A 144179-nucleotide genomic window follows, 5' to 3' on the forward strand; every position below is an offset into this window, starting at 1 on the left:
CACCATCAGATTTCAAGACACACCACAAAGAATTGATACTTACAGAATTAGCCTTTCTGGAAGATACCTTGATCTAGCAAACCCTGTATGATCTTTGACATAGAATCAATTAATTCTGGAGGTAATGTATACTGATGCTGTGGTGGAGGATCTCGCCTTTGCACATTTACAACATCCTTCATTGTACCAACCTCATTCCTGAACAGAGTTCAAAGAGAGGGAAAGCGCTGTACAATTTCTGTCAGTACCTCATCACCACCAGTTTCAGGCCACAAAAGGTCTGATGACACAACATCATTTAAGAAAATACTTCAAATATGGCTATAATCACTAGGGTCAATGACTACAGGTTTACAACCATTAAAATCTTTCCAGATCACTTGATTTCCTAGGTCTTTCCTCTCCTGGATTGATCCAACTGTCAATGGATGGTCCACTGTGTCTTTACCGAAATCCTCAGATCTCCGAATGGATGGGACACACGCAGGTTTTTATAGTTGGAGACACGAATCCTCACTCGTCTGTAGATTATGTCTGATCCGTGTGACTTGAAATAGTGGAATTCCTATGCCTTGAACAGGTGTCTGTACAAAGCTCTCCTACCCCATGTGCAAGGGAAAAGCATCCACACAAAAAAGCACAAAAATCAGATTTGGCTGGCTCACCAAAATGTTAGAAAGAAAATAACACTTTCTTACTATTTTAAGTAAGCACGGTGAGGATAGAAAGGAAAGCAATATTGAATTGTGCGGATAAATCAAATCTTGTTTAATGTTCATTCAAGAAGTGATTACAAAAATGAAGAAAAGTAAGTTCATAGCACACAAAAATAAGTATTAGATTATAGAAGAGAAAACAAGTATTGGTTCTTACATATGGTCTTGAGGTTGATGTGTTCTGGGTTGGAGATTCTCAGGGTATGAGATCCATCTCACCAGGAGTTAGGTTGGCTTATAAACTATTTTGACTCATAGACTTACAGTACAGACCAAAAGTTTGGACACACCTAATTTCAAGATTTTTCTGTATTTTCATGACTATGAAAATTGTACATTCACACTGAAGGCATCAAAACTATGAATTAACACATGTGGAATTATATACTTAACAAAAAAGTGTGAAACAACTGCAATTATGTCTTATATTCTAGGTTCTTCAAAGTAGCCACCTTTTGCTTTGATGACTGCTTTGCACACTCTTGGCATTCTCTTGATGAGCTTCAAGAGGTAGTCACCGGTAATGGTCTTCCAACAATCTTGAAGGAGTTCCCAGAGATGCTTAGCACTTGTTGGCCCTTTTGCCTTCACTCTGCGGTTCAGCTTACCCCAAACCGTCTCGATTGGGTTCAGGTATGGTGACTGTGGAGGCCAGGTCATCTGGCGTAGCACCCCATCACTCTCCTTCTTGGTCAAATAGCCCTTACACAGCCTGGAGGTGTGTTTGGGGTCATTGTCCTGTTGAAAAATAAATGATAGACCAACTAAACACAAACCGGATGGAATAGCATGCCGCTACAAGATGCTTTGGTAGCCATGCTGGTTCAGTATGCCTTCAATTTTGAATAAATCCCCAACAGTGTCACCAGCAAAGCACCCCCACACCTCCTCCTCCATGCTTCAACGTGGGAACCAGGCATGTAGAGTCCATCCTTTCACCTTTTCTGCGTCACACAAAGACACGGTGGTTGGAACCAAAGATCTCAAATTTGGACTCATCAGACCAAACCACAGATTTCCACTGGTCAAATATCCATTCCTTGTGGTCTTTATCCCAAACAAGTCTCTTCTGCTTGTTGCCTGTCCTGTCTGCGGTTTCCTAGCAGCTATTTTACCATGAAGGTCTGCTGTACAAAGTCTCCTCTTAACAGTTGTTGTAGAGAGGTGTCTGCTGCTAGAACTCTGTGTGTTGCATTGACCTGGTTTCTAATCTAAGCTGCTGTTAACCTGCGATTTCTGAGGCTGGTGACTCGGATAAACTTATCCTCAGAAGCAGAGGTGACTCTTGGTCTTCCTTTCCTGCGGTGGTCCTCATGTGAGCCAGTTTCTTTGTAGTGCTTGATGGTTTTTGCCAGTGCACTTGGGGACACTTTCAATGTTTTCCCAATTTTTCATACTGACTGACCTTCATTTCTTAAAGTAATGATGGCCACTCGTTTTTCTTTACTTAGCTGCTTTTTTCTTGCCATAATACAAATTCTAACATTCTATTCAGTAGGACTATCAGCTGTGTATCCACCAGACTTCTGCACAACACAACTGATGGTCCCAACCCCATTTATAAGGCAAGAAATTCCACTTATTAAACCTGACAGGGCACACCTTTGAAGTGAAAACCATTCCCGGTGACTACCTCTTGAAGCTCATCAAGAGAATGCCAAGAGTGTGTAAAGCAGTCATCAAAGTAAAGGTAGCTACTTTGAAGAACCTAGAATATAAGACATATTTTCAGTTGTTTTACACTTTTTTGTTAAGTATATAATTCCACATGTGTTAATTCATAGTTTTGATGCCTTCAGTGTGAATGTACAATTTTCATAGTCATGAAAATACATTAAAATCTTTAAATGAGACAGTGTGTAAAAACTTTTGGTCTGTACTGTACATTGGTTTCTATTTTTACTGTCTCCTAACCACATATGGTGATTTGCTGCTACGTTCATAGCCTCTACCATATAAGAACACTAGTAACTTATGGAATATGCATATTAGTTATTTGTACCTCATTAAGCCTATAGCCTATGACCTCTGAGAACCATTTACTATTGCCAAATAGCCATATATTGACAGTTCTGACAAACAAAGAACAGATGTCCTCAGAGTATCTATTTGCTTGTTTAACTCTGCATATGTTAAGTAATCTATATTTTTATTATTAAAATACTAATATTTTACACCTCCTGTCTAAAAGATGCGCTGACTTACTTAGCTAAATGTTTTCTTGCTAAAAGTGAGTCTTATAATCCCAAAAATACAAAAAATTCTAAAGTAATTTCCTTTACTCATTTAATTATACAACTGTGATATGTTTTTGTACAATTTGTCAATAACATATATAGTTTCTCCCCATCTGAGTTATTTTTGATGGTTAACAAAAAATGATTTTCCAGTAATTCAATTTTCACACTAAGCATGATAATGGCTTCTCCCTGGGTGGGATTTTTGATTTTTAAAAGGGGTTGTCAACTACTTGGACAAACTCTTCTTATTCCTTATGTTTGGCGCAGGTAAAATAAAAACATTTACTCACATCTTCCATACTGGTGTTGTTCCAGTGGTGTCAGCACTAGCATTCAGTGAGTCACTATCCCCACATTTGGACACATGGAACAATAAGAAAAAGTCAGAACGCATACGTCCGGAGGCCAGGACAGTGAACAGGTGCTGACTGGGTGCTGCAAAGGCACTTGTCACGATACCCAATTTTAAATGCTGCAGGGGAAACTGCACCCAGCAGCAACGGAGCTGAACCAGAAACCGGGTGACTAACATGAACACCAACGGGACCATTCACATGAGGCAGAGTGACCAGGTAAAGCAAAAGGACCTACGATCATGTGACAGAGTGGGAGGCGGTCAGGGGGCGGAGCCAGATGCCAGGGAAACAGAGAAGGGACAAGCATAAAAAAAAAATTGTGAAACAAGCCGAGGTCGTAGCCAGGAGATTACAAGATACCAACAGGGAGAGTCAGAGAATAGTCAGAAGCCAAGCCAGGGGTCAGTAATCCAGGAAAGCGAATAAAGCAGGTGACAGCAAGACACAAAGCAAGCCAGCACACACTACAGAGGCCAAGCATATAGACTGCAGAAAACCTATAGCTGACAAGGATACCAGGTTAGGAGCGAGTATATATAGCCCTCCCATCTTGAAAGAGAGGCTAAGAACATTAACCCTGAGAGTACAAGACATAACCTTGTCCTAACCATTACAGCAATGGCTTGGAAGGTGAGTATAAGTGTTTTATTTTAACAAGGCCAAACATGAGGCATGACAAGGAGCTGTCAAACTAGTGGACAACCCCTTTAAAGATTATAACATTTTTGGTTAAATAACATTCTGATCATGAAAAAGGCTTCTCCCCTGTGTGACTTCTCTGATGTTTGTTTAGAGTTGATTTCCTTGTAAATCATTTCCCACAATAAGAATATGAAAACGGTTTCTACCCTGTGTGACTGCTCTGGTGACTAAGAAGAGATGCTTTCTTCACAAAACATTTTCCACATTCTGAACATGAAAAAGGCTTCTCACCTGTGTGAGTTCTCTGATGTTTAACAAGCAGTGATTTCAGGCTAAAACATTTCCCACATTCTGAACAGGAAAAAGGCTTCTCCCCTGTGTGGGTTGCCTGGTGAGTGACAAGATTTGATTTATGGGTAAACCATTTCCCACATTCTGAACAGAAAAATGGCTTCTCCCCTGTGTGGGTTTTCTGGTGACTGGCAAGATTTGATTTCTGGTTAAAACATTTCCCACATTCTGAACATGGAAATGGCTTCTCCCCTGTGTGAGTTCTCTGGTGCTTAACAAAATCTGATCTATGATTAAAACATTTCCCACATTCTGAACATGGAAATGGTTTCTCCCCTGTGTGGGTTTTCTGGTGGCTAACAAGAAGCACTTTCCAGTTAAAACATTTTCCACATTCTGAACAGGAAAAAGGCTTCTCCCGTGTGTGAATTCTCTGGTGCATAACCAAAGCTGATTTCGCGACGAAACATTTCCCACATTCTGGACATGAAAATCGCTTCTTCCGTGTATGATTTCTCTGGTGCCTACCAAGATCTGATTTCTGGTTAAAACATTTCCCACACTGTGAACAAGAAAACCTATTCTCTGCATTAATTATTTGATGTTTAAGAAAATTATTTTCAAGAAGAAAACTATTCCCATATTCTGAACATGAAAATGGCTTTTTTGCTTTAGGATCAGCTTGTTTAATTTTGTGACTTTGATTTCCCTTTGTAGTCGGTAATGAATCAGAAAACAGGACCTGTTTCAAAGGATCAGATGACAGATCTTTGCTGTGAAGGAATGATGGTATAGCCGAAGTAATGGCATTCACTTCAGTTGTATCCTGTGGGATCTCAAAATCATCTGATTTAAAAATTGAGGATGTCACCTGTCCCTCTGATCTGGTACAGTCATCTGCCAAAATATAAACCAATTATTATTTTTTAATAAAATATCCTTGAATCTGTTATTGTTCAACATTTCTGCTTAAACGGTCAGTAAAAATGGCAAGTTATGTAAAAAAAACTGAATTATTCTTCAAGACAATGAAAGTTCACAGTCTAATAAGAAACTGCATAGCATGAACCAATGGAGCATGGTGTTCAACTGCTTGTCCATTCTGTCTCCCAAATATGGAATAAAAAGCCACCAATGTTATGTAGGTGAAAATAATATCAATAAAAACTTCTACTCATCTAAAAAAAAATAACAACTAGTCCCCAATCAGGGCCATCATCTGTCAGTGAAAAAACAGAGTGTAACGCAATTCCTAGGGACTTTGGGGGCTAACTGGGTCCCTAGAGCGATGGGTGACCTGTCCCTAGGATTACTCTTGAAGGTGGAGATGCCAGATTCACGTATCTTACTAAGCACCTAAATTAACCCTTTTCTGTCCCTTCTTCCTTGCCCCCCCAGGAGGGTGGGAATTTAACTGTACAGTAATTCACTAAACAGACAAACAAGGGGAAGACGTAAAGGAATAAATGAAAATAATCATACAAAATACACTCACAAAACAACACAGTGGAACACGGGAGTTAAAGGATGGAGAAACCAAATAGACGGTGGGGATGTGCATACAAACAGAACGCAAAGGCTCTTGAAAAGCAACATGGCTTCCGTAAACCAATCCAGCAATATCAGCTCTCCCAAAGTCAAATCTTCCCCTCACTTCTCAGCCTTGCAGTGTGCCAAATTACATTTAGCATCCATGTATTTGGCATTATTATAGTGAGAAGAAGCCACTTAAATTACGGTGGAGCACAATCTAGTCACTACATTTTTACTCTCCAACATCCACTGTGTGCTAATTTCCGGAAAGGTCCTGTGGAGTCTAAATAGTCACTACTCCAATAGATTAATTCATTGAGGGTTACAATTTCCAAAATAGAGTCACTTTTTGGGGATTTCTACTGCTCTGGTTTTCTGCCATTCTGTCATATTAAGGCTTGTGAAAATTGTATATCCCATCTCCTCTGGGATCTGCGCCTGCGTAGTTTGCTTCTGTCACCATGCACGGCCTTATTCATTCTGCAGGCAGCGCTGGTGAGGAGATGTCGGAACCAGAAGCTCTGGGAGGTGTAGGCTCTGTCTGGTCACTAAGATTAGGGTGCTTGTGATGTGTCATACCATCAAGTCTGGCAGTGTGGGTGTGTGTGTGCTGTCCAGCTGCAGTAATCTGCTCCTTCCTTCAGCCAACTGGAAAGCTTCACCATATTGCCGGAAGCTGCCAGATACAGCCTTGTTCTCCTCTGGTTTAGTCCTCTGTGCTCAGCTCCCGGCTTGTGTAGAATTTCCTGTTGTGAAGACGACCCATTTACAGACTACTTTTGTGTATTCTGATTTTGTATTTTCTCTGTCCTGCTGGTTGTGACCCAGCTACCTATTCTTCCCATTTTACACCACAGAACAACAAGTATCACCATGGCCCAAGCCTAGGGGTCACTGTTTAAGTCCAGATCCATGTAGAGTGGTTAAAGTATGATGAGCAAAACTGATCATTTTAGTGAAAGCTCTGTAATGTGGGACGATACATATGATTGGAATACAAACTTGATAAACGAGGAGATGTCGCATTGTATGTTAGAAAAGCGTATATCTGCACAGAGATTGAAGCTTCAGAGACTGGGAGTTCTGTGGAAACTGTTTGGGTAGGAATACAAGGACAGAACAATGGAAAGGACACGATTGTAGGCATTTACTACAGGCTGCCTGTGCAAACTGCAGATATAGCTGAACTCTTTATGCATCAAATGGCCAATTTCTCCAAATAAAATGACATAGTTGTCATAGGAGATTCCAGATATTTGTTGGGAATCTCTCTCAGGCAAAACTAACAGGTCAAGCAAATTCTTATCCTCTCTTGCTGACAATTTTACTTTCCAAAAGGTAGGAGAGAAAACAAGGGGATCTGCTACCTTGGATCTAATTCTTATAAACAGAGAGGGAATGGTTGAGGAGGTAAGAGTGGCTGGGACCCTAGGAGGTAGCGACCATGCTATTTTAAAATTTTGGATAACTAGAGGAGGAAGACCTGTGAAGACTCAGACATCCAGGTAAGATTTCAGAAAGGCAGATTTTAAAGGGACTCCGAAAGAGAATTAGAGGGATCCAATGGCTGGATATCCTTAAGGACAAAAATGTCCAGGAAGGATGGGAAATCTTGAAAAATCAGATTCTTAAAGCACAATCGTTAACAATTCCGGAAAGAGGGAAGAATAGGAAGCATTTAAGGAAACCAGGATGGATGAACACAGAACTTAAACACATGCTAAAAAGGAAGAAAGAAATGTTTATCAAATGGAAAGAGGGAGGCATATCTAAAGAAGAATATAATGCTGTCTGCCGAACCTGCAGGGCACAAATCAGATTTGCTAAAGCTGAAAATGAATTAAGGCTTGCAAGGGACGTCAAAAGCAATAAAAAAGGATTTTGGTGATATGTCAAAAGTAAAAGAAAAGTGAAAGATGCTATAGGATTTGTACAGGATGGAAATGATGAAATGGTAAGAAAGGATGTTGAGAAGGCCGAACTTTTAAATTCTTATTTTGCATCTGTTTTCTCTCAGGAAGGAAATGTAACATCATGTCAGGACTCTGAACATTTTTTACCTTTTGTGCATTACTGCCCTTTTCCAACATGGCTTTGGTCTCATGTGCACTTGTCCTCCTGTTATAAAACTCCACCCCAGCCTTCAGTCTGTGCTAGATTATTCTGCTTTGCATCCAGCTCCTGATTACTCCCTGGCCTTGCACCTGTACCTGCTCCTGTGAACCTGTGTTGGAGATCCTGCCACTCTGCTCTGAGTTCCTGCTGCATACACCAGTGTTCAGTAATCCTCCTTCATCTGCTGCTCGTGTTACTTTCATCTGCATTTGCTGGACATGTGTTATGACCCCAGTGGACAGGGTCTCAGAGGTACGTGTAAGTCTGCGAGATACAAAAATCCAGCTCATAGGGCAGTGGTAACTGGGTTGACCAAATATCTACTCCTAACGCCAACACTAGAAGTAGCCGGGGATCATGCCTACGGTGATCGCTAGATGACTCGCGCCAGCCGGAGAATCTAACTACCCCTAGGAGAAGAAAACAAAGACCTCTCTTGCCTCCAGAGAAAGGGACCCCAAAGCAAGATACAAGCCCCCCACAAATAATAACGGTGAGGTAAGAGGAAATGACAAACACAGAAATGAACCAGGTTCAGCAAAGAGAGGCCAGCTTACTAATAGCAGAATAAAGCAAGATAACTTATTTGGTCAACAAAAACCCTATAAAAATCCACGCTGGAGATTCAAGAACCCCCGAACCGTCTAACGGTCCGGGGGGAGAACACCAGCCCCCTAGAGCTTCCAGCAAAGGTCAGGATACAGATTGGAACAAGCTGGACAAAAATACAAAACAAAACAAAAGCAAAAAGCAAGGAAGAGACTTAGCTTTAACAAGCAGGAACCAGGATCAGAACACAAGAGCACAACAGATTAGCTCTGATTTCAACGATGCCAGGCATTGAACTGAAGGTCCAGAGAGCTTATATAGCAACGCCCCTGAACTAACGGCCCAGGTGAGCATATAGGAGAAGACAGAAGCTCCAGAGTCAAATCACTAATGACCACTAGAGGGAGCAAAACGCAAATTCACAACAACATGTAAGCTGTTTCTGCTCTGCAAAACCTGAGACTATTAACCAGGCCTTCCTGGTTGAGCTAAGATATGATTTGAACTGCCTAATAGCATATCTATCTGTGTCTGGACTAAGTAAAGGATCTGTTCGTGTCAAGTTTTCTCAAGAATAACTGTGCTTCATAGACTTTCTGTTTGTTTGCATCTACCTCTGAAGTTTCCTATTGACTGCTAAGCTGCGTTTATTATTTCCACCAAGTGTTGTGGACTTGAGTTTCTCTCTGCACCTGCTTGAATCACCGCGTGATAATATAAACTTTACCACTTATAAAACTCTGTCCTGTTGTCTTGTTCCACGCAAAGAGTCTCCTGAATTATCCCCTATAATTATTACTCATCAACTAATTGTCAGTGTCCTATTAAAGGGAACCTGGCTTGCTTTGCGCAGGCGTGTACTACGGAGGACACAGCATGAATATCAATCAAATATTACGGCCAGCATGCAGCCAGCGGGTAAGGAAAGGGTGAATCAAACACCCGAAAACCCCGCCCATATGACCGCAAACCTGTCCTGCCAAATTCAGGTGACAGGTTCCCTTTAAGGGAATAGAAGAATCCAGGATATCTATAAACAGAAAGACAGCGAGGAAACACTTAGCTAACATAAATGAATTCAAGTCTCCAGGTGCAGATGAATTACAGCCCAGAGTACTGAAGGAGATAGCAGAAGAAATTTTTGAACCGCTCTCCATAATCTTTGAAAATTCTTGGAGAACAGGAGAAGTCTCAGAAGACTGGAGAAGAGCAAATGTTGTTCCTATCTTCAAAAAGGGGAAGAAGGTGTACCCAGGGAACTATAGGCCGGTGAGTCTGACGTCTATACCAGGAAAGATCTTTGAACAAATTATTAAACAACATGTATGTAAGTACCTGGATAAGAATGATTAAACAGAGTCAGCATGGGTTTGTAACTAATAAGTCGTGTCAGACTAACTTAATTTCCTTCCATGACAGAATCACTGACTGGGTCGATCAGGGAAATGCTGTAGATATAGTATATCTTGACTTCAGCAAAGTATTTGACAAAGTATCTCACACAATGCTTATTGAAAAAATGACTAAGTATGGAATGGACAAAGCAACTGTTAGGTGGATTCATAACTGGCTTATTGATCGGATCCAAAGAGTGATCGTAAATGGCTGCACATCCAGTTGGAGGAATGTCTCAAGTGGGGTACCACAGGGGTCTGTCCTGGGCCCTGTATTGTTCAACATCTTTATCAATGATTTAAATGAAGGAATGGAGGGTAAACTGATTAAATTTGCTGATGACACAAAGCTAGGAGGGATAGCTAATACTAGAGGAGAGAGAGGAGTCAAAAAGATATAAGTAAACTGGAGCAGTGGGCAGCAACTAACAGAATGGTTTTTAAACGGAAAAAAATGCAAAGTACTATATCTGGGCAATAAAAAAAAAAAAAAGCATATACAGAATGGGAGGAATAGGGCTAAGCAACAGCACACGTGAAAAAGACTTGGGTATACTAATAGATCACAGACTGAACAGGAGTCAACAGGGGGAGTGGCCTAGCAAGCGATGTGAGCAGATGTATGCCGGATCTCTTTCCCTGCACCGTCTGCCATTAAGCATTCCAGAGGTGCCGCTGAACGCCTATACCGTGCGCAGGAGTGCCCGGGGACCCGGCGAGCAGAGTGGAGTGGAGTGGAACAAGCAGGGCCGGGTGGAGATAAGTCGCACCCGGTAATGACGCGCCGTAAACAGAAGGAGCCGACACTGGCGGGAGGCACGAAGATCCAAGATGGCGCCGAGTCAGCGGAGGAGGCGGCAAAGACAAGCGCTGCGTACCGCAAGAAGCTGGAGGGGATAGCCAAGCTGGAGCGGTTCGCAAGGACGGAGGAGGCTGGTAAACTGCTATTGGAGGCTGAAGGTGAGGGGTCCGGAGGACCAGGAGACCCGGGGGAACAGTTAAAAGGAAGAGATAGAGCACAGAGTGGTTTGGTGGAGCAGGAGTCCCCTGAGAGAAGTGATGCAGCTCATGAGAGGGGAGCCATATCTCCTGCAGAAATGTCCTCACAGGCTGGTTCGGCTGTGTCTATGGAGATAACATATGTAGGAACAGACGCTGCAAGATACATTTTCAGTCGTGATATACTGTAAATCTGCTCTGGCCGCTCTAAACCTGCGAGTTGATGATATGAAAGAGGAGATGGTGTTCCTTAACTCAGCTATGCGCAAAGTGGAGAAGAGAGTTGAGGTGGTGGAGGAACGTGTTGGGAGTGTGGAAGATCAGACGAATGAACTGTTAAAAAAGGGAAAAAAAGTACATTCAGCGTAACGCAGAGTTGGAATTTAAAACCAACGATCTGGAAAATCGGTCCTGCAGGAACAATTTGAGAATAATTGGTGTGCCAGAAAATGTGAAAGGGAGTAATCCCACTGATTACATTGAGTCGTGACTGAAAAATACTGTGGGGGTGATAGCCTCATTATTTGCCGTGGAAAGGGCACTGTTATGATCCGGTGACCTTGGAGCTGCATGGAACTTTCTCAGGAGAGGTGGAATCTATACCGACCGCAAACCATGAACTAACACCGCAACTAGAAGTAGCCGTGGGGTGTGCCTAACCAACCTAGACACCTCGACACAGCCGGAGAACTACATACCCCTATAGATGGAAATGTGGAACACTAACTTGCCTCAGAGCAGAACCCCAAAGGATAGGCAGCCCCCCACAAATACTGACTGTGAGTAGGAGAGGAAAGACACACACAGGCAGAAAACAGATTTCAGCAAAAGAGGCCACTCTAACTAAACAGGGAAAGATGGGACAGAATACTAAGCGGTCAGTATTAAAATACTTCAAAAATACCCACAGCAGAAAATACAAAAAGATTCCACAAACTAACTAAAGTCATGGAATGTACATCTGCAACTCCTGAGAATCCAACAAGACTGTGAAAAACACTGACACAGTCAAAGCTGGACAAAAGACAATGAATAGTACTGAATAATTAAGCACAGCATGTGTGCACAAAAGAAACCAGACACTTATCTTGCAGATTTGGCAGTAAGGCAGAAGGAACCAGGCTAGGACTAAACCTCCAAAAACAATGGACAACTGACAAGGACTAATGAATCCTGCAAGCCTAAATACCCCAGTCAGAACTGCAATCAGTAGATTCACCTGACCAGGGCTGCAAACCAGGGACCACTGCATTACCATCTACAACCACCGGAGGGAGCCAAAAAGCAGAATTCACAACAGTACCCCCCCTTGAGGAGGGGGCACCGAACCCTCACCAGAGCCCCCAGGCCGATCAGGACGAGCCAGATGAAAAGCATGAACCAAATCAGCAGCATGGACATCGGAGGCAAAAACCCAAGAATTATCCTCCTGGCCATAACCCTTCCATTTGACAAGATACTGAAGCCTCCGCCTCGAAAAACGAGAATCCAAAATCTTCTCGACCACATACTCCAACTCCCCATCAATCAACACAGGGGCCGGAGGATCAACAGAGGGAACAACGGGTACCACATATTTCCGCAATAAAGATCTATAGAAGACATTATGGATAGAAAAAGAGGCAGGAAGCACCAAACGAAAAGACACCGGATTAATAATCTCAGAAATCCTATAAGGACCAATAAACCGAGGCTTAAACTTAGGAGAAGAAACCTTCATAGGAACATGACGGGAAGACAACCAGACCAAATCCCCAACCCGAAGCCGGGAACCAACACCCCGACGACGGTTAGCAAAACGTTGAGCCTTCTCCTGAGACAACACCAAATTGTCTACCACATGAGTCCAAATCTGCTGCAACCTGTCAACCACAGAATCTACACCAGGACAGTCAGAAGGCTCAACCTGCCCTGAAGAAAAACAAGGATGAAAACCAAAATTACAAAAAAAAAGGCGAAACCAAAGTAGCCGAACTAGCCCGATTATTAAGGGCAAACTCGGCCAATGGCAAAAAGGTCACCCAATCATCCTGATCAGCAGACACAAAGCATCTCAAATAAGTCTCCAAGGTCTGATTAGTTCGCTCGGTCTGGCCATTTGTCTGAGGATGAAATGCAGAAGAAAAAGATAAATCAATGCCCAGCCTAGCACAAAAGGCCCGCCAAAACCTAGAAACAAACTGGGAACCCCTGTCAGACACAATATTCTCCGGAATACCATGCAAACGAACCACATGCTGAAAAAACAACAAAACCAAATCTGAGGAGGAAGGCAATTTAGGCAAAGGCACCAAATGAACCATCTTAGAGAACCGGTCACAAACAACACAGATAACCGTCATCTTCTGGGAAACGGGAAGATCAGAAATAAAATCCATAGAAATATGCGTCCAAGGCCTCTCAGGGACCGTCAAAGGCAAAAGCAACCCACTAGCACGGGAACAAGGCTTGGCCCGCGCACAAGTCCCACAGGACTGCACAAAAGAACGCACATCACGTGACAAAGAAGGCCACCAAAAGGACCTACCAACCAAGTCTCTGGTACCAAAAATACCAGGATGACCAGCCAACACAGAACAATGAACCTCAGAAATCACTACTAGTCCATCTGTCAGGAACAAACAACTTCCCCACTGGACAGCGGTCAGGTCTGTCAGCCTGAAATTCCTGAAGAACCCGTCGTAAATCAGGGGAAATGGCAGAAAGGACAACCCCTTCTTTCAGAATGCAGACCGGTTCAAGGACCTCAGGAGAATCAGGCAAAAAACTCCTAGAAAGGGCATCAGCCTTAATATTCTTAGAACCCGGAAGATAAGAGACCACAAAATCAAAACGGGAAAAAAACAAAGACCATCGAGCCTGTCTAGGATTCAGCCGCTTGGCAGACTCGAGGTAAATCAGATTCTTATGATCAGTCAGAACCACAAAACGGTGCCTAGCTCCCTCAAGCCAATGTCGTCACTCCTCAAACGTCTACTTCATAGCCAACAACTCACAGTTGCCGACATCACAATTGCGTTCAGCAGGCGAAAATTTACGTGAAAAGAAGGCACCCGGTTTCATCAAGGAACCACTAGGATCCCTCTGAGACAAAACGGCCCCTGCGCCAATCTCAGAAGCGTCAACCTCAACCTGAAACGGAAGAGAAACATCTGGCTGACGCAACACAGGAGCAGAAGTAAATCGACGCTTAAGCTCTTGAAAGGCAGATACCGCCACGGAGGACCAATTCGCCACATCAGCGCCTTTCTTCGTCAAATCGGTCAAGGGTTTAACCACGCTGGAAAAGTTAGCAATGAAACGGCGATAAAAATTTGCAAAACCCAAAAATTTCTGACGGCTCTTTACGGACGTAGGTTGAATCCAATCATGAATGGCCTGAACCTTAACTGGATCCATCTCAATAGATGAAGGAGAAAAAATAAAACCCAAAAAAGAAACCTTCTGCACCCCAAAGAGACACTTAGACCTTTTCACAAACAAAGCATTGTCACGAAGGATCTGAAACACCATCCTGACCTGCTGCACATGAGACTCCCAATCATCAGAAAAAATCAAAATATCGTCCAGATATACAATCAAGAATTTATCAATATAATTCCGGAAGATATCATGCATGAAAGATTGAAAAACAGATGGAGCATTAGAGAGCCCGAACGGCATCACAAGATATTCAAAATGGCCTTCGGGCGTATTGAACGCAGTTTTCCATTCATCACCCTGCTTAATACGAATAAGATTATACGCCCCCCGAAGGTCAATCTTTGTAAACCAACTAGCCCCCTTAATCCTAGCAAACAAATCGGAAAGCAAAGGTAAAGGGTATTGAAACTTGACCGTGATCTTATTCAAGAGGCGATAATCAATACAGGGTCTCAAGGAACCATCCTTCTTAGCAACAAAAAAAAATCCCGCTCCCATCGGTGAAGATGGCCGAATATGCCCTTTCTCCAAAGATTCCTTAACATAACTCCGCATAGCGGTATGTTCAGGTACAGACAGGTTGAAGAGTCGACCCTTAGGAAACTTACAGCCTGGAATCAAATCAATAGCACAATCACAGTCCCTATGCGGTGGAAGAGAACTGGACTTGGGCTCATCGAATACATCCGGAAAATCGGACAAAAACTCTGGAATTTCGGAAGAGGACGAAGAAGAGATGGACATTAAAGGAACATCATTATGAACCCCCTGACAACCCCAACTAGTCACAGACATAGACTTCCAGTCCAACACAGGATTGTGTACCTGCAACCACGGAAAACCCAGTACGATAGCATCATGTAAATTATGCAACACCAGAAATCGACAATCTTCCTGATGGGCTGGCGCCATGCGCATGGTCACCTGTGTCCAAAACTGGGGCTTATTTTTAGCCAAAGGTGTAGCATCAATGCCCCTTAAAGGAATAAGGTTCTGCAAAGGCTGCAAGGGAAGACCACAACGCCTGGCAAACTCAAAGTCCATTAAATTCTAAGCGGCTCCTGAATCCACAAACGCCATGACAGAAAATGATGACAATGAGCAGATCAAGGACACAGATAACAGAAATTTAGGTTGTATGGTACTGATGGTAAATGAACTAGTGATCCTCTCTGTCCGCTTAGGGCAGACTGAAATGACATGAGAAGCATCGCCACAATAATAACACAACCTATTCTGACGTCTGAATCCCCGTCGCTCTGCTCTAGACAGAATCCTATCACACTGCACCGGCTCAGGACTCTGCTCAGAGGACAACGCCACAGCGCGCACAGCTCTGCGCTCCCGCAAGCGCTGATCAATCTGAATAGCCAGAGACATAGAATCGCTCAGATCGACAGGCGTGGGAAACCCCACCATAACATCTTTAACGGATTCAGAAAGACCCTTTCTGAAAATTGCCGCCAAAGCATCATCATTCCATTTAGTTAACACAGACCATTTTCTAAATTTCTGACAATACAATTCTGCTGCCTCTTGGCCCTGAGACAGGCCCAACAAGGTCTTCTCTGCTTCATCCACAGAATTAGGTTCATCATATAATAGGCCTAAAGCCTGAAAAAAGGAATCTATATGAAGCAAAGCAGGATTGCCAGATTCCAGGGAAAATGCCCAATCCTGTGGATCACCACGCAGCAGGGAAATAACGATTTTAATCTGCTGAATGAAATCACCAGAGGATCGAGGTCTCAAAGCAAAAAACAATTTACAGATGTTTTTAAAACTCAAAAATTTAGACCTGTCAACAAAAAACAAATCAGGAGTAGGAATCTTTGGCTCTAAATCAGGAGTCTGAACAATATAATCAGAAATTCCCTGCACCCTAGCAGCAAGCCGGTCCACACGAGAAGCTAATTCATGAACATCCATGCTAATGCAAAACTCCTCAGCCACCCAGGGAGAAAGAGGGAGGAACAGGCAAAACAAACCACAGAAAAAAAAATGACTCAACACCTTTCTTCCCTTCTTCTGAGATGCATTTAACTCATTGTTGGCCAGTTGTACTGTTATGATCCGGTGACCTTGGAGCTGCATGGAACTTTCTCAGGAGAGGTGGAATCTATACCGACCGCAAACCCTGAACTAACACCGCAACTAGAAGTAGCCGTGGGGTGTGCCTAACCAACCTAGACACCTCGACACAGCCGGAGAACTACATACCCCTATAGATGGAAATGTGGAACACTAACTTGCCTCAGAGCAGAACCCCAAAGGATAGGCAGCCCCCCACAAATACTGACTGAGTAGGAGAGGAAAGACACACACAGGCAGAAAACAGATTTCAGCAAAAGAGGCCACTCTAACTAAACAGGGAAAGATAGGACAGAATACTAAGCGGTCAGTATTAAAATACTTCCAAAATACCCACAGCAGAAAATACAAAAAGATTCCACAAACTAACTAAAGTCATGGAATGTACATCTGCAACTCTTGAGAATCCAACAAGACTGTGAAAAACACTGACACAGTCAAAGCTGGACAAAAGACAATGAATAGTACTGAATAATTAAGCACAGCATGTGTGCACAAAAGAAACCAGACACTTATCTTGCAGATTTGGCAGTAAGGCAGAAGGAACCAGGCTAGGGCTAAACCTCCAAAAACAATGGACAACTGACAAGGACTAATGAATCCTGCAAGCCTAAATACCCCAGTCAGAACTGCAATCAGTAGATTCACCTGACCAGGGCTGCAAACCAGGGACTACTGCATTAGCATCTACAACCACCGGAGGGAGCCAAAACGCAGAATTTACAACAGGGCACACCGGGTCCCTACCAGACCTCTGCCCCCGGGGTCTGCCCTGAGAGCTATCCTGGCCAAAATTCTGAATTACTGTGATCGGGATATCCTGCTGAGGAAGGCCAGGAACTGTGATGGCTTAACCATTGACGGGAACCGGATCTCCATCTACCCTGACTACTCTGCAATGGTCCAAAAACTTAGGATGAAGTTTGGAGAGGTCAAGAAGAGACTGCGAGACCTGGGCCTGAGTTACTCAATGATTTACCCGGCTAAACTCAGGGCGGTGGCTATGGATCGGGTGCACTTTTTTCAAAATCCAGAGGAGGCCACACAATGGCTGGACCTTAATGCTAAGCATACTGAAGCGGACCCGTTGAAGTTTGCTTTAAGTGTCCGTAGGACAGATGTTAACTGTTAAGTTGATTTCAATTTGATTGTATTTGTCACTTTTGATATGACATGTTTTGTTATTGTTTTAAAATGGTTGTGTTCGGCGCCGCAACGATCAGTTAATTTTGATTTAGGTGGGATTGAGAGAGATAGTAGGGAAAGGCTGGTATTTTTTGGCTGTAAAACAGCGTTTCCAGATCTCGTATAGAGAGAGTAAGTTTGATTTATACTCACAGTGTTTATAAAGTTCCTGAAGGGGCAAGGGTGAGAAGTTAGGGGGTTGTTTCAGTTAGGATTGAGGGATGGGTAAAGATAGGTTGGTAAAGGGGGGGAGGGTAGGGGAGGGGGAAGGTTTAGAGACCTTAGCGGGCCTGAATCAATTTATTGTCCCTATAAGATATAATGGGCGGTAACATTAAAATGTTAAGTTGGAATGTCAGGGTCTTGCAAATGCTACAAAGCATACAGCAATATTTCAATATGTGCTGAAACAGAGGCCCTCAGTGATATGCTTACAAGAAACTCGCCTGGTGGAGGAAAAAGTAGCTATGTTGCAAAAGAGATGGGTGAGAAAGGCGTTTCACTCGACGTTCTCAACTTACGCCAGAGGAGTGTCAATACTGCTATATACAAGTGTCCTGGTCGAGGAGATCAAGGTTATAATTGATAAAGATGGTCAATATGTGTTTATAGTATGTAAGATATTTAATAGATTAATGTGTATTGTGTCATTATATATTCCTCCGCCGTACTCCAAGAAAAAACTACAGGAGATTCTGGAAATATCTGGTAGATGGGATGGGGTTCCCCTCCTTATAGTTGGTGATGTGAACAATATAGCTAATGACCACTGGGACAAGGGTAGGCATGCTTTGTTGAGAGAGGATGGGACTATTACCCCCTTTGGGAAATATCTAAGGGAAATAGGATGGATAGATTTATGGCGGGTATGTAATGTCGATAAATATACTTATTCTTGTAATTCGGTGACGTTCGGTTCCCTGTCTCGTATAGATGTAGCTTTGGGAAATGAAGGGATGAATAACTTAATACAAGAGGTGGAGTACAGGCCTAGAGTATTATCGGATCATAGCCCAGTATTGGTATCATTACAATTGGCAGACCAGGATAAATTAGGGGGGATGGGATGGAAAATTCATCCTTCCTGGTTACAGCTACTGGATATGGAAAAGGTGGGGGAGGAGCTTGTGGAATTTTTTAGGATAAATGAAGGGAGTGCAGGGAGTCACGTAGTATGGGATACTATGAAGGCGTACCAAAGAAGAATCCTATTTCGGGACATTTCAAGGCATAAAACCAAGATAAGGCTGTGATGGAGGAATTGAAGGCAGCGGAGGAAGCATTAAGTACTCAATGTACAAGGGACACGCAAAACCGAATGAAGGCGGCGCAGGCAGAGGTCAATCAACTGCATATGCGCAAAGCAGAATGGTTGAGAGTATTTCAAAAGGAGACATTTTACTCGTAGGGGGAAAAGGTGGGACATTTGCTCTCAGTAGTGGCCTCTGGGCAGTGGGATTCTTCTCTTGTATATTCCATAAAATCAGAGGATGGAAAAGTGGTTACTCAGGGGGAACAAATTTTAGAAGTATTCTGGAAATTTTATAGTGAATTATATTCCTCTAGGGTGCAAAAAGAAAGAGGAGTTAAATAGATATTTGGAAGAGGTCTATTTGGCTAGACTAAGTAAAGAGGATTGTGAGTGGATGGATAAACGGCTTGGGGAGGAAGAATTGAAGGCGGCTCGGGTAGACGTGGCGGGGGGCAAGGCTTCGGGGACAGACGGCATTCCGGCAGAGGTTTACAAAATTCTTATCGCAGAATTAATGACTAAATTGGATCGGGTATTTAATGAGTCGTTGGAAAGGGGAGTGCTGCCTCCATCAATGAGAGCGGCCATTGTTGTGGTCATTCCTAAAGCTGACAAAGACCCACAGCTGCCAGAGTCTTATAGACCAATTTCACTCCTAACGGCAGACAAACATTTTGGCAAAAGCCTTGGCGAACAGACTGACCCAAGTGATTGATAAATTGATCCATCCAGACAAATCTGGCTTTATGCCCAATAAATCTACAGCAATCAACTTAAGGAGGCTATACTTAAATATGCAAATTCCTGCTGATAATGCTGGTAAGAGAGTAGTGGTGTCTTTAAATGCCCACAAAGCCTTTGACTGTGCAGAGGGGAATTACTTGAGGTCGGTGCTGGAACGACTGGGGTTTGGGCCCAAATATATCTCTTGGGTGAAGTTGCTGTACTCCACCCCAATGACAAAAATTAGAGAGTTAATAATAAATTGTCAGAGAGCTTTTCACTGTTTAGAGGTACTAGACAGGGGTGTCCGTTGTCCCCCTTGCTTTTCGCCTTTGCCGTAGAGCCGTTGGCTGCTAAAAGAAGAGGAGCACAAGAGGTGAGGGACTTTATTTACGGTATGAAGGAGGAAAAAATGGCCTTATATGCGGATGATATCTTGCTATTCTTGGAGGATTCTGAGGGGACCCTGAGCAACGCGGTGGCTATAAGGCTATGTGCACATAATGCGGATTTGCTGCGGATAAGCAGCGGATTTTTCCGTGCAGAAACGCTGCAGATCCGCACAGTACAATGTAAATCAATGGGATAAAAAAAAGCTGTACAGATGGTCAGATGGTGTGGAAAAATCAGTGCGGAATTGCTGCGGAATTCAAAGAAGTGCATGTCACTTCTTTTGTGCGGATCTGCAGCGTTTCTGCACCCCTCCATGTTAAAAATCCGCAGTGGCAAAAACCGCAGAAAATCCGCACAAAATCCGCATCAACTCCACATAAAAACCGCACAAAATCCGCATAAAAAACGCAGCAAATCCGCAGCTGCGGATTCAGCCAGGAGATGCGGATTTTGTGCAGAAAATTCTGCACCACTTTTCCTACTTGTGCACATAGCCTAATTGAGGAATTTGGAAAGTTTTCGGGACTCATGATAAATTGGGACAAATCATGTATTTTGTTGATAGATGGGGACAATATAGGTAGAGGAGAGAGGGAAATTTCTACAAAATTGAAGGTGGTTCATAAATTCAAATATTTGGGGATTCAGATTGCTCTTCTGTTAACTAGCTTTGAGGACTTGAATTTAAGCCCGCTATTGCAAAAAATACGTATTTAATTTTCGGCGTGGAATAAATTACACTTGTCGGTAGTTGGTAGGGTGAATCTTTTAAAGATGATTGTAATGCCACAACTACTCTACGCGCTACATAATTCCCCCATCTGGATTCCACAGTGTAGATTTCGCAGGATTAAATCTGTTTGGTGAATTAATATGGGAGGGAAAGAGACCCAGGTTCAAACAGGAAACACTTCAGAGGCCCAAAACGGAGGGTGGGTTGGCGCTCCCTAATCCCTGGCTATATTTCTTAGCGGCACAGTGGCAACATCTCAAAGGTTGGGGTGAGGAGTCAGGGAGGGTACAAGCACCTAATAGCCTGAGGTTTTTGCTAAAGACGGAGGCATTGAGTGAAAGTCTGGAAGGCGGACATTTTACGAAGGAAGGTTCACAATATTGCACTATTAATTTAATCCACAGGGTGTGGGAAGTGAAGCACATTAGGGGGGGTGAACGGCCTCACTAGATTCTCACCTATATGGGACAACATGTATTTACAAGAATTTAAGCAGATGAGGGTTTTCGTTCCTGGAAAGAGGCAGGTATTGGACGTATGGGTCAGCTGGTTAGTCAGGGCAGCCTTAAAATGTTTGAGGTGCTCCAGGAAGAATTTCAGTTATCACCGTTTGAACTGTATCAATATAACAGGATCTCCCATGCATACCAGGCACAAAGTAGAAGGAGGCCCATAGTGTTGCAAGTAGATCTTATGCTGGATTTTATTCTTAACAGTTGCACGAAGGGGGCGATATCGGAGGTATACGGGCAGAGGTGTGTCTTGCCTTTCCTGCACCCGGGGCAAAGGATCAGTTTGGCGTTCCCCCCCCCCTACCCCTACAAAACCTCCCCCATTTGAACCTTAACTCTATTGAAACTGTATGACCAAGCCAAGGTACATTCCTGAACCCCCATAATGTTAAAATAGATATCAATAAAAGTTAAATTAATTGAGACATCAGTAGGTTAAGTGTTTTTGAATACCCATATTGAATCAGGAGCCCCATATAATCCTGCATAAAGGTTAATAATGGCCCCATAAGATGCTCCATAGACACATTTGCCCAATATAGTGCTGCAGAAACGTTGACTATGCCCCATAGAGACATTTGCCCCATATAGTGCTGCAAAAACGTTATGGCTCCATACAGATACTTGCCCCATATAGTGCTGCACAAACGTTACGGCCTCATAACATGCTCCATACAGACATATGCCCCATTATAGTGGTGCACAAACATTATGGCCCCATAAGATGCTCTATACAGATACTTGCCCCATATAGTGCTGCACAAATGTTATGGCCCCATAGATGCTCCATACAGACACTTGTCCCGTTATAGTGCTGCACAAACATTATGGCCCCCATATAGTGCTGCACAAACGTTATGGCCCCATATAGTGCTGCACAAACGTTATGGCCCCCATATAGTGCTGCACAAACGTTATGGCCCCCATATAGTGCTGCACAAACATTATGGCCCCCATATAGTGCTGCACAAACATTATGGCCCCCATATAATGCTGCACAAACGTTGATTATGCCCATATAAGATGCTCCATACAGATATTTGCCCCATTTGCTGTTGCTGCGATTTAAAAAAAAAAAATAAAAAAATCACATACTCACCTCTCCGTCGCTCAGGTCCCCAGCACTTTCAATATTCACCGCTCCTCCTTCCATTCGCCGCTCCATCTTCCGCCTCCTCTGCACTGACGTTCAGGCAGAGGGCGCGCACTAACTACGTCATCGCGCCATCTGACCTCTGCAGAAGACAGAGCGGCGGCTGGAACGAGGAGCAGGTGAATATCGCGCTGCGCTCCCCCTCCTTGTTATACTCACCTGCTCCTGGTGCGGTGCAGTCCCTGCTTCCCCAGCCCTGCTGCTTCTTCCTTTACTGAGCGGTGACCGTTACCGCTCATTACAGTAATGAAGACTATGCGGCTCCACCCCATGGGAGGTGGAGCCACATATTCATTACTGTAATGAGCGGTACCATGTGACCGCTCAGTACAGGAAGAAGCCGGGGCGCCGGGCAGCCAGGGACCTGCAGGGACCACGCCAGGAGTAGGTGAGTATAATTAAACAGCCCCCGTTCCCTGGCCCTGCCAACCCCCTCCTTGGACCGCCGCATCATCAGGCGGCCCGCTGGTGCCCCCGTCAGCTGCGCCCGGGGCACATGCCCCAGCTGCCCCCCCCTGGATACGCCACTGTATACGGGGATCTATTTGCTTTTCTTGTTAAACATCCTATTAAGGCTAGAGGGAAATGGGAAGCTGAACTGTGGGCGATTGATAATGATAGATGGGAATCGATTTTATAATATGTGCCTAAGATTTCTATGAGTGAACCTGGGAGGTTATCACAGTTATTTGTAATTCATAGGGCCTATAGAATCCCTGATAGACCCCAATCCAGCTTTGAATAACTTAATTCCGAATGCACAATCTCAGGCGGGCATACTGCATTTGTTGTGGCATTGTCCCAGATTGTCTTCCTTTTTGATAGTGGTATTAAACCGTATTGAATTGGTGTGTAGATGCATTATAAAGTCCAAAAAAGAAAGGAATGTCCAGCTTCACCGAGTCTGTAAAAAAAGAGTTTTCTTTATTCACAAACTTTAAACAAGGAGGATACAGACTTCAGCACAACCATATGGGTAAGAATCTCAACGCGTTTCTGGAGACTAAGCTCCCTTAATCATGACATGACATGAGACTCTTTTTTACGGACTCGGTGAAGCTGGACATTCCTTTCTTTTTTGGACTTTATACGCCTGGACACAGCGGGTCCGTGCTCCCGAGGTTTGGTTCTTGCATCACGGCTGAGCTGGTTTATATTCCTTCTTTCTAAGTAGATGCATTATCCCTAGAAACCCTTTGATATGTATATTGGGATACGTGGAGGAAATTACAACGGATATGACCAATATAGTAATTGCAAGATTATTATTCATTGCAAGAAAGCCGATTGCTAAATTATGGATCAGAGAGGACCCTCCGACAAGAAGAGACTTTCTTATACAGACGGATCATATACTTCTACTGGAAATAAGTATTTATACTAAGAGAAATACCGTATATACTTGAGTATAAGCCGAGATTTTCAGCCCATTTTTGGGGGCTGAAAGTCCCCCTCTCAACTTATACTTGAGTCATACCCAGGGGTCAGCAGGGGAGGGGGAGCGGCAGCTGTCTAATTATACTCACCTGCTCCTGGCGCGGTCCCTGCAGGTCCCTGGCTCCCCAGCTTCTTCCTGTACTGAGCAGTCACATGGTACTGCTCATTACAGTAATGAATATGCTGCTCCACCTCCCATAGGGGTGGAGCCGCATATTCATTACTGTAATGAGCGGTAGCGGTGACCGCTCAGTACAGGAAGAAGCTGCGACGTCAGGGAAGCAGGGACTGCACCGCGCCAGGAGCAGGTGAGTATAGTGGGGAGGGGGAGCGCAGCGCTGCGCGATATTCACCTTCTCCTCGTTCCGGCGCCGCTCCGTCTTCAGCGTCTTCTGCAGGGACACTCAGGTCAGAGGGCGCGATGACGTGGTTAGTGCACGCCCTCTGCCTGAACGTCGACGCTGAAGACGGAACGGCGCCGGAATGAGGAGCAGGTGAATATGGAAAGTGCCGGGGGCCTGAGCGACGGAGAGGTGAGTATGTGATTTTTTTTTTTTATCGCAGCAACAGCAAATGGGGCAAGTGTCTGTATGGAGCATCTTATGGGGCCATAACGTTTGTGCAGCACTATATGGGGCAAGTGTCTGTATGGAGCATCTTATGGGGCCATAATCAAGGTTTATGCAGCACTATATGGGGCAAGTGTCTGTATGGAGCATCTTATGGGGCCATAATCAACATTTGTGCAGCACTATATGGGGCAAGTGTCTATATGGGGCCATAATCAACGTTTGTGCAGCACTATATGGGGCAAGTGTCTGCATGGGGCCATAATCAACGTTTGTGCATTACTATATGGGGCAAGTGTCTGTATGGAGCATCTTATGGGGCCATAATCAACATTTGTGCAGTACTATATGGGGCAAGTGTCTGTATGGAGCATCTTATGGTGCCATAACAAACGTTCGTGCAGCACTATATGGGGCAAATATCTTTATGGAGCATCTTATGGGGCCATAATCAGCATTTGTGCAGCATTATATTGGGCAAATGTGTCTATGGAGCATCTTATGGGGCCATTATTAACCTTTATGCAGGATTATATGGGGCATATTTTAATATGGAGCATCTTATGGGGCCATCATAAACTTTATGGAGTATTATATGGGGCTCCTGATTCAATATGGATATTCAAAAACACTTAACCTACTGAAGTCTCAATCAATTTTACTTTTATTGGTATCTTTCACTTTTAAAATGTTACTTGAGTTAAAATAATGTAATGAGAATTACTTGTAATATTCTGTCATTTCTAATAAAAATCTATCTGATTAAAAAAAGAACAGGAATCAACAGTGTGATGCAGCAGCAAAAAAGGCAAATGCAATTCTGGGATGTATTAACGGAAGCATACAGTCTAGATCACATGAAGTCATTATTGGCCTCTACTCCTCTTTGGTCGACCTCATCTGGAATACTGTGTCCAGTTTTGGGCTCCACATTTAAAAAAAAAGACATCAACAAACTGGAGCAAGTTCAGAAAAGAGCGACCAGAATAGTGACCGGACTGCAAACCATGTCCTATGAGGAACGATTACAGGATTTAGGAATGTTTAGCTTGCAAAAAAGAAGGCTGAGAGAAGACTTAATAGCTGTCTACAAATATCTCAAGGGCTGACACATTGTAGAAGGATCAGTTTTATTCTCATTTGCACAAGGAAAGACTAGAAGCTATGGGATAAAACTGAACGGGAGGAGACACAGATTAGATATTAGAAAAAACTTTTTGACAGTTAGGGTGATGAATGAGTGGATCAGGCTGCCACGAGAGGAGGCGAGTTCTCTTTCCATGGAAGTTTTCAAACAGAGGCTGGACAGACATCAGTCTGGGATGATTTAGTGAGTCACGAGGTCCCTTCCAACTCTACCATTCTATGAACGTAATTAGAGTATGTGGCTTTGTGACTCTTGGGAATTAAATTATCGTAGGAGGCCAATATTTTCTATCAGATGAGATTCAAGGAGATATATTAGGCTGGTTTCAAACTTTCATCTCATAGCAGCGTACTTCCTTCCTCCGTGAAGCTCCGCCAACTGCCGGCTGCATCCAGCGTTTCCCTGCGTACCTATCTTTAGTATTGGGTAAGCAGGGTCATGTGTTGGATGCGGATGTATCCACATGTGGCAATTTTGCGTTCCCGTTTGGTCGCCGCACACCTCAAATCGCCGCATGCGGATACATCCGCATCCAACGCATGACCCTGCGTACCCAATATTAAATATAGGTACATAGGGAAACGCTGGACGCAGCCGGAAGTAGGTGGGGCTTCACGGAGGAAGGAATAAGGAAGTACGCTGCCATCCACAGCACAACAAGACGCAAGTGTGAAACCAGCCTTAGACATTCAAAGAGAACTTTGATTGTAGAGCTGAGGTGTCCTAAATTTAGGTCTCAGGCATTTGGAATAAGTAATGGAGACCATTTTTTTTAACTACTAAAAGAGAGTTGCTGACTAACATAACTGAGGCAGGCCAATCACACCACAATCAAACTATCATACAGAATGAACCTGTAACAAAGGTATAGAATAAAAATTTTTTTTACATCCCAACAACAACGTATCTATGAGGTTAAAACTTCAACACTAAATCGCAGTTGCACTCATTTATGGTGGAATATTGGAGCTACTATGAATCCTGACCAGAAGAGTAGAGAAAGTATTAGTGCTCCTCATTTCAGGAGAGATTGTGCAGTAATCTGAATTCCTTATGATCGAAGACATAATGTAATTTATTATGTGTAATGAATCCATGAAACCAGGGCTTGAGACATGCCAACACATCTCTTGCACGAGTGAATTAACTTATATTACATCATTCAGTTACGCACAGCTTAGAGATGTATCTTGGTACAGGTGTCTTTTTTTGTAGTTTATCACAATCCTGTGTAAAGTAAATACGTTTGAAAAGAAATTGAAAAGTCAGGATAAAGGAAAACTTTGTTGTTATTGTACAGAAATTCACACTTAGCCTCACTGCATATTCAATGCTGTCGATCATAAAATTGAAGCATAGTCAGAAAGACTGGACCTGGTCTTGTAAGGACCATATGAGCTCATTCAGCAGCATCCAATAAGATATCAGGGTTCTAGGAAGCCAACAGCATCATTACCCTCCGCTTTCTCTAGGAGGACCATAATAATATCTTTCTTCAAGTGATTTTCTAACTTGTCAACACATTGTACGTACGCTGTCATTTGGCTTTGTAGTTTACAGATCTGGGCAGGTAACGATCTGGGGTAGATGGATCCTCCAGGTTGTAAGTTCTATAGAAAAGGTCTTTAAATACCCAAAGTGATTTGAACAGTTTTGGGTGGATGAAAATGTTGTGGTCCAGAGGCAAAATGGTGATCACTTGATTGTGATATGGAATACATCATCGATAAAGCAGCCATAGTCAGTGACTGAGATGAATCTGTGCTACTCTGCATAGAGTGGTTACTACTCACCTGGGTAGTCATATGTAGGAATCTCCTCTTTACACCGCTCATCACCCCTCACATACGTCTCTGTAGTATTAATATGGGTCAGATCTTCACCCTGAAACAAATATTGTAAAGGTCACAGACAGATGGAGAAGTCACATCTATGATCAGCTCTAATCCTGCCATCTCCACCGTTCTCATTACACAAGTATAAAACATACTAGATGGTGGCCTGATTCTAACACATCGGGTATTCTAGAATATGCAGTACAATGCGCAGCCTACGCAGTACATTGCGCAGCCAACGCAGTACATTGCGCAGCCAACGCAGTACATTGCGCAGCCAACGCAGTACATTGCGCAGTCAACGCAGTACATTGCGCAGTCAACGCAGTACATTGCGCAGCCCACGTTGTACATTGCGCAGCCCACGTTGTACATTGCGCAGCCCACGTAGTATATTGCGCAGCCCACGCAGTATATTGCGCAGCCCACACAGTATATTGCGCAGCCCACGTAGTATATTGCGCAGCCCATGCAGTATATTGCGCAGCCACGTAGTACATTGCGCAGCCCACGTTGTATATTGTGCAGCGCACATTGTATATTGCGCAGCCCACGTAGTATATTGCGCAGCCCACTTAGTATATTGTGCAGCCCACGTTGTCCATTGCGCAGCCCAAGTTGTATATTGCCCAGCGCATGTTGTATATTGCCCAGCCCACGTAGTATATTGCACAGCCCACGTAGTATATTGCCCAGTCCATGTACTATGTTGCGCAGCCCACGTTGTATATTGCGCAGCCCACGTATATAGCAATGTGGGCATGATTTCCCTGTTAAAAAAAAAAAAGAATTAAAATAAAAAATAGTTATATACTCACCTTCCGTTGGCGCCTGGATCCAGGAAGCGGTTACCGACGCTTGGGATCCACCGAAGCTCTGCCGAGCTGCTCGCGCCGGCCGCCATCTTCCATTCCCAGGATGAATTGCGAAATTACCCAGAGGTCTCGCGAGACCGCTAAGTCTTCTGGGTAATTTCGCAATACATCACAGGGAACGGAAGATGGCGCCTGGCGCGAGCGGCTCGGCGAACTACGGAGGGTGAGTATAGCAGGTTTTTTGTTTTTTTATTATTTTTAACATTATATTTTTTTACTATTGATGCCGCATAGGCTGCATCAATAGTAAAAAATTGGGGACAAACAGGGTTAATAGCAGCGGTTACGGAGTGCGTTACCCGCAGCATAACGCGGTCCGTTACTTCTGGCATTAACCCTGTGTGAGCGGTGACCGGACAGCGTATGCGGGCGTCGGGCAGTGAGTGCGGGGAGTAAGGAGCGGCCATTTTCTTCCGGACTGTGCGCGTCGCTGATTGGTGGTGGCAATGGTCGTGGGCGTTTTGCCATGACCAGTCAGCGAATTGGATTCCATGACAGACAGAGGCCGCGACCAATGAATATCCGTGACACACAGACTGAAGGACAGACGGAAGTGACCCTTAGACAATTATATAGTAGATAATACTGGTGGATAAAACAAGACTGAGCACAAGACCTTCACAGCCGTCTACACATCATAAGGGAGATCTCATGACATCTTCTCTCCATCTACCTGATGATCCTGAGGAACATTGGGATCTTCTTGTTTACAGTCCTGTGGAAGAAGAGGTTGGGGACGTATCTCTGGTTTTGTCCTCTTACTGGCTAGATCTGGAGAAAACACATACAGGGACTGAATTAATTCTTTACATACAGATAATTATAGGCTGTGTGTATTTAGTCCTATTACCTTGTGATGGGAGGGGCTGGGGAACCTCCATCATGACGTCCTTGTACACATGTTTGTGTCCTTCTAAATACTCCCACTCCGCCATGGAGAAATAGACAGCGATATCCTGACACCTTATAGGAACCTGACACATACAATGATACCGTCATCCCCCCAATCCCTTCAAATCTTTAGCATATAATGTCCCAGCATTCCCAGCAGTGTCACCTCTCCAGTCAGCAGCTCAATCATCTTGTAGATGAGTTCTAGGATCTTCTGGTCATTGATGTTCTCATGTATCAGGGGGTGAGGTGGAGGCCCCGTGATTGGGCTCAGGGGTCTTCCCCATCCCTCAGACACAGGATCCTGACAGCGCTCACTAGAGGTCTTCTTCACTACTGTGTAATCCTGGTTATGGAGAGACACATTAATAAATCTCACTACAGACATTTCCAGAGTCTTCACCTCTCCAGTTCTGTCCATCTGTTATTCCCATAGATAAGAATGATGTAATGTGACGTCATCAGAACCTCTCACCTCTCCAGTAAGCCGGAAGAGGATCTCTAGGGTGAGGTGTAATATCCTCTCCGCCATCTTGTCTCTGTCCATATCCATCCTTAATGGGTAAATCAGGAAATTCTCTTATATAGAAGATCTTCACTGAGAGGATCCGATATTGTAGAGATCTGAATGAGAAGAAGATGAGACGATGTAACATCATAAGAATCCTGTGTAATAATACAATTACTGGAGATAATGAGGGAAACATATGAGGAGATTTATTATTTTACAGTATTCAGTTTTCTTCTTTCCATCTACTAATAAAACCTATATATTTCGGCCACAGACAACAAGCAGTTTCTCCCTCGGAGTCGGCAGCTGAATACGTTCCTCATAGACTCATCTTCCATAACGCTAATTCTCGCCTCATTTCCCGACCCTGGAATCGGCATTAGTAATACTGCAGGAGATATTCATTACACGTGACAGGAGAAATAACGACTCCATGATGAGGACGACATCTTCATCTCCTACTGCGGCTCTAGGAACAGATCTGTCCAGAGTCGGTCACTGACTCCATCCCCACCGGCCTCTATATGGAGGTTTCCCGTCTTCCCCGCACTGGAATCTTCTATCACGTTAGATCTCAGCTCTGAGTCACACACAGAAGTTTGAGGCTTTTAGAAAATATTTTTTTTTCTACAAACACCGCGGACAGAAATTATTTGATACCAAAGTCTCCATGTACAGTGTTTTATAGGATATATTTCTGGCCTTAGGCTTTCCTATATTACAAGAAAAACACCAGGAAAAGCAAATATTAACCCCTTCATGACATGTGCCATACATGTACGGCACATGCCGGGTCTTCCCGTTTGATGTGGGCTCCGGCACTGAGCCCATTTCTTTTCCAGCAGATGTCAGCTGATTTCAACAGCCAACATGTGCCCCTATCAGCCGCGGGTGGAATTGTGATCCACACTTAACATGTTAAATGCTGCTGTCAATCTCTGATCGCGCCAGAAGCTCATCACTAATCTTGCCCAATAATGCCTGTGTCACATGACTGTGGGTCGCCGATGGGTTGGCATTGCAACCCCGGGTCTGCAGGAGACCCCTGTGGTTGTCATTGCCAGATAGCTATGAGAGCCACCCATTTCTGATACACAGAGCGGACGAAAAAACCCCCCACCTGTTTGGTATCATCGCCTCTCAATATATAAAAAGAATTTATCTGATCGGTAAACGGCGTAAAGAGAAAAAAGTCAAAACACCAGAATTACGTTTTTTGGTCGCCACAAAATTGCGTTAAGAATTTAAAAAAGTCGCTAAAAAGATCATATCTACCCCAAAATGTTATCAATAAATACGTCGGCTCGGCGTGCAAAAAATAAGCTCTCACTCCGCTCCAGATCAGGAAAAATGAAAACGCTACGAGTCTCGGAAAATGACACATTTTTTTTTGTAAACAAACATTGGATTTTTATTTATTTTTTTACCATTCAAATAACACGGAACCTAGACATGTTTGGTGTCTACGAACTCGTAATGACCTGGTCATAATCGCAGGTCAGTTTGGTGAACATGGTAAAAAAAGAAAAAAAAAAATAGTTGTGGAATTGCACTTTTCTTTTGCAATTTCACCATACTTGGATTTTTCCAGATTTCCAGTAAAAGTAGAACTCGTCCCGCCAAAAACGAGCCCTCAAATGGGCATATTGACGGAAAAATAAAAACTGTTATGGCTCTGGGAATATGGAGAGGGAAAAACAAATGCAATAACTGAAAATGCCCCGGGGGGTGAAGGGGCTAAAATATTTTAAAAGAAAATTGGCACCGACAATTCTTTAAAAAGAAAAAAAATGTGCAAAAAGCAGAAGACACATTTTGTTATTTTTTAATATTGACATTTGTTTAAAAAAAAAAAAAAAAAAAAAAAAACTCTTTGGGGCCTGTAACATAGATATACACCGCAGGGACGGCACAGGTGCATCTGCAACATTAACCCTGGCAGTTTAACCACTTGCTGCTGTGATAAGCAAACATGACATCTAAGAAGGTCTGACAGAGTTCGGCTGAATGCCCTCCGCCCCCAAGTACCCGATAGTATGGGGCGGCCTAGATACTATGAAGCTTACTTGATGTCTAGGCCTGCAATGTATGAAGGTCTATTAGGCCGGGCCAGATGCAGCGTCCAATAAGTTACCTTTTAATACCCCCAAACACATTACACTAAAGTTCCATGAAAGCACTGCTTTCGGGGGTTTGGGCGACTATATACCGTAATGTATTTGGGGGTCTCCCGACAGATGATGTCAGGGCAGAGAAGGATCTGGCATCCTGAATTTCAGAGGATAATCCGTTTGTTCTTCCTGTAGATAATCCTCCGCTAGAGGAGTCTGGGGGCGACTCTCTCATACAGACCACAGGAAAGCTGGAATATTTGTGTGTATGGGGGAGTCGGGAGAGATGGCCGTCTGCCAAATGACCGTTCAGCCAACTCTTATCTCATGTGTATGGGGCCGTTAGTATTACACTGACAGAATAATAAATACATCCCACGATGTAAACATTAACCCTCATATTCTTGCTCAACCCCTAATGGAAGAGCTAATGATAGAAAGACCACAACAAATAAGGACACTCCAAATACAATACATCATACCAAGAAAAAAAGGGAGTACATGTCCAAAGTAGTACAAAAATATACATACGTTTTTTACAAGATACATCAACTAAAAAAGGTTACATGACAAGTAAACAGAAGATTATTACATGCTCAGCGAGGGAAACAAAATGGACCAAATACCGTGTGGCCACCTAAACTGCTAGATATATAAAAAGTAAAGTGCTTTGTGCTAAATAATTGGATGGGATCAAGGGACACACCAGGACATAGTGATTAGCATGTCACACATATACAGTGGGGCAAAAAAGTATTTAGTCAGTCAGCAATAGTGCAAGTTCCACCACTTAAAAAGATGAGAGGCGTCTGTAATTTACATCATAGGTAGACCTCAACTATGGGAGACAAACTGAGAAAAAAAAAATCCAGAAAATCACATTGTCTGTTTTTTTATCATTTTATTTGCATTTTATGGTGGAAAATAAGTATTTGGTCAGAAACAAAATTTCATCTCAATACTTTGTAATATATCCTTTGTTGGCAATGACAGAGGTCAAACGTTTTCTGTAAGTCTTCACAAGGTTGCCACACACTGTTGTTGGTATTTTGGCCCATTCCTCCATGCAGATCTCCTCTAGAGCAGTGATGTTTTTGGCTTTTCGCTTGGCAACACGGACTTCCAACTCCCTCCAAAGGTTTTCTATAGGGTTGAGATCTGGAGACTGGCTAGGCCACTCCAGGACCTTGAAATGCTTCTTACGAAGCCACTCCTTCGTTGCCCTGGCGGTGTGCTTTGGATCATTGTCATGTTGAAAGACCCAGCCACGTTTCATCTTCAATGCCCTTGCTGATGGAAGGAGGTTTGCACTCAAAATCTCACGATACATGGCCCCATTCATTCTTTCATGTACTCGGATCAGTCATCCTGGCCCCTTTGCAGAGAAACAGCCCCAAAGCATGATGTTTCCACCACCATGCTTTACAGTAGGTATGGTGTTTGATGGATGCAACTCAGTATTCTTTTTCCTCCAAACACGACAAGTTGTGTTTCTACCAAACAGGGCCGCGCTTAGTAACCCGATGTTTACCCTGGTTACCATTGTAAATGTAAAAAAACCCCAAAAAACTCCATACTCACATTCCGGTGCCTGTCACGTCCCTCGCCGTCTGCTTCTTGCACTGACTGTGAGCGCCGGCCATAAAGTAAAAGCAGAGCACAGCGGTGACGCCGCTGTGCTTTACGGCCAGCACTGACACAGTCAGTGCGGGAAGCCGCCGGCAGGGGACGTGACAGACATCAGAAGGTGAGTATGTAGTGTTTTTGTTTTTTTTTTACATTTACAATGGTAACCAGGGTAAACATCAGGTTACTAAGCGCGGCCCTGCGCTTAGTAACCCGATGTTTACCCTGGTTACCCGGGGACTTCGGCATCGATGGTCGCTGGAGAGCTGTCTGTGTGACAGCTCTCCAGCGACCACACAACAACTTACCAACGATCACAGCCAGGTCGTATCGCTGGTGGTGATCGTTGGTAAATCGTTTAGTGTAACGGTACCCTAAGGGACACAAAGTGATAAGTGCATTCAAGGACAAAATAGATAAACACCATAAATATCATGTGCGAGTGTTACTTGAGAAGTACATACATCAGACAAAACACTTTATGGATGCTTCTTCTGCATTATGCAGAATCAGGAACTTTCTGGTTGATGTGGAGGTACATAACTTTTGTTATAGGCCACAATAGTCCAGTGTGATATGCTATGTGGGTATCATTTTTGTATATATTTCTATTTTACTTATTTTCATGGTGTTCTCTTGTAGAAGGAGTTATTTGCTAATTAATGAATGGCTGTTGCTGCCATCTGATATCAGCCCCCACAGCAATTCATTGTTTGCGAAATATGCTAATGACATGTTGACCTAGCTTGTTGAATCAATGAGCCCCTGAGACCTCCCCCCTCCTGACCTGTGAATGAGGAGGGAGACTTAAAATATCAGGGAGGTGAGACACAGATCAGTCCTGTGTGGAATGATGATGTGTTCATAGTATCTCAAAGAGAAAGAAGCGTGTATGGACTGTTATCCTGTCTGCTGGATTGTTGCACTTTTATCCTGTTACTGAACTGCATTCGTGTTCTGGACTATTTTATCCTTTGTGTTGTGGATCGTATATGGATCTTTCGTATTTTTGCCTAAATAAAGGTCTTGGAATTGTTTATTATACTCTACCTCTGTTGATTGTGTGATACTGGAGAAGGACCCCGTGACAACTGGTGGCAAGCAGCGGGATCAACAGAGCGTAACCTAATGGAGAACCACACACAGAGTGAGTACAGAAATTGGACTGTATCCAGTTTGCAGGAGTGAGCCAGAGACCTGGGCCTGAACTACCAGGGACTGACTAAAGAGGCCTTAATTGACCTACTGGTGAGTGCCAGCCCGGCCAACTATTCCCATATGTCTGAAAGACAAGCCCAGGAGACGAGGACCCCCACCCCAAAAAGCCAGTGGGTGGTGTGGTACGAAGAAGAGATGGCGGTTCTGGGCCCAGGCATCTCAGGAGTACGAGGAGGCTGCCCACCAGGCACAGCAGAGACAAGAAGCAATGGAGCTTGAAAGAGGGAGTAACGCAATGTGGAATGTAAACCCAATGATCCAAGAGCTTGTACAGATCACCCGGACAGAGTTTAAGCCATTTGGTGAGGCTTCCGGAGATGTGGAGGGGTTCTTCAAGGACTTTGAGCAGCAGGGTGCTGTGATGGAGGTGCCCCACCCTGGCTGGATGTGTTTGTTAGTGGGACTCCTATACGGTAGCATGGTGGAGGCTTACCGAACCATTGACGCACAGCGGAATCGGGATCATAACATTGTAAAGCAGACTATCCTGGATTACCATGCTATCACCCCAGACTCATATAGGGCCAAGTTCCGAGACCTCCCATGCACTACGGGGGGGATCGTTTAGGATGTATGCACATAAAATGTCCTAGGCATGTCGGAGATGGCTGGAAGCAGAAAACGCCTTTACTGTGGAAGATGTTATACAGGCGTTCCTTATAGAACAATTTCTTGCAAAGTGCCCCGCAGAGGTACGGGAATGGGTCCGGGAGCACACGCCATGCACCGTGGATAGAGCTGCAGCCCTGGCCGATGAAGCCCTTACTATCCAACCGCAATGGAAGAGGCTTCTGGACAATGAACCACGGCTATCTCCCGCACCCCATCCCCCTCAGATTATACCTGCCCTTCCTCCTAGTCGCAAGCCGATGACAATCACGCCTCACAATCCTGGGCCCCAACAGTTCCGACCACGACCTGGAGGTATCACAGAGAGTAGATGTTATGGGTGTGGGCAACCTGGACATTTGCAGTCTGGCTGTCCCTCAAGGATTCGAAGGGAGCCCCACCTCGTCCAGTACATCTTGTGCACTCCATCCCGCCTGAGGAAGAGCTACCACCACCCCCACAAGAGTGGACCACCGACCACGGCACCATAGATACCACTCCTGGAGTGTACGGACTCTGGCCTTTGTCCATCAGAAATACAGAGCAACGGCATTGCCATCTGCAGGATGTCTTAATTGATGGATACAAAGTGTCGGGATTTAGAGACACGGGGGCATTCCTGACTAACGCTGACCCCCGTGTGGTTCGACCCAAGGCAATTCACCAGGGCCCGGGAATTCCCATTGTCCTGGCGGGGGGGTGTCCACAAATATATACAGCGAGCTTTGGTACGTTTGGATTTTGGTTTTGGAGAAAAATGGTGTTGGATTGGAGTTATGGGAGGACTTCCTGCAGATATCCTCCATGGAAATGTCATTGGGGAGTTACAAAGTCATTTTGTGGGAGCAGAAGGTCCGTGGGCCTCTCACTCTTCTGAAAGAACAATTGGAGGGAGATATCGCAGATACTGGAACGCCCGTCATTCCCTACATTCTAGAGTTCAGAGACTGTCTCGCCCAGCTAGCTACCTTGGCTAATGAACATCAGCGAACGGCCCAGTCCAGTCAAAAAGCCTGGTATGACCATAAAGCCAGGACCCGGGAATTTATGGACAAGTGCTCATGATTATTGCAATCTCTGCCACTGTACAAGGAACTATAAACTATTGAGCAATGTGGACTAAAGTGAACAGGCCAGAGGTCTGTGTAGACCTCTTAACGTGCTCACTTATTATGAGGGGGGAGAGGTTGTGATGGTGTGATATGCTATGTGGGTATCATTTTTGTGTATATTTCTATTTTCCATATTTTCATGGTGTTCTCTTGTAGAAGGAGTTATTTGCTAATTGATGAATGGCTGTTGTTGCCATCTGATATCAGCCCCCACAGCACTGTATTGTTTGCTAATATGCTAATGACATGTTGACCAAGCATTTTGAAACAGTGAGCCCCTGAGACCTTCACCCTCCTGACCTGTGAATGAGGAGGGAGACTTAAAATATCAGGGAGGTGAGACACAGATCAGTCCTGTGTGGAATGATGATGTGCTCAGAGTATCTCAGAGAGAAAGAAGCGTATATGGACTTTTATCTCTGTCTGCTGGATTGTTGGACTTTTATCCTGTTACTGAACTGCATTCGTGTTCTGGACTATTTTATCCTTTGTGTGGTGGATCATATATGGATCTTTCGTATTTTTGCCTAAATAAAGGTCTTGGAATTGTTTACTATACTCTAGCTCTGTTGATTGTGTGATACTGGAGAAGGACCCCGTGACATCCAGCAAACCTGAGCTAAGGACCTCGCCCTACTCTTTGCCTGCGCTTGGCTCCCTGCCTGCAATCCAGATTGTCACTGCCATTATATCTTTGCTTTCCTTCAGAATAAACTATCTGATGTCAATTCAGGACTGCAATCAGATAGACCAAAGGTCTGTATTTATCACTTTCTATCTGACTCATCACAAGGAAATTGTTCTCCTATGTGCCCATGTAGATCCCACACAGTATGATGGCCCTCATAGACTCCACACAGTATGACGGTCCCTACAGCACCTCATGCAGTATTATGGCCACCACAACCTGCAACAGAAAATAAGGACCCCCAGTCAGTATGGAGGCATGTACAGTCCACCACAGCCCCATACTCAGTATAATGACCCCTACCAGCCACACACTCAGCATGAGAGCACAAACATCTCTTAATATTATGCCTCACAATTCCTGATATTAAAAAAAAAAACCAAAAAAAAACCACACACCACTCACCCAACCCTGTTCCCGAGATGAACTGCTCCTGTCTGTGCAGTGTTGAGTACAGAGTACATACCTCAGGTGTGATGTAGTGACATCATTGTGCCTGCTGTGCACGGAGTCTCAGACTCGCAGGCGAAGGCTGAATGGTGGATCAGGAGCTTCCAGTACCCTGATTCACCACTCTCTTCAATGGTTTCACCATCATGGGAGTGTGGATATCGCTGAAATTGTTATGATGGGAAGGAGAGGGTGACCAATGGCAAACCACACTAAGTCCTCTCAATTCATGGGCATCATTGCGACCGAGTGGGCTACAGTTTGGATGATACATGTCACGGGATCCTTCTTCGATATCACACAATCAACAGAGCAAGAGAAGAGTAAACAATCCCAAGTCTTTATTTAGCCGAAAATACGAAAGATCCATATACAATCCACCACACAAAGGATAAGATAGTCCAGAACCCGAATGCAGTTCAGTAAGAGGATAAAAGCCCTGGGAGATGAGAGTACAACAATCCAGTAGACAGAGGATAACATAGTCCATATACTCTTCTTTCTCTCTGAGGTGCTGTGTTCACATCATAGTTCCACACATGATCTGCTCTCGGGTCTCACCTCCCTGATATTTTAAAAATCCCTCCTCCTTCACAGGTCAGGGGGGGGGAAGGTCGCAGAGGATCATTGTTTCAACAAGCTAGTTCAATATGTCATTAGCATATTAGCAAACAACATGATTCACTGACCCTGTGGAAAGATAACAGTACAGTACTGTGGGGCGGGATATCAGATGACAACAACAGTCATTCATCAATTAGCAAATAACTCATCCTACAAGAAAGCACCATGAAAATCAGTAAAATATTAATAAGCAAAAGGGTACCCATATACCACCATCACAACCTCTCCCCCATCTTAATAAGTGAGCAAGCCATGAGGTCTACACAGACCACTGGCCTACTTATTTTAGTCCTCTTTGGTCCACCGTTTACAGTTTCTTGTACAATGGCAGGGGTTGCAATAATCATGAGCACTTGTTGTCCTTCCATAAATTCCCAGGTCCTGGCGTTACGGTCATACCAGTTTTTTTTTTTTACTGGACTGGGCCATTCGCTGATGTTCGTTAGCCAAGGTAGCTAGCTGGGCGAGACGGTCTCTGAACTCTAGAATATAGGGGATAGGTGTTCTGATGTCTGCTATATCTCCCTCCAATCGTTCTTTCAGAAGAGTGAGAGGCCCACGGGCCTTCTGGCCAAACAGATTGCTCCCCAATGAGGTTTGGATGTTGTGGTGCTCCCAGAAAATGACTAACTCCCCAATGTCATTTCCAAGGAGGATATCTGCAGGAAGTCCTCCCATAACTCCAATCCAACAGTTTTTCTCCAAAAACATAATCCAAACGCACCAAAGCTTGCTGTATATATTTACAGACACCCCCTGCAAGGACAATGGGAATTCCCGGTCCCTGGTGAATTGACTCGGGGGTCAGCGATAGTCAGGAATGCCCCCGTGTCTCTAAATCCTGATACTTTGTATCCATCAATTTAAACATCCTGCAAGTGGCTTTGCCTTTGTTCTGTATTTGAGGGACAAAGGCCGGAGTCCGTACACTCCAGGAGGGGTTTCTATGATGCTCGGGTCAGTGGTCTTCTCGGGTGGGGATGGAGTGTACAAGATTCACTGGACGAGGTGTGACTGCGGCTGGGTGGAAGGGCAGATATAGTCTGAGGGGGCCAGGGGGAGGAAGCAGGCTGTGGTGTATTGTCCAGAAGCCTCCTCTATTGCAGTCGGATAGTAGGCTGCAGCTCTGTCCACGGTGCACAGCGTGCACTCCTGGACCCATTTCCATAATTCTGGGGGCACTTGGCAATAAATTGTTCTACAATGAACGCCTGTATAACATCTTTCACATTAAAGGCGTTTTCTGCTTCCAGCCATCTCCGACATTCCTGTTATATCTTATGGGCATACTGTCATGGTCTGCTAAGTTTCTGGGATTAGGTGGTTTTAGGGTTAACCTGGATGGCCTAACTCTGGGATTCTGGGAGGCTTCTTATAGCCTCATTGTGGGGCCTTCCCTGTCTCTTATACTCTGATCCTTGGCCGAGTGTGTTTGACCCTGTTGTGCTTTGTGCTTGTGCTACCTTATGTCTGTCTGGTTTTGATTTGGCTGTGTCCCTGTTATGAGTTTTGCCTGTCCTTTTGTACTGTGCTGCCCTGTCTGTGTATGACCCCTTGGTTTATGTCCTGACTATCCTATTCTGTTGGTAACTTTGTCCCGTAGTTACCTTTCTAGGAGTTTTCCTTCAGCTCCTAGCTCTCTGGAGCTTAGGCCATGCCCCCAGTAGTCACGTGCTTCAGGTCCTGTTTGTCTGAAGCACACATCTTCACCACTGCTGCCCTGCTCCACAGGTATCTTTGGGCACAGTTTGTTTTACTCAGGACACGCACACTGGTTCAGTGACCAAGTGCAGTGCGGTGTTCCTGACACATACATCCTAAACGACCCCCCCCTCCCCCCGCGGTGCATGGACAGTCTTGGAACTGAGCCCTATGTAAGTAATCCAGGATAGTTCGCTTTACAATGTTATAATCCCGGTTCCGCTGTAACAATTATGTAGGTGCTAGGGAATTTGATAGCATGGGATAAAATCAGTCTGAGAAGAAAGCTGCAGCAGAAAGGTGTATTTAACAGAATAGAAATGCAAACAGAACTAAACCACAGATATTCCTGTAATTGAAACGAGGTGCACAGCACAATATAGTAAAACACAGCAAACTGAATAGTGGGGTGCGACCACTAGTACGAACCAGCTCAGCAAGGATATGACTCATGAGTGAACAAGACACTTAAACAAGGAAGTCCAGTAAGGATATTAGTGTGAATGCACACAGTACTTAAACCTGGGAATTCAGCAAAAGTGTAGAGGGAATGTACACAGTACTTAAAAGTGGAAGTCCAGCAATAACATGATCACACGTGCGCACAGCACTTGTTTGTGAAAGTTCAATAATACGCAGATGGTGCGTTGTGAGAATGAAGTCCTGGGAAAGAGAGGATGAAGGGAAAAAGATGGAGAGCGCTATCTAAGCATAGCAGATGAGTAAATCTTTCTTGGTGAGAAAAGTACAACTTGAATCTTGCTCACCTGGAGTGGTTGTGCAAGGAGGCACAACACTGGGACAAGTTTTGCAAACAAGGTTGATCCTTCCTCTGGTGTGCTGCCCGTCACAGCAGTCCCAGAGGTGAGAGGCAGCACCCAAGATAACCCTGGTCAGGATCCAGGTGCACACAGGAGATGGAAGGCAGCTGAACGTGGCGAGGCAGACCACCGAGTAAAGAACAGCAGAAGCCGGGAGTTCACCAGCAAACAGGCAGAAGCTCAGGATCCAACAGCACAAAATACTCAGGCACAAGAGAAAAAACGACCCGGACTTAATCAGGACAGACAGGAAGTTCCATGACGGTGAGATCCAAGACTCCATCTTGGATCATGACGAACAGGCACAAGGAAAGTCCGGAATCCTTACATCCGCTGGGAGTCAATAGTTCCGTAATCCTCCGCTGCGCTTCCGTTCCGGAGTCCCACTAATAAACGCATCCAGCCAGCAGCACACTGCTGCTTAAAGTCCTTGAAGAACCCCTCCACATCTCCGGAAGTCTCATCAAATGGCTTAAAGTTTGTCCGGGTGATCCCAGATCGTGGGGTTTACACTCCACATTACATTACTCCCCATTTAGATCTCCATTGCTTCTTGTCTCCGCTGTGCTCGGCGAGCAGCCTCCTCCTTATACTCCTGAGACACGCCTGGACCCAGATCTGCCACCTCTTCTTCGTACTACACCACCCACTGGCTTTTTGGGGTGGGGTCCTCATCTTTTGCACTTGTCCTTCAGACATATGGGAGTAGGTGATCTGGCTAGTACCCAATAGTAGATCAAATAAGACCTCTTTAGTCAGTCCCTGGTAGTTAAGACCCAGGTCTCTGGCTCTCTCCTATAAACTGGATACAGTCCAATTTCTGTACTCACTTTGTGTGTGGTTCTCCATTTGGTTACGCTCTGTCCCACTGCTGCCACTAGTTGTCACAGGGTCCTTCTGCGATATCACACAATCAACAGATCATGAGAAGATTGAACAATCCCAAGTCCTTTATTTAGGCAAAAATATGAAAGGTCCATATACAATCCACTACACAAAGGATAAGATAGTCCAGAACCCGAATACAATTCAGTAACAGGATAAAAGCCCTGGGAAATGAAAGTCCCACAATCCAGCAGACAGCATATAATATAGTCCATATACTCTTCTTTTTCTCTGAGGTGCTGTTCCACACACGATCTGCTCTCATGTCTCACCTCACTGATATTTTAAAAGTCCCTCTCTTTATTCACAGGTTGTGGGGGAAGGTCGCAGGGGCTCATTGTTTCAACAAGCTAGTTCAATACGTCATTAGCATATTAGCAAACATGATTCACTGACCCTGTGGAAAGATAACAGTACAGTACTGTGGGGGGGGGGGATATCAGATGACAACTACAGCCATTCATCAATTAGCAAATAACAACCCATCCTACAAGAGAACACCATGAAAATCAGTAAAATATTAATACAAAAACAAAATAATACCCACAAACCATATCCCACCATCACAATACACTCCTGCTTATCCAACTATGAGAACTAAGAATGAGGCAATGTGAGCATTTATTAATTAGCTGTGAGGTTGTCAGGGGGGTAGATGATATCATATTATGCATGTAGTGGGTGTTAGGGTTGCCGGATTGCAGTAAATAAGATTAATAAAGTGCAATCACAACCCAGGGTCCACTGTGCAGAGATGTAAAACTGCAGCTAATGTGAACAATTGCAGAACACACAGCGATTGCTTGCTAGCTCGCACTGAGTTACACGTCACTCAGTGAACAGCACACAAAGCTGTGTTACTCGCAAACAGAAACAGAATAGATGCTCTGCTATAGAGTTGTGTCACTCGCACACAGTAACGAAGTAGATACTCTGAAATAAAGCTGTCACTTGCACACAGTAACAAAGTAGATGCTCTGCAATAGAGCTGTGTCACTCGCACACAGTAATGAAGCAGATATGATGCTAGATGTGATCCCTGTTAACCTCACGGGATTGAAGCCCACTAACGGGATAAATAGCAAACAGTGGTTACACAGTCAGCAACAGCACTCAACCAACTCCTCTCCAAAGGTGCTGGAATTCTAACGGCTATACGACAGCCCTGAATCCAAACAGACAAACTCCTCTTCGGAGGTGCCGGAATTCTAACGGCTTACCTCCAACCCTGAGCACCTCCTGACAAGGACCACACTGTTGCAATGTCTCATTCACACATAGAAAGAAGGTGATACTAGCCTTTTATATGTAAAGCTCAGGTCCAGTCAGGCAGGACCTTGTCCGTGGACCAATCCGGAGTTGCCACATCACCAGAACAGCTGACGACCAACCACTAATGAGACATTGACACATCATGAGCATGCTCAGTAGGGTGATTTCTGGACTCCAGAGCGATTGCTCGTGGCTGCCTACCGCCATTGCTGCATAATGTAGGGCCCAGTGTGAGAAAGTTGTTTCTCCCTCAGAGGTCATGGGTCTTCCAGCAGGACAATGACCCAAAACACACTTCAAAAAACACTAGAATGGTTTGAGAGAAAGCACTGGAGACTTCTAAGGTGGCCAGCAATGAGTCCAGACCTGAATCCCATAGAACACCTGTGGAGAGATCTAAAAATGGCGGTTTGGAGAAGGCACCCTTCAAATATCAGGGACCTGGAGAAGTTTGCCAAAGAAGAATAGTCTAAAATTCCAGCAGAGCATTGTAAGAAACTCACTGATGGTTACCGGAAGCGGTTGGTGGCAGTTATTTTGGCTAAAGGTTGTGCAACCAAGTATTAGGCTGAGGGTGCCAATACTTTTGTCTGGCCCATTTTTGGAGTTTTGTGTGAAATGATCAATGTTTTGCTTTTTGCTTCATTCTCTTTTGTGTTTTTTCATTTAAGACAAATTAAATGAAGATAATAATACCAAAGAATTTGTGTTTGCAATCATTTTCAGGAAGAAAATGAGTATTATCTGACAGAATTGCAGGGGTGTAAATACTTTTGGCCATGACTGTATATACAGCAGTCTCAGCATCTCCTATGTGGTGTATATACAGCTGTCTCAGCATCTCCTATGTGATGTATATACAGCGTTCTCAGCGTCTCCTATGTGAGAAGCAACATGATCAGTATCACCTAACATCACAGCTGCACCAAAGAGAAGCAGCTCCAGACGTCACATTAAGGGTGAGTTACCGTAATTAATTGTTTGACTAAATATACTGGGGTAATTTTCAAGGTGACCATTTTTGTGTGGCCCCCGAATGATGGTAGAATTTTCGAAATGGCCCCCGGCTGGAAAAAGGTTCCCCACCCTGGTCTAGATGGTACCTTGATGATGCAGATTACTGATATTATAAAGGCCAGAGCCCCAAAGGCAGAACAGATTTGGCGCCAAGCAAAGGAAAGGGGTGCGGGGAAGAATCTGAGGTACCAGCTCATGGTAAAGTGCCTGAGGCAGCTGGGTGTGGGGCAGAACCCTGCTTACAGGGCATATTGGGGGCATTACACTGTGTGGGGCCAAGAAAGGGGCCCTGTACTAGGAGAACAATCCGCTCCCTCACTTCCTGTCCTCCATAGTTGGGTCGTGTGTATCTATTACAGGAAGCAGAACAACAACGTTATGATTCTTATAAAGTGGCAACAAAACCCCAAAAGAGTCTTAGTGCAGAAGGGGTTAATGTCTCCCGCGCTCAGTAATGGGGAATCTCCACCTACCTCCACCTGCAGAGACGCTCACGATATATATGGCTCCTCTGTTCGCACAGGACCTGTGATGAGGTCACAGGAGGGGAGGAGTCAGGGGTCACATGATCAGGGGCCTCAGGGAATGATATCTGCAGTGAAGAGTAAGACCCTACATGGAGACTTCTCCTCAGTCAGTGACATTCCCGCCATTATTCCCCCTCACTACTGGCACAATTACCTCACGCCGCCTTTTCTACACAGTGTTATGTGTGGAATGTAACGTGTGATTTCTCTGGAGACAAATAGACCCCACACATGAGGGAATTATCACCAGTTACCGGACGTCTAGTATATGGCGGCATATGATTGTGCTATCGACTCCACACCAGGAGCTGAAATGCCGAAATCTCGCTTATCCCCTTCCAGAGTTTGTCTAAGGGTCATATACGGCCATGCACCTCTCCAGTCGCGGTTATGGGTTTTTTGGTAAAAGGATGGAGGGCTGCGTCCATGCTTGGATTTTAGAGAGATTAATACAAGCACGGTGCACAATCCCTATCCTGTACCTCTTATAACTGACCTGTTTAACCAATTATCTGGATTTAAATGATTTTTCAAACTCAACGTGAGAGGGGCATAAAGCCTGAGGCTACGTGCACGCGCTGCGGAATGGTGTGCGGATTTTTCCACATTGTTTTTGGTAAATCCACAGGAAAACCGCCCTGTCGATTTACCGCGGTTTTTCCGTGGTTTTTGTGCGGATTCCTATTGTGGAGCAGGTGTAAACCACTGCAGAACCCGCACAAAGAATTGACATGCTGCGGAATTTAAACCGCTGCGTTTCCGCATGGTTGTTTCTGCAGCATGTGCTCTGCGGATTTTGTTTTCCATAGGTTTACATGGTACTGTAAACTCATGGAAAACTGCTGCAGATCCGCAGCAAAATCTGCAGCATGTGCACATAGCCTTATACATATATGCCATGGTGACGAATGGAAGACCGCATTCAATACACCTGAAGGTCATATTGAAAATTTTGTGCTGCCTTTCGGATAAACCAATGTTTCAGCAGTCTTTGAAAATTTCATTAACCCCTTTCTGACATTAGACGTACTATCCCATCGAGGTGGTCTGGGCTCCTACGACCACCGACGGGATAGTACTTCATCACCGATCAGCTGCGCTCCCGGCCGGGTGTCAGCTGACTATCACAGCTGACATCCGGCACTATGTTCCAGGTGCGGTCACGGACCACTCCTGGCACATTAACCCCTGGAACACTGCGATCAAACATGATTGCAGTGTTCCGGCGGCATAGGGAAGCATCGCGCAGGGAGGGGGCTCCCTGCGTGCTTCCCTGAGACCCTCGGAGCAATGCGATGTGATCATGTTGCTCCAAGCGTCTCCTCCATCCTCCTCCCTCAAGGCCCCAGATCCAAAATGGGACCCAACCTATAAAACTGTCCCACTAGTTAACCCCTTCAGTGAACACCGTAAAAAAAAACGTAGCCAAAAAAACAATGCTTTATCATCATACCGCCGAACAAAAAGTGAAATAACACGCGATCAAAAACACGAATATAAATAAACATGGTACCGCCGAAAACGTCATCTTGTCCCGCAAAAAACGAGCCACCATACAGCGTCATCAGCGGAAAAAGTAAATAAGTTATAGTTCTCAGAATAAAGCGATGCAAAATTAATTATTTTTTCTATAAAAGTTTTTATTGTATAATAACGCCAAAACATAAAAAAAAGATATAAATGAGGTATCGCTGTAATCGTTCTGACCCGAAGAATAAAACTGCTTTATCAATTTTACCAAACGCAGAATGGTATAACGCCCCCCCAAAAGAAATTCATGAATTGCTGTTTTTTGTTCATTCTGCCTAACAAAAATCAGAATAAAAAGTGATCAAAAAATGTTATGTGCCCGAAAATGATACCAATAAAAACATCAACTCGTCCCGCAAAAAACTAGACCTCACATGACTCTGAGGACCAAAATATGGAAACATGTTCTCTGTCAGAATGTGGTAACGCAAAAAATATTTTTTTACATAACAACAAAGAAAATTCACACCAAGTGAATAATGTCCACTAAATAATAATAGACAACCTATTTCAGAGTGAACAAAAACTAAAGCATTCCAGTATTTTAATATTTTAAAAACAATTTATTATAGATTAGAATATAAAACGGAGAAAAACTGACAACAAAACTATACAATATCATATATCAAAAAAATAAGTGTAGAATACAGATCCGATAATAATGTAAAAGAAACCAGACACAATGTACCCAAGAAGGGGAACAATCCCTCAAGTGAAACTATGCGGTCTACCTAGACTCAATAAAGTGCTTGTGCAAATCCAGTAAATAGTCTTTCAAGACGACAAAGTACATTAGGGGCTTTGTAAAATACCAGTATCGGTGTAGAGATGATCTGTAGCTCACAGGGACTCCGACTCCAACGTACGTTTCGCCACCGTGGCTTTTTCAAGGAGTGAAGAGGGAGTGAAAATGGGGACTTTTTATATATATACTCCCAGCCAATCAAATGGAATATAGTAGATCATGTGACCAATATAAAAAAAAATAAACAATTACATAGACTAAAATGTGTGGAATCCATCACTACATTAATTCAGATCAATCGCGCATTCATAACTAAGACAGATAATGATAAAATACATTCAGAAATAAATTACATATACTGCACAGCGCAGGCCGAAACCGGAAGTGACGTACCGCAATAGGAGTCACAATGTATAAACAATAGGAAATCACGAGGTAAATCTACATCATAGACCTCCGCCACAAGAGCGGATGTTACATTTCACCTTAGGCCGGAGACACACTGGTGCGAGATACGGCCGAGTCTCGCTGGTTAAAAGCAAGCTGTGGCACCTGCACTCCGGAGCGGAGCGTGCAGCTGCATAGCAATACATGGAGCCGCACGCTCCGCTCCGGAGTGCAGGTGCCACAGCTTGCTTTTAACCAGCGAGACTCGGCCGTATCTCGCACCAGTGTGTCTCCGGCCTTAGAGGTCACATCAAGCTATCGCGTGATTAACCTGCGTCTAAAGGTGGAACGCAAGCCCCGGGCTGCCACCGCCGAACCGGAAGTGACGTACCGTGGCTCGTGTCACCACCCCGAGAACCCAGGTCTGTTCATTAAAAAGCAGATTATCTCACAAAATCCAACAAAGACAACATATTAAAGCCGGTTAAATATATGTATGGCACAACGGCCTGTGACAATGCATAATAAAAAATAAATACAATGATCAGCCCGTTTAGGTCATGCGTACAAGCGGAAGAAGCATACCGCTTGTGAACATCCAAAAAGAGACTCTAAGAATAGTGCTACTTTAGAGGCCCAAGGACGGACTATACATCTTAAATATAATAGATACCAAGTACAATAAATAAGTGACAGATGCTGAATATAAGTATATGCAAAAAATAATAATAAATGAATAAATAAATAAAAGTGCTACAAGTCATCCACAACCTGTCTCCTCCATACATCTGTGACCGCGTCTCCCGGTACTTACCTACATGCAACCTCCGATCCTCACAAGATCTCCTTCTCTACTCCCCTCTTATCTCCTCTTCCCACAATCGTATACAAGATTTCTCTCGCGTATCACCCCAACTCTGGAACCCTCTACCACAACACATCAGACTCTCGCCTACCATCGAAACCTTCAAAAAGAGCCTGAAGACCCACCTCTTCCGACAAGCCTACAACCTGCAGTAACCACCGATCAACCAACCGCTGCACGATCAGCTCTATCCTCACCTACTGTATTCTCACCCATCCCTTGTAGATTGTGAGCCTTCGCGGGCAGGGTCCTCTCTCCTCCTGTACCAGTTATGACTTGTATTGTTTAAGATTATTGTACTTGTTTTTATTATGTATACCCCTCCTCACATGTAAAGCGCCATGGAATAAATGGCGCTATAACAATAAATAATAATAAAGTGCAGTGACGCACACGTGCGACCGAGTGCAAAGTGACAAAGACAAAAATTCAAATTAGCATATATATTTATTTAAATAGACAAATAAAAGATAACATATATGGGATTCCATCCAAAATCATGGATAGAGCTAAAAAGCAGAATCTAAAAAAGAAAAGAAAAAATTAGTAAAATCTCATAAAAAAGCACTAAAAGACATTTGCTCATTCAGACCATTCGGTGCCAATGTATTTAATCTAAAAATCCATTTATCTTCAACTTGGGCCAAACGTTTCTTAATATCACCACCTCTGATACTGAGAACAACATGGTCAATACCTCTAACCCGTAATAAGGAGCCATTGCATTGATGGAACAACTTAAAATGCTTTGGCAGAGTCTTAAGAGATTCAATATCATGAGTAGTGTTGAGCATTCCGATACCGCAAGTATCGGGTATCGGCCGATATTTGCTGTATCGGAATTCCGATAACGAGATCCGATACTTTTGTGGTATCGGGTATCGGTATCGAAACAACATTAATGTGTAAAATAAAGAATTAAAATAAAAAATATTGCTATACTCACCTCTCCGACGCAGCCTGGACCTCACCGAGGGAACCGGCAGCGTTCTTTGCTTAAAATTCGCGCGTTTGCTTCCTTCCATGACGTCACGGCTTGTGATTGGTCGCGTGCCGCCCATGTGGCCGTGATGCGACCAATCACAGCAAGCCGTGATGTAATTTTCAGGTCCTTCTAGGCATTCAGTATTTTAAAATTACGTTCCGGCTTTGTGATTGGTCGCGTCGCGGTCACATGGGCGACACGACCAATCACAAGCCGTGACGTCACGGGAGGCAGGACACGCGCGCATTTTAAAATGCGCGCGTGTCCTGCCTCCCGTGACGTCCCGGCTTGTGATTGGTCGCGTCGCCCATGTGGCCGCGACGCAACCAATCACAGCAAGCCGTGACGTAATTTCAGGTCCTTCAGGATTTTAAAATTACGTTCCGGCTTTGTGATTGGTCGCGTCGCGGTCACATGGGCGACACGACCAATCACAAGCCGTGACGTCACGGGAGGCAGGACACGCGCGCATTTTAAAATGCGCGCGTGTCCTGCCTCCCGTGACGTCACGGCTTGTGATTGGTCGCGTCGCCCATGTGACCGCGACGCGACCAATCACAAAGCCGGAACGTAATTTTAAAATACTGAATGCTTAGAAGGACCTGAAAATTACGTCACGGCTTGCTGTGATTGGTCGCGTCGCGGCCACATGGGCGGCACGCGACCAATCACAAGCCGTGACATCACGGAAGGAAGGAAAAGCGCGCATTTTAAGCAAAGAACGCTGCCGGTTCCCTCGGTTGAGGTCCAGGCTGCGTCGGAGAGGTGAGTATAGCAATATTTTTTATTTTAATTGTTTATTTTACACATTAATATGGTTCCCAGGGCCTGAAGGAGAGTTTCCTCTCCTTCAGACCCTGGGAACCATCAGGGATACCGTCCGATACTTGAGTCCCATTGACTTGTATTGGTATCGGGTATCGGTATCGGATTAGATCCGATACTTTGCCGGTATCGGCCGATACTTTCCGATACCGATACTTTCAAGTATCGGACGGTATCGCTCAACACTAATCATGAGTGGTCTGTGCCGCCTTAATATCCAATACATGTTCCCTCACTCTCCGTCTAAATTCCCTTGAGGTTAAACCTATATATTTGAGGTTACATGGACAGCTGGCACAGTAAATGACCGCTGTTGTAGTACATGTTATTGGATAGAGAATATTGTATGTCTTATCCCCATCAGCACTAGAGAAATCAGTACACCTTTCAATATTGGGACACGCCACACAGGATCCACATGGATGACAACCCCACTTAGGACCTCGTGAACCAAATGGGTTATCAGTCTTTCTTTTAATGTAGTGACTGTGTACCAGAGAATCACGGAAATTCGAGGATCTTCTGTATGTCACAGATGATTTAGGAGGTAAATATTGAGTTAAAACAGGATCCAGTTGCAGAATTCGCCAATGTTTTGATAAAATATCTCTGACCTCATGCCATCTGCAATTGAAAGATTGAATATATTGTACCTTGTCTTCACTCTGGGTTGCCAACCTCTGTTTATTGAGTGCTTGAGCCCGATCAGTCTTCTTTGCCCGCCAATAACCTCGTTCGATACATTGTGAAGAGTATCCTCTTTCGACAAATCTTGCACTTAAATCTCTACTTTGTTTTTCAAAAGAAACTTCATCAGAACAGATGCGTCGCATCTGTAAAAACTGTCCCACAGGTATACCTTGGATAAGGCTAAGTTGATGCGATGATGAGAAATGGAGTAGACTATTAGTTGAGGTAGGTTTTCGGAAGACATCCGTATGGACAAACCCCAATTCATAAACTTTAAGGAGAATGTCCAAAAATTCCATATCAAGTCTTCCTGACTTATATGTCAGATGTAGATTCAAGTCATTATCATTCAGATGATTCATAAATATCTGGAGTTCCTCAGGGGACCCCATCCTCATTGGACATCTATGTAATTGTTTATATTTTTTTTATATTGGTCACATGATCTACTATATTCCATTTGATTGGCTGGGAGTATATATAAAAAGTCCCCATTTTCACTCCCTCTTCACTCCTTGAAAAAGCCACGGTGGCGAAACGTACGTTGGAGTCGGAGTCCCTGTGAGCTACAGATCATCTCTACACTGGTACTGGTATTTTACAAAGCCCCTAATGTACTTTGTCGTCTTGAAAGACTACTGGATTTGCACAAGCACTTTATTGAGTCTAGGTAGACTGCATAGTTTCACTTGAGGGATTGTTCCCCTTCTTGGGTATATTGTGTCTGGTATCTTTTACATTATTATCAGATCTGTTTTCTACACTTATTTTTTTGATATATGATATTGTATAGTTTTGTTGTCAGTTTTTCTCCGTTTTATATTCTAATCTATTATAAATTGCTTTTAAAATATTAAAATACTGGAATACTTTAGTTTTTGTTCACTCTGAAATAGGTTGTCAAAAAATATTTTTTGCAATAAAAAGTGTCTTTTAGTGTGTGACAGCTGCCAAACATAAAAACCCACTATAAAAACCCCCACTATAAATAGTAAATCAAACCCCCCTTTATCACCGCCTTAGTTAGGGAAAATAAAATATTATAAATTATAAAATTTATTTCCATTTTGCCAGTAGGGTTAGGGTTGGGGCTAAAGTTAGGGTTGGGGCTAGAGTTGGGGTTAGGGTTTGGATTACGTTTACGGTTGGGTTAGGGGTGTGTCATGGTTAGGTGTATGGTTAGGGTTGGGATTAGGGTTAGGGGTGTGTTGGGATTAGGGGTGTGTTGGGGTTGGGATTCAGGTTAGGGGTGTGTTCAGGTTAGGGGTGTGGTTAGGGTTGGGATTAGGTTAGGGGTGTGTCGGGGTTAGGGGTGTGGTTAGGGTTGGGATTACGGTTAGGGGTGTGTTGGGGTTAGGGTTAGAGTTAGAATTGGGAGTTTTCCACTGTTTAGGAACACCAGGGGCTCTGCAAATGCAACATGACATCTGATCTTAGATGGTTTGAGGTGAGCTGGACCGCAGAGTGAAGGCAAACTGGCCAACAAGTGCTAAGCATCTCTGGGAACTCCTTCAAGATTGTTGGAAGACCATTTCCGGTGACTACCTCTTGAAGCTCATCAAGAGAATGCCAAGAGTGTGCAAAGCAGTCATCAAATCAAAAGGTGGCTACTTTGAAGAGCCTAGAATATAAGACTTATTTTCAGTTGTTTCACAATTTTTTGTTAAGTATATAATGCCACATGTGTTAATTCATAGTTTTGATGCCTTCAGTGTGAATTTACAATTTTCATAGTCATGAAAATACAGAAAAATCTTTAAATGAGAAGGTGTGTCCAAACTTTTGGTCTGTACTGTACACCAGGGGCAATGCAAACGTAACGTGAAGCCCGCAGACCATTCCATCAAAGTCTGCAATCCAAAATGCCACTTCTTCTCTTCCGCGCTCTGCCATGCGCCCAAACAGTAGTTTTCTCCCACATATGAGGTATCAGCGTACTCAGGACAAATTGGCCAACAACTTTTGGGATCCAATTTCTCCTGTTACCCTTGGGAAAATACAAAACTGGGGGCTAAAAAATCATTTTTATGGAAAAAAAAAGGATTTTTTCTTTTCACGGCTCAGCTTTATATAAACTTTAGTGAAACACTTGGGGGTTCAAAGTTCTCACAGCACATCTGGGTAAGTTCCTTGGGGGTCTAGTTTCCAATATGGGGTCACTTGTGGGGGGTTTCTACTGTTTAGGTACATCAAGGGCTCTGCAAACGCAACGTGATGCCTGCAGACCATTCCATCAAAATCTGCATTTCAAAACGCCACTTATTCCCTTCCGAGCTCTGCCATGTGCCCACTCGTTTTCTCCGACATATGGGGTATCAGCGTACTCAGGACAAATTGCACAACAACTTTTAGGGTCCAATTTCTCCAGATACCCTTGGGAAAATGCAAAATTGGGGGCTAAAATATCATTGAAATATAATCAATTTTCAGGGCTCTACATTATAAACTTCTGTGAAGCACTTGGGGGTTCAAAGTGCTCACCACACATCTAGACACGTTCCTTAGGGGGTCTACTTTCCAAAACACGGTCACTTTTGGGGGATTTCCACTGCTTAGGCACATTGAGCTCTCCAAACGAGACATGGCGTCCTATCTCAAGTCCAGCCAATTTTGCATTGAAAAGTCAAATGGCGCTTCTTCCCTTCCGAGCTCTGCCATGCGCCCAAACAGTGTCGTACCCCCACATATGGGGTATCGGCGTACTCAGGACTAATTGTACAACAACTTTTGGGGTCCAGGTTCACCTATTACCCTTGGTAAAATAAAACAAATTGGACCTGAAATAAATTTTTTGAGAAAATGTTAAATGTTCATTTTTTTTAAATATTACAAAAATACCTGTGAAACACCTGAAGGGTTAATAAACTTATTGAATGTGGTTTTGGGTATTTTCTATCATATAGACCCCTCAAAGTGACTTCAAATGTGATGTGGTCCCTAAAAAATATGGTGTTGTAAAAATGAGAAATTGCTGGTCAACTTTTAACCCTTATAACTCCCTTAGAAAAAAAAATTTGGTTCCAAAATTGTGCTGATGTAAAGTAGACATGCGGGAAATGTTACTTATTAAGTATTTTGTGTGATACATCTCTGTGATTTAAGGGCATAAAAATTCAAAGTTGGAAAATTGCAAAATTTTTGCCAAATTTCCGTTTTTTTTCACAAATATACTCAAGTAATTTCAAGGAAATTTTACCACTAACATGAAGTGCAATATGTCTCGAGAAAACAATGTCAGAATCACCGGGATCCGTTGAAGCGTTCCAGAGTTATAACCTCATAAAAAAACAGTGGTCAGAAATGTGAAAATTGGCCCAGTCATTAAAATGCAAACCACCCTTGGGGGTAAAGGAGTTAATTATATTTTTTTCTCACTGATAGGTAGATTTGTGATAATTTATGTGGATGATATATTGAGTCACTTGCGTGTTCTGGAGGAGCATCGTGAGAATGTCAGACAGGTTCTCCATGTTCTACTTGACAACTATTTATTTGCTAAACTGGAGAAATGTCAATTTGAGGTACAGCAGGTCCAGTTTTTGGGACATTTGACTTCTGCATTGGGGTTTCAGATGGACCATGATAATGTCCAAGCAGGCCTTTTTTGGTTTTACCAAGCATTACAGAGATTTCTTGAAACCAAGATACTGGAAAGAAGCACAAAATAAGGTCTTAACCGATGACAAGATGAAAATAGGGGAGTATTATGCTCACCTGATGCAGTTGCGCCTTTGCAACATGTTCAACACATAAATCAGCTGCTGCAGAACACGGGTCCAGACCAAGCAAAATAGTTGATCCATGTATAAAGTGTCTGTACCTGTGCTGATGGTGAAGACTACCGGATATGGAGATTTTCCTTAAAAAATACTCTCATCCCAGGCTGGTGCAGCAGATTCAGCGGAGCTTGGTGGTTTGAGGGCTCATCCGACATTTTGTGAAAGCCCGGAGCCCCTGCACAGCCATTGCTGAATGCAGTGGCCATGGGAAAATGACGGTCAGAAGCGATGCATGTGCTGAATGAGATCTCGTTGGCCATTTTCTCGGAGGCCACCACATTGCAGCAGTGGAAGTGCAGGGGCAAAAAATGTTGGTGGAGCCCCCGCAGCACTGAGCATCACCAAACCTGCAGCACCAGCTTAGGATGAGAGTCAGATCATCGCCCGGCAGCATTGGACCACTGAACACCCGCTCTTCCCATCACAAAGCTGGCAGAATCACCCGACTCCTGCTGCTGCCACACTCTGGGTAAGTACATCTGGACTATAAGACGCACCCTCATTTCCCCCAAAAAAAATTTGTGAAAAAAATGCGCCTCGTACAAAAAATACAGTATGTGAAATTAAAGAAAAAATTCTTGCCATTATATAAATCATTTATAAATGGTTTTATTTAGTTCTGTCAGTAGTTTCCTATATGAGATGTGAACTTGTGATCAGTAAGTTTCTGAAGTCACAGGTATAGTGGTGTAAACATGTGCACCACTACTGAACTTGATGGATCAGCATCGAACTGAAAAAATAGGATTATTGGAAAAGAATCCATAGAACCAGAAGACGAATATGTAACTCAATGGTTGATAAGTAATAATAATGAATGTCAGCCTGGGGTGTTATATAGTGAGAAATGGAAGTGCTGACAAAACAAGAATGTGACTGAATCTTGTATGTGACGGCTGTCTATTCGAAGAGCACGTGTTGGTTCCTGATCGCGGCTGTTCTGGTAACAGGAGACATAAACCTAGTGAGCATGTATCGGGGTCAGCTACTATGGTGGAAGCTGATAGAATGTGTAGTGAATGGGAGTGAGGGACAATGAGGAGGTGTTGTAGATGAGGTGAATAATGTGATACAAGGAGCGTTGGCTGATCCCTCAGGCTACAGAACGGAGGATCCATTGGAGGAGCACTCTGGATGCCAGAGACAACGAAAAACACTGGGGGAATGTACTACACAGACAGGAATTGGTGGCAGCTGTGTAGTATATAATATAGAATATATAGGGATATGAAAATAATAATTGCCCAATTTGATATAAACAAACTATGTGTTATTATAGTAGAAATGTATTAAAACTGTAAATAAAGGTGATAAAAAATATGACAAATTTATGAATGTATTAGAAGTATGTTAAAAATATTAAAATAATTAAGATCCCCAATGAATAGACCAATAATATGATGAATATGACAATAAAATGTTATAATACAAAATACAATTTATGAAGTAAAATAGGTGGTGACAAAACTACATCTGTGATTTCACTGAGTCCATATGGAGTAAGGGTGCTTAGTTTATAAATCCAAAAGGTTTCGTTCCGATTTAGTTGTTCAATGCGATTCTGATCCTGTGGGGGAATCTCCTCTATGGGAAGAGATGTGAAAGCCCATGATTGAGAAAACCCTATTAAATATTGGAACAATGTAAGTTCAGCCTTTTGTGGAGGGGTTGGGTCGTCCTTCCCACATGTAAATTCTGACATTAGCATATAATCACATATATAACATAACTGGTGGAACATGACATGGGACTTCTGATCGGGAGAATTTCACCTGTAGAATTAAGGCTGAATTCAGAGACACCATGGCAGATCGTGTGACAACATAGACAATTTTTCATATCGCTTTTAATGATTTTATTTGGAAGACATGCCACTTTTAGTGAATTTTCCATCTTCTTTTTTATCTTTCTTGGTGCTAGGACATTTTTTAATAATGGAGCTCTATTCGAAATGTCAAAAAGGGATTGCCAGGTAATGTTTTTCCCACTCCAGCTGTCTGACATGCTCATGATGCTCCTACAGAGTACGTGAGTAGGGCCGGCGTCACACTGGCGTTTTAAACGGCCGAGTGCAATGCAATAATAAAAAATCGCATTGCACTCGGACCAATATTCAGCTATGGGGCAGCTCCCAGCAGCCGACTTTTTGTCAGCCGTTTTCCTCGGTCCGAGACAATCACAGCATGCTGCGATTGTCTCGGACCGAGGAAAACTCTCGGCTCACTCGCACCCATATAAGCCTATGGGTGCGAGTGAAACAGAGCACACCACTCGGATATCATCCGAGTGCTGTGCGTTTTAAGCGGACCCTAGCAATGGAGGAGATGGAGAAATTCATTTCTCTGCCTCCTCCGCAGCTGTGCTCCGATCCTCCCTGTGCGAGAGAATCGGAGCACAGACGCATGACACTCGGCTCCTGCTCTGCTGCGAGCAGGAGCCGAGTGTCATTAGCATATCGCATCCGATGATCTCGCATCGGATGCAATACGCCAGTGTGACGCCGGCCTAACTCAATATATCATCCAGGTAAACTCCCGCAAATCTACCCACCAGTGAGAAAAACATATAATTTATGAAATGTTCAAAGACTGATGGAGCATTGGTTAACCCGAATGGCAGCACCAAATGTTCAATCTGCCCCTCAGGTGTATTGAGTGCGGTCTTCCATCCGTCACCAGGGCGTACATGTATAAGGTTATATGCCCCTCTCACGTTGAGTTTGGAAACTCGTTTATCTCCAGGTAATTGGCTAAACAGGTCAGGTATAAGGGGTAAAGTATAGGGATTGGGCACCGTGATTTTACTAATCTCTCTAAAATCCAAGCATGGACGCAGCCCTCCATCCTTTTACCAAAAAAAACCCAGCGACTGGAGAGGTGCATGGCCATATATGACCCTTAGCCGGACACTGGAAGGGGTTAAATAAGTGAGATTTCAGCATTTTAGCTCCTGGTGTGGAGGTGATAGCACAATCATATGCCGCCATATACTAGACGTCCGGTAACTTTTTTAAATAGTGAGAAAATATTTACCTGAAATACTTACCCAGTTCAGAATGATATGCTTTGGATGGCTTACCAGCTTTATACTTGGATAATCCGGATTCTTGGTCCACAGGGGTGTTTTATATTGGGGAAGATATGCAACTTATAGATGAAGAAGTTTCACTTATATATGTTCATTTTTTATTGCATAGTAATATGTTTGTCCACATTTATTTATTTGTTTTTTATTAACTGCACATAATTATGTATCCTGATGCACCATGAATTTCTATACCTTATGTTTTTTCATGTATAATATTTATTATTATGATTACTAAGAAGTTGTATGTTATTTAGTGTATAGTAATTGTTATTATATTATCAAAAGACAGATATATTTAATAAAAAAAAAAATTTTTTATACGTTTTTTCATGTGGTAAATATGTTTAGCTAATTTATATTAGATTTAGTATTATACTCAAAGTTTAGTTCTGAGTATCGGATTGTCCTGGTAAAGTAGCTGGCGCAATATCCTTATAGCGGTAATTTTAATTCCCTGTTTTTTTCGCTTTCACCTTCTTTTCCGGTTCTTTCAGCATACGGTGAGCGCATGCGCAGTTTAGGGCGACTCCGTGACTTCCTACCCCGCCCCTTCCTGGATGCAGTGCGCTCCACGCCTGCGTTCCAGGCGTGCGGCAAGGGAAGTCACATTTTCCAGGAGAAGAAGCCCGAGAAACGACGCATGCGCAACAGAACACCGGCAATGCCGATATTTGAATCAGCTGGGAATACACGCCCTGGGTGGGTTTAAAAGTACGATGCAGCTAACACACAGTCACACCCCCATTTGAGGAAGCCAATATGGCGAAACGGCGCTGTCGGGGTCACTGATGGTCTCACAGAAAGTGTAAGTAGCAGTATTGATAGGCTGGGGCATGGTCATTTTTTTGCGGCACTTTGGTATTTTTGTTAGTTTTTCTGTTGTGATTGAGCTACTATTATGCCCGTATCAAATACCTTTGGATATAGCACAGAGCACTTTACATGGTGCCTGGTTTACTATATTTTGCTGCCAGGTATAATTTAGGGGTATTGTTATGTAGCACAAAGCACTTTACCAGATAGAAACACATGGCATGTCTAAGTGTATATGGAAGTAAAATAAAAATTTTTTGCACATCATTAGGCACTTTAAAACTCTTTCTATGTACATGGAGACTATGCATTGAAGTGCATAAGAATTAAATAATCTTTGCCAGCAGGAGCGCTTTGCCCTGCCCGCCTCTGGTTGAAATAACATATATTTGTAATATACTTTAACCACGGTGGAAAAACATATGATGTATTAATGTATATTATTTCTGATATCTACGTAGTCCTATGACATTTTGGACACTTACATAAATGTGATCATTGGTTATTTCGTATTTCTGGAATTCCCTTGTCTTTTTTATATGTTTTTATGTATTGTTATTGTTAATAAAAATATATTTATTATACCCATATCTGTCTTAGCCTCGGTATTTCATCAGTTATTTTCTGATGATTTTGAGATGAATTTAGCGTTTGGAGGTGACTAAATTTACGATTGGACCTTTTCATTTTTTGGTAATGTATACGTCCGGTAACTGGTGATAATTCCCTCATGTGTGGGGCCTATTTGTCTCCAGAGAAATCACACGTTACATTCCACACATAACACTGTGTAGAAAAGGCGGCGTGAGGTAATTGTGCCAGTAGTGAGGGGGAATAATGGCGGGAATGTCACTGAGGAGAAGTCTCCATGACCGATTTCACTCCAGAATGATATCATTCCCTGAGGCCCCTGATCATGTGACCCCCACTGACTCCTCCCCTCCTGTGACCTCATCACAGGTCCTGTGTGCACAGAGCAGCCATATATGTGGAGGTAAGTGCTGGAGATTCCCCATTACTGGGGGGGGGGCATTAACCCCTTCAGTACTGAGACTCTTGAGGTTTTTGTTGCCCCTTTATAATAATTATAACGTTTTTCTTCTGTTTCCTGTAATTAATACATACAAGCAAACTATGGAGGACAGGAAGTGAGGGAGCGGATTGTTCCCATAGTACAGGGCCCCTTTCTTGGCCCCACACAGTGTAATGCCCCCAATATGCCCCTTATGCAGTATATATGATGCCCCCACACAGTATAATGCCCCCATTATGCCCCTGTAATCAGGTGACCGGATACAACACACCGACAAACACAAGGCGGAAGTAACCAATATAATTATTTATTTCCCTGATAATGGGAATTGTGGTCACTATGGCAACAGTGAATAATGCAGAACAGGGTGATTACGAGGTGAAATATCCAATATCAGATACACAATGAATTCTCCGCCTCACTCTCACTAATAGCAGCCTCTAACCACATGTGACTTTAGCTACTGACAAGGGGGATTTTCCTGACACATATAGTCGACAACACTCTCTACTCTGCGAACACCGGCCATAGCGGGTGGGAATGACTGCCCGCATATCCCAACCCCAGGGGCACGATTTGGCAGATAAAATGGAGGCCGAGTCTCTCATTCAGTGTCTGGACCTTAATGTGTGGATCTCCTGTGTGTTTGTCTGTGCTAAAGAATTGGACACTATCCTGAGCAGGCGGACCCGCTGTATGTTGTATGGACTTTTTACTTTATGTTTTCACTTTGTGTTCTGGAAAAGGCTGTTCTTTTGTTTTGCTATCCTGAGCATTTTATGAAGTTTAAATAAACTTTCCTGGACATTGGAGCAATAGCAATTCCTGTGCCGACCTCAACCTCAGCCGAGTGAGTACAGACCTCTACAGAGGTTAGAAAGTAACTTATTGGACGCTACCTCTGGCCCGGCCTAATAGACCTTCACACATTGCAGCCCAGACACCATTATTAGGTATGTAATTTTTGTAGTATCTAGACCGCCCCATACTATCGAGTACTTGGGGGCAGAGGGCATTCAGCCGAACTCTGTCACACCTTCTTAGATGCCATGTTTGCTTTTCACAGCAGCAAGTGGTTAAACTGCCAGGGTTTTTGTTGCAGCCGCTCCTGTGCCCTCTCTGCGGTCTATATCTATGTTCTGGGGCCCAAAATAGTTAATTTGTAAAAAAAAAATGTTTCACTTGTTACAAAATAATAAAATATGTTTCCTTCTTTTTTATGTCTTTTTTTTAATTTTTACAAGAATTGTTGGAGCCAATTTTCTTTTGAAACATTTTAATATCTGATTTTTCTGGTGTTTTTCTTGCAATATAGGAAAGCCTAAGGCCAGAAATAAACCCCATAAACACTGTACATGGAGACTTTGGGATCAGATAATTTCTGTCCACGGTGTTTGTCAAAACAGCATTTTTTTTATAAAAGCCTCAAACTTCTGTGTGTGACTCAGAGCTGAGATCTAACGTGATAGAAGATTACAGTGCGGGGAAGACGGGAAACCTCCATATAGAGGCCGGTGGGGATGGAGTCAGTGACCGACTCTGGCCAAATATGTTTCTAGAGCCGTAGTAGGAGATGAAGATGTCGTCCTCATCATGAAGTAGTTATTTCTCCTGTCACGTGTAATGAATATCTCCTGCAGTATTACTAATGCCGATTCCAGGGTCGGGAAATGAGACGAGAATTAGCGTTATGGAAGATGAGTCTATGAGGAACGTATTCAGCTGCCGACTCCGAGGGAGAAACTGCTTGTTGTCTGTGGCCTAAATATATAGGTTTTATTAGGAGATGGAAAGAAGGAAACTAAATACTGTAAAATAATAAATCTCCTCATATGTTTCCCTTATTATCTCCAGTAATTGTATTATTACACAGGATTCTTATGATGTTACATCGGCTCATCTTCTTCTCATTCAGGTCTCTACAATATCGGAGCCTCTCAGTGAAGATCTTCTATATAAGAGAATTTCCTGATTTACCCACCAAAGATGGCTATGGACAGAGACAAGATGGCGGAGAGGATATTACACCTCACCCTAGAGATCCTCTTCCGGCTTACTGGAGAGGTGAGAGATTCTGATGACGTCACATTACATCATTCTTATCTATGGGAATAACAGATGGACAGAACTGGAGAGGTGAGGACTCTGGAAATGTCTGTAGTGAGATTTATTAATGTGTCTCTCCATATCCAGGATTACACAGTAGTGAAGAAGACCTCTAGTGAGCGCTGTCAGGACCCTGTGTCTGAGGGATGGGGAAGACCCCTGAGCCCTATCACAGGGCCTCCACCTCACCCCCTGATACATGAGAACATCAATGACCAGAAGATCCTGGAACTCACCTACAAAATGATTGAGCTGCTGACTGGAGAGGTGACACTGCTGGGAATGCTAGGACATTATACAGTAACGCTATGAAGGGATCGGGGGATGATGATATCATTGTATGTGTCAGGTTCCTATAAGGTATCAGGAAGTCGCCGTCTATTTCGCCATGGAGGAGTGGGAATATTTAGAAGGACACAAAGATATGTACAAGGACGTCATGATGAAGATTCCCCAGCCCCTCACATCACCAGGTAATAGACAGGACTAAATACACACGACCTATAATTTTCTTTATGTAAATTATTAGTTCAGTCCCTGTATGTGTTTCCTCCAGAACTATCCATTAAGAGGACAACACCAGAGAGATGTCCCCATCTTCTTCTTCCACAGGACTGTAAACAAGAAGATCCCAGTGTTCCTCAGGATCATCAGGTAGATGGAGAGCAGATGTCATGAGATCTCCCTTATGATGTGTAGACGGCTGTGAAGGTCTTGTGCTCAGTCTTGTTTTATCCACTAGTATATACTCGAGTATAAGCCGACCCGAGTATTAGCCGAGACCCCTAATTTTGCCACAAAAAACTGGGAAAACTTAATGACTTGAGTATAAGCCTAGGGTGGAAAATGCAGCAGGTACCGGTAAATGTCAAAAATAAAAATAGATACCAATAAAAGTAAAATTAATTGAGATATCAGTAGGTTAAGTTTTTTTGAATATCTATATTGAATCAGGATCCCCATATAATGCTCCATACAATTCATGATGGGCCCCATAAGATGCTCCATATTAAAATATGCCCCATATAATGCTGCATAAGTGAGGATTATGGCCCCATAAGATGCTCCATACAGACATTTTCCCCATATAATGCTGCACAAATGCAGATTATGGCCCCATAAGATGCTTCATGAAGATATTTGCCCCATATAATGCTTCACAAACGTTGCTTATGGCCCCATAAGATGCTCCATACAGTCATTTGCCCCATGTAATGCTCCACAAACGTTGCTTATGGCCCCATAAGATGCTCCATACAGTCATTTGCCCCATGTAATGCTCCACAAAAGTTGCTTATGGCCCCATAAGATGCTCCATGTAGACATTTGCCCCATATGCTGTTGCTGCGTTAAAAAAATAAATCACATACTCATCTCTCGTCGCTTCACCGCCGCCGCTTCGTTCCCCGTCCTCTGCAGTGATTGTTCAGGCAGAGGGTGGCGCGCAGACACTAATCATGTCACTGCGCCCTCTGACCTGAGCATTACTGCAGAGGACGGAACGCAGCAGTGGAACGGGGAGCAGGTGAATATCATGCACTGCTTTATACTCACCTGCTCCTGGCGCGGTGCAGTCCCTGGTTCTCCGGCGCCGGCAGCTTCTTCCTGTAGTGAGCGGTCACATGGTACCACTCATTACAGTAATGAATATGCGGCTCCACCCCTATGGGAGTCCATATTCATTACTGTAATGAACGGTACCATGTGACCGCTCACTATAGGAAGAAGCTGCCAATGCCGGGTAACCAGGGTCTGCGCCAGGAGCAGGTGAGTATTAGACAGCTGCTGCTCCCACTCCCCTGCCGACCCCTGGGTATGACTCGAGTATATACGGTATATGTTTTATACTTAGAATCATAGTTTCAGTTATATTCCATTGGTCCTCGTGTTTCCATATGCAAATGAGAATAAGGATGATCTCTCTACACTGTGACATCCATTCAAATATTTGTAGACTGTTATTACGTCTCCTCTTAGCCTTTTTTTTTTTGCAAAAGAAACATTCCCAAATCCAATCCCTTCGCGACATGCTCCATACTAGTAGGAGGTGCTATTGTGCCCGGGGCAGTATTAGTGCAGTGCCGCGAATACCGCAGCCTCACGGTGAGGGCCGCGGCGATCGCGTGTGGGTGTCAGCTGTATGTGACAGCTGACACACGGCAGCAATGACCACGATCGGTGCTATACCGATCATGGGCGTTTAACCCCTTTGATGCCTCTGTCAGTAGTGACAGCGGCATAGAGAAGCATCGCACAGGGAGGGGGCTCCCTGTGTGCATCCCTCAGAACAATGCGATGCAATCGCATTGTCCTGAGGGTCTCCATGGAGACCCCAGCACCAAGAAGGCCGAGGGTTTCTTCCAGGTCCTGCAGGGAGGTGGCTTGCAGGACCTGAGACGCCTCCTTCACTGCCTGTCAGATCGCTGATCTGATACTCTGCAGTGCTAAGTTTCAGATCAGATCACTCAATCCACATAAAAAGCAAGTCCTGTTGTGAATTCTGCTCTTGGGCTCCCTCCGGTGGTTGTTGGTGGTAATACAGTTGTCCCTGGGTTGCAATCCTGGGCAGGTGTCCCTGCTGATTGCGGCTCTGACTGGGGTATTTGGGTGTGCAGGATTCATTAGGCCTTGCCAGTTGCCCATTGTTCTTGGAGGTTTTGCATCTCTGTCTGGTTCCTCCTGCCCTGCTGCCAAATCAGCAAAGATAAGTGTCTGTTTTTTGTTTCTGCAGCACACATGCTGTGTGCTTTACAATTCAGTGCTATTCATTGTTTTTTCTTGTCCAGCTTAGACTGTGTTTGGATTTTTTCAGTCAAGTTGGATTCTCAGGAGATGCAGATATACATTCCATGTCTTTAGTTAGATGGCGGAATTTTTTTATTATCTGCTGTGGATATTTTTAGGGTTTTAATACTGACCACGAAGGCTACTTTCACACTAGCGTTAACTGCAATACGTCGCAAATGCGTCGTTTTGCCGAAAATACGCATCCAGCAAAAGTTCTTGCTGGATACGTTTTTTCGTCATAGACTAACATTAGCGACGCATTTGCGACGCATTGCCAAACGTTGCGTCCGTTTTGCGACGCTTGGGCGTGTGGTAGCGGACCGTCGGGAGAAAAAAACGTTACATGTAACGTTTTTTGCTCCCGACGGTCCGCTTTTTCCGACCGCGCATGTGCGGCCGGAACTCCGCCCCCACCTCCCCGCACTTCCCCGCACCTCACAATGGGGCAGCAGATGCGTGGGAAAAATGCATCCGCTGCCCCCGTTGTGCGGCGGAGACCATGCTAGCGTCGGGAACGTCGACCCGACGCACAGCGACGGGTTGTTCCCGACGCTAGTGTGAAAGTAGCCTTAGTATTCTGTCCTATCCTTTCCTATTTAGCTAGCGTGGCCTCTTTTGCTCAATCCTGATTTCTGCCTGCGTGTGTCTTTCCTCTAAGGCCGGCGTCACACTCGGCGTAAGACAATACGGTCCGTTTTTTACGTCCGTACTACGGCCGTAATACGGAGAAATGTTCCCAAAATAGTGATCCGTAGTCAGGGTGTGTCAGCGTATTTTGCGCATGGCATCCTCTGTATGTAATCCGTATGGCATCCGTACTGCGAGATTTTCGCGCAGGCTTGCAAAACCGACATCTAATGGATTTATGTGCTCAAATGTTAGGGAAAACATATATACAGTATATATATATATGTCATTGAGACACATATATATATATTCTGTATTTAGATTTCATTCAGCGCGATATCTGTGAACAGCTGGTAATTCAATTGCCGGCTTTTCATTTCTCCTGCACAAACCCGACAGGATATGAGACATGGTTTACATACAGTAAACTATCTCATATCCCCATTTTTTTTGCATATTCCACATTACTAATGTTAGTAGTGTGTATGTGCAAAATTTCAGCGCTGTAGCTGCTGAAATAAAGGGTTAAATGGCGGAAAAAATTGGCGTGGGCTCCTGCGCAATTTTCTCCGCCAGAATGGTAAAGCCAATGACTGAGGGCAGATATTAATAGCCAGGAGAGGGTCCATGGTTATTGGCCCCCCCGTGGCTAAAAACATCTGCCCCCAGCCACCCCAGAAAAGGCACATCTGGAAGATGCGCCTATTCTGGCACTTGGCCACTCTCTTCCCACTCCCTGTAGCGGTGGGCTATGGGGTAATGAAGGGTTAATGCCACCTTGCTATTGTAAGGTGACATTAAGCCAGGTTAATAATGGAGATGCGTCAATTATGACACCTATCCATTATTAATCCAATTGTTGGAAAGGGTTAAAAAACACACACACACATGATTTAAAAGTAGTTTAATGCAATAAACACAGCGGTTGTTGTAATAATTTATTGCTCTCTCAATCCATCAGCAACACCCTCGCTTGGAAAAATAATAAACGCACAAGATACATACCTTCTGGTGAACCGTCTCGTCCCACGAAGTAATCCATCTGAAGGGGTTAACTAATATTACAGGCAGAGCTGCGATAAACCACTCGCTCGTGCCTGTAATCCCCGGGTGCTGAAAGGAAAGCAGTGATCTATACTTACATTGAGTTGCGGTGATGCGCCCTCTGGTGGATGTTCTCATGAACTGCAGCCTGGGAACTTTTTCCCACGCTCCAGGTCATATGAGGACATCCACCAGGGGGCGCATCACCGCGACTGAAGGAAATGTAGGTCAATGACCTACATTTCATTCATTCGCCGGGGATTACAGGCACGGAGCACCGCTGCATTTAGCAGGGCTCCTGCCTGTAATATTAGTTAACCCCTTCAGATGGATTACTTCGTGGGACGAGACGGTTCACCAGAAGGTATGTATCTTGTGCGTTTATTATTTTTCCAAGCGAGGGTGTTGCTGATGGATTGAGAGAACAATAAATTATTACAACAACCGCTGTGTTTATTGCATTAAACTACTTTTAAATCATGTGTGTGTGTGTTTTTTAACCCTTTCATACAATTGGATTAATAATGGATAGGTGTCATAATTGACGCCTCTCCATTATTAATCTGGCTTAATGTCACCTTACAATAGCAAGGTGGCATTAACCCTTCATTACCCCATATCCCACCGCTACAGGGAGTGGGAAGAGAGTGGCCAAGTGCCAGAATAGGCGCATCTTCCAGATGTGCCTTTTCTGGGGTGGCTGGGGGCAGATGTTTTTAGCCACGGGGGGGCCAATAACCATGGACCCTCTCCTTTCTATTAATATCTGCCCTCAGTCACTGGCTTTACCATTCTGGCGGAGAAAATTGCGCGGGAGCCCACGCCAATTTTTTCCGCCATTTAACCCTTTATTTCAGCAGCTACAGCGCTGAAATTTTGCACATACACACTACTAACATTAGTAGTGTGGAATATGCAAAAAATAGGGGGATATGAGATGGTTTACTGTATGTAAACCATGTCTCATATCCTGTCGGGTTTGTGCAGGAGAAATGAAAAGCCGGCAATTGAATTACCGACTTTTCACTAACAGCGCTGCGTATTTCTCGCAAGTCACACTGCAGGTCCGTGTGGAATCCGTATTTTTCTCGCCCCCATAGACTTTCATTAGCTATTTTTTTTTTTTGCGCAATACGCTGACAAACGCAGCATGCTGCGATTTTGTACGGCCGTAGAAAGCCGTATATTACGGATGCGTAATATACGGCTAATAGGAGCAGCCCCATTGAGAAGCATTGTGCCGTATGTAATGCGAGTTTTACGGACGTAGTTTCTGCGCTCTTACGTCCGTAAAACTCGCCAGTGTGACGCCGGCCTAATGCTCAGTCAATATTTGTGGGGGGCTGCCTATCCTTTGGGGTTCTGCTCTGAGGCACCATAGAATTCCCATTTCCATCTATAGGGGTATTTAGTCCTCCGGCTGTGTCTGGGATGTGTTAGGTACACCCCACGGCTACTTCTAGTTGCGGTGTCAGTTTAGGGTTTGCGGTCAGTACAGGTTCCACCTACTCCAGAGAAAGTCTCATGCGGCTCCAAGGTCACCGGTTCATAACAGTACAACTGGCCAACAATGAGTTAAATGCATCTCAGAAGAAGGGAAGAAAGGTGTTGAGCCATTTTTTTTTTCTGTAGCCTGCTTTGTCTTTCCTTCCCTCTTTTTCTCTGGGTGGCTGAGGAGTCTTGTGCTAGCATGGATGTTCAGGGATTAGCTTCTCGTGTAGACCAGCTTGCTGCTAGGGTACAGGGTATTTCTGATTATATTGTTCAGACTCCAGTTTTAGAGCCTAAGATTCCTACTCCTGATTTGTTTTTTGGGGACAGGTCCAAATTTTTGAGTCTTAAAAACAACTGTAAACTGTTTTTTGCTCTGAGACCTCGATCCTCTGGTGATTCCATTCAGCAGGTTAAAATTGTCATCTCCCTGCTGAGTGGCGATCCTCAGGATTGGGCATTTTCCCTGGAATCTGGGAATCCGGGCTTGCTTAATGTAGACGCCTTTTTTCAGGCTTTAGGATTATTATATGATGAACCAAATTCTGTGGATCAAGCGGAGAAGAACTTGTTGGCCCTGTCTCAGGGTCAAGAAGCGGCAGAATTGTATTGTCAGAAATTTAGAAAATGGTCTGTGTTGACTAACTGGAATAATGATGCTTTGGCGGCAATTTTCAGAAAGGGTCTTTCTGAATCCGTTAAAGATGTTATGGTGGGGTTTCCCACGCCTTTCGGTCTGAGTGATTCTATGTCTCTGGCCATTCAGATTGATCGGCGCTTGCGGGAGCGCAGAACTGTGCGCGCTGTGGAGTTGTCCTCAGAGCAGATGCCTGAGCCAATGCAGTGTGATAGGATTCTGTCTAGAACAGAACAACAAGGATTCAGACGTCAGAATAGGTTGTGTTTTTATTGTGGCGATGCTTCTCATGTCATTTCAGTCTGCCCTAAGCGTACAAAGAGGATCGCTAGTTCATTTACCATCAGTACTGTACAACCTAAATTTCTGTTATCTGTGTCCTTGATCTGCTCATTGTCATCATTTTCTGTCATGGCGTTTGTGGATTCAGGCGCCGCCTTGAACTTAATGGACTTTGAGTTTGCCAGGCGTTGTGGTTTTCCCTTGCAGCCTTTGCAGAACCCTATTCCTTTAAGGGGCATTGATGCTACACCTTTGGCTAAAAATAAGCCCCAGTTTTGGACACAGGTGACCATGTGCATGGCGCCAGCCCATCAGGAAGATTGTCGATTTCTGGTGTTGCATAATTTGCATGATGCTATCGTGCTGGGTTTTCCGTGGTTGCAGGTACATAATCCTGTGTTGGATTGGAAGTCTATGTCTGTGACTAGTTGGGGATGTCAGGGGGTTCATAATGACGTTCCTTTGATGTCAATCTCCTCTTCTTCCTCTTCTGAAATTCCAGAGTTTTTGTCTGATTTTCAGGATTTATTCGATGAGCCCAAGTCCAGTTCCCTTCCACCGCATAGGGACTGTGATTGTGCGATTGACTTGATTCCAGGCTGTAAGTTTCCTAAGGGCCGACTTTTCAACCTGTCTGTGCCTGAACATACCGCCATGCGGAGTTATGTTAAGGAGTCTTTGGAGAAAGGGCATATTCAGCCATCTTCTTCACCGTTGGGAGCGGGATTTTTTTTTTGTTGCTAAGAAGGATGGCTCCTTGAGACCCTGTATTGATTATCGCCTCTTGAACAAGATCACGGTCAAGTTTCAATACCCTTTACCTCTGCTTTCCAATTTGTTTGCTAGGATTAAGGGGGCTAGTTGGTTTACGAAGATTGACCTTCGGGGGGCATATAATCTTGTTCGTATTAAGCAGGGGTCTAGTTTCCAAAATGGTGTCACATGTGGGGGTTTCCACTGTTTAGGCACATCAGGGGCTCTTGAAACGGGACATGGCATCTGCTAATTCCATCAAATTTTGCATTCAAAAAATCAAATGGCGCTCCTTCCCTTCCAAGCCCTGCCGTGCACCTAAACAGTGGTTTTCCTCCACATATGGGGTATTGGCGTACTCAGGAGAAATGGCACAACAAATTTTATGGAGCAATTTCTCTTGTTAGCCTTATGAAAATGCAAAATATGGAGCTAAAAAAAGATTTATTTGGGAAAAATGTGATTGTTTTTCTTTTATTTCCACGCTATAAACTTCTGTGAAGTTCCCTAAGGGGTCTGGTTTCCAAAATGGTGTCACATGTGGGGGTTTCCACTGTTTAGGTGCGTCAGGGCCCAGGGGCTGGCTGGCAAATTTTAGCCTGGGGGCAAGCACAATGCAGTGGCCCACTGTGACGCGGACCGTGGCCCATCTTAAGAGCCAGAACGGTGCCAGAGTGAGTCTCTCAGAAATGTATTGAGTTGTGACCTATGATACACTCCATGAAACACTGGATCTGCTGGAAGGTCACAAAGGAGCACAATGGGAGCAACACTGAAAACAGATGATGATGGCAGAGGGTTAGTATAAAGCAGGGAACAGGAGACTTACATTTAGAGCACCACTCCAGCACTGAAGAAAAACAAATTGCTAGAGCGGTGCTTTAAACACCGAGAATTCTCATACAGTTAGCCAAGATCTCATCAGAGGTGAACTTTCACGAATAATTTCCAGCACTTGAAATTGAACTAGTTCCAAGAGATCTCGCTCCACGGACATGATCATAAAGGCTTCAAGCAGGTCTTGTCCCATTGTAACCCGCAGTCTTGTCTTCATGAGTTTAAGCTTGCTGAATGCTCTTTCACATGCAACTTGTGAGAAAGATGGAGTCAGTAAGTGCTCATATGCCACAGTCAGAGTTTCATAGGCAGCTGTAGAGATTGTACTTCATGAGTAATCGGTGACAGCAGAGGAAGCAATTTTTACATGATTTGCATTTCATTTTGACGTCTGTAGGTACACCCCATTCATCTCCATCTCCTCCATATTCTTCTGTAGCTGCAGTTGCTTTTTCTGGTTCATCCAAGTGCACCATCAACTTAGGAAAGAGGTTTGCTAAACTTCTGAGCTCACTAATAAGAGCTTCTTCATTAACTTTTGATAATTCTGAGATTCTTGTTAGTTTACCTTCCTTGAGTAGGTTGGGGTCATTTTGAATATTTTCAAAAAATTTTGGCTGCAAAAATTGAGTATCAATTATCAACTGTTTATTTTCTGAAAATCTTTCAGTGAGGCTTGTCAAAATCTGATCTAAAATTGGCCTGTATACTTCCACACGAAAACGTTGTGTTTGATCAGCCGGCCGTTCATCAACTGAGCTTTCACCTGCCATTCTTTTCTTTCTGCCAGTCCTCTACACTTGGATCTCTACTTCAATCTCCAAGAATGAAATAATATCACGACTCGATATTAGATCATTCATTGTTAATGCAAACTGTGTATCAGTTTCTTTAATATGTTCACATGTTATCTTCTTAAGCTGGTCAATCGCATTTTCAATCATTGCCCATGCTACCATAAAGTCAAGGCTACTTTTCTGCAAATATTTTGAAACAGGCCCGATAACTTCAAAAATAGGAAGAAACACGTGTGCTGTTAAGGCTAGGTTAATGCAGCCCATTCAACACATGCGTTAAACGGGCTGCATTAACACAAGTGGCGAAATTCGATTGCGCTAGCGCAGATAGAGCTAGCAGATGCTCTATCAGCGCTAGGCGTGACGGACCCGGAAACGCTGCAGCCCACGTCTCAGGGTCCGTCACACAATGACGGCACATCGCTAGCGCAAGCCCATTTTGGGCGTGCACTACCGATGCCCCCGAAATAGAGTTTAATGGCAGCGTTAACGGACTGCGTTACACTGTGTTATGCCACGGTGTAACACAATCCGTCTAACGGACTGCCTGGATGCAATGTGAACCTAGCCTAAAATGGTCTTGAACTTGCACAGCTTTTCATACCGGGATGCAGCCTCAGATGCAGTTCTTGAATCACAGTTGTGCATTTGTGAGATTAAAAATAAAACCTCAATGGCATCCAGAAAAAGAGATTGCTTCTCCCCAAATAGCCAATTAAGTTCCTTCTCCTTTGCCCACCATCTTGTTTCTCCAATTTTCTGTAATCTTAAAAGTTTTTCATGACCATGGCGTTTTTGAAGTCGTCCTCCCCAAATGTTCATTCGCTTGTGTGAATCTCCAATAAAGGATGCCATGCGATTTAACAGCCCAAAACAGTTTTTTGCCTCAAGGACCTCCCAACAATCGGAGATACAGAGATTGAGGATGTGACTGTAGCAACAGATGTAAATAGTCAGGCACTTCTTTAGCAATCTGTGCTCGTAAGCCTACATATGAACTTCAAATATTTGCTGCACCATCAAATGATTCTTCAGCGATCTTATGGTAGTCAAGTCCAAGTACTTTGAAGTTAGCCATTAACAGTTCATGAAATCCTCGACCAGACGCATCTTTTACTGGAAGAACAGAAATGAGTCGTTCCTGAATCTCTTCATTTTTCACATACCTTAAGAGAACTGTTGCTTGATCTACAATCCCTGCATCTTGAGTGGAATCAACTTGGATGCTAAATCTCTTTTCACCAATTCCAGAGACTATGGCTTGTTTTACACAATGACCCACTGCCATAACAACTTTATTAGCGGTCTTGTATGATAAAAAGTCACTAAACTTCCACGACAAACTGCAATTTTCCCGGCTGTTCCTCGTTTTTCTTTTTTCACTCTCTTGAATACTTTTTTCAAGTTGATTTTTTTAATGGTACGTCATAATGGGATAACAGTAAGATCATTTCCAAAAAATGACCATGGTTAATTTCACTATTGTTAAGGTTGTAGAGTGACTCTTTGGTTCCATGGGCACGAGATGGCAAGCCTTGCTTCCCTAATAGTTTTACCACATCAAAAATGCGTTTCCTGACTTCAGTATTCTGAAGTACTTCGTTCTTTCATTTTGAAGCTTGAACTGGGTTTATTAACATGTCGATGGTTTTGTTTTTCTTTGCTATGAGTTATGCATTAGCGGCATCACAATCAGGGCCGTATTTAGAGTTTCTGCTGCCCTAGGCACTTTTAGCGCTGCCTCCCCCATTGGTGAGTATGGCACTATCGGCAGTGACTTTGGCAAGAATCGCTGATGTGAAAGTCTCCTTTTGCAGCAGATCAGGCAGTTTTTTCACATCTTCCGCGTAACGGATCACTTACGGCAACACTGCATTTGGCTTCATTCATTCCCTATGGGATTTGCAGCACTTGCTGTGATCTGGCAAATGCGGTACCATACCTCCCAACTTTTGAAGGGAAAGAGGTATAAAGGTAAATTTTAGGCCACGCCTCTGACCACACCCATTTCACAACTAGTCACACCCATATCCAAGTCCCAACCACACCCATTTAGCACTGCTGATCACACTGTTTCATATACAATAATTATAACAAAAAAAAAACATGGCCACACAATGCTCCATAATGTATAATGGCCACACATGATGCTCCATACTGTATAATGGCCACACATGATGCTCCATACTGTATAATGGCCACACATGATGCTCCATACTGTATAATGGCCACACATGATGCTCCATACTGTATAATGACCGCACATGATGCTCCATACTGTATAATGGCCGCACATGATGCTCAATAGTGTATAATGCCCCCCTCCCATCTTGTATGCATGGCTCATCTTCCTCCCATCCCATATGCATGGCTCATATTCTCCCCTCCTCCTGTATGCATGGCTCATAATCCCCCCCCCACCTCTCATATGCATGACTGATATTCCCCCCTATGCGTGGCTCATCTCTCCACCCCCCACCCCCCCCTGTATGTATGGCTCATCTCTCCACCCCCCCCCCCCCCCCCCCGTATGCATGGCTCATCTCTCCATTTCTCGGAGGTGAAAAAAAAAAAAATACGTTGCTCAGGTGCCGCCCCCCGCAGCGTCCCCGCCCTAGGCACGTGCCCTCGAGTGTCTAGTGGCAAATACGGCCCTGATCCCAATGGCTGTTTGGTAATTCATGTTTTATAACAGCTTGGTAGCAGTGTCTAAAATTTGTAGAGCCATCAGTAAAAGGTGAAGCAGCATTTGAAATGCCAATGCATATGCTGCAGAAAAAGGCTTCAATTTTTCGATTTATCACCTTCAAGATTAGCCAAGAGCGCACAACATGATCTCCATTTTGTCCTCCGATAATAGAAATCTGCCTCCTCAAATGGGATGTGGTTTACTATTAAACATTTGAAAACCGTAAATCGTTAAAGCAATATGGACATGGTGACATTTGATTGGTCTTCAAACTGCCAAAAGCTCCATCATTTTTAGTGGATAATGAAAATGATCATACATTTAGGTGCGACTTAAAGATATTCGAGCAGAAACCAGATGAACTTAATATGCTCAAGAAAATCCATGAACTCAAAGTAAAACACCATGCAAAGATTGGGTGCTGTACGTTCACGCTTACAGCCACTACCATTATTGTTAGAATAATATTTGGAGTGTCTTTCTTTAACATTGTGATTATGTTAAAGCATGCTATATCATATCCCTCTTAAGGTGCAGTTAGAGGGCCATATACAGTAAGTTGGACTGAAATTTGCCCACAATGTTACCATGGCCCGCAGCTCTCTGGAGCCAAGCACAACTGCTGCATATGTATCTGTATATTGTGGACAGATTTCAATCCGACTTATATGGCCCTTTGACTGCACACTTATGGTTACTGTAGAAGACTCAAAAAGTCTCATGCCAGAGAGTTATGTGGACCAATAGACTTACTGTTGAACCCATACAATGCTCTATGCACTCGGCTCTTGCAGGAGCTAGGCATTTCAGAGTATTCTTTTGACTAATCGGGGAACCCCAATGACTGGAAGCACAAAAGCCTTTGTTTGTATATGATTGATACTTTTTAAACATTTTAAGCCATAATTTAAGGAAATACATAAAGTAACAAGTAATTTATGTTAAAAACAAGTAAGAGTGACTGCATGTAGCCCTACGACCTACTGCCATTTTTAACCTGTCAGCTTGTTTGTTGTTGGTGTGGTTTGGTTGCCCCCTGGTTCCTTCTGAAGGGGATTTATTTATATCCCACTCCCCAATTCCCGGTTTGGAACTTGCAGCTCTCTGGCACCCCCTTTACCTTCAGGTCAGATTAGGTACTGCACCTAGGGTAATTCGTCGCCAGAAAGGCTGCCTGCTATGTACTGGCTTTTGGGCTCACTGCAGCCAGGGCGATTTAACTACTCCCACTCAGGCGGGAACAATAATTAACAACGCCGCCGTGGCTACAAAGCTTCCCAAATGCACAGAACAAAGTATGCTGCCACCAGCTCCGATTTTCACAAGGATTATCGGGTCCGGAGCCAACCCAAATCAGTAGCGTAATTCACTTCAGAGGAAGCGACAGTTCGTTTATAGAGCAGAAGACAAACTAGTAAATTATATATTTACCTCCATAAAAAGGTAGGCAGTGTTTACAAAGTATTAAAAGGATACAGTATTATAAAGAAGACAATTCATGTGTGCATTACAGATTACAAATAAAATAGGATTAACAATGAAAAGAGAACACTTACAGGTCGTTCAGATCATTTCATATTATCATGGCAGCCATGTGCTCAGGAGATACCGTATTTTCTGCTGTATAAGACGACTGGGCATATAAGACAACCCCCAACTTTTCCATATAAAATATGGAATTTGGGATATACTCGCCGTATAAGACGAGGGTCATCTTATACGCTCACTCATCTTATACGGCGTGTGCGGATGGTTCCCAGGATCTGGAGGAGAGGAGACTCTCCTTTGGGCCCTGGAATCCATATACATGTAAAAAAAAAGAATAAAAATAAAAAATATGCATATACTCCCCCTCCGACGGCCTCTGGCTCTCAGCGGTGCAAGCGGCAGCCTCCGTTCCTAAGAATGCATTGAGCGTAGGACCTGCGATGACGTCGCGGTAACACGACCGGTCATGTGACCTTCTAACCCTGGGAACCATCCAGGATCGCTCCCTGCGCACGCCGTACCCGGCGTATAAGACGACCCCCGACTTTTGAGATGATTTTCAGGGGTTAAAAAGGCGTCTTATACTCCGGAAAATACGGTACATCCAGGTACATTAGAACAGCTTTGCCGGGCTGTTAGCTCGCTTCCTGGGCCAAGACTAACTCACAACTCAGCAGGAATAAGATCTATGCCCTCTTGTCGTGACATCACTAAGTGGGCTGAGTAACGACATGCATTCCTCTTCTACTATTTTACGTCTCTGAGCCTCCAGACACAGACATTCCTGGGTCAGTAAGGGATGGGGAACAAGTGGCTGTAGGAGATTGGTCCAGTGATTCTAGTGAGGGTTTTGAATTACACATACAAGCAGCAGGCAGAGAGAGAAGAAGGGGGGGTCGGAATAGCCCACAGCTTGTCTTGTCAGCTTTAAGGGACTTAGCAGAGCTCACAATACACAATCAGATACCTCATGTTCCTGACAGGTTGCCCCAGTTCTTTCTTCAGGGATTTACCTTTATTGTCCCCACATCTCACACCAATGTGTCACGAATTGGTGTGGTTTGGTTGCCCCCTGGTTCCTACTGAAGGGGATTTATTTATATCCCACTCCCCAATTCCCGGTTTGGAACTTGCAGCTCCCTGGCGCCCCCCTTACCCTCAGGTCAGTCAGGGAACTGCAACTAGGATAATTATTTGCCAGAAAGGCTGCCTTGCTATGTACTGGCTATTGGGCACACTGCAGCAAGGGCAATATAACTAGTCCCGCTCAGGCAGGAATTATAATTATCAAACGCCGTCCGTCCCTGCCAGTTTTGCCCAACCAGCTCAGAATGCTTTGCTGCCACCAGCTGCTATTACTATGATTAATAACGGGTCAGGAGCCAACCCAATCAGTAGCGTGATTTACTTTAGAGTACGTTGGGGGTAAGCAGGGGTGTAACTACAACAGGTGCAGGAGTTGCAATCGCACCCAGGCCCTGGAGCCTAGGGGGCCCTCAAAGTCCCTTTGGCCTATAGAAAAAGACTATTGCTATTAAAGATTTAAAATATTTGGGGCCCCGTTGGAGCTTTCACATGGAGGCCAGCGAGTTTCAAGTTACGCCACTGGGGGTACGTTTTAGAACAAGGAGAACAAGACTAGTAGATATTATAGCTTTTACTCCAAAAAGATGAGGCAGTGTTTGCAAAAAGTATAAAAAATATTACGAGATGAGACAATTATAGTATGCACAAAACAATTACAAAATAAAAGGGAATAAAGTTGAAAAAAAACACTTACAGTTCTCTCATATCATGGCAGCTTATGTGGCTGGGGGGAAGGAGGACACATCCCAATGCATCAGAGCAGATTCGAACAAAGTCCAGCTCACCATAATCGACATCCTTGAAGACTCGAAGCACGGAGCTGCTGTGTCAGGGCGTAACAAATCAAAGAAGAAATGAGGAATCCAGCTCAACGAGGTGGTGAAAAAAACTTCTTTCTTTATTCACTCAAATATATTCAGTGGAGGATAAAAACATCAGCGATTACAAAAGATAAAATGCGATATCAACGCGTTTCTGGTGGCCAAGCACCCTTAATCTGTTTCTGTTAGCTGACTTCCTGGCCAAAAGACACGCCTAAAATGAGGCTGAATTTCATACCCTTGGCTCGTTACATCACTGAGGGACTGGATACTCCCCTTTTTTTGAAAGTTATGAAATATGGCTATTAGCCATAATTCCTGGGGGAGAAGCCCGTAGAAGGAAGACAAAACTATCATTTTTCTCAGCATGAAAGGGATGTTCAATTAAGTCTAAACATGATTTGACTATATGCCTCGGTTAAGTCGTAATCCACTACTTGGATTCTGCCGGTACGGGAAATTAGGAAACGCACTGGTGTGTAGCTCTATCGTTGCACATCCCAAATATGTAACTTTCACACCTATACCACTACTTGGGGTTGAGTTATTCCATCTTGAATAACTCTCATACACAAATGGAAGCACATGGCTTCAAACAAAGAACTGGTTTCTGCTAACCAACACATTCTTGAGGGAGGGGGGAATGAGTTGTATAGAATTACACAGAGTGAGAAGGAGAGCTTTCTAGGCAGTGAGAAGGAGGAGCTGTGGAGGGGAACCACAGCTGCAGCGTGTGTACACAGACCTAATGGATGTAGCAGAGCTCAGTGTGCGTTATAATCTAGAATCAAATACGTCATATTTCCTGACAATACTCACCCGGGGGGCGGTCCGGTTCGATGGGTGTCGCGGGTCCGGATCCGGCGCCTCCCATCTTATGATTGCCGTCCTCTTGCTTGCTTAATGGTTCTTGGCATCGCGCGCCTGCGCAGGAGAACTTACCTGCTCTTTTGAGGACAGAGGAAAGTACTGCCGTGCGCATTTGCCGGGAAAGGTCAGAGAAGCCCAGCGCCTGTGCACTGCAGTACTTTGCTTTGCTGTCAACAGGGCAGATAAGTACTCCTGGCCAGGAGTGTGATGCCAAGAACCATGAAGCAAGCAGGAGGGCGGCAATCATAAGAAGATGGGAGGTGCCGTACCTGTGACACCCATTGGACCTGATGCATCCTCTCCGGGTGAGTATAATAAAACTTATTTTTTTTTATCTTTCAGGTGGGATCGGGGGCTTACGTGCAGCATTATAGAATGCTGTAGATAAGCCCTGAAAGGCAGTGGCCATATCTTATATCAGCCAAAACAACTGACAGGTTCCCTTTAAAAAAGATGATATAACTTGGCATTTTTTTATTTATATTTTAAATGCCACACTTACAAAAGGACAGTAGATAACTGTCTTATAACCAGCTGATAAGAAATCAGGGTTGCCATTTTGATATTTTTTATTCTATCTGAATAACTTAATCAAAAGTCATAGACTTTTTTTGGCAGACAAATTGAAAACCGTAATGAATAAAGTATATCAGTTATTTCTATCTACAGCTTTGATATTATTGAAGACATTAGCAACATGCACTGTACCGTATATACTCGAGTATAGCGGAGAATTTCAGCCCATTTATTTAGGCTGAAATTGCCCCTCTCAGCTTATATTCGAGTCACATCCCGGTAGGGGAGGCGGAGCAGCAGCTGTGTAATAATACTCACCTGCTCCTGGTGCGGTCCTTGCAGATCCCTGGTTCCCCAGAGCCGGCAGCTTCTTCCTGTATTAACCCCTTCCCGACCTTTGACGCATACGCTGCGTCATGAAAGTCGGTGCCAATCCGACCTGTGACGCAGCGTATGCGTCATGGAGGGATCGCGCTCCTGCAGATCGGGTGAAAGGGTTAACTCCAATTTCACCCGATCTCCAGGAACAGGGGGAGTGGCGCTTCAGCCCAGAGGGGGTGGCTTCACCCCCTCGTGGCTACGATCGCTCTGATTGGCTGTTGAAAGTGAAACTGCCAATCAGAGCGATTTGTAATATTTCACCCCAAAAAACGGTGAAATATTACAATCCAGCCATGGCCGATGCTGCAATATCATCGGCCATGGCTGGAAAACCTAATCTGTCCCCCCCCCCACCCCACCGATCGCCCCCCCAGTGCTCCGTTACGTGGTCCGCCCCCCTAAGTCGTCCTGTCCGCTCCTCCGTCCTCCTGTCCGCTCCCCCCGTGCTCCGGTCCCCTCTCCCTGTGCTCCGGTCCCCCCCCCCCGTGATCCGATCACCCCCCTTCATACTTACCGGGCCTCCCGGTGTCCGTCCGGCTTCTCCATGGGCGCCGCCATCTTCCAAAATGGCGGGCGCATGCGCACTGCGCCCGCCGAATCTGCCGGCTGGCAGATTCGTTTCAGATGTATTTTGATCACTGCGATATAGCCTATCACAGTGATCAAAATAAAAAAAATAGTAAATGACCCCCCTTTATCACCCCCATAGGGACAATAATAAAAATAAATAAAATATATATATATTTTTTTTCTACTAGGGTTAGGGTTAGAACTAGGGTTAGAATTAGGGTTAGAATTAGGGGTAGGGTTAGGGCATGTGCACACAGTGCGGATTTGGCTGCGAATGCGCAGCGGATTGCCGCGGATCCGCAGCGGATTGGCCGCGGATCCGCAGCGGATTGGACGCTGCTAATTCGTAGCAGTTTTCCATCAGGTTTACAGTACCATGTACACCTATGGAAAACCAAATCCGCTGTGCCCATGGTGCGGAAAATACCATGCGGAAACGCTGTGTTGTATTTTCCGCAGCATGTCAATTTTGTGCGGATTCCGCAGCGTTTTACACCTGTTCCTCAATAGGAATCCGCAGGTGAAATCCACACAAAAAAACACTGGAAATCCGCTGTAAATCCGTAGGTAAAACGCAGTGCCTTTTACCTGCGGATTTTTCAAAAATGGTGCGGAAAAATCTCACACGAATCCGCAAAGTGGGCACATAGCCTTAGGGTTAGGGTTGGAATTAGAGTTAGGGTACCGTCTTACAGTGGCACTTTGATCGCTACGACGGTACGATCCGTGACGTTCCAGCGATATCCATACGATATCGCTGTGTCTGACACGCAGCAGCGATCAGGGACCCTGCTGAGAATCGTACGTCGTAGCAGATCGTTTGGAACTTTCTTTTGTCGCTGGATCTCCCGCTGTCATCGCTGGATCGCTTGTAACCAGGGTAAACATCGGGTTACTAAGTGCAGGGCCGCGCTTAGTAACCCGATGTTTACCATGGTTACCAGCGTAAAAGTAAAAAAAAAAAAAAACCTACATACTCACATTTCGGTGTCCTTCAGGTCCCTTGCCGTCTGCTTCCCACTCTGACTGTCTGCCGGCCGGAAAGTTAGAGCACAGCAGTGACGTCACCGCTGCGCTCTGCTCTCACTGTACGGCGGCACTCAGTCAGAGCGGGAAGCAGACGGCAAGGGACCTGAAGGACACCGAAATGTGAGTATGTACGGTTTGTTTTTTTTTTACTTTTACGCTGGTAACCACGGTAAACATCGGGTTACTAAGCGCGGCCCTGCGCTTAGTAACCCGATGTTTACCCTGGTTACCCGGGACCTTGGCATCGTTGGTCTGTGTGACAGCTCCCCAGCGACCACACAACGACTTTCCAACGATCACGGCCAGGTCGTATCGCTGGTCGTGATCGCTGGTAAATCGTTATGTGAGACGGTACCCTTAGGGTTGGAATTAGGGCTAGCGTTGGAAATAGGGTTAAGATTAGGCTTGTGGTTAGGGTTAAGGATAGGGTTAGGGTTGTGTTAGGGTTACAGTTGTGGGTAGGGTTGGCATTAGGGTTAGGATTAGGGTTAGGGTTGGATTTAGGGTTACGGGTGTGTTGGGGTTAGGGTTGTGGTTAGGGGTGTGTTGGGGTTAGGGTTGTGATTAGGGTTATGGCTACAGTTGGGATTAGGGTTAGGGGTGTGTTGGGGTTAGTGTTGAAGTTAGAATTGAGGGGTTTACACTGTTTAGGCACATCAGGGGTCTCCAAACGCAACATGGCGCCACCATTGATTCCAGCCAATCTTGCGTTCAAAAAGTCAAATGGTGCGCCCTCCCTTCCAAGCCCCGACGTGCCCCAAACAGTGGTTTACCCCCACATATGGGATACCAGCGTACTCAGGACAAACTGGGCAACAACTATTGGGGTCCAATTTCTCCTGTTACCCTTGCAAAAATAAAAAATTACTTGCTAAAACATAATTTTTGAGGAAAGAACAATTATTTTTTATTTTCACGGCTCTACGTTATAAACTTATGTGAAGCACTTGGGGGTTGAAAATGCTCACCACACATCTAGATAAGATCCTTTTGGGGTCTAGTTTCCAAAATGGGGTCACTTGTGGGGTGTTTCTACTGTTTAGGCACATCAGGGGCTCTGCAAATGCAACGTGACGCCCGCAGACCATTCCATCAAAGTCTGCATTTCAAATGTCACTACTTCCCTTCCAAGCCCTGACGTGCGCCCAAACAGTGGTTTACCCCCACATATGAGGTATCAGCGTACTCCCAACAAACTGGGCAACAAATATTGGGGTCCAATTTCTCCTGTTACCCTTGTGAAGATAAACAATTGCTTGCTAAAACATCTTTTTTGAGGAAAGAAAAATGATTTTTTATTTTCACGGCTCTGCGTTGTAAACTTCTGTGAAGCACTTGGGGGTTGAACGTGCTCACCACACATCTAGATAAGTTCCTTGGGGGGTCTAGTTTCCAAAATGGGGTCACTTGTGGGGGTTTTCTACTGTTTAGGCACATCAGGGACTCTGCAAACGTAACATGATTCCCGCAGACCATTCCATCAAAGTCTGCATTCCAAATCGTCACTACTTCCCTTCCGAGCCCCGGCATGTGCCCAAACAGTGGTTTACCCCCACATATTGGGTATCAGCGTACTCAGGAGAAACTGGACAACAACTTTTGGGGTCATATTTTTCCTGTTACCCTTGGGAAAATTAAAAATTTCTGGGCTAAAAAAATATTTTTGAGGAAAGAAAACACATTTATTATTTTCACGGCTCTGCGTTATAAACTTCTGTGAAGCACTTGGGGGTTCAAAGTGCTCACCACACATCTAGATTAGTTCCTTGGGAGGTCTAGTTTCCAAAATGGGGTCACTTGTGTGGGAGCTCCAATGTTTAGGCACACAGGGGCTCTCCAAACGCAACATGGTGTCCGCTAATGATTGAAGCTAATTTTCCATTCAAAAAGCCAAATGGCGTGCCTTCCCTTCCGAGCCCTGCCGTGCGCCCAAACAGTGGTTTACCCCCACATATGGGGTATCATCGTACTCAGGACAAACTGGACAACAACATTTGGGGTCCAATTTCTCCAATTATCCTTGGGAAAATAAAATACTCCGGGCTAAAAATCATTTTTGAGGAAAGAAAAATAATTTTTTATTTTCATGGCTCTGCGTTATAAACTTCTGTGACGCACCTGAGGGTTTAAAGTGCTCACTATGCATCTAGATAAGTTCCTTGGGGGGTCTAGTTTCCAAAATGGGGTCACTTGTGGGGGAGCTCCAATGTTTAGGCACACAGGGGCTCTCCAAACCTGACATGGTGTCCGCTAACGATGGAGATAATTTTTCATTCAAAAAGTCAAATGGCGCTCCTTCCCTTCCGAGCCTTAACATGTGCCCAAACAGTAGTTTACCCCCACATATGAGGTATTGGCGTACTCAGGAGAAATTGCCCAACAAATTTTAGGATCCATTTTATCCTGTTGCCCATGTGAAAATGAAAAAATTGAGGCTAAAAGAAATTTTGTGTGAAAACAAAGTACTTTTTCATTTTTACGGATTAATTTGTGAAGCACCTGGGGGTTTAAAGTGCTCACTATGCTTCTAGATAAGTTCCTTGGGGGGTCTAGTTTCCAAAATGGGGTCACTTGTGGGGGAGCTCCAATGTTTAGGCACACGGGGGCTCTCCAAACGCGACATGGTGTCCGCTAAAGATTGGAGCCAATTTTTCATTCAAAAAGTCAAATAGCGCTCCTTCCCTTCCGAGCCCTGCCGTGCGCCCAAACAGTGGTTTACACCCACATATGAGGTATCAGCGTACTCAGGACAAATTGGACAACAACATTTGTGGTCCAGTTTCTCCTTTTACCCTTGGGAAAATAAAAAAATTGTTGCGAAAAGATCATTTTTGTTACTAAAAAGTTAAATGTTAATTTTTCCCCTCCATGTTGCTTCTGCTGCTGTGAAACACCTGAAGGGTTAATAAACTTCTTGAATGTGGTTTTTAGCACCTTGAGGGGTGCAGTTTTTAGAATGGTGTCACTTTTGGGTATTTTCAGCCATATAGAACCCTCAAACTGACTTCAAATGTGAGGTGGTCCCTAAAAAAAATGGTTTTGTAAATTTTGTTGTAAAAATGAGAAATCACTGGTCAAATTTTAACCCTTATAACTTCCTAGCAAAAAAAAAATTTGTTTCCAAAATTGTGCTGATGTAAAGTAGACATGTGGGAAATGTTATTTATTAACTATTTTGTGTCACATAACTCTCTGGTTTAACAGAATAAAAATTCAAAATGTGAAAATTGCAAAATTTTCTAATTTTTCGCCAAATTTCCGTTTTTTTCACAAATAAACTCAGAAATTATCGACCTAAATTTACCACTAACATGAAGGCCAATATGTCACGAAAAAACAATCTCAGAACCGCAAGGATCCGTTGAAGCGTTCCTGAGTTATTACCTCATAAAGGGACACTGGTCAGAATTGCAAAAAATGGCAAGATCATTAAGGCCAAAATAGGCTGGGTCATGAAGGGGTTAAGCGGTCACATGGTACCGCTCATTGCAGTAATGAATATGGAACCGACTCCACTCCCATAGGGGTGGGGTCGCATATTCATTACTGTAATGAGCGGTACCATGTGAACGCTCAATACAGGAAGAAGCTGCCGGGCCCAGGGGAACCACGGACCGCTCCAGGAGCAGGTGAGTATAACGCAGTGCGCGATATTCACCTGCTCCCCGTTCCACCGCCGCCGGCCACCGCTTCGTCTTCCGCTTCCTCTGCAGTGACGCTCAGGTCAGAGGGCGCGATGACATGATTAGTGTGCACGCCGCCCTCTGCCTGAACAGTCAGTGCAGAGGACGGGGAAGACGCAGCGGCGGCCATCGGCGTTAGAACGGGGAGCAGGTGAATATAGCAAGTACCGGGGGCCTGAGCGATGAGAGGTGAGTATGTGTTTTTTTTTTTTATCGCAGCAACAGCAAATGGGGCAAATATCTCTATGGAGCATCTTATGGGGCCATAATCAATGTTTGTGCAGCTTTATATGGGGCAAATGTCTACATGGAGCTTCTTATGGGGCATAATCATTGTTTGTGCAGCTTTATTTGGGGCAAATGTCTATATGGAGCATCTTATGGGGCCATAATCAATGTTTGTGCAACTTTATATGGGGCAAATGTCTACATGGAGCATCTTATGGGGCCATAATCAATGTTTGTGCAGCTTTATATGGGGCAAATGTCTGTATGGAGCATCTTATGGGGCCATAATCCGCATTTGTGCAGCATTATATGGGGCATATTTTAATATGGAGCATCTTATGGGGCCCATCAAACTTTATGGAGCATTTTATGGGGCTCCTGATTCAATATGGATATTCAAAAACACTTAGCCTACTGATGTCTCAATTAATTTTTCTATTATTGGTATCTATTTGTATTTTTGACATTTACCGGTAGCTGCTGCATTTCCCACCCTAGGTTTATACTCGAGTCATTAAGTTTTCCCATTTTTTTGTGGCAAAATTAGGGGTCTCGGCTTATACTCGGGTCGGCTTATACTCGAGTATATGCGGTAATTTGTAAAATCACAATAACCTACGAAACCTCATCAAGCTTCAAATGACAGGACACACAAAAGGAAGAGGTGCTCTGCTTTTATGGACTGTCCAAGAATTTCTGGAAAGCTGGCGACCCTGATCTGTATTCTGATCACTTTTTACATACCACCTTATAAGACAGTCTCATTTGTTTTGGATCCTTTCCAGCTAAATCAAGCTCTTTCATCTTTTTCTCTCGAACTTTCTGAGCACCTCCTTTACCTGCTTTTGATTTTCCACTCTCCATATTTATTTATAAACTACAAACAACTACCACCATAGAAAAAAAACAAAATTAAATAATAGAAGCAGCAGCCCGGCTAAACAATAAAGCTCAATATGACATTTCAGCCATTAATTTACACTCAATAACAATATGGCTTAGGCCTGTTTCACACTAGCGTGTGTGATGGGAGAAGCTCGCACGAGTCTCTCACAACAACACCCGGTGCTGCCGCCGGCCTTCTTACCGTAGCATGCAGCTGCATGTATTTCTGTGTGAGTCTCTCACATCAACACCCGGTGCTGCCGCCGGCCCTCTGAACAGAGCGTGCGGCTGCATGTATTTCTATGTTTGTCTCTCACATCAATACCCAGTGCTGCCACCGGCCCTCTGACCGGAGCGTGCGGCTGCATGGATTTCTATGTGAGTCTCTCGTATCAACACCCGGTGCTGCCGCCAGCCTTCCGACCGGAGCGTGCGGCTGCATGTATTTCTATGCGAGTTTCTTGCATCACACACGCTATTGTGAAACCGGCCTTAAAGGAAACCTAGCATGTCCCCAAAAGCTATGAAGCTGCAGATATGTGGTTACTCTGCAGGTTAGTAGCACCTGCTCTGATGCTGGGAGGAAATTCACCTTATTCCATCTGGCAGTCTCACTCTTTCAGTCACGTGGTTACTGCCGGCGTGGGTTCAGTCATCACTCTGTGTATAGGGAGCAGTGGCTGTGACTATTCCCGCTGCACTGACTGACAGCTAACTATGCTTTAGAACCTGCTGTCAGTCAGTGAACACGCGACTGAAAGGGCGAGACTGTCGGATGGAATAAAGTTAATTTCCTCTCAGTATCAGAGCTCTCAGAGCACCCGTATAAACAGGGTGCAGTATACATAGGTACTATATACAGGCTGCAGTATATACAGGTACTATATACAGGGTGCAGTATACACAGGTACTATATACAGGGTGCAGTATACAGGTACTATATACAGGTGTAGTATATACAGGTACTATATACAGGCTGCAGTATACACAGGTACTATATACAGGCTGCAGTATATACAGGTACTATATACAGGGTGCAGTATACACAGGTACTATATACAGGGTACAGTATACACTGGTCGTATATACAGGGTGCAGTATATATATGGTACAGTATACACAGGTACTACATACAGGGTGCAGTATACACAAGGACTATATACAGGGTGCAGTATACACTGGTCGTATATACAGGGTGCAGTATATATATGGTACAATATGCATAGGTACTATATACTGTACAGGGTGCAGTATATACATGGTGCAGTATACACAGGTACTATATACAGGGTGCAGTATATAAAGGTATTATACAGGGTGCAGTATATATATGGTACAATATGCATAGGTACTATATACTGTACAGGGTGCAGTATATATATGGTGCAGTATACACAGGTACTATATACAGGGTGCAGTATATATATGGTGCAGTATACACAGGTACTATATACAGGGTGCAGTATATAAAGGTATTATACAGGGTGCAGTATATATAGAAAAATTCTGATAAGCATACTAGATGGTGGAGACAACCTAGATATTATATTATAAGTGTATGTATATACACACACACACTTGTCCAACTTCATCTACCACAACACCACCTATGCATGGACATATGGACAACTGCAGTTTATACTATGCAAATCAAAAGAGGACAAGCAGTCATAAAGTCCAGACAATACTATTTTTATTATATCAACAACATATAAAATACAGACAAACGATGCATGACTGGGCTAAAAAGATGACAATGGGGGGTCACCTACAACATACAAAAAGAAGCCCAAGGCAGGGTGCCACCTAACAAGCAATAATACTAATAGCATATGGGGAATGGCTCAGAGTACACACAGCTGTAAAGTGATAGTCTCCCGTATAGCTGGGAGGTATTGTATCCCCAGCACTGAATACTCCATATAGGCATTAGATATCCGGGCTGAAATAGGCCAGATACATTACCCGATGCCGATGGTCTGTAAAGTAGGGACACCCGTACACCCCGATGCGCGTTTCGGTTGTGTTCCTTCCTCAGGGGGCGCATGGAGAAACAGGGGGCAAGGCTGAATAAATAGGGTCCCTTCATACAGGCGGCACAGCAGCACATACCGTCACTTCCGCCCAGTCACAGCTAGCCGAGCGCTAGGCAGCCGGAAACACGTGGGGCCCCACGTGACCAGGCAGTCCGCGCGACCAGGCAGCAGAGAACCGGTGATGAGAAGAGCGCATGCGTGCGCTTACTAAAAGTACAGTGCCGCCATTACAGAAAGGGGAAAGAGTGTGGGCAAAGAAACCGTGGAGCCGCAATAACAAAGCTGCACCCAGATATCCATCTATAACATACGATATATGGTCCAAATGGACCAGAGGCTAATCCATTGCTAATCTATATAGATATAATTATCCATAGAAAACGATGCTGCACAGCAAGAGGGAGCAAATATAAGACACCCCTGATGTCAAAAAATGCACATAAAAATATAGCATATTACCTCATCAAGAGAAAAAATAAAAAATGTAATACAAAATATCAGTATAAATATATAATAGTATATAGAGAGTAAGCATATTAAGTCAGACGTACAACTATATATTCATATGTCCATAGGGGTACATTGTCTCTTCACCATACCCAAATAACAGCACTCAAATAGGCATTTCATATTCCCATAGTATGCTCTCTGCTCAACACACAGCAACTAGAATGGAGTTCATCTTTTGCTCCAAGAATCTTCACAGGCTCCAGATAGAACGAATGCCCACATCCCTATCCCATCAAACAGGGCCCTACAATCAAGGAATAGAAAGGGAAAAGGTTAAAACCAAATAAAATCAATAAGCATGCGGGTACATACCCCGACACAACAACGTGGCGACTAAAGAAAAGGCACATAACTAATGTTTTCGTTCAAACCCTTTGGGGAAACGGTGTCCAGGGCCCATATCCAGCGTGTCTCCAACTGACCCAAACGCTTAAACAGATTGCCCCCACGGATATTAATATTAAGTGCATCAATGGGCAGTTCCTCCGTTTTTTGACATCAGGGGTGTCTTATATTTGCTCCCTCTTGCTGCGCAGCATCGTTTTCTATGGATAATTATATCTATATAGATTAGCAATGGATTAGCCTCTGGTCCATTTGGACCATATATCGTATGTTATAGATGGATATCTGGGTGCAGCTTTGTTATTGCGGCTCCACGGTTTCTTTGCCCACACTCTTTCCCCTTTCTGTAATGGTGGCACTGTACTTTTAGTAAGCGCACGCATGCGCTCTTCTCATCACCGGTTCTCTGCTGGCTGTGCGCGGACTTCCTGGTCACGTGGGGCCCCACGTGTTTCCGGCTGCCTAGCGCTCGGCTAGCTGTGACTGGGCGGAAGTGACGGTATGTGCTGCTGTGCCGCATGTATGAAGGGACCCTATTTATTCAGCCTTGCCCCCTGTTTCTCCATGCGCCCCCTGAGGAAGGAACACTACCGAAACGCGCGTCGGGGTGTACGGGTGTCCCTACTTTACAGACCATCGGGTAATGTATATGGCCTATTTCAGCCCGGATATCTAATGCCTATATGGAGTATTCAGTGCTGGGGATACAATACCTCCCAGCTATACGGGAGACTATCACTTTACAGCTGTGTGTACTCTGAGCTATTCCCCATATGCTATTAGTATTATTGCTTGTTAGGTGGCACCCTGCCTTGGGCTTCTTTTTGTATGTTGTAGGTGACCCCCCATTGTCATCTTTTTAGCCCAGTCATGCATCGTTTGTCTGTATTTTATATGTTGTTGATATAAAAAAAATAGTATTGTCTGGACTTTATGACTGCTTGTCCTCTTTTGATTTGCAGGGTGCAGTATATATATGGTACAGTATAGACAGGTACTATATAAAGGGTGCAGTATACTGTATATGGTACAGTATACACAGGTACTATATACAAGGTGCAGTATATATATGGTACAGTATACACAGGTACCATATACAAGGTGCAGTATATATATGGTACAGTATAGACCGGTACTATATAAAGGGTGCAGTATACACAGGTACAACATACAGGGTGCAGTATATATATGGTACAGTATACACAGGTACTATATGCAGGGTGCAGTATATAAAGGTACTATATACAGGGTGCAGTGTGTGTACATATATATATATATATATATATATATATATATATATATATAGCACAGTATACACAGGTACTATATACAGGGTGCAGTATATATATATATATATATATATATATATATATATATATATATATATATATATATATATATATATATATATATATATATATATATATATATATATATATATATATATATATATATATATATATATATATATATACATACTAGCTGTACTACCCGGCTTCGCCCGGGTTTATGACTGCTGTTAGCAAAATAGAATGTGTTAACAAACATTTATTCTGCACACAAAAACCACAAAACAAATAGATAGAAATGTAATTATTAAAAGGCAAAAACCAAGCTAATAGAAGCATTTCTTAACATATATTAGCTTTGTTATACTGAGAATGTCTTTGTTGCCTATATTAACCAATCAAAGCTCAGATTAATTAACTGTAGCAAAATAGAAGCTGAGCTGTGATTGGTTGCTATTGGCAGCCTGATAAATCCCCAGCCAACAGGAAGCCCACCCCCTGGCAGTATATATTAGCTCACACATACACCTAATAGACAGGTCATGTGACTGACAGCTGCCGTATTTCCTATAAGGTACAATTGTTGCTCTTGTAGTTTGTCTGCTTATTAATCAGATTTTTATTTTTGAAGGATAATACCAGACTTGTGTGTGTTTTAGGGCGAGTTTCATGTGTCAAGTTGTGTGTGTTTTAGTTGCGTGTGGCGACATGCATGTAGCGACTTTTGTGAGATGAGTTTTGTGTGGTCACATGCGTGTAGCAACTTTTTGTGTGTCGAGTTGCATGTGACAGGTTAGTGTAGCAAGTTGTGTGCAGCAAGTTTTGCGCATGGCGATTTTTGCGCGTGGCGAGTTTTATGTGTGGTGCGTTTTGAGTATGTGCAAGTTTTGTGTGAGGCAACTTTTGCATGTGGTGCAACTTTTGTACATGTGGCAATTTTTCTGTGTGCAAGTTTTGTATGAGGTGAGTTTTCCATGAGGTGAGTTTTGCACGTGTGGCGAGTTTTGCGTGAGCCTAGTTTTGCATATGGCGAGTTTTGCATGTAGCGAGTTTTGCACGTGGCGAGTTTTGAGTGGTGACTTTTGTGTTTCGACTTTTATGTGGCGAGGTTGGTGTGTGTGTGGTGAAATGTGTGCTGAGGGTGGTATATGTGTTCAAGCACGTGGTAGTGTGTGGCGCATTTTGTGTGTGTGTTCATATCCCCGTGTGTGGTGAGTATCCCATGTCGGGGCCACACCTTAGCAACTGTACGGTATATACTCTTTGGCGCCATCGCTCTCATTCTTTAAGTCCCCATTGTTCACATCTGGCAGCTGTCAATTTTCCTCCAACACTTTTCCCTTCACTTTTTCCCCATTATGTAGATAGGGGCAAAATTGTTTGGTGAATTGGAACGCGCGGGGTTAAAATTTCACCTCACAACATAGCCTATGACGCTCTCGGGGTCCAGACGTGTGACTGTGCAAAATTTTGTGGCTGTAGCTGCGACGGTGCAGATGCCAATCCCGGACATACACACATACATACATACACACATTTAGCTTTATATATTAGATATACCTGTATGTAATCTCCTGTATATAGTATATACCTGTGTGTCATCTCACCTATATATAGTATATCTGTGTGTCATCTCCTCCTGTATATAGTATATACCTGTATGTCATCTCCTCCTGTATATACTTTATACCTGTGTGTCATCTCTCCTGTATATAGTATATGCCTGTGTGTCATCTCCCCTGTATATAGTATATACCTGTGTCATCTCTCCTGTATATAGTATATATCTGTGTGTCATCTCCTCCTGTATATAGTATATACCTGTGTGTCATCTCCTCCTGTATATAGTATATACCTGTATGTCATCTCCTCCTGTATATAATATATATCTGTATGTCATCTCCTCCTGTATTAGACCTCGTTCACACGTTATTTGGTCAGTATTTTTACCTCAGTATTTGTAAGCTAAATTGGCAGCCTGATAAATCCCCAGCCTACAGGAAGCCCACCCCCTGGCAGTATATATTAGCTCACACATACACATAATAGACTGGTCATGTGACTGACAGCTGCCGGATTCCTATATGGTACATTTGTTGCTCTTGTAGTTTGTCTGCTTATTAATCAGATTTTTATTTTTGAAGGATAATACCAGACTTGTGTGTGTTTTAGGGCGAGTTTCGTGTGTCAAGTTGTGTGTGTTGAGTTGTGTGGCGACATGCGTGTAGCAACTTTTTGTGTGTCGAGTTGCATGTGACAGGTTAGTGTAGCAAGTTGTGTGCAGCAAGTTTTGCGCATGGCGAGTTTTGCGCGTGGCGAGTTTTATGTGTGGTGCCTTTTGAGTATGTGCAAGTTTTGTGTGAGGCAACTTTTGCATGTGTTGCAACTTTTGTGCATGTGGCAATTTTTCCGCGTGTGCAAGTTTTGCGTGTGGCGAGTTTTCCATGTGGCGAGTTTTGCACGTGTGGCGAGTTTTGCATGTGGAGAGTTTTGCGCGTGGCGAGTTTTGAGCGGCGACTTTTGTGTTTCGACTTTTATGTGGCGAGGTTGGTGTATGTGTGGGGAAATGTGCGCTGACGGTGGTATATGTGTTCGAGCACGTGATAGTGTGTGGCGCATTTTGTGTGTGTGTTCATATCCCCATGGTGGTGTGGTGATTATCCCATGTCGGGGCCCCACCTTAGCAACTGTACAGTATATACTCTTTGGCGCCATCGCTCTCATTCTTTAAGTCCCCCTTGTTCACATCTGGCAGCTGTTAATTTGCCTTCAACACTTTTCCTTTCATTTTTTCCCCATTATGTAGATAGGGGCAAAATTGTTTGGTGAATTGGAAAGCGCGGGGTTAAAATTTCACCTCACAACATAGCCTATGACGCTCTCGGGGTCCAGACGTGTGACTGTGCCAAATTTTGTGCCTGTAGCTGCGACGCCTCCAACACTTTTCCTTTCACTTTTTCCCCATTATGTAGATAGGGGCAAAATTGTTTGGTGAATTGGAAAGCGCGGGGTTAAAATTTCACCTCACAACATAGCCTATGACGCTCTCGGGGTCCAGACGTGTGACTGTGCAAAATTTTGTGCCTGTAGCTGCGACGGTTCAGATGCCAATCCCGGACATACACACACACACACATACATACATACACACATTCAGCTTTATATATTAGATATATAGCACAGTATACACAGGTACTATATACAGGGTGCAGTATACACAGGTACTATATACAGGCTGCAGTATATATATGGTACAATATACACAGGTACTATATACAGGTACTATATACAAGGTGTAGTATATACAGGGTGCAGTATACACAGGTACTATATACAGGGTGCAGTATACACAGGTAATATATACAGGCTGCAGTATATATATGGTACAATATACACAGGTACTGTATACACAGGTACTATATACAGGGTGCAGTATACACAGGTAATATATACAGGGTGCAGTATATATATGGTACAATATACACAGGTACTATATACAGGTACTATATACAAGGTGTAGTATATACAGGGTGCAGTATACACAGGTACTATATACAGGGTGCAGTATACACAGGTACTATATACAGGGTGCAGTATATATATGGTACAATATACACAGGTACTATATACAGGTACTATATACAAGTTGTAGTATATACAGGGTGTAGTATATACAGGTACTATATACAGGCTGCAGTAAACACAGGTACTATATACAGGGTGCAGTATACACAGGTACTATATACAGGGTGCAGTATATACAGGTGCAGTATATATATTGTACAGCATACACAGGTACTATATACAGGGTGCAGTATATATTAAACACACAAATTTTTGCATATCCCATTAAATTCTTTAGGAACAAAAATTAAATTGAAGTGACCAAAGAAAATATATTAAAATGATGAAATGTATTAATTCATACAAAAATTGATCAAAATGACAGGAACAAAAGGTACTGGATGGTGGAGGCTGTCTCATAAAGTCCACATGTTAATTTTTAATGACATAGAAGATATAGCTTATATCAGTAATTGCCAATGATTATTTTTGGGCTTGATCCTAAGTAAAAAGGTACATGTGCAAAAAAGGTGCTATAATGCTATAAAGTGCTTAGTGCAGAAAAATGTACTAACATTTCATTTGTGCCTTAAATACAATCATAATATGAAGTAGTAGTTGCTATTTCCACAATTAGCCATCAGATGGTTCTGTTATCCCATACTAAAACATTCTCCTAGCAAGTCAAGCATTTATCATTAAATCAATAAATATCAGATAGACGATTTTATAGGGAACCTGTCACCTCGTTTTTCCGCTATAAGATGCGGCCTCTGCATTTCAGGACTTATCTACATCATTCTATAATGCTGTACATAAGCCCCCGGTCTGACCTGAAAGATAAGAAAAGCAAGTTTTATTATACTCACCCAGGGGCGGTCCAGTCCAATGGATGTCGCATGTCCGGGTCCGGCGCCTGCCATCTTCATGCGATGTCATTATCCTGCTTGCTTCGTGTCATACTCCTGCGCAGGCGTACTGATTTGCTCTGAGGGCAGAGCAAAGTACTGCAGTGCACAGGCGCTGGGCCTCTTTTACCTTTCCCAGCGCCTGCGCATTGCAGGACTTTGCCCTGCCCTCAACAGGGCAGATCAGTACACCTGCACAGGAGCACAATGCGAAGCAAGCAGGATGACGACATCGCATGGAGATGGGAGGCACCGGACCCAGACATCTGACACCCATCGGATCGGACCGCCCCCCTGGGTAAGTATAATCACATTTGTATTCCTTATCTTTCAGGTTGGACCGGGGGCTTATCTGCAGCATTATAGAATGCTGTACATAAGCCCCGAAAGCCAGTGGCCGCATCTTACAGCAGCAAAACGAGGTGACACGTTCCCTTTAAGTATTCAACTGAGCAAATGCACTAATAAGACTGGCACAAATACTATCGTTGCATATATTCATGTTAATACCATCTAATTCAGTTTGCTATTCAAAAAATGGCATAATACAACCCAAAGGTATCTGGGATAATATTGGACGTGGACACCACTTACCGCAGGGCACAGGGACTGAGCAGCAGGGACTGGAGTAGGAGTGGGACTCAGACTATCCTGTGAGCTGTGGGCCTGTGGCAAACTGTAATGGCGGCCACTGCCTGTATTCTCAGCCTCAGATCCGGAGGGTTCAGAGGCGTGCTTACTTATTAGGCTGTACATGACAGGACTCTCTGAACCCCAGCTGGATCCAATCCCAGCATGCCACTGGGTGCCATAGCAATGCGCTCTCAGCCTGCAGTGAGTCCCGCCCGCCCCGCTGTCAGCTGTGTGTGGCCGGCCGCTCTCCACTACCGCGGGCCGCAGTCAGGTGTTCTTTCATTGTACACGCTGCAGGGCGGGCAGGTGCTAATTAAGTGGCTCGGGGGGCGAATGCTTCTGCCACCTAACCCAGCCCGCCACTGCCTACAGCACATTTCTTGGGATTCGCCATCAGGCCCACGGCTTTGAGCAAATCTACTACCGCTTGCACCTAGAACAAGTGGGTATGCCAGTCAGTACTAAAGATGAAAACGTCTTCCAATGGGGGTCCCAGTACTATGTCCATTAACCTCTGGAACGTGGCTGGGGCCCCATGTAGTCCAAAGGGCAGGCCGACATAGTGGTACAGACCCTCCGGTATTATGAAGTTGGTCTTTTCCTTTGCCGACTCTGTAAGAGGCACCTGCCAATATCACTTAGTCAGATCGAGTGTGGTGACGTACTGGGCCTGACCCAGGAGCTCGATCAGCTTGCCTACCCTGGGCATTAGGTAAAGGTCGAACTTTGACACCTCAGTTAACTTACGGAAGTCAATACGGAACCGTTATGACCCAACCTGCTTCAGGATTAGCACCATCGGGCTAGCCCAGTCACTCTGGGATTCCTCAATTACTCCCAGCTGAAGCATTTGTTTCACCTCACTCATGATCGCTTGTCTGCGGGCCTCGGGCACACAGTACGGTTTCATTTATACCGTCACGTGAGGCTCGGTGACAATGTCATGCTGGATGACATAGGTTTGACCGGGTAAACCCGATAATACATCAGTATTCCTTTTTACCAATCTCCGTACCTCTCGCTGCTGCTGTTTCGAGAGGGTGTCTCCTATCTTTACCTCTCCCTCGGCCTCCGTCTGGACCGATTTCGGAGGGTCCCCAGATGATATGTTGGGAGTCGCCTCCGTAAGCATACACTCCCGGTCCTTCCACGCTTTCAACAGATTAATGTGATACAACTGTTCAGGTTTTCTTTCCCCGGACTGGTTAACTCGGTAGTTTACTTCACCCACTTTTTCCCAAACTTAATACGGCCCTTGCCACTGGGCCATAAGCTTGCTTTCGGTAGTGGGCACCAAAACCAACACCTGATTTCCCACGTTAAAGGAGCGAACCATGGCCTTTTTGTTATATACGCGGCTCTGTGCTGCCTGAGCATCCACCAAATACTTCTTTACTATAGGCATGACCGCTGCAATTTGGTCCTGCATGTGGGCAACGTGATCAATGACACTCTTATAGGGTGTAGGTTCCTGCTCCCATGTCTCTTTGGCTACATCCAACAGACCCCTAGAATGCCTTCCTTACAGTAGCTCAAAGGGTGAAAATCCCATAGAAGCCTACGGTACCTCCTGAATGGCGAACATCAGGGCAACAACATGTCCCAATTCCTTCTATCCTTAGAGACTACTTTCTTCAACATGGATTTGAAGGTTTTGTTGAAGCGCTCGACTAACCCGTCGGTCTGGGGGTGATACACCAACGTTTGTTGTAACTGTTTTATTTTTTGAAGCTTGCGCAGTTCCTTTGTCACCTTGGACATAAAAGGAGTCACCTGATCAGTGAGGATCTCCTTCGGTAGCCCAAGGTGACAGAACATGGCAAACAACTCCCAGGCGATAAGTTTAGCTGAGGTGTGCCGTAGCGGTGTGGCCTCCGGGTACTTGGTGTCGTAATTTATGACCACCAATATGTGTTGGTGGCCCGGGCAGATTTTACTGTTGGCCCCACGAGATCCAGCGCAATCCATTCAAAAGGTACCTCTATGATGGGCAGAGGTACCAATGGACTCCTGTAGTTCCCGGTAGGTGAGGTCATTTGGCACTCCGGACATGTGTCACAGTACCTCTGGACCACCGCATAGACCCCAGGCCAAAAAAATGCTGCAGTATGCGTTCCTGCGTCTTTTTGGCCCCCAAGTGCCCCCCCAGCATGTGGGTGTGAGCCATTTTGAGCACCGTGCGAGGGAAGGATTGAGGCATTATCAGTTGTTCTACCACTTCATCCCGGATTTTGTCAACCCTATACAATAGGTCTTGGTTGACAGCCATGCGAGGAAAAAACGTTTCTGCACCTAGTTGTTGAGCCACTCCATTAACCTTAATCACCCTTTATTGTGCCCAAGCAAGGGTGAGATCCTGGAACTGAGCTGTCCCAAACTTACCAGGGGGTGCTTCCAGCTCAGGGATCAGTGGGGTCTCCCTGACCTCATCTGGCAATACCTCTAGGGGACGCCTATAGGGTTTACACGGCAGGTGTCCCTGACTTGGGATCTTCGGGTTCCGTGCCCAGAATATCATATACCTTAGGAGGGTTAACCCTGGTCTCCACAGGGATCAGAACAGTGCTAGGTCTCTTCCCAATACAGTCCCATACGGAAGAGTCTTTACCACTCTGACCACGTCTTATCTCTCCACACGGGGTGGAAAACGTAACCTCCATGGTCAGGTACTCTTGGAGTTCCCCATGTATGCATACCACCCCCACTTCCCGTTCATTGGGGTTGTTCCCAGCAACAAGGGACCCATGTACCAGAGTCCCTAAGCTCCCCGAGTCCAAGAGAGCATCTGTCTGGTACCCGTTAAGGAGTACCTTGCCTACAGTGGTGGAGCACAATGGCTGGGCGAACATAGACACAGGACGAGTATACCCACAGACCATGGGTTCAGCTGTGAAGGGGCAGTTGGCATCCACATGTCCAGGGCCCAGGCACTGCCAACACTTGATAGCTGTGGCGCGACTGGACCTTGGGGCCGACTTAGGGGACACGGGACTGCTGACACTCTCGCTCGGTCCTGATTGGCCCCAGTAGAGTGACATGGATTTTTCCCAGGCTCCTGGGGTGGTGGGGCCCAACGTGACAGCTGTAATGGAGCCATGTCCCGCATAAAGTCCTGAGTGGCCATGTACCACTTAATCAGTACCACCACCTGGTCCAGAGTGCCCGGTTCCCCACCAAATGCTGTGTGGCATGAAGGTATTAACCCCCAGTCGGGCAGGGATCTCACCTTTTAGCATGGTGTAGTCCTGGGAGTCCATCCGACTGAGGTTAAAGTAGGCCTCTAGCACTTCACACCTCAGGAATCGAGCCACCACTTTCATCCATTGGAACGTTGGCAGGTTCTCCCGCACTGCCGTGTGCTCATGGACGGTGAGGAAAGCTTCCACATCCTGGGGGATACATATCACCATTCACATATGAACCCCCCGCCTCACAGCCTCCATATATTAGTAATGTCACTTATGTCCCCAATATATATATAATATCTATGTGCCCCCATATATTAGTAATGTCACCTATGTGCTCCCATATATTAGTAATGTCATCTACAGGTGCTTCTCACAAAATTAGAATATCATCAAAAAGTTAATTTATTTCAGTTCTTCCATACAAAAAAGTTAAACTCTTAAATAGAGTCATTACAAACAGAGTGATCTATTTCAAGTGTTTCTTTCTGATAATGATGATTATTATGGCTTACAGCCAATGAAAACCCAAAGGTCATTATCTCAGTAAATTAGAATACTTTATACCACCAGCTTGAAAAATGATTTTAAAATCCAAAATGTTGGCCTACTGAAATGTATGTTTAGTAAATGCGCTCAATACTGGGTCGTGGCTCCTTTTGCATCAGTTACTACATCAATTGGCGTGGCATGGAGGCGATCAGCCTGTGGCACTGCTGAGGTGCTATGGAAGCCCAGTTTGCTTTGATAGCAGCCTTCAGCTCGATTGCATTGTTGGGTCTGTTGTCTCTCTTGACAATACCACATAGTTTCTCTATGGGTTAAGGTCAGGCGAGTTTGTTGGCCAATTAAGCACAATGATACTGTTGTTTTTAAACTAGGTATTGATACTTTTGGCAGTGTGGACAGGTGCCAAGTCCTGCTGGAGAATTAAATTTCCATCTCCAAAAAGCTTTTCGGTAGAGGGAAGCATGAAGTGCTCTAAAATTTCCTGGTAGACGGCTGCGCTGATTTTGGTCTTGATAAAACACAGTGGACCTACACCAGCAGATGACATGACTCCTCATCACTGATTGTGGAAACTTCACACTAGACCTCAAGCAGCATGGATTGTGTGCCTCTCCACTCTTCTTACAGACTCTGGGACCTTGATTTCCAAATGAAATGCAAAATTTACTTTCATCCGAAAACAACACCTTGGATCACTGAGCAACAGTTCAGTTCTTTTGCTCCTTGGCCAAGGTAAGGTGCTTCGGGTGCTGTCTATTGGTCATGAGTTGCTTGACACAAGGAATGCGACACTTGTAGCCCATGTTCTGGATATGTATGTGTGCGGTGGCTCTTGAAGCAATGACTCCAGCAGCAGTCCACTCCTTGTGAATTTCCCCCAATTTTTTGAATGGCCTTTTCATAACAATCCTTTCAAGGCTGTGGTTATTCCGGTTACTTGTGCATCTTTGTGCAACCTTTTGTGGCTTACCCTCCTTGTGGAGTGTGTCAATGGATAACTGTCAAGTCAGCAGTCTTCCCCATGATTGTAGAGCCTACTGTAACAGAATAAGGGACCTTTTTAAATGCTTAGAAAATCTTTGCAGGTGTTTTTGTTAATTATTCTAATTTACTGAGATAATGACTTTTAGTTTTCATTGGCTGTAAGCCATAATCATCAACATTACCAGAAATAAACACTTGAAATAGATAACTCTTTTTGTAATGACTCTAAATAATATAAGAGTTTCACATTTTGTATTGAATAACTGGAATAATCTCAGTCTTGAGATTGGGGGCCCAATTCCAGCTATTGCTGTCAGACCTGTGATTTCTATCTACACCACAGTGTATAGGATAATAAAGTATAATAAAATTGTTATGGACGTGACTTAACTAACATTGTGCAGTGATTCTGTTTTCCCTATAGTGAAGGATATTTCTTATTGCTAAAACTGTGATTTTTTTTCACATTAAATAATAATAATAATAATAATTTTTATTTATATAGCGCCAACATATTCCGCAGCGCTTAACAACTTATAGAGGGGACTTGTACAGACAATAGACATTACAGCATAACAGAAATCACAGTTCAAAATAGATACCAGGAGGAATGAGGGCCCTGCTCGCAAGCTTACAAACTATGAGGAAAAGGGGAGACACGAGAGGTGGATTAAACCTTTTTTAAAACTTTTGATTAGTGCAATCATACAACATCCATGCCTCTGATGGCTCCGGTGATGCCCTGTTCTACTGTAGTGCCGTGTATCATCACTGCTGTCAGTGTAATACTAACGGCCCTATACACATGAGATAAGTGTTGGCTGAATGGTCATTTGGCAGACGGCCATCTCTCCTGACTCCCCCACACACACAAATAGCTCTAGCGGAGGATTATCTACAGGAAGAACAAACGGATTAGCCTCTGAAATTCAGGATGCCAGATCCTTCTCTGCCCCAGCATCATCTGTCGGGAGGCCCAGAAATACATTACCCTATTTTTCAGACTATAAGACGCACCTGATTATAAGACTCACCCCCAAATTTGGTGAAGAAAAAGAGAAAAAAATATTTTTTTTATGTTAAATGGGGGTCTATCTTATGCCAATGTCCGTCTTACAAATCATATGTCCCTCATCCTGGTATCTATATAACCCCAATCCTTGTGCTGGCACATGCCCCCCTGTGCTGCTGTCAGGCACATGCCCACCTGGTCACTATATGCCCCCCTGTGCTGCTGTCAGGCACATGCCCCTCTGGTCACTATATGCCCCCTTTGCTGCTGGCAGGCACATGCCCCTCCTGGGTCACTATATGCCCCCCCCCTGTGCTGCTGACAGGTACAGCCCCCCCAGTCACTATATGCCCCCCAGTGCTGCTGGTAGGTACAGGCCCCCCGGTCACTATATGCCCCCTGTTGGCAGGCACATGCCCCCTGTTGGCAGGCACATGCCCCCCGTGCTGCTGGCAGGCACATGCCCCTCCCTGTGCTGCTGACAGACACATGCTCCCCCCCTGTGCTGCTGGCAGGCACACGCCCCCCCCCCCCCCGTGCTGCTGGCAGGCACATGCCCACACCTGTGCTGCTGGCAGACACATGCTCCCCCCCCCTGTGCTGCTGGCAGACACATGACCCCCCCCCCTGTGAGCATGGAACCATCAGAGAAAGGTGAGTTAAGTGTTTGTTATTTTATCATGTGCCTGCCAGCAGCACAGCGGGGGCATATCCATGATGGGAGTGGGGGGGAGAGTGCAGGCAGATGTAATATTCGCTGCTCCCTGTGAATCAACTTGGCACAGGTTCAGCACCGAGGTGATGAACAGCAGGTGCAGTGAATATTACATGAGGCTAATGAGCGGGAGCACAGAACCTCCTGCTGTCTCAGCAGCCCGCAGGCAGCCCACCCCAGCCCCCTGACACCACTCCAGAGCCGCCCCCCTCCTCTACAGCACAGCACACAGATTCGGATTTTAAGACGCACCCCCCACTTTCCCCAAAAATTTTGGGGAACAAAAGTGCGTCTTATAGTCCGAAAAATACGGTATATGGTCGGCCAAACCCCCTAAATCAGTGCTTTCATGTAACTTTACTCTAATGTGTATGGGGCGATAAACTTATTAAGGTAACTTATTAGCTGCTGCCTCTGGCCCGGCCTAATAGACCTTCGTACATTGCTGCCCAGACACCATTATTATGCATGTAAGTATCGTAGGAACTAGGCCGCCCCATACTATCGAGCACTTGGGAGTAGAGGGGCATTCAGCCGAACTCTCACACCTTCGATGCCATGTTTGCTTTTGGCAGCAGTAAGTGTTTAAACTACCAGGATTTTTGTTGCAGACACCCTGTACCGTCCCTGCAGTGTACATCTATGTTCTGGTGTTCAAAAGACATCATTTTTTTAAACAATTGTTTATTGTGTGAAAAAATAAAATGTGTCTTCTACTTTTTCCATGTATTTTTCTTTTTACAAGAATTGTTGGAGCCAATGTTCTTCAGAAAATAAACACATATTAAAATGTTTCTAGTGTTTTTCTTGTAATATAGGAAAGCCTAATGACAGAAATAAACCCCATAAAACACTGTACATGGAGACGTTGGGATCAGATAATTTCTGTCCGCGGTGTTTGTGGGAAAAAAAAAAAAAAAGCTTTTATAAAAGCCTCAAACTTCTGTGTGTGAATCAGACCTGAGATCTAACGTGATAGAAGATTACAGTGCGGGGAAGACGGGAAACCTCCATATAGAGGCCGGTGGGGATGGAGTCAGTGACCGACTGTGGACAAATCTGTTCCTAGAGCCGTAGTAGTAGATGAAGATGTCGTCCTCATCATGAAGTCGTTATTTCTCCTGTCACGTGTAATGAATATCTCCTGCAGTATTGCTAATGCCGATTCCAGTGTCGGTAAATGAGACGAGAATTAGCGTTATGGAAGATGAGTCTATGAGGAACGTATTCAGCTGCCGACTCCGAGGGGGAAACTGCTTGCTGTCTGTGGCCGAAATATATAGGTTTTATTAGTAGATGTAAAGAAGGAAACTAAATACTGTAAAATAATAAATCTCCTCATATGTTTCCCTTATTATCTCCAGTAATTGTATTATTACACTGGATTGTTATGATGTTACATCGGCTCATCTTCTTCTCATTCAGGTCTCTACAATATCGGATCCTCTCAGTGAAGATCTTCTATATAAGAGAATTTTTCTAAATCGCCCATCAAAGATGGATATGGACAGAGATAAGATGGCGGAGAGGATATTACACCTCACCCTGGAGATCCTCTTCCGGCTTACTGGAGAGGTGAGAGATTCTGATGACGTCACATTACATCATTCTTTTCCATGGGAATAACAGATGGACAGAACTGCAGAGGTGAGGACTCTGGACATGTCTGTAGTGAGATTTATTAATGTGTCTCTCCATAACCAGGATTACACAGCAGAGAAGAAGACCACTAGTGAACGCTGTCAGGACCCTTTGTCTGAGGGATGCGAAAGACTCCTGAGCCCAATCACGAGGCCTCCATCTCACCCCCTGATACATGAGGACATCAATGACCAGAAGTTCCTAGAACACATCTACAAGATGACTGAGCTGCTGACTGGAGAGGTGACACTGCTGGGAATGCTGGGACATTATACAGTAAAGGTACCTTCACACGAAGCGACGCTGCAACGATAGCGACAACGATGCCGATCGCTGCAGCGTCGCTGTTTGATCGCTGGAGAGCTGTCACACAGACCGCTCTCCAGCGACCAACGATGCTGAGGTCCCCGGGTAACCAGGGTAAACATCGGGTTGCTAAGCGCAGGGCCACGCTTAGTAACCCGATGTTTACCCTGGTTACCAGCGTAAAAGTAAAAAAAACCAAACAGTACATACTCACCTGCGCGTCCCCCAGCGTCTGCTTCCTTACACTGACTGAGCTCCGGCCCTAACAGCACAGCGGTGACGTCACCGCTGTGCTTTCACTTTCAATTTAGGGCCGGCGCTCTGTAAGTGTCAGGAAGCAGACGCTGGGGGACGCATGTGAGTATGTACTGTTTGTTTTTTTTACTTTTACGCTGGTAACCAGGGTAAACATTGGGTTACTAAGCGCGGCCCTGCGCTTGGTAACCCGATGTTTACCCTGGTTACCAGTGTAAAACATCGCTGGTATCGTTGCTTTTGCTTTCAAACACAACGATACACGGCGATCGGACGGCCAAAAAAAGTTCTGGACTTTATTCAGCGACCAGCGACATCACAGCAGGATCCTGATCGCTGCTGCGTGTCAAACTAAACGATATCGCTAGCGAGGACGCTGCAACGTCACGGATCGCTAGCGATATCGTTACAAAGTCGTTTCGTGTGAAGGTACCTTAACACTATGAAGAGATCGGGGGGATGATGGTATCATTGTATGTGTCAGGTTCCTATAAGGTGTCAGGATGTCGCTGTCTATTTCTCCATGGAGGAGTGGGAGTATTTAGAAGGACACAAAGATCTGTATAAGGACATCATGATGGCGTTTCCCCAGCCCCTCACATCACCAGGTAATAGACAGGACTAAATACGCACGGCTTATAATTATCTGTATGTAAAGAATGAATTCAGTCCCTGTATGTGTTTCCTCCAGATCTATCCAGTAAGAGGACAACACCAGAGAGATGTCCCCATCCTCTTCTTCCACAGGACTGTAAACAAGAAGATCCCATTGTTCCTCAGGATCATCAGGTAGATGGAGAGAAGGTGTCATGAGATCTCCCCTATGATGTGTAGACGGCTGTGAAGGTCTTGTGCTCAGTCTTTTATTATCCCCCAGTATTATATGTTTTATACTTGTGTAATGTGAACGGTGGAGATGGCAGGATTAGAGCTGATCATAGATGTGACTTCTCCATCTGTCTGTGACTTTTACAATATTTGTTTCAGGGTGAAGATCTGACCCGTATTAATACTGCAGAGACATATGTGAGGGGTGATGAGCGGTGTAAAGAGGAGATTCCTGCATATGACTACCCAGGTGAGTAGTGACCGCTAAATGCAGAGAAGTCCCAGATTCTCAGTCACCGGCTGTGACTGCTTTATAGGTGGGGTAGTCTGACTGTATCATAATCGTGCGATCACCATTTGGCCTCCCGACCACAACATTCTCCTCCACCAAAAACTGTTCAAATGACTTTGGGTATTGAAAGCCTTTTTTGTAGAACTTACCACCTGGATGATCCACCTACCCCCTGGGATTAGAAAACACTGATTGTTACCTGCCCAGATCTGTAAACAACAAAGTCAAGACAGCGAATGTAGAATGTGCTGACAAGTTAGAAAATCACTTGAAGAATTATATTATGATGGGCCTGTAAGAGAGAGCAGAGGGTAATGATGCTGTTGGTTTCCTAGATCTCTGAGATCTTATTGGATGAATCTATCTTCTCTCCCTTCTGTGCTGCTGAATGTGCTCATATGGTCCCTACAAGACCAGGTCCAGTCTTCTTGTCCAAACTTTGCTTTTACGATCGACAACATTAAATTTGCAGTGAGGCCAAGTGTGAATTTCTGTACAATAACAGCAGAGTTTCCCTTTATCCTGACTTTTAAATTTCTTTTAAAACCTTCTAACTTCAAACAGGATTGTGATAAACTACAGGAAAATCATTATACCTGTGCCATGATATATCTCTAAGCTGTGCATGGTTGATGGCTGTAATATACATTTATTCACACCTGCAGGAGATATGTTGACATTGCTCGAGCCCTGGTTTCATGGATTCACTCCACGTCCTAAATAACATTATGTTTTCGATCCTAAGGAGTTCACCTTACTGCACAATCTCTCCTGAAATGGGGGCGCTAATACTTTCTCTACTCTTCTGGTCAGGACTCATAGTAGCTCCAATGGTCCACCATAAATGAGTGCAACTCTGGTTTAGTGTTGGAGTTCTCCCCTCGTACATACGTTGTTGTTGGGGATGTAACATACTTTTTTATTCTTTGTCTTTTTTCTACCTGTTCATTCTGTATGATATTTTGATTGTGGTGGGATCGGCCTACCTCACTTCTCTGAGTGTGTAACTGATAGTCTTAAAAAAGCTCTCCATCGCCTCTTCTAAATGCCAAAGATCTAAATTTAAAGTGAACCTGTCAGCTGGATTGTGCACAGTAACCTACAGATAGTGTCAGGTCGGTGCCGTTATACTGATCACATTGATACCTGGTGATGAAATCCGCCTTGTGGTTGTTGTTTAATCTTTATTTGTAGTTTTCAGTTAATGAGATTCTCGTGCTCTGAGGCGGGGCTGTGGGTGTGGCTGGGACTGTGGGCGGAGCTGTGGGTGGGCTGTGGGTGAGGCTGTGTGCGGGGCTTTATGTTGTACTCTGATTACATATTCATCTGTATTGGCTTATGACAGGTCACTGATCCCTCAGTGACTGGCACCCTATTTTACATAATGCATATAATAGTGTTGATATTGTTGATTTTGCCTATAATATTGTGGCTATTATGAGGCTTAGAAAAAAATAACATCCAGCAAAATGACACCGGAGGCTCCTGTCCAGTAGCATCTATCTCTTACTTATAGATGCTACTGCGCAGGCGCCGCCATCGCCAGTGAGATTTTGCTGGATTGCTTTATAGAAACCCTGTTGCTTCTCAACAGCCTTTGAGCCGCTACAGGTATGTGCATACGTTGCAAAATTGCCTGTGAAAGTTTCTGCACACAAACCGCAAAGTCTATAATGGGTTAGTGGCTGAGAGTACGGCAATACCACTCTCCCACTAATATTAACCACACCTAAAAGGCTGGTTGGGAAACTCCAAAGAGCATACAACACAAACAACCGGAGTATAAGAATCCCAAAACACATGTTCATAAAGCATATAAATCTCTTTATTTTTAACAATAAATAACAAAAATCCTAGACATAAAAATTCTGCAATAACATATATATATCAGGAGAATACAAATGAGAACCCATAGGTATGCCAATGGCACAGGGAGGGTCCAAAGAGTCCCTAGGGGAATGTGCATCAATGTCGCATTTTTAACCCAAAAAGCACAAAGGAGAAGGCCTAAAAAGGCTGTAAAATGTAAAATTGTATCAGTAATACATCTCCATAATATGCTCTGCTGGGATAGTGCAAAGTGTCATAACTCGCCCATTCAGGAGGTATAAAGGACTCTCCCCGTGTCACCGACAGGCCCTCTGACGCGCGTTTCGCGTTCAGCTTTCTCAAAGCTTTCTCACCCCCCTTTCGCCCCAATCAAAATAAATCAATAAAAAAAATATCAAATCTACACATATTTGGTATCGCCGCGTTGGTATCGCCCGATCTATCAATAAAAAAAAAGCATTAACCTGATCGCAAAACGGCGTAACGAGAAAAAAAATCGAAACGCCAGAATTACGTTTTTTTGGTCGCCGCGACATTGCATTAAAATGCAATAACGGGCGATCAAAAGAATGTATCTGCACCGAAATGCTATTATTAAAAACGCCAGCTCGGCATGCAAAAAATAAGCCCTCACCCGACACCAGATCACGAAAAATGGAGACGCTACGGGTATCGGAAAATGGCGCAATTTTATTTTTTTTTCTTTTTGCAAAGTTTGGAATTTTTTTTCACCACTTAGGTAAAACATAACCTAGACATGTGAGGTGTCTATGAACTCGTAATGACCTGGAGAATCATAATGGCAGGTCAGTTTTATCATTTAGTGAACCTAGCAAAAAAAACAAACAAAAAACAAGTGTGGGATTGCACTTTTTTTGCAATTTCATCGCACTTGGAATTTTTTTCCCGTTTTCTAGTACACGCCATGGTAAAACCAATGGTGTCATTAAAAAGTACAACTCGTCCCGCAAAAAATAAGCCCTCACATGGCCAAATTGACGGAAAAATAAAAAAGTTATGGCTATGGGAAGGAGGGGAATGAAAAACGAAAATGGAAAAACGAAAAATCCCACGGTCATGAAGGGGTTAAAATAGGGGCCCCCCAAAAAAAACTATGTGGGGTCCCCCTATAATTAATAGCCAGAAATGGGTAGGCAGACACCTGCGGGCTGAAAAAAACTGCAATTCTGCGCATTTTTTCCACAGCATGTGCACAACAAATGTCAATTTTACATTGACTAATATTGCTTGTGCACTACACTGTGGTTTTGATGTAATTCCGCATGTCCAAAAACTGCAGATCCGCATCAAAATCCGCAACGTGTGCACATAGTCTAATGTTTTTCCATTGACAGATGATGGACCTGTTTGGATTTGTTTTTTGGGAGATGAGAATTGGTATTATTTTCGCCTACATAACATTGATTGGTTTCTTTTTATTCTATATTTGGGAGGCCGAATGAACAAACAGTTGAACACCACACACTACTGGTTCATCTAATAAGGTTTTCTATTAGACTGTGTAAGAGTCATGTCGGCCTGGTAGTCGGGGGCAGGTATATCTCGCCCAGGTATTTGTCCTATGTGAATTAGAACGCTCAGTATCTCCAGGATACTGATGGGTTAACAGCTGCAGGAATAAAAGATGACCAGCTGGGGGTTGTGGGCGTCAGCCTGGGGCACACAGAATGCCTGTCTGTGTGGGACAAACGTGAGTAAGAGCTGTGCTCATGAACTGTGTAATGTTAGCTGGGTGGGAGAAGCCCCCCCAGTTGTTAGATAGCATCGTATTTGTTTAGTTAGAGCCGGACAGGCTAAGGATTTATTTTTATGGTTTGTTTTTGTTATAATTGCTTTCACTTTAATAAATCTGACCTACGGTCAGTCTGCTCAGAATCCTGCTGTCCGCCTCAGAGTTTAATGCACAAACCACGTGACCTTTGACCCCAGCAAAGGCGATCCCGGAGTGTTTTGTCACATTGTGGTGGAGAATGCGGGCACTCCGTGGCACAGGCGACAGTATGGAAGACGTGGTGAAAGCCCTAGTACAGTCCGCTGCCGTACAGCAGGAAGCTAACCGCTTGATGGCCGCACAGCTGAAGGAGTTGGTGGACGTGACGACTGCAGACCGCCAGCTTCTCCAACAGGTGGCGCAGCGCTTGGTGAGCATGCCTGAGGCTAACCCGGAAGCAGAGTCCAGGAGGATCCATGTGAGTCGGTACTGGCAAAAGCTGACCGCAGAAGATGACGTCGAGGCGTACCTGACAACGTTTGGGTGGACAGCGTTGAGAGAGAAGTGGCCGAAGGAACGATGGGCCGATCTGATTGCTCCGTTTCTCTCCGGTGAGGCCCAAAAAGCTTACCATGACTTGGACCCGGAAGTCGCTCAGGACTTTGAGAAGCTGAAAGCTGAGGTCCTGGCCCGGCTGGGTGTGACAACGGCTGTCCGTGCACAGAGGGTACATCAGTGGACCTATCAGCAAGATAAACCGGCGCGGTCTCAGATGTTCGACCTGATCTACTTGATAAAGAAATGGCTGCAACCCAAGGTACTGACAACACCGGAGATAATCCAGCGGGTCGTCATGGACAAGTACCTGAGAGTACTACCACCAGCGCTGAAAACGTGGGTGAGCCAAGGAAATCCCGCGACAGCGGATCAACTTGTGGACTTGGTGGAGCATTATTCCGTGGCGGAAGGACTTCCTGATGATACCGCCACTACCCGAACTGTACCTCCTCCTCGTGGAACCGGTAAGACTGTTCCAGGGGGACTGCGGGGGAAGGAAAATTGCCAAAAACTGTGGGGGAGGAACACGGGGACTGCTCGCACCCCGAGATCAAGGGTGTCGGACTCTGGTTTCAATAGGGGGCTTGTTAGGTGTTTCCGTTGCCATGAGAAGGGCCATGTTGCTGCGAACTGTCCTGTTACCACTGAACCCATGCAGTGCGACGTTACAGACTCTAAAAAACGCATGTCTTTGGTTACACGCCTAGTAAGTGTGAATGCGGGTCAAAATGATGCAGTGAAACATCTGTGTGAACTGTCTGTAGATGGGAAAAATGTTGTGGCATTACTAGACTCTGGAAGTGTGGTGACTCTAGTGAAAGCCAGTCTGATAGCACGTCCAACTGGTCCGTCTGACAAGTTTTCTGTTACGTGTGTGCATGGTGACACCTGCTCGTATCCTACAGCGGTCATATGTATCTCCACTCCCTATGGGTCTGTGCAACACAAAGTGGGACTCGTCCCCGCATTGTTACAGGATATAATCTTGGGCAGGGATTTTCCTCATTTCTGGCAGTTGTGGGAGAATCAGTTGCTCCTTCACGGTAGCTGTAACCGTGAATCTTCTCCCATGCTATCTGGAGGTCCCGAGCTCCTGGAGGAGACCCCACAGGAAGATGCTGCTGGGGAGGTTATTGAATCTAACCTTCAGTACCCCTTCTCAGTTATGGCGGGGGAAACTGAGGAAACTGAGGAAACTCAGCGAGAGCCGGAGGCAGACAGCCATCCAGCCCCCTGCCTGCCAGATTTGGAAGTCCAGGTGGATGACTTCCACAGCGAGCAAATGAAAGATCCTACTCTGGCTTCGGCTAGGAAAAATGTAAAAATGATAGATGGGGTACCTGTAGAACCTGACACTAGGCTAGCATACCCGTATATGGTTCTTGAAAATGATTTGCTCTACCAGGTAGAGAAAAAGGGGGAGGACACTGTGCAACAGTTAGTGGTACCCAAACCTTATCGACGGAAGGTACTGGACCTGGCCCACGGACATATAATGGGGGGACATCTGGGGGTGCAGAAAACCACAGAAAGGATATCCCATTGTTTTGTGTGGCCCGGCATACATAGTGATGTGCGTAACTATTGTGAGTCCTGTCCAGAGTGCCAAATCTCCGCGCCTAAACCTCGGTTCCGTAGCCCTTTGGTACCTCTCCCTGTCATTGGAGTCCCATTTGAGAGAATTGGGATGGATTTGGTTGGGCCCCTTCCCCGGTCCGCACTAGGGCACCAACATATTCTCGTCATCGTGGACTATGCCACTCGTTACCCGGAAGCCATCCCTTTGCGTAACACAGCTACCAAAACGATCGCCAAGGAATTGGTACAAGTGTTTAGTCGGGTGGGAATTCCAAAACAGATACTCACCGACCAGGGGACTCCTTTTATGTCGAGGGTAATGAAGGAGCTCTGTAGGCTCTTGCAAATAGACCCATTGCGTACGTCTGTCTATCACCCTCAAACAGATGGGTTGGTTGAGCGGTTCAATAAAACCTTAAAACAGATGCTCCGGAAGGCAATAGACAAAGATGGGAAGAACTGGGATTACTTGTTACCCTATTTGCTGTTTGCCATTAGGGAAGTTCCCCAGTCTTCCACAGGATTCTCGCCTTTCGAGCTATTGTACGCCCATCGTCCCCGTGGACTGTTGGACGTCGCAAAAGAAACCTGGGAAGGTCAAGTCACTCCCTTTAAAACGGTGATCGACCATGTAACACAAATGCAAGACCGTATTGCCGCGGTCATGCCCATTGTTAGGGACCATATGTTACAGGCCCAGGGAGCCCAGAGGCAAAGCTATGATAGAGGTGCTAAGGTCCGTACCTTTGCATCCGGGGATAGGGTGTTGATCCTAATCCCTACGGTGGATAGTAAATTTCTGGCGAAATGGCAGGGCCCCTTTGAGGTCGTGGAGAGAGTTGGTGAAGTGAACTATAAAGTGTACCAGCCTGGTAAGAGAAAGCCAGAACAGATTTATCATGTGAATCTGATAAAACCCTGGAAAGACCGCTCTGCCCTAATGGCGGATATGCCCCGTCCGGTTTGCGCACCTACCATACCGGAGGTGCCGATTGCCGAGACTCTCTTGGAACGACAAAAATCTGAGGTGAAGCAGTTTTTGTTACAGAACCGGCAGTTTTTCTCGGAAAAACCTGGCCAGACTAAGCTGGTGAAACATGAGATTGTCACAGAGCCTGGTGTCGCAGTCCATGTGAAGCCTTACCGGATTCCGGAAACACGCCGTGAAGCCGTCTCCCGGGAAGTGAGGGCAATGTTGGACTTAGGAGTCATTGAGGAGTCGCACAGCGCTTGGTCCAGTCCAATCGTGTTGATACCTAAGCCGGATGGCTCCATACGGTTTTGCAATGACTTTAGGAAACTGAACGCGGTTTCTAAATTTGATGCGTACCCTATGCCCCGGGTCGATGAGTTGATCGACCGGCTTGGTAAAGCCCGATACATTACGACCCTGGATCTAACAAAGGGGTACTGGCAGATTCCCCTGGCCGAGGCGGCCAGAGAGAAGACGGCATTTGCTACACCGGAAGGTCTGTTTCAGTATGTCTACATGCCGTTTGGACTTCACGGAGCTCCAGCAACGTTCCAGAGATTGATGGACCGAGTCTTGAGACCCCACAGGCAGTACGCTTCTGCCTATCTAGATGACATCGTAATTTACAGCATGGACTGGGAAACTCACCTCCAGAAGGTGAAGGCGGTGGTTGATGACCTGCGTGACGCAGGCCTAACAGCGAACCCCAAGAAGTGTCACATCGGGCTTGAAGAAGCCCGATACTTGGGCTACGTGATTGGCAGAGGAGTTGTTAAACCCCAGATCGATAAAATACAGGCAATTCAGGGCTGGCCGCAACCAGTAAACAAAAAACAAGTACAAGCTTTCCTGGGAATTGCCGGCTATTATTGCCGGTTCATACCCAATTTCTCTGTCGCCCATGACGGCACCACGGAGAGAGGGGATCCGCCCACCAAGGACAGGAAACCTACAGATAAAAAGGGCGGTACCACTCTCCCGCATCAGTTGGTTTCCTGTCCTTGATGGGAGACCTACAAACTTACCAGAAGGAAGATCGTCGTGGGATTCCGGGGCTAATCAGTCCGACTCAGGCAGCTGGGGTCCCTCTGCCTCGGCTGGTCTGGTCACCCGAAGCGCCACCCCTGGGGCTAGTGGGCCTCTAGGGTGTGCGGAAGAGGTGACATGGAGTTCGCGGTCACCTCCCTAGGTAAGATGCAGCAGCGGCAACATCCAGGGGGGTCCCTCTGTGGTTGCGGGAGGAGCGGCGCGGCTCTCCCTTTGGAAGCGTCAGCCTGCACACTGCATAGCCGACCGGCGTGCAGGGACCGCGCGTTAGGGCAGGCTGCAGGCTGCAAAAAGACCGGAAGCTTCGGTGGGCAGCGGGTCATGTGCGGCACCATCTTGAAACTGCACGTTGGAAAGAGCGATAATGGCACACTCCGCAGGCGCCGGAAGAGGCGCTTCTGCGCAGGCGCATAATTGAATCAAGCGGTGGGAATCGCCGCTGCATAAAAAGAGGCTGCTTCAGTAATCCGTCGGTAAAGGAACCGCAGCATGAGCCGCGGCACAGGCCGCAGCGCAAACCGCAGCACTAGCCACAAAAAAATAAAAAAATGCCACAGCAGCGATAAACATACAGGGGGGTCCCTCTGTGGTTACGGGGAGAGTGGCGCTTTCCCCCCTGAAGTATAAGCCTGCAATCTGCAAAAGCCGGGGCCCCCGGTGTGCAAGGGAAAAAAAAAAAAAAAAAGCCGCATGCTGCCTCTCCCAGAATCTTCTCCAGGGAAACACCTGAGCTCAGCCTACTTCAGTTGCCAGGCCTGGACCTCATGGGGGAGAGAAAATCATTGACAGCAATGCAGCACTCCTGATGGGACGCCGCTTCCCCTTATGATGGGCTCTCGGCGTCACCAGCTCCCCCTGTTTTTTAGCAGGTATGGAGCCAGCACAGGTAAGTGCATGGTGGAATGTTCTGTTGATAGCTCATGCCTTTGTGCAAAGCTGTGCTAGAGCTTCATATGTGAGGTATGTTTTCACATATACACAGCCAGACCTTGGACCTCTAGGCTATAATAAGGCCATATGTCCAGGCTACATCTCATGATTTGCCTTAAGTTAGTTGCATGTCTTGTCTGCGCAGAGCCTTATGATTAGACTTCAAAGTGACCTTTGGAAGCATGGTTTTCACTTTTTTTTGTGAGGGGGGTCTGATAAACAGGTGTCTCACTTTTCTTTGCAACTTAACTACTCTATGCCTTGGGAGGACATATAGTGTTAATGGAGCACTTTGCCTCCATGAAGACTACCCTTCAGCTGCGACTCATTAGTTAGCTCCTTCAGGTGGGGTCAGTCTGACAAATGAGATGTACTATTCAGAGTGGAGGCTTATCCGTATCTCTGAGAGATTGCTCTTTTGCTTGTAACTATGTGCCAATTTTCAAGCATGACTGTAGCTCTATGCTTTATATTGTGTGTGGCTGAACATCATATAATAATAATAATAATAGTCTTTATTTTTGTATAGCGCTAACATATTACGCAGCGCTTTGCGGACCTTGTCATCGCTGTCCCCGGTGGGGCTCACAGTCTGAATTTCCTATCGGTGTGTCTTTGGGGTGTGGGAGGAGGCCAGAGTGCCCGGAGGAGACCCACGCAAACACGGAGAGAGCATGCGGGCTCTTTGCAGATGTTGTCCTGGGTGCGATTTGAACCCGGGACTCCAGCGCTGCAGGGCTGGCCACTAAGCCACCGTGCTGCCCCATATCATACGGCATCATGATACTTTTATGCATTATATTGAGTGCAACACATTGCATCATGTTTCCTCTATGCATCGTATTGAGTGCCTCTGTGTGTCATATTGCATCTTAGAGCCTCTATGCATCTTACCGAGTGCCACTGCATGTCATGGTGCCTCTTTGCATTATATTGCTTGTCTGTGTATCATATTGCTTCTATGCATTATGTCGTGTGTCCCTGTATCATGTCGCATCATAGTGCTTCTATGCATTATATTACATGCCTCTACGTATCATATTACATCATGGTGCCTCTATGCCTTATATTGCGTGCCTCTGTGCATCATATTGCGGCATGGTGCCTCTATGCATCTTACTGAGTGCCTCTGTGCGTCATATGGCATGATGGTGCCTCTATACATCATACTAAGTGCCTCTGTGCATCATATTGCATCATGGTGCCTCTATGCATTATATGGCATGTCTCTATATCATATTGCATCATAGTGCTTTTATGCATTATATTGCATGCCTCTATGTATCATTTTGCATCATAGTACCTCTAGGCATCGTATTGAGTGCCTCTGCGTGTTGTATTGCATCATGGTGCCTCTATGCATCGTACTGTGTGCCTCTGGGTGTCATATTGTATCATAGTGCATCAATGCATCATACTGAGTGCCTCTGCTTCATATTGCATTATTGTGCCTCTGCGTATCATATTGAGAGCCTCTGTGCATCATGTTGCATCATAGTGCCTTTATGCATCATATTGAGTGCATCTGTGCTTCATATTGCATCAGTGCCTCTATGCATCATATTGAGTGCCGCTGTGCAGCATGTTGCATTATAGTGCCTTTATGCATCATATTGAGTACCTCTGCTTCATATTGCATCATTGTGCTTTTATGCATCATATTGAGTGCCGCTGTGCAGCATGTTGCATTGTAGTGCCTTTATGCATCATATTGAGTACTTCTGCTTCTTATTGCATCATTGTGCTTTTATGCATCATATTGAGTGCCTCTGCATCATGTTGCATCTTAGTGCCTCTATGCATCATATCGAGTGCCTCTGTGTATCATATTGCATCATAGTGCCTCTGTGCTTCATGTTGTATTATAGTGTTTCATATTGCCTCTGTGCATCATAGTTCACAGTGCCTCTGTGCATCATGTTGCATCATGTCGCATCTTAGTGCTTCATATTGCCTTTATGCATTGTATTGCATTATATTGCATCGTGGTGCTTCATTGTGCTTTTTTGCTTCACATTGCACATTGCACATTGATGCATAGCCCCTCCATGCATCAAAATGTGTGCTTACGGGCATCTTATTGCTTCAGTGCCCCTGTGCCTTAGGGGGTATCATTAGTATCATAGTACCTCTGTGCTTCCTAGTACTTCGGGCTTGGTATTTTCTTTTTTGGCTCTGGGTTAGACCTTCTGATTTAGGTTATGCAGCCACGCACAAGGTATATCGTGGATCTACCATTTCACATTTTTGTCTTGGGCCCCAACTCTGGCTTATAGAGTCCTAGTGGTTTTGTACCCAGTTCCAACTTCTGTTGATTCATTCTTTACAACAGGGCTTAGCTGAGCTTGGCTTGAATTGGCTGAGTAAATTAGCAGTTCTTCCGTATGGAACAGTTTTTCTCAACCTATAAAGGGACATACTACTGTCCTGGGAGCAGAAAATACCAAGAGGTGGAAGGAAAAAATCCTTACCAATTCCACATGTGACAATCAGGCTGGTTTCCTTGATTAACATCCAGTAGACAGATTCTCGTCCCATAAGTCTATTGTACTATGGTTACCAGGGACGGCATGTCTGCCTTTGGCACCTTGTGGCGAATCAGCACCTCTCTGGTGGGAAGAATCCTGTTTTTCTCTAGCCATAGAGTATGGCTACTCCCTCCATGGCTGATAACACTGACAAGCTTGCCTTTTAGGATATGTATATGTGTGTAATGTCTGTAAAATAGGAGCGATGATCCACGTTTCCCTTTCAGCGTTTCTAATGAGAGGCCAACTCTGGTAATGTTAGGAAATATTACCTGCCGAATTGTGTATTCCTTAGTTGCAATAATATCCAACCCTTGTTTGGGGTTTAGACACCTAAGGATTCGGAATAGACGTGATCTCCTGGATGAGTAATGTGTGTACATCCTAATGCTCTGCCATTATCCATGTACTAACTGTTATTGGTTTGATCTTCCCGCAGTCCAGGACCGGAGGCTAGTGGCACGCGCGGGGTGAGAGCACGCCCTTATGACGCAAGCAGACGCCGCGGTGCATGACTGGGTAATCCAGTCTGAACAGGCACATGTTGCTTCTCCAAGTCCCCTCCTCGTGGAAATATAGAGCAGGTGGTCGGGGGCCGGTACTCTGAGGCCTAATATGTGGAAATGGTCAAAAGGCTGGTCACCCAGACTTCTCTGGGCATCTCCTCAGAATATTAGCCATAATATTCATTGTGAATGTTTCCAGGAGTGGAGTAGACCATATAGGAGCCACCTTTCAGGTTCCAAGTTATAAGAGGGAGTTTCCAATAACAGCTGTCTAAGAGTTTCTGCAAGGAATTGGAACAGGGGCTAGCCACAAATACTTTAAAAGTTCAAGTCTTGGCTTTAAGGGCCCTGTACAATTCCGACCCGGCTGGGTATCGGGGATATCAGGTTCATCAAAGCGTTGGCCAGGTCTAGACCCATCCCCTCTCGGTTTACTCCTCCTTGGAATTTAAACTTGGATCTTATATCCCTATCCAAACCTCCTTTTGAACCCCGGTCAGAGGTTTCTCTGGGAATCTGTCCCTTAAAACATCACTTTATGAATCGGTGGGTTCCCAGGTTTATCAGGGCAGCAGGTAGTTCGAGGCCACTTCCAGTAAAAGTTCCCTTCAATGGGATTTATTTTTGGTCCTTAAAACCCTGTCTAAACCGCCCTTCAAACCCTTAGAGGATATCCCATTAAAACTCCTATCCCTCAAAACATCCCTGCTCGTCGCCCTCTCATCTGCTCGTAGAATAAGCGACATACAGGCACTATCTTCTAACCCTCCTCATACACGGTTTTTAGAGAATAGGGTTACTCTCAAAATAGATCCTGCATACCTCCCGAAGGTGGCATCCCGGTTCCACAGAACTCAAGAGATATCTCTTCCCTCCTTTTGTCTTAACCCTAAAAATAGGGAGGAGGAATCATTGCATACACTAGATGTCAGGAGATGCTTCATGTAGTACTTAGAAGCCACCAGAGAGAATAGGGAGGATGCCTCTCTTTTTGTGTGCTTTCAGGATCCCTGGAAGGGGAAAAAAGCCTCCAAAGCTACTCTGGCGAGATGGATCACAGATGCTATCAGCTTATCATACTCATCAAGTGCAATGTCTATTTCCGGGGAGGTCAAGGCTCACTCAACGAGAGCAGTGGCAGCTTCTTGGGCGAGAAGGCCAGAGCTTCGATTGACCAGATATGTAGAGCTGCTACTTGGTCATCACCTTCCACATTCTATAGGCACTATAGATTGGACCTTATCTCCTCTCCGGACCTTACTTTCGGTAAAGGGTTCTGGAAGCGGTGGTCCCTCCCTGAATGTACAAATCTATGAAATCTCTCCGTGGTGCCGTCATGGGCGACAGAGAAAAATATAGTTCTTACCGATAACGGTATTTCTCTGAGCCCATGACGGCACCCGTACATTCCCTCCCTTCACTCATGGGTGTGCACGTTAATATAGTGCCATAGTTTATTTTATGATAGGTCACGCGGTATCTCAATTAAGTTAAGTAATATTGAAACTAATAAGCTGTTCCATAGTCTCCCATCGTTCTCTAGTAAACAACTGATGCGGGAGAGTGGTACCGCCCTTTTTATCTGTAGGTTTCCTGTCCTTGGTGGGCGGATCCCCTCTCTCCGTAGTGCCGTCATGGGCTCAGAGAAATACCGTTATCGGTAAGAACTATATTTTTTGCAGCTACTGCTACCCCCTTGACGGATCTTACCAAAGGGAAGGGTTCCGTCATGGTAAAATGGTCCTCAGCTGCCGAAGAGGCCTTCCATAGCCTGAAACGGGCTTTGTGCTCTCAGCCCGTGCTAGTGACTCCTGATTTCAGCAGCGAGTTTGTGGTGCAAACTGATGCCTCTGATACCGGTCTCGGAGCTGTACTTTCCCAGGTGAGAGATGGAGTGGAACACCCGGTCCTCTACCTCAGCCGGAAGCTGAATGTACATGAGCAGAGGTATGCCGTGGTTGAAAAAGAGTGCCTAGCCATTAAATGGGCTCTCGACTCCCTCAAGTATTACCTGGCAGGTAGGAAGTTTAGGCTGGTCAGGGACCATGCCCCTCTCAAATGGATGCACCTCCACAAGGACCATAATAGTCGGGTAACCCGGTGGTTCCTTGCCCTGCAGGCCTATTCTTTCACGGTGGAGCACCGCCCCGGGGTACAGATGGGGAACGCTGGTGCACTGTTTCAGGAGTGTCTTTGCTCGACCGGAGTGGTCTGAGCAGGGGGGGAGGATATGTAAGAGTCATGTCGGCCTGGTAGTCGGGGGCAGGTATATCTCGCCCAGGTATTTGTCCTATGTGAATTAGAACGCTCAGTATCTCCAGGATACTGATGGGTTAACAGCTGCAGGAATAAAAGATGACCAGCTGGGGGTTGTGGGCGTCAGCCTGGGGCACACAGAATGCCTGTCTGTGTGGGACAAACGTGAGTAAGAGCTGTGCTCATGAACTGTGTAATGTTAGCTGGGTGGGAGAAGCCCCCCCAGTTGTTAGATAGCATCGTATTTGTTTAGTTAGAGCCGGACAGGCTAAGGATTTATTTTTATGGTTTGTTTTTGTTATAATTGCTTTCACTTTAATAAATCTGACCTACGGTCAGTCTGCTCAGAATCCTGCTGTCCGCCTCAGAGTTTAATGCACAAACCACGTGACCTTTGACCCCAGCAAAGGCGATCTCGGAGTGTTTTGTCACAACTGTGAACTGTCTTTGTCTTGGTAAATAAAGTTTTTTTTACATAGCTTGCCATTTTTATGGACAGTTTAATTAGAAATGTTCAAAAATATAAAACTCAAGGATATTTTATTAAAAAAATAATTGTTTTTTATCTTGGCAGATGACTGTACCAGGAGATCAGAAGGACAGCTGACCTCTTCAATTTTTAAATATGATGATCTTGAGATCCTACAAGATACAATTGAAGTGAATGCTATTACTCCAGTTATATCATCACCCCTTCACAGCAAAGATCTGTCAGCTGATCCTTTGAAACAGATCATATCTTCTGATTCATTACCGACTACTAAGGAAAATCAAAGTCACAAAAGAGGCATTAAAAAACAAACTGCTCCTAAAGCAAAGAAGTCATTTTCATGTTCAGAATGTGGGAAATATTTTAACACGAAAACGCATCTTGATAACCACCAGAGAACTCACACAGGGGAGAAGCCTTTTTCCTGTTCAGAATGTGGGAAATGTTTTAGCCGGAAATCACATTTGGTTAGGCACCAGAGAACTCACACAGGGGAGAAGCCTTTTTCATGTTCAGAATGTGGGAAATGTTTTAAATGGAAATCAGATTTGGTTAGGCACCAGAGAACTCACACGGGGGAGAAGCCTTTTTCCTGTTCAGAATGTGAGAAATATTTTAACCAGAAAGCAGTTCTTGTTACACATCAGACCATTCACACAGGGGAGAAGCCTTTTTCCTGTTCAGAATGTGGGAAATGTTTTAACTGTAATGCAAATCTTGTTAGTCACCAGAGAACTCGCACAAGGGAGAAGCCTTTTTCCTGTTCAGAATGTGGGAAATGCTTTAATCAGAAACAGCATCTTACTAGACATCAGAGCAGTCACACAGAGGAGAAGCCTTTTTCCTGTTCAGAATGTGGGAAATGTTTTACTCGGAAAGAGCATCTTACTAGACATCAGAGCAGTCACACGGAGCAGAAGCCTTTTTCATGTTCAGAATGTGGGAAATGTTTTAACCTGAAAGAGCGTCTTGTTAGACATCAGAGCAATCACACAGGGGAGAAGCCTTTTTCCTGTTCAGAATGTGGGAAATGTTTTAACCAGAAAGCACTTCTTGTTAGACATCAGAGCAGTCACACAGGGGAGAAGCCTTTTTCCTGTTCAGAATGTGGGAAATGTTTTAACACAAAAGCATATCTTTATACCCACAAGAGAGCTCACACAGGGAAGAAGCCTTTTTCCTGTTCAGAATGTGGGAAATGTTTTATCTGGAAAGAGCTTCTTGTTAGACACCAGAGAACCCACACAGGGGAGAAGCCTTTTTCCTGTTCAGAATGTGGGAAATGTTTTAGCCGGAAATCACATTTGTTTAGGCACCAGAGAACTCACACAGGGGAGAAGCCTTTTTCCTGTTCAGAATGTGGGAAATGTATTAGCTACAAATCAGATTTGGTTAAGCACCAGAGAACTCACACAGGGGAGAAGCCTTTTTCATGTTCAGAATGTGGGAAATGTTTTAGCTGGAAAGGAGATTTGGTTAGGCACCAGAGAACTCACACAGGGGAGAAGCCTTTTTCCTGTTCAGAATGTGGGAAATGTTTTAACTGTAATGCAAATCTTGTTAGTCACCAGAGAACTCACACAAGGGAGAAGCCTTTTTCCTGTTCAGAATGTGGGAAATGCTTTAATCGGAAAGAGCAACTTATTAGACATGAGAGCATTCACACAGAGGAGAAGCCTTTTTGATTTTCTTAATGTGGGAAATATTTTACTTGGAAATCAACTGTTAATAAACATTAGAGATGTCACATAGAGGAGAAGCCATTTTTATGTACATAATGTTGGAATAGTTTTAAGCAAAATTGGATCTTCTTAAAGGGGTTGTCTCATGTCATTCCTCATGTTTGCTGACAAAAGGATAAAACTAAACTTTATTAATTCCAAATGTAAAACTATACCCATAATTCACCCCCTGAATGTTAGTCAGAAGGTGACTAATGGAAAAAGCATGTACCCCACATTTCAGTATATAGGGTGAGGTGAGGTATACACACTCACTCTCAAAGCCTCTCACTTCTATGGGTTTCATCGTCCTCACTAAAGACGACTCATCGGGAGACTTTATTAAATATTGACCTATATTCAAGCCAGACTAGATGGGGAAAAACAGCTAAAATCGTGTATCATGTTATCCCAAACAGTCAGAAAACTAGTCATATATAGGCAGATCCCAGACGTCAAACTATATACTTCGTAAGTTTATAAGCCACTCCAGTGGCGGTCAGTCAGGAATAGAAAGTATGTGAAAATACAATATAATTATTGTTTTTTTTATTTGTTTGGTATTGTAACAGCTGTCTACCACTCAGGGAAACTTATCTGCTCCAAAGATCATTACTAGCTTCTAACTAATGGCCATGCTGCGGTCTGTCAAGCAATGAGTGCAATATCATTATAAAGACTAGGGATATGTGCAACCATAATGTCTGGAGATCTGTGCTATTATTTAGTATGAATATGGAAATTATCTCTGGAAGTTGTGTTCCCTGAGCGGTATATACTGTATTTTCACATACTATCATTCCTGACACTGGAGTGGCTTATAAACTTACAAAGTATATAGTTTGAAGTCTGTGATCTGCCAATATGTGGCTAGCTTTCTGACTATTTCGGATAACATTACATGATTTTAATTTTTTTTTAATCTAGTCTCGCTTGAATATAGGTCAATATTAAATAGTCTCTTGATGAGTCGTGTTTGGGGTGGACGATGAAACGCATAGAGACAGAAAGCTTGGAGAGTGAGTGTGTATATGTCACCTCACCTTATATACTGAGATGTGGGGTAAATGTTTTTTTCTATTGGTCACCTTCTGACTAACCTTCAGGGGATGAATTATGGGTATAGTTTTACATATGGAATTAATAAAGTTTAGTTTTATACTTTTGTCAGTGATTCTTCTAATCAAGGGATGATTATATACATATATATATATATTTTTTTTCTCAGTGAACTCATTCCTCATGATTGGCCTCATTAAAATAAAAACACTCATACTCTGCTGGCGTGCCAGCTACACTTCAGCGGTGTTGAGACTCACTGTTCCGGGGCTTATGTGAGTTTATCAGATCACACGAGCTCTGCGCCCAATCAGTGGCAACTTCACTGTTCCTTCCTTCGGATGTATTGAACATCAGCAGGAAGCCAGGGCCGCGACTGGTCCCTGACTGCCTCATGATGCTCGATTTGTCTGAAGGTGGGGACAGTGATGTCAGCGCTGTTTGGGCACAGGGCTCACATGATGTAAAAACCTCAAGAGACCCAAGAATGCAAGTACCCACACTGCTGAAATGGTGCCGGTGTGGGAGGTTTGTATAAGTGTTTTTATTTTATTAGGACCAAACATGAGGAATGAGAAGGGGTTGTCCAAGTAGTGGACAACCTTTTTAAACATCAAAAATCCTACACAGAGAGAAGTCATTATTAATTATGAGCGAGTGTACTCGTTGCTCGGGTTTTCCCAAGCACACTCGGGTAACCTCCGAGTATTTATGACTGCTCGGAGATTTAGTTTTCATTGCGGCAGCTGAATGGTTTACAGCTACTAGCCAAGCTGAGTACATGTGGGGGTTGCCTGGTTGCTAGGGAATCCCACATGTACGCAGCCTGGCTAGTAGCTGTAAACCATTCAGCTGCTGCAATGAAAACTAAATCTCCGAGCAGTCATAAATACTCGGAGGTCACCCGAGCATGCTCAGGAGAACCCGAGCAATGAGTACACTCGCTCATCACTAGTCATTATCATTAGTGATGAGCGAGTGTACTACTCGTTGCTCGGGTTTTCCCTAGCATGCTCGGGTGATCTTCGAGTACTTCTTAGTGTTCGGAGATTTAGTTTTCATCGCCCCAGCTGAATTATTTACAGTTAGTAGCCAGAGTACATGTGGGGATTGCCTGTTTGCTAGGGATTCCCCACATGTAATCAAGCTGGATAGTAGCTGTAAATCATTCAGCTGTCGGGATGAAAACTAAATCTCCGAGCAGTCATAAATACTTGGAGACCACCCGAGGGTGCCCGGGAAAACCCGAGCAACGAGTACACACGCTCATCACTAATTATCATACCTAGAGTGTGAGAAATGAATTACAAGAAAATCGTATTTTGTTGACTATCAAAAATAACTCAGACACGGAGAAACTATATATGTTATTGGCAAATTGTATAAAAACATGATGCTCGCGGCGTGCGTTCAAGGATGGAATATTATATGGGAGTTTTATAGAATAAATTCAAGGTGAGAATATTATATGGGAGTTTTATAGGATAAACAAATCTGTAAAAATAACTCATCTTTATTAGGTAAAGTATAAAAGAATTGCACCATTTTCCGATACCCGTCGCGTCTCCATTTTTCATGATCTCGGGTTGGGTGGGGGCTTACTTTTTGTGAGCCGTGCTGACATTTTTAATTAATACAATTTTGATGCAGGTACGATTTTTTGATCGCCCATTATTGCATTTTAATGCAATGTTGTGGTGATCTAAAAAAACCTTAATTCTGGCGTTTTTACTTTTTTCTCTCGTTGCGCAGTTTAGCAATCAGGTTAATTTGTTTTCATACTGATAGAACGAGCAATTCTGAACACAGGGATTCCAAATACGTATATGTTTGATTTGTTTTATTGTTTTATTTTGAATGGGGCGAAAGGGTGTAATTTGAACTTTTATATTTTTTTTTACATTTTTTTTATATTTTTAAAAACATTTTTACTTTTGGCATTGTGAAGCCATTGTATCTTAATTAACCAGATGACTGTATTTAGCAAACGAAGAATAATAGAATATTATCTGTAGGCTTTCAAATTTAAGTATTGATTTCTGGTTGGTTAAGAAAACAGACTTTTGTTTGTTTAAGCCTGTAATATTGACTTTTGTTGTGCGCTTATCCTTAATCACTACTGATGTTTGCTTAATATGCTAATTATGCATTGTATTATGGGGCCAGTTTGTTGACTTCTAAGGGTACCGTCACACAGTCACACTTTGATCGCTACGACGGTACGATTCGCGACGTTCTAGCGATATCGTTACGATATCGCAGTGTCTGACACGCAGCAGCGATCAGGGACCCTGCTTAGAATCGTACGTCGTAGCAGATCGTTTGGAACTTTCTTTCGTCGCTTGATCACCCGCTGACATCGCTGGATCGTTGTGTGTGACAGCGATCCAGCGATGTGTTCGCTTGTAACCAGGGTAAACATCGGGTAACTAAGCAGGGCCGCGCTTAGTAACCCGATGTTTACCCTGGTTACCAGCGTAAACGTAAAAAAAACAAACAGTACATACTCACATTCCGGTGTCTGTCCTCCGGCGTCTCAGCTTCTCTGCACTGTGAGCGCCTGCCAGCCGGAAAGCGAGCACAGCGGTGACGTCACCGCTGTGCTTTCCGGCTCTGCTGCTTACACAGTGGAGAGAAGCACAGCGCCGGGGGACAGACACCGGAATGTGAGTATGTACGGTTTGGTTTTTTTACGTTTACGCTGGTAACCAGGGTAAACATCGGGTTACTAAGCGCGGCCTTGCGCTTAGTAACCCGATGTTTTTCCTGGTTACCCGGGGACTTCGGCATCGCTCCAGCGCCGTGATTGCAAAGTGTGACCGCAGTCTACGACGCTGGAGCGATACTCATACGACGCTGCGACGTCACGGATCGTGCCGTCGTAGCATCCAAAGTGTGACTGTGTGACAGTACCCTAAAGCAGAAAGAAAAAACTATGCAAATAGTTTACATAATCAAGTAATGCTACTTGATCTTGTCTCCATTTTTACCCTGAATGTAAATACTGAATGAGGGATACTTGTTAAGTCCAAAAATAGGTTACATGCCTCTGTATAAAGAGACTGAGAGAGAGAAACTGGAGGCTGGAGGGACCTAGGTTTGTTGCAGGGCATCACTATCTGTGTATTCATAGTGTGAGATCAGTGGCCCAGTCATTTAACCCCTGAAAAACATCAGTTACTTATTCAAATATGTGAACATTGGCTGTTTGCCCACTTTGATGCCAGTTCTGATGCCCAGAACCCATTTGGGCCAGGCTGGAGAGACCTAAATTTGATTTGGGCCATCATTATGTATTCTTAGTGTGAGATCAGTGGCCCAAATTCATTTAACCCCTTAAAAACATCAGTTACTTATTCAAATCTGTGAAAATGGGCTGTTTGCCCACTTTGATGTCAATTCTGATGCCAAGAACCCATTTGGGCCAGGCTAATGGGACCTGGGTTTGATGAAGGGCATCGCTATCTATGAATTCATAGTGTGAGATCAGTGACCTAAAGTCATTTAACCCCTTAAAACACCAGTTACTTATTCAAATTGCCAAAATCGACTGCCTGCCAACTTTGATGCCAGTTCTGATGTCCAGAACGCATTTGGGACAGGCTGGCTGGAGATCAGGGCTGTGGAGTCGCAGTTAGTTTTGGTTGGAGTCGGAGTCGGTAGAAATGTACCGACTCCGACTCCAGCTTTAAAAAAAATTTATTAATATTTCATAATTGAACTTTCATATGAATTTTATGTTACTCAAATATATATGTTCTATCAAACTATGAACAACAGTGATAAGCAGTTCTGCTGGAGGTAGAGACATTTCTTCTTGTGTGTCACTGTTCTCCACTGCCCTTATCTAATCTTATACTTGGTTAACCTCATGCTTCCCCAACCCCCCTACTTACAATGTATGAAACTGAAAGTGAAAATGTGTTGCAAATTCTTAGTAGTAAAGCTCCTCCTCTAGACTAGATGTTTACTAGGTGTGTGTCTTCCATCTAGACTAGATGTTTACTAGGTGTGTGTCTTCCAAGCATCTCACAGCTGCTACTCAGAAGAGGAAGACTGTAAGAAGTATTATCCTTTCAACAAACTTTGCATCAGTTAACTGCGAGTACATGAGGAATAACAGTATTACTGACCACTATATCAGTAGTACGACCTGGTAATAATTTTCTACAATTGTTTTTAGGAAAAACAATTGTCATTTAGATTGTGAATGCAGAATTAAAAACCTGAGAATGTCAAAGAAGCGTCACATTAAATCAGCTGTATTTGAACATTTCACCATCACTCAAGATAGAAAACATTATTTCTTTAAGTGTATGACAAATGATCCAGACGAAAACAAATGCTGTGAAGCCAAGATCAGTGCATATTCAGGCAATGATAAAAATGCTCCTACCAGAGCTTCTAATCTAAAGAGACATTTACAGTGCTTTCATCCAGAAGTACTGAAAGCAGTGGATGAGAAAGACTGCATCCAAACCAATGAACCAGTGCCCAGCTCTTCCAGCCAAACAAAGGAGCAGAGAACTTTGCAGCCATCAGGTGCAAGATATTTTGTCAGTGACAAAGTTACTGTGACAATGACAGTAGGTACATTTAAAAAAACAGATCATAGAGCTTGTTGTAAAGGATAGTGTGCCTATTTCATTATTTTCACGACCAGCTTTTATGTGTCTGAATGGGGAAATGGCCCGCAAGCTTGCTGTTTCTCTGGAGAGAGAGTATTAGAAAATTAGTAATGAAAGAAGCTTTTAAACAAAAGGAAGAACTTTAAAAAAAACTCTCAAAGGACGCTTTCTGTTTCTTAAAATGGATGCCTGCACACGTCACAGAGTGAACTATTTTGTCATCAATGTCCGATTTGTTTGTGACAAAAATGAAATAGTTACCAAGATATTGACAGTAAAAGACACCAAAGCTCATCACACCAGTGAGTTTCTCCAGGTCTTGGTGGAAATGGTTCTGCAAGACTATGAACTTAAAAAAGAGCAAGTTCTTTCTGTCGTAACTGACAATGCTTCAAATATGATAAGTACTATTAAGCTAATGAATGAGAGTAATGATGGTGACCAGCAGCTAGAAGAACATTCTGGTTCCACAGACACAGAAATGTTTGAAATAGAGGAACACAGTATTGTAACTGAGGAGCAAACTGAAGTTGCTTCAGATGAACAGCATATGTTCATGATAGTTTAGATGATCTTGTTGAAACTGTCAATACATTCTTTCATTCATCACATGCGCTGTGTTGTGCATACGCTACAGCTGGCTATAAGAGACAGTCTGTAAGAAGGACATGCTGCTGCACTGATTGGCAAGGTGAGAAAATTGGCTACTGTTGCCAGAACCCCTAAAGTTGACTCAATTTTGAAGAGACGTGCTGGAAAAGGGGCAATTATTGATCAAGCCACACGATGGGGCAGTACTTACTTAATGATTCAGCGCTTGGTTGAACTGAAAACCGTTTTTGTAGACATGGCTAACCCTCAACTGATGCTAAATAAGTCAGTGGAATCAGGTGACTGAGCTGGAAAAATTGCTAGAGCACCCATTTACAGTGACTAAAAAATTACAAGCAGAGGACTTAACTCCAGGTATTTTCTTAAAGGGCCACTGTCACCCCCTCCAGCCGTTATAAACTAAAAGCCACCTTGTGCAGCAGTAATGCTGCAGTCTAACAAGGTGGCTCTTTTAGTTTTTGCTTCTGTTATTCCCTCAATAAAGCGTTTTATAATTTTCCGTAAATACCTGTCTTTGTACCTGGAGGCGGGTCTGAAGCCTCCTCTGTGAAGCGCCCAACTGCCGTCACTCATCTCTTCTGGGGTGATGGTCGCCGCCCCCTGCGCGCTGTTCTTAAATCCGGCGCCTGCGCTGTGCGTGCCTGCCTGGGGCAGGCGCAGTGTTCATTGGCCGTCCTAGCGCTGATGCCGGGTTCCGTTCTGCGCCTGTGTGGGCAGTGCGGCCACCCTGTTGCTGAATCTCCGCCCCGCACTGTGTTATGCATTATGCACAGTGCGGGGCTAGGATTCCTGGGCATGCGCACTGCGCTTGTCAGACGCTCCCCCAGGTTCCCCGCCTTCCAGCGTTGGTCTGTGCAGGAATCCCAGCCCGCACTGTGCATAATGCAAAACACAGTGCGGGGTGGGGATTCAGCAACAGGGTGGCCGCACTGCCCGCGCAGGCGCAGTCAGGCACCCGGCATCTAAGCTATGACAGCCAATGAACACTGCGCCTGCCCCAGGCACGCACAGCGCAGGCGCCGTATTTAAGAAGAACAGCGCGCAGGGGGCGGCGACCATCGCCCCAGAAGAGATGAGTGACGGCAGTTGGGAGATTCACAGAGGAGGCTTCGGACCGCCTCCAGGTACAAAGACAGGTATTTAGGGCAAATTATAAAACGCTTTATTGAGGGAATAACAGAAGCAAAAACTAAAAAGCCACCTTGTTAGACTGCAGCATTACTGCTGCAAAAGGTGGCTCTTTTAGTTTATAACGGCTGGAGGGGGTGACAGTGGCCCTTTAAAGGAGTGGAAGAACCTGATGTTTCGCCTGTTCCAAAGAGGAGGGTTAATTGCAAGTGGCATTGCTACATCAATGAAATGGAGAGGAGCTACTATTACAAAATAACATTCTTTTGGCAGCTGTTTATGTAGACCCAGTGCATCGGATTCTTCTAGATGATCAACAGCTAATTAAAGGAAAAGAAGCTCTGTGTGAAATAGCGGTAAGGATGAAAGGGTTGCAGAACAGTCAGGAGGAACAAGAAGAATTTGGTCGTCCTGCCACATCTTCACCCTCGTCAACTGATGAAGAATTTAATTTCGAAAAATATTTGGATCACAAGGACCATGCAAAGCCTTCCCGCATAGAAGAGTCATCCCCATCAAAGAACACAGCCAGTACATTTCAGCAGAATTTTTCATGTGCATTAAAAGAAATTGAGAAATTTGACCATTCATCAAAAATAACAGTGCAACAAGCGATTCCTCTGTATCCTGACATTGTCAGAGATGTTACCCGAGTGGTTACTGCTTTGCCACCACTTTTGCCAAGTTAGTGTAGAGAGGTTGTTCTCTGCTCTCAAAATAATTAGATCAGATTTGAGGGCATCCATGAAGGAGGATCTGACAGAGGCAATACTTTTTCTGAGGACAAATTTATAGATTTCTTATTAACTGTATAACAGTGTTTATTGCATATTACAAGAGTTTAGAAAAGTTTATAAAAGTTATTTGCTATATTCTAATTGTATTCTAATAAATATAGTTTTTCCTCTAAGTGGTCTGATTACTTATATAATGGTGAGAAACTGAATAAGCACGATGTTAATATTTTACAACAGTAAATTTATTGTTACGAATTGGCCATTTATGAAGGAGTCGGAGCCGGAGTCAGAACCTGATAAAATCCAGGAGTCGGAGTCGCAACTGTGGCTTACCGACTCCACAGCCCTGCTGGAGATACCTGGTTTTTATGTGGGGCATCACCATCTATGTATTCTATGTGTGAGATCAGTGGCCCAAAGTCATTTAACCCTTTCATTAACGCCCTTCGGTGCCCACTTTGATGCCCATTTTTGTGCCAGTTTTATGAATTTTGTAGCTGATTTTAAGTATTCACATCAGGGCACCTTGTTGCATTGTATGTTATTATTGTGATGCTTATTTTTTGTTATTAAACCTATAAAAAACAAAGGAAAAAATTGCTGAATAAGAAACTGACAAATAAGAAACCAACTTCAGTCTCGTGATATATCACTTGAAATCAGTTTATAAGGTCAATAGATCTTGTGCACTATTGTGTTATGATCCCAATGGCAGAGGATCTCTGATATTCCGGCAAGATAGCAAAAATATAAATACTGCTCTAGGAAGGTGGAAACTGGGCTAACCGCATACCTGATCCTGACACAAACAACTAAAAGTAGCCGGTGAACGTGCCTACGTTGGTTCTAGATGTCTCGAGCCAGCCGGAAACTGCCTACCCCTAGAGGGAAAAAATTAGACCTCGCTTGCCTCCAGAGAAATTGAACCCCAAAGATATAGAAAGCCGCCAACAAATAACGGTGAGGCAAGAGGAAAACACAAACGTAGAGATGAACTAGATTCAGCAAAGTGAGGCCCAATAGTCTAGATAGCAGAAAATAGATAGTGGACTATGCGGTTAGCAGAAAACCCTACAAAACATCCACGCTGAACATTCAAGAACCCCCACATCGACTGACGGTGTGGAGGGAGAATATCAGCCCCCTAGAGCTTCCAGCGAGTCAAAAATCAAATGTAAAGCAAGCTGGACAAAAACACTGAATAATGCAAGCGATCCAAATTGTACAAAACAGACTTAGCTTTTCTTGCATGAGGCAGACTGAAAGGAATCCGGAGGAGACCAAATAGGTCTGGATACAACGATGCCAGGCAAGAGACTGAGTCCAGAGGAGACTCAAATAGGAAACACCCGCTGCTTAACGACACAGCTGGAGCTCAGGCCTGCAACAAGACATACCTAACACAATACCATTAGTGACCACCAGAGGGAGCCCAGAAACACAGTTCACAACAGTACCCCCCCTTGAGGAGGGGTCACCGAACCCTCACCAAGACCCCCAGGGCGATCAGGATGAGCAGCGTGAAAGGCATGAACCAAATCAGCCGCATGAACATCAGAGGCGACAACCCAGGAATTATCCTCCTGACCATAGCCTTTCCACTTAACTAAATACTGGAGTTTCCGTCTAGAGATGCGAGAATCCAGAATCTTCACCACGTACTCCAACTCGCCCTCAACCAAAACCGGGGCAGGAGGCTCAACAGCAGGAACCATAGGCACCACGTACCGCCGCAACAAGGACCTATGGAACACATTATGAATAGTAAAAGACGCTGGAAGGTCCAAGCGAAAAGACACCGGGTTAAGGATTTCCAAAATCTTATAAGGACCGATAAAGCGAGGCTTGAACTTAGGAGAGGAGACTTTCAAAGGAACATGCCGAGAAGACAACCAAACCAAATCCCCAACACGAAGTCGGGGACCCACACCGCGGTGGCGGTTGGCAAACCGCTGGGCCTTGTCTTGTGACAATTTCAAATTGTCCACCACATGGTTCCAAATCCGCTGCAACCTATCCACCACAGAATCAACCCCAGGACAGTCAGAAGGTTCAACCTGACCCGAGGAGAAACGAGGATGAAAACCAGAGTTGCAGAAAAAGGGTGAAACCAAGGTGGCAGAACTAGCCCGATTATTAAGGGCAAACTCGGCCAGTGGCAAAAAGGTAACCCAGTCGTCCTGATCAGCAGAAACAAAACATCTCAAATAAGTCTCTAACGTCTGATTAGTTCGCTCGGTCTGGCCATTAGTCTGAGGATGAAAAGCCGACGAAAAAGACAAATCAATACCCATCTTAGCACAAAAGGATCGCCAGAATCTGGACACAAACTGGGATCCTCTGTCAGATACAATATTCTCAGGGATGCCATGCAAACGAACCACATTCTGAAAGAACAAAGGAACCAAATCAGAGGAGGAAGGCAACTTAGGCAAGGGCACCAAATGGACCATTTTAGAAAAACGATCGCACACCACCCAGATGACAGACATCTTCCGAGACACCGGAAGATCCGAAATGAAATCCATGGAAATGTGCGTCCAAGGCCTCTTTGGGATAGGCAAGGGCAAAAGCAACCCGCTGGCATGAGAACAGCAAGGCTTAGCCCGAGCACAAATCCCACAGGACTGCACAAAAGAACGCACATCCCGCGACAAGGAAGGCCACCAAAAGGACCTGGCCACCAAATCTCTGGTACCGAAAATCCCAGGATGTCCCGCCAACACCGAAGAATGAACCTCAGAAATAACTCTGTTGGTCCATCCATCAGGGACAAACAATCTCTCTGGTGGACAACGATCAGGCCTATCAGCCTGAAATTTTTGCAGCCCTCGTTGTAAATCTGGGGAAATGGCAGACAAAATTACTCCCTCTCTGAGAATACCAGCCGGCTCAGAGACTCCAGGAGAATCAGGCACAAAACTCCTAGAAAGTGCATCAGCCTTCACGTTCTTCGATCCAGGCAGGTACGAGACCACAAAGTCAAAACGGGAGAAAAACAACGACCAACGGGCCTGTCTAGGATTCAGGCGCTTGGCAGACTCGAGGTAAATCAGATTTTTATGATCAGTCAAGACCACCACACGATGTCTAGCTCCCTCGAGCCAATGTCGCCACTCCTCAAATGCCCACTTCATCGCCAACAACTCCCGATTACCAACATCGTAGTTCCGCTCAGCAGGCGAAAATTTCCTTGAAAAGAAGGCGCATGGCTTCATCACGGAGCCATCAGAACTTTTTTGCGACAAAACAGCCCCTGCACCAATTTCAGAAGCATCAACTTCAACCTGGAAGGGAAGAGAGACATCCGGCTGGCACAAGACTGGCACTGAAGTAAACCGACGCTTCAGCTCCTGAAAGGCCTCCACGGCCGCAGGAGACCAATTCGCAACATCAGAACCCTTCTTGGTCATATCCGTCAAAGGTTTAACCACGCTGGAGAAATTAGCGATAAAACGACGGTAAAAATTAGCAAAGCCCAAGAACTTCTGCAGGCTCTTAACAGACGTGGGCTGAGTCCAGTCATGAATGGCACGGACCTTAACTGGGTCCATCTCCACAGTAGAAGGGGAAAAAATAAAACCCAAAAAAGAAACCTTCTGTACCCCAAAGATACATTTTGAGCCCTTCACAAATAGAGCATTCTCCCGCAAAACCTGAAACACCATCCTGACCTGGTTCACATGGGACTCCCAGTCATCAGAAAAAAACAAAATATCATCCAGATAAATAATCATAAATTTATCCAGATATTTCCAGAAGATGTCATGCATGAAGGACTGAAACACAGAAGGAGCATTAGATAATCCGAAAGGCATCACCAGGTACTCAAAATGACCCTCAGGCGTATTAAATGCAGTTTTCCATTCATCTCCCTGCTTTATGCGCACAAGGTTATACGCACCACGAAGATCTATCTTGGTGAACCAACTGGATCCCTTAATCCGAGCAAACAAATCAGACAACAATGGCAAAGGATACTGAAATTTAACAGTGATCTTATTCAGAAGACGATAATCAATACAAGGTCTCAGAGACCCGTCTTTCTTGCCCACAAAAAAGAATCCTGCACCAAGAGGGGACGAGGATGGGCGAATATGTCCCTTCTCCAAAGACTCCTTTATATAACTCCGCATCGCGGCATGCTCTGGCACAGATAAATTAAAGAGTCGTCCCTTAGGAAACTTACTACCAGGAATCAAATCTATAGCACAATCACAGTCCCTATGAGGAGGAAGGGCACCGGACCTGGCCTCATTAAATACATCCTGAAAGTCTGACAAAAACTCAGGAATCTCAGAAGGAGTAGAAGAAGCAATAGACACCAATGGAGAATCGCCATGAATCCCCTGACACCCCCAACTAGACACAGTCATAGCTTTCCAATCTAAAACTGGATTATGGGCCTGTAACCATGGCAGACCCAAAACGACAACATCATGCATTTTATGCAGTACCAAAAAACGAATCACCTCCTGATGTACAGGAGTCATGCACATGGTCACCTGCGTCCAATACTGAGGTTTATTCTCTGCCAATGGCGTAGAATCAATTCCTCTAAGAGGAATAGGATTTTCCAAAGGCTCCAGGACAAAACCGCAGCGCTTGGCAAACGACAAATCCATCAGACTTAAAGCAGCACCAGAATCCACAAAAGCCATAACTGAGTAAGAAGATAATGAACAAATTAAAGTCACAGACAAAATAAACTTAGGCTGAAAAGTACCAATGGCGACAGGATTAACTTTTTTCGTTAAACGTTTAGAGCATGCTGAGATAACATGTGTTGAATCACCACAGTAGAAACACAACCCATTTTGACGTCTATGATTTTGACGCTCGGCTCTGGTCAGAATTCTGTCACATTGCATAGAATCAGGTGACTGTTCAGACAGCACCGCCAAAGGATTATCAGATTTGCGCTCCCGCAAATGTCGATCAATTTGAATGGCTAGAGCCATTGAATCATTTAGACCTGTAGGGATAGGAAACCCCACCATCACATCTTTAATGGCTTCAGAAAGACCATTTCTGAAATTTGCGGCCAGTGCACACTCATTCCATTGAGTAAGCACGGACCATTTCCGAAATTTTTGGCAATATACCTCAGCTTCGTCCTGACCCTGAGAGATAACCAGCAACATTTTTTCAGCCTGATTTTCAAGATTAGGCTCCTCATAAAGCAAACCAAGTGCCAGAAAAAACGCATCAACATTCACCAATGCAGGATCTCCTGGTGCCAGAGAGAAGGCCCAATCCTGAGGGTCGCCGCACAAGAAGGAAATAACAATCTTAACTTGCTGAGCGGAATCACCAGAGGAACGAGGTTTCAGAGACAGAAACAATTTACAATTATTCCTAAAATTCAGGAATTTAGATCTATCTCCAAAAAACGGCTCAGGAATAGGTATTTTTGGTTCAGACATAGGGCTATGGATAACAAAATCCTGAATGCTTTGCACCCTAGCAGCAAGCTGATCCACACTAGAAGTCAAAGTCTGGACATTCATATCTGCAGCAGAGTTTCAGCCACTCAGAGAAAAAGGGGATGGACGAAGCTAGGCAAACTGCAGCAAAAAAAAACAAAAAAACTCAGAACTTCTTTTTAATCCCGCTTCTGCGATGCATTAAACATTTTCTTTTGGCCTGGCATTCTGTTATGATCCCAATGGCAGAGGATCTCTGATATTCCGGCAAGATAGCAAAAATATAAATACTGCTCTAGGGAGGTGGAAACTGGGCTAACCGCATACCTGATTGTTGTGAATTCGGTTTGTGGGCTCCCCCGGTGGTCTGTTATGGTAGTGTCTCTTATGTGCCTTCCTCCATCTCTGATTACCTGTCGCCACCCTCTAGGGGAGTTTCCTATTTAAGGCTGCTTGGCTGTTAGTCACATGCCGGCCAACAATGTGCTAGTAGCATTCTGTTGCATTCACCTGCCTCAAGTTCCAGTTCAGCTAAGTTGAATTTAGTTTCTTGTTTTGCTATTTTTGTCCAGCTATCTGCAATGTGACTCTTCAGTGCTGGAAGCTCTTGTGGACAGAAAATTACTACTCCAGTGGCATGAGTTGTCACTGGAGTTTAAAGTAATTTCTGGATGGTGTTTTTGAATAGTGATTTTTAGGTCGACCATGAAGTAACTCTTTCCTGTCCTTCTGCTATCTAGTAAGCGGACCTCACTGTGCTAAATCTGCTGTTCATCCTACGTATGTCATTTCCTCTGAACTCACCGTCAATATCTGTGGGGGCCTACTATCATCTTTTGGGGTTCCTCACTGGAGGTAAGGCAGGCCTGTATATTCCTCTTATAGGGGTAGTTAGATCTCCGGCTGGCGCGTGGTGTCTAGGGCATCGTAGGTACATCCCCCGGCTACTGTAAGTGTTGGGTCAGGTTCAGGTCACGGTCGACCTTAGTTTCCATCACCCGAGAGCTAGTCCGTTTTGTATTTTTGTTTCCCATGGTCATTGGGGTAACCATAACAGTTTGGCCGGCCAGTAAAAAATCTATGTGTTAAAGTATGCACTAAAGTAGGAAGGAGAAGAAAAGGTTTTTTTTTTCTGTGTTTGAAAGTGCACCTTAGTTTGATCATTTGTATTTCTTGCTTAAACTGCAGTCTTCAGCCTTTTTTTTTTTCTCCTCTCCTCTTAACATCTGAATGCTTGGGTTACACCCATTTGAAACATGGATCCACAGAGTTTAGTTGCAGGTTTGAATAACCTTGCGACAAAAGTACAGAACCTACAAGATTTTGTTATACGTGCTCCAATGTCTGAACCTAAGATTCCTCTGCCTGAATACTTTACCGGAGACAGATCCCGGTTTTTGAGTTTCAGAGAAAATTGCAAATTGTTTTTGTCTCTGAGATCTCACTCTGCTGGTGATCAGACTCAACAAGTTAAAATTGTTATCTCTCTACTGCGCGGCGACCCACAAAGTTGGGCATTTGCATTATCGCCAGGGGATCCTGCGTTGTTAAATGTAGATGCGTTTTTTCAGGCTTTGGGGTTGCTTTATGAAGAACCTAATTTGGAGATTTTGGCTGAGAAAGCCTTGATAGCTCTTTCCCAAGGGCAAGATGAAGCTGAGATATACTGCCAGAAATTCCGTAAATGGTCGGTGCTTACTAAATGGAATGAGTGCGCTTTAGCAGCTAATTTCAGAGAAGGTCTCTCTGATGCCGTGAAGGATGTCATGGTGGGGTTCCCTGTGCCTACAGGTCTGAATGATGCCATGAAATTGGCTATCCAGATTGATCGGCGTTTGCGGGAGCGCAAATCTGTGCACCATATGGCGGGGTCTTCTGAGGAAAAATCTGTGCACCATATGGCGGTATCTTCTGAGCAAAAACCTGTGCACCATATGGCGGTGTCTTCTGAGCAAAGACCTGTGCACCATTTGGCGGTGACCTCTGAAAAGGCATTAGAGCATATGCAATGCGATCGTGTTTTGTCTAGAGGCGAACGTCAAAATTACAGGCGCAAAAATGGATTGTGCTTCTACTGTGGAGATCCAGCTCATGTTATATCAGCATGCTCTAAACGTATAAATAAGGTTGATAAAAAGGTTGATAAATCTTTTTCTACAGGTACCTTGCAGTCAAAATTTCTTTTGTCCGTGACATTGATTTGTACCTTATCATCTGTGACTGTGAATGCTTATGTGGATTCTGGCGCCGCTCTGAGTCTCATGGATTGGTCCTTTGCCAAGCGTTGTGGGTTTGATTTGGAGCCGTTGGAAGTTTCTATTCCCCTGAAGGGTATTGATTCTACACCTTTGGCTAGCAATAAACCACAATATTGGACACAAGTGACTATGCGTCTTACCCCAGACCATCAGGAGATTATTCGTTTCCTTGTATTATATAACCTACATGATGTCTTAGTGCTTGGATTACCATGGTTACAGATTCATAATCCCGTCTTGGACTGGAAATCTATGTCTGTGTTGAGCTGGGGATGTCGGGGTATTCATGGGGATGCACCTTTGGTTCCTATTTCTTCATCTACTCCCTCTGAGATCCCAGCATTTCTGTCAGATTTTTATGATGTCTTTCAAGAGCCTAAAGTTGATTCTCTCCCTCCCCACAGAGAGTGTGACTGCGCTATTGAATTGATCCCCGGTAGTAAGTTTCCTAAGGGTCGCTTGTTTAATTTGTCTGTACCTGAACATACTGCTATGCGGGAGTATATCAGAGAATCCTTGGAAAAGGGTCATATTCGCCCCTCGTTGTCTCCACTAGGGGCAGGATTTTTCTTTGTAGGTAAAAAGGATGGTTCATTGAGACCTTGTATCGACTATCGACTTTTGAATAAGATTACAGTTAAATACCAGTACCCGTTACCTTTACTGACTGATCTGTTTGCTCGTATAAAGAGGGCCAGTGGGTTGTTGTTGCCCTTGCCTATTCCTAAGAGGCCTTGGACGCACATCTCTATGGACTTTATTTCTGACCTTCCGGTTTCTCGTAGGATGTCTGTCATCTGGGTGATTTGTGACCGTTTTTCCAAGATGGTTCATTTGGTACCTTTACCCAAATTGCCCTCCTCCTCTGAGTTGGTTCCTCTATTTTTTCAGAATGTGGTGCGTTTGCATGGTATTCCTGAGAATATAGTGTCTGACAGGGGTACTCAGTTTGTGTCTAGATTTTGGCGGACGTTCTGTGCCAGGATGGGTATCGATTTGTCTTTTTCGTCTGCATTCCATCCTCAGACTAATGGCCAGACTGAGCGTACTAATCAGACCTTGGAGACTTACTTGAGGTGTTTTGTGTCCGCTGATCAGGATGATTGGCTTGACTTTTTGCCATTGGCAGAGTTTGCCCTTAACAATCGGGCTAGTTCTGCCACTTTGGTTTCTCCATTTTTTTGTAATTCAGGGTTTCACCCTCGGTTTTCGTCCGGTCAATTGGAGTCTTCGGATTGTCCTGGAGTGGATGCTGTGGTTGATAGGATGCATCAGATTTGGGGACAGGTTGTGGACAATCTGAAGTTGTCCCAGGAGAAGACTCAACAGTTCACTAATCGTCATCGGCGTATTGGTCCTCGTCTTTGTGTTGGGGACCTGGTGTGGCTGTCTTCTCGATTTGTTCCTATGAAGGTCTCGTCTCCTAAGTTTAAGCCTCGGTTTATCGGCCCTTATAGGATTCTGGAGGTTCTTAATCCTGTGTCCTTTCGTTTGGACCTCCCAGCATCTTTTAATATCCATAATGTTTTCCATCGGTCATTATTGCGGAGGTATGAGGTACCGGTTGTTCCTTCTGCTGATCCACCTGCTCCTGTGTTGGTTGAGGGTGAATTGGAGTATGTGGTGGAAAAGATCTTGGACTCCCGTGTTTCCAGACGGAAACTTCAGTATCTGGTTAAGTGGAAAGGTTATGGCCAGGAGGATAATTCTTGGGTGACAGCATCCGATGTTCATGCTCCCGATTTGGTTCGTGCATTTCATAGTGCTCATCCAGGTCGCCCTGGTGGTTCTGGTGAGGGTTCGGTGCCCCCTCCTTAAGGGGGGGGTACTGTTGTGAATTCGGTTTGTGGGCTCCCCCGGTGGTCTGTTATGGTAGTGTCTCTTATGTGCCTTCCTCCATCTCTGATTACCTGTCGCCACCCTCTAGGGGAGTTTCCTATTTAAGGCTGCTTGGCTGTTAGTCACATGCCGGCCAACAATGTGCTAGTAGCATTCTGTTGCATTCACCTGCCTCAAGTTCCAGTTCAGCTAAGTTGAATTTAGTTTCTTGTTTTGCTATTTTTGTCCAGCTATCTGCAATGTGACTCTTCAGTGCTGGAAGCTCTTGTGGACAGAAAATTACTACTCCAGTGGCATGAGTTGTCACTGGAGTTTAAAGTAATTTCTGGATGGTGTTTTTGAATAGTGATTTTTAGGTCGACCGTGAAGTAACTCTTTCCTGTCCTTCTGCTATCTAGTAAGCGGACCTCACTGTGCTAAATCTGCTGTTCATCCTACGTATGTCATTTCCTCTGAACTCACCGTCAATATCTGTGGGGGCCTACTATCATCTTTTGGGGTTCCTCACTGGAGGTAAGGCAGGCCTGTATATTCCTCTTATAGGGGTAGTTAGATCTCCGGCTGGCGCGTGGTGTCTAGGGCATCGTAGGTACATCCCCCGGCTACTGTAAGTGTTGGGTCAGGTTCAGGTCACGGTCGACCTTAGTTTCCATCACCCGAGAGCTAGTCCGTTTTGTATTTTTGTTTCCCATGGTCATTGGGGTAACCATAACACCTGATCCTGACACAAACAACTAAAAGTAGCCGAGTAGCCGGTGAACGTGCCTACGTTGGTTCTAGACGTCTCGAGCCAGCCGGAGAACTGCCTACCCCTAGAGGGAAAAAATTAGACCTCGCTTGCCTCCAGAGAAATTGAACCCCAAAGATATAGAAAGCCCCCAACAAATAATAACGGTGAGGCAAGAGGAAAACACAAACGTAGAGATGAACTAGATTCATCAAAGTGGGGCCCAATAGTCTAGATAGCAGAAAATAGATAGTGGACTATGCGGTTAGCAGAAAACCCTACAAAACATCCACGCTGAACATTCAAGAACCCCCACATCGACTGACGGTGTGGAGGGAGAATATTAGCCCCCTAGAGCTTCCAGCGAGTCAAAAATCAAATGTAAAGCAAGCTGGACAAAAACACTGAATAATGCAAACGATCCAAATTGTACAAAACAGACTTAGCTTTTCTTGCATGAGGCAGACTGAAAGGAATCCGGAGGAGACCAAATAGGTCTGGATACAACGATGCCAGGCAAGAGACTGAGTCCAGAGGAAACACCCGCTGCTTAACGACACAGCTGGAGCTCAGGCCTGCAACAAGACATACCTAACACAATACCGTTAGTGACCACCAGAGGGAGCCCAGAAACACAGTTCACAACACTATTGAACCCGTTCTACATTTATATTGGTATATGGTCTCCATCCTGGTATGTGCTGCTTCTATCCTGCGCCTTAATCCTGTCATGTGGTACTCACATCTTCTGCCCCAATCCTGTCATGTGTAGCCCCCATCCTGTGCCCCATTCCTGTCATGTGCAGCCCCCACCCTGTGCCCTCATCCTGCTTTGTGTGCCTCCAACTTGTCATGTGCTACTCTTCCTGTGCCCTCATCCTGTCATGTGCGCCCATCCTGAGGCCCCAATCCTGTCATGTGCTCCCATCCTACGCCCCAATCCTGTCATGTGGTGCTCAGATCCTGCACCCCCATGCTGTTATGGACTGCTCTCATCCTGCACCCCATTATGGTATGTGCTGCCCCCATCCTGATATGTGCTACTCCAATTCTGCATCCCCATCCTGTAATGTGGTGCTCTCCTCCTGCGTCCCCATCCTGTCATGTGGTGCTCTCATCCTGCGTCCCCATCCTGTCATGTGCTGCTCCCATCCTGCGCCTCCATTCTGCCATGTGCTGCTCCCATTCTGCTTCCCCATTCTGTCATGTGCTGCTCCCATCCTGTGCCCCCTGTTATGATCCTAGTGGCAAGGATCGCAAGTCTGACTAGCTAAGTAACTAAACCGACGACTAGCTCTGGGGAAGTGGTAACTGGATTGACCGCAACCTGATCCTATCCGCACACAACTATAGGTAGCCGTGGAACGTTACCTGGAAATCCTAGACGTCTCTTCACGGCCTGAGAAACTAACTTTTCCTAGAGGGAAAGTAAAGTCCTCACTTGCCTCAGAGAAATGACCCCAAAGATATAGAAAAGCCCCCACAAATATTAACGGTGAGTTAAGGGGAAAGCACAAACGCAGAGATGAAATAGATTTAGCAAATGAGGCCCGCTAACACTAGATAGCAGAAAATAGGAAGGGAACTGTGCGGTCAATAGAAAACCCTATACAAAATATCCACGCAGAGATTGCTCGAGCCCCCGCACCAACTAACGGTGCGGGGGAAGCAACTCCGTACCCCAGAGCTTACCAGCAGCAAGAAATCACATATTAGCAAGCTGGACTAAACTCATCATACACAGAAATCATATTGCAGACTGATGAGCAAAAAATAATCAAACAGAAACTTAGCTTCTCATGAAGAGACTGAAAACGAAGATAGTCAGGAGTAATCAGAATAGCACTGAATACATCGACAGCCGGCAACAAGTGAAGGTGTAGCAGAGCTAAATAGGAACCTCCCTAGTGAATAACGAGGCAGCTGATCCAGCCACAGACCCGCAAGATAACAAACAAAGCCACCAGGTGGAGCCCAAAAACAAGACTCACACAATACCACCTGTGACCACAAGAGGGAGCCTGAAAACAGAGTTCACAACAGCCCCCATTCTGTCGTGTGCTACTCCCATTTTGCGCCCCCATTCTGTAATGTGCTGCCCCCATCCTGAGCCCCCATTCTGTCATGAGCTGCTTCGATCCTGTGCCCCCATCCTGTCATGTGCTGCTCCCATTCTGCATCCCATTCTGTCATGTGCTGCTCCCATCATGTGCCCCCATTCTGTCATCTGCTGCCCCCATCCTGTGCCCCCATCCTGTCATGTGCTGCTCCCATCCTGTGCCCCCATTCTGTCTTGTGCTACTCCCATTTTGCACCCTTATTCTGTAATGTGCTGCCCCCATCCTGAGCCCCCATTCTGTCATGAGCTGCTCCGATCCTGTGCCCCCATCCTGTCATGTGCTGCTCCCATTCTGCATCCCATTCTGTCATGTGCTGCTCCCATCGTGCGCCCCCATTCTGTCATCTGCTGCTCCCATCCTGTGCCTCCATTCTGTCATGTGCTGCTCCCATCCTGCGCTTCCATCCTGCACCCCCATTCTCTCATGTGCTGCTCCCAACCTGCATCCCCATTCTGTCATGTGCTGCTCCCATCCTGCGCCCCCATCCTGAGATGTGCTGCTCCCATCCTGTGCCTCCATTCTGTCATGTGCTGCTCCCGTCCTGCAGCCCCATCCTGTCATGTGCTGCTCCCACTGTCATGTGCTGCTCCCTCATCGTGTCGTGTGTTGCTCCCATCCTGCGCCCCCATTCTGTCATGTGCTGCTCCCATCCTGCACCCCCATTCTGTAATGTGCTGCTCCCATCCTGTGCCCCTATTCTGTAATGTGCTGCACCAATCCTGCACTCCCATCATGTCATGTGCTGCTCCCATCCTGCACCCCCAATATGGTATGCGCTGCCCCCATCCTGCGCCTCCATTATGGTATGTGCTGCCCCATCCTTGTATGTGGTACTCTAATTCTGTACCCCTATCCTGTCATGTACAGCTCCCATCCTGTGCCCCTATTCTGGTATGTGCTGCCCCAATCCTGTGCCCCATTCTGTAATGTGCTCCCCCCATCCTGCACCCCCATTCTGTAATGTGCTGCCCCCATCCTGAGCCCCCATTATGTCATGAGCTGCTCCCATCCTGTTCCAAAGAACTGAGGCGAGATTCCAGGGCTGCTGAGCGCAGATGGAAAAGATCCCACTCCAACGAGCACTTCATCACATTCAAACAGTCCCTCACTACTTTCAAGACCACACTCGTCACAGCTAAACAAACCTAATTCTCATCTCTCATATCCTCCCTGTCTCACAACCCTAAACAGTTATTCAACACCTTCAATTCTCTCCTCCGTCCCCCAGCACCTACTCCCTCCCCACTTATTTCAGCTGAAGACTTTGCCTCATTTTTCAAGCAGAAGATTGAGAACATCAGAGACAGTTTTGGTCAACAACTCCCAGAGCCCTTCCTCCCGACTTCCCAGCCCTCCACCTCCAAAACCAACTTCACCATTACAGAAGATCAACTCTCCACTCTACTCTCAAGATCGCATCTCACCACCTGTGCACTTGACCCGCTCCCATCCCACTTCATCCCAAACCTCACCACAGTCTAACCCATCTCTTCAACCTATCACTAACAACTGGTGTTTTCCCCTCAAGCTTTAAATATGCCTCCATCACACCTATCCTCAAAAAGCCCTCTCTTGACCCATCCTCTGTATCTAGCTATCGCCCTATATCACTTCTCCCTTATGCCTCCAAACTACTGGAACAACATGTCTACCTTGAACTGTCCTCCCATCTCTCTTCTTGCTCCCTCTTTGGCCGCTTACAATCTGGCTTCCGGTCACACCATTCCACTGAAACTGCCCTAACTAAGGTCACCAATGACCTCTTAACCACCAAGAGCAAGCGACACTACTCTGTCCTCCTCCTCCTCGACCTGTCTGCTGCCTTTGACACAGTGGACTGTTATGACCCCAATGGCAGAGGGTCTCAGAAGTAAATACCAAGTCTGCAAACACAAAAAAAACAGCTCATAGGGCAGTGGTAACTGGGCTGACCGTATATCTAATCCTAGCACCACAAATAGCAGCAGCCGGGGAACGTGCCTACGTTGGTTCTAGACGTCTTGCGCCAGCCGGAGAACTAACTAACCCTAGAAGGGAAAACATAGACCTTTCTTGCCTCCAGAGAAAAGACCCCAAAAGTTGGATACAAGCCCCCAACAAATAATAACGGTGAGGTAAGAAGAAAAGACAAACGTAAGAATGAACTAGGTATTTAGCAAAGAGAGGCCCACTGACTAATAGCAGAATATAGTAAGATGACTTATACGGTCAGCAAAAACCCTATCAAAATTTCCACGCTGGATATTCAAGAACCCCCGAACCGTCTAACGGCCCGGGGGGAGAATACCAGCCCCCTAGAGCTTCCAGCAAAATAAGGAATCACATTTAGTACAAGCTGGACAAAAAATAAGAGCAATGCAAATAACCAAAAAACAAGAAAGCAGGACTTAGCTTAATTTTGCAAGAACCAGGACCAGCAGACAGGAGCAAACAGAAAGGAACTGATTACAACGATGCCAGGCACCAGACTGAGAATTCAGGAAGTTCATATAGCAACACCCCTGGACTAACGACCCAGGTGGGTGCCAAACTGAGGAAAGACAATCCCAGAGTCATATCACTAGTGACCACAAGAGGGAGTCGAAAAAGTCTAATTCACAACAGTACCCCCCCTTTAAGGAGGGGTCACCGAACCCTCACCAAGACCACCAGGGCGATCAGGATGAGCAGCGTGAAAGGCACGAACTAAATCGGCCGCATGCACATCAGAGGCAACCACCCAGGAATTATCCTCCTGACCATAGCCCTTCCACTTGACCAGATACTGAAGCCTCCGCCTGGAGAGACGAGAATCCAAGATCTTCTCCACCACCTACTCCAACTCGCCCTCAACCAACACCGGAGCAGGAGGCTCAACAGAAGGAACCACAGGTACAACGTACCGCCGCAACAAAGACCTATGGAACACGTTGTGAATGGCAAACGACACCGGAAGATCCAAGCGAAAGGACACAGGATTAAGGATTTCCAATATCTTGTAAGGACCGATGAAGCGAGGCTTAAATTTAGGAGAGGGGACCTTCATAGGAACAAATCGAGAAGACAGCCATACCAAATCCCCAACACGAAGTCGGGGCCCCACACCGCGGCGGCGGTTGGCCAAACGCTGAGCCTTCTCCTGTGACAACTTTAAGTTGTCCACCACATGATTCCAAATCTGCTGCAACCTATCCACCACAGAATCTACCCCAGGACAGTCAGAAGGTTCCACATGTCCCGAGGAAAAACGAGGATGGAAACCAGAGTTGCAGAAAAATGGCGAAACCAAAGTAGCGGAACTAGCCCGATTATTAAGGGCAAACTCAGCCAATGGCAAGAAGGTCACCCAATCATCCTGATCTGCAGAAACAAAACACCTCAATTAAGCCTCCAGAGTCTGATTAGTTCGCTCCGTTTGTCCATTAGTCTGAGGATGAAAGGCAGACGAAAACGACAAATCAATGCCCATCTTAGCACAAAAGGATCGCCAGAACCTGGAAACAAACTGGGATCCTCTGTCAGACACGATATTCTCAGGAATGCCGTGTAAACGAACCACATTCTGAAAGAACAAAGGAACCAGATCGGAAGAGGAAGGCAGCTTAGGCAAAGATACCAAATGGACCATCTTGGAAAAGCGATCACATACCACCCAGATGACAGACATGCCCTGAGACACCGGAAGATCTGAAATGAAATCCATGGAAATGTGTGTCCAAGGCCTCTTCGGGACAGGCAAGGGCAAGAGCAACCCGCTGGCACGAGAACAGCAAGGCTTAGCTCGAGCACAAGTCCCACAGGACTGCACAAATGACCGCACATCCCGTGACAAGGAAGGCCACCAAAAGGACCTAGCCACCAAATCTCTGGTGCCAAAAATTCCCGGATGCCCTGCCAACACCGAGGAATGAACCTCGGAAATGACTCTGCTG

At 44.7% G+C, this 144179-nt stretch overlaps 2 protein-coding genes across 3 annotated transcripts; one reads left to right on the plus strand and one right to left on the minus strand.

Annotated features, from left to right (window-relative positions):
• Positions 1-2538: 2538 nt before the first annotated feature.
• LOC143766643 (uncharacterized) lies at positions 2539-44209 on the minus strand. The gene is made up of 7 exons (XM_077254455.1): positions 44173-44209; positions 29530-29678; positions 29221-29400; positions 29014-29137; positions 28837-28934; positions 27247-27337; positions 2539-5142 (listed from the first exon to the last, which is right to left on the minus strand). Exons 2-7 carry the CDS (start codon positions 29605-29607, stop codon positions 4157-4159), a joined length of 1557 nt encoding a protein of 518 aa, XP_077110570.1. The 5' UTR covers positions 29608-29678; positions 44173-44209; the 3' UTR covers positions 2539-4156.
• A 14670-nt stretch (positions 44210-58879) lies between these two features.
• Positions 58880-119878, plus strand: LOC143766681 (uncharacterized). 2 transcript variants are annotated; one of them, XM_077254535.1, is made up of 11 exons: positions 58880-58926; positions 60281-61029; positions 61159-61338; positions 61421-61544; positions 61628-61725; positions 101689-101838; positions 101968-102147; positions 102950-103073; positions 103157-103254; positions 103453-103543; positions 118098-119878. In XM_077254535.1, the coding sequence occupies exons 2-11, from the start codon at positions 60952-60954 to the stop codon at positions 119696-119698; spliced, it is 2724 nt and encodes a 907-aa protein (XP_077110650.1). In that variant the 5' UTR covers positions 58880-58926; positions 60281-60951; the 3' UTR covers positions 119699-119878. The 2 variants fall into 2 exon arrangements, with proteins under 2 accessions (XP_077110650.1, XP_077110649.1); XM_077254534.1 differs by having other exon boundaries at positions 60881-61029.
• Positions 119879-144179: the final 24301 nt, after the last annotated feature.

Source organism: Ranitomeya variabilis, chromosome 4 (assembly GCF_051348905.1).
Source record: "Ranitomeya variabilis isolate aRanVar5 chromosome 4, aRanVar5.hap1, whole genome shotgun sequence".
NCBI classification, from domain to species: domain Eukaryota; kingdom Metazoa; phylum Chordata; class Amphibia; order Anura; family Dendrobatidae; genus Ranitomeya; species Ranitomeya variabilis.

What these genes read in the sequence shown, in the direction of transcription:
- LOC143766643 (XM_077254455.1), bottom strand. Translation starts at nt 29,607, where the DNA reads ATGGATATGGACAGAGACAAGATGGCGGAGAGGATATTACACCTCACC. An exon ending in TCTTCCGGCTTACTGGAGAG is followed by an intron (nt 29,401 to 29,529) that starts GTGAGAGGTTCT and finishes CTCCATAACCAG; the next exon opens with GATTACACAGTAGTGAAGAA. An exon ending in ATGTTCCTCAGGATCATCAG is followed by an intron (nt 27,338 to 28,836) that starts GTAGATGGAGAG and finishes TATTTGTTTCAG; the next exon opens with GGTGAAGATCTGACCCATAT.
- LOC143766681 (XM_077254535.1), top strand. Translation starts at nt 60,952, where the DNA reads ATGGCTATGGACAGAGACAAGATGGCGGAGAGGATATTACACCTCACC. An exon ending in GTGTTCCTCAGGATCATCAG is followed by an intron (nt 61,726 to 101,688) that starts GTAGATGGAGAG and finishes CTTCTCATTCAG; the next exon opens with GTCTCTACAATATCGGATCC. An exon ending in CTGAGCTGCTGACTGGAGAG is followed by an intron (nt 102,148 to 102,949) that starts GTGACACTGCTG and finishes TGTATGTGTCAG; the next exon opens with GTTCCTATAAGGTGTCAGGA.